The sequence below is a fragment of the Gigantopelta aegis genome, chromosome 8, assembly GCF_016097555.1.
Source record: "Gigantopelta aegis isolate Gae_Host chromosome 8, Gae_host_genome, whole genome shotgun sequence".
In the NCBI taxonomy this organism is placed as follows: Eukaryota; Metazoa; Mollusca; class Gastropoda; order Neomphalida; family Peltospiridae; genus Gigantopelta; species Gigantopelta aegis.
In genome coordinates this window covers 43,737,563-43,865,047 of record NC_054706.1, presented here as the reverse complement: position 1 = coordinate 43,865,047, position 127,485 = coordinate 43,737,563, and the positions used below count along the sequence as shown (strand labels likewise).

Sequence of the window (127,485 nt, the reverse complement as noted above, 5' to 3'; positions counted from 1 at the left end):
GTTGTAAATAATCCCAACATGGATTTAAAAAATGAAAATAATAACTAAAAATATGTTCTTCGGAGCAGGCACAAGGTGCATTTTGTATGAGTTACTACAAAATAAATATGAAAAAAATATTGTGTGTTTGTTGTTTGAAACATGCTTGACGTGAAACAACATAAATTATGACTGGTAGGTAGGGTATCTTTTTGAAGTTTGTTTTGTTTAGTGATACTAGTACAGTATATTGAATCATTGACTATTGGATGTCAGACATTTATTAATTCTGGTAATACAATAGCAAACTGGGTTTTTTTTTCTGTTAGCAGTATTTTATATTTTAAAAATTCCACAGACTTGACAGCACACACCACAGCCTTTGATATACCTGTCATTGGGACAATCATAGAAAAAAGTGGATTTGCCAAGGAGGTTCGATCTTAAACCCAAGTACCTCGTGCACGTGCTCTACCGACCGATTTGATGAATCGTACTAGATGTAGAATCGCTTCCGTTTTGGGAACACATTGGAGTTTTTGGCTAGTCCAACTAGAAGCCCATGTTACTTGTTCGATCTGATGATTCACCATATGTAACCACCAAGCTGTGGGGATCGGGCGCTAACATGGAGCTGATACTATTTGTTATTGCTCAGATGGTTCAAAATACGTGGTTTGTATCAAAGTTATAATGTGTTATGTCCCTCTGCAACTATTCGTGATAACACACCGTCATCGGATTTGTACATGTAGCCTACAATATTAAAGGTGCAATATTGGTTACAAGTGCCATCTATCGCTATTTTGACATTTATTTGTGATAATAAAGTACAAATTAATCGATCTAACACAAAAGCAGTAGTTTAATACGGGCCGTCAGAGACGGGTGTGTTGCACAAAGACGGCAAACTTGGCAACATTTGCAGGACGTAACTAAAGCAGTGTTCGGTTGTTCTCTGGAGATTCTTTTTTTCTTTTCTTTTTTCTGGTCTGTTATTTCTGTTTTGTTTGTGTGTGGACGATTTTTTTTTTTTGGGGGGGAGGGGGGTTCTGCTAGTAAATTAAATTATTTGGTTTAATTTTTTATGGGCATATATAATGTTTGTTTCAAACCAAGTTAATAAATAATTTTGACGAGAAGATTATGCAATTTGGACCTTAAACTTAGTATCATTTCTTCTGAAGTGTATGTCACTCGTGAACTAATGTTCACTGTCATTTGCAGGAGCGGGATGGTGTCGTTGATTGATTCATTCATTCATTCATTTGTTAAAACTCGTAAAAAATATTCTGTAAATAATACGAAGCGATGTGCTAAGATCATTTCGAACGCTGAAATGTCTGATGTTATGTCATGTCATAGGGTTTTACGTGCACATTCAGAACAAGCTGTTGTAGCGCCATGACAGGAAAGGTGGGGGGGGGGGCGGAGAAGAGGGACCGCCTGCACTGGCAGGTGCAAGGGAGCACCAGCAGCCCGATCAAATCGGTAGCAGGCGGGTGGTGGTGGTGGTGCTATGGAATTTGAATGGAGCAGTTAAATGCCAAAGAGAAAAGGGTGCGCAATTTTGATTGAGGGAATTTGGCGCAATTTTGAACGGTCGGTCGAAAGGTAAATGGCCGAGCTAATATAGGTTTTGATATTGGTGAATCGAGAGTAGCTCGTTAATGTCTGAAATAGAACTTTGCTTATAAACAAGGTTATGAATGATCATTGAAAACGTAAGTGGCTGGAACACACATATAGTGGGAACTAATTATAGAATGACTAATATGCATTTAAATTAATGTGAAAGTACCTCGGTGCCGGATTAACAACGTTGTACACATGGAAAATTATATGGCCCGCGGATCGACTCGTTATTTATATTTTAAATAATTAACACTGGCGTATGAAACTGGGACTGGGGGCAAAGGGGGAGCATGTGTCTCCCCCCTCCCCCCCCCCCCCCCCACTTCAGATAATTTGCTTTATAACTATAAAAGTGGGTCTCTCCCCCTCACCCCACACACACACTGTTTGGCACCTTCCTACGCCAATGATTAATATTGTTGGTAAGTTTACTGTTGTTACTATAATGCATATGGCTGATTCTCCACACCATACATTACTATTGTAACCTACGGTAGTATGGGTAGGGGGAGTATTTTATTTTTTACATTATGTAAGTCTATAATAAGCGTACGAGACGAGGCTGAGGCAAAACATCAAATTCGGGCAAAAATCATAAGAGATGTTCGGGCAATACGTGCTAACCTGAGACCTTTTTACCATGTACATGTACTGTGTTTCCATCATTCTACCCTCAAAATTAGTTGTAACCCATGTACAAACGCGTAGTCATTCGTTTTCAACCATCACTCCAGCCAGTGCACAACGACTGGTATATCAAAGGCCGTGGTATGTGTTATCCTGTATGTGGGATGGTGCATATAAAAGATCCCTGGCTGCTATCGAAAAGAGTAGCCCATGAAGTGGCAACAGCGGGTTTCCTCTCTATATCTGTGTGGTCCTTAACCATATGTCTGACGCCATATAACCGTAAATCAAATGTGTTGAGTGTGTCGTTAAATAAAACATTTCCTTCCTTCATTTTCAACCATAGTAGTGCTAATATGAATAAATATTGTTATGCAGATTGGAACATTTTCATTTAATTCGGGCAAAAACCAGCCTGCCCCCCCCCCCCCCCCCCCGCATAAAAATGGGAGCCTGTACGCCTATGAGCCTATAGTAGTGGGCGGGGGAGGGGGGAGGGGCATATGTAATATGCTACTGTTTTGCTACATGCCTTGTAGCTACTTAATCTGACAATGGAGCACATGATATTGATAAAAGATGTTATACAAGAATCCTAAATAGGCCTATTTTGACTGGCACAACCAATTTGGATTTGCCACTCATTTTCCTTGGGACAATACATGACAGTTAAAACTTGTTATGTAGTCACGCAAGAGATAATTAAAAGCTGCCAGTATAATTTACGGTAGTCTGTACCAAATACCTGATACCTCTTGGGTGGCAGCTTGAGGCCATATTCGGTTGGGTAACTATTAACAGAGCTGTTTTTTATTTGTTCGATTTGACTTTATAGTTTGAAAAGAAAAAATCCAGAGAATAATTTTTAAACTAGTTATTGTGGTCTAGTATTCTAAAACAACTCACATTGGGCTATTTCTCGTTCCAGCCAGTACCCATAACTGGTGTAACAAAGGCCGTGGTATATGTGATCCTGTCTTGGGGATTTAAAAGTTCCTTTGCTACTAATCGAAAAAAGAGTAGCCCATGGCGTGGCGGCAGCGGGTTTCCTCTCGCATCTGCGTGGTCCTGACCTATTGGCTCAAGCGTCATCTAGCTCTGCCTGTTAATATACAGTGTCATAATAACATATGAAAAGAGCCGGACTAGAGGATACTCGAGCTACATAACCCATAATTATGTCCAACGCCATATAACCAAAATTAATAGGCGTCATTATCTTTCTTTCTCCTTTCCCCACCCTTGGCCCTTGCTTCGTACATGACAGCATTTAGCTCAGTCGGTTGAGTGCTCTCTTGAGGTGCTGGCGTCACAGGATCCAACCACCTCGGTGGATCCATTCAACGGATTGTGGGTTTTTTTCTCGTTCCAACCAGTGCATCACAACTGGTCAAAGGCCGTGTTGTGTGCTTTCCTGTCTGTAGGAAAGTGCATATAAAAGATTCCTTGCTGCATTTGAAAAAAATGTAGCAGGTTTCCTCTGATGACTTCGTGTCAGAATTACCAAATGTTTAACATCCAATAGCCGTTAATTAATTAGTCAATGTGCTCTAGTGGTGTCGTTAAACAAAACAAATTTCTTTTTTAAAAAATCCTTAACTTTTGCTTCGTACATTGTGAAAACAACGAATGAATGTTCTTGTTTAGCTACGCCGGGCGGTGTGAAATAATTTATGCGCACTGGATTGTTATCTAGACTGACGAGCGAAGTTTGTAGGGTGAGAAATTGGGGTGTGTGGAGGTCGAGACATCCTGCCCCGGAAAATATATTTAAAAAAAGAAAATTCGTTTAAGCATGCTACGAGGTTTAACGAACGTGTATACATGAAAATAGGCATACCACGAAGTTTAACGAACATGTATACATGAATATAGGCATGCACGAGGTTTAACGAACGTGTATACATGAATATAGGCATGCCACGAGGTTTAACGAACGTGTATACATGAATATAGGCATGCCACGGGGTTTAACGAACGTATATACATGAATATAGGCATGCTACGACATTTAACGAACGTGTATACATGATATAGGCTGTTTCATATATTGGTATTCGTTTTGGCTGCAAATCTGTCAACAAAGCACCATAAAACAGGATTTGGTTTTTTTCCTTCACCCGTTTAACACCCCGTTGATGGTTACGTGACATTTTGTACCCGTTTTACATCGTCCTTGGACGTTTCGTACACACTACCGTTTTATACCCAAGACATTTCGTTTTATGTTGAATTGTACATGCATGCATATTGTTTGGTCTGTCTTTGTTGTTCGCTTCGGTGATTTCAGCTAGGTTTGTATTCCCAAGATTCAAACGTGCCTACTTGTATATATCCCCTAGTATTGTCGTTGAGCGTATGGTAAGTTGTTTATTCAAAGAACAAATATGTGGGGGTGCTAATTTTATTACTACTTTTATTACACATTCAATGGGATCGCCCACTGTGACCGGAAAGTTGTTTTCGTTATGAGCAAACCGACTTTTACAAATATTTAAAGTCAATTTTAGTACAGTTACGAGATGTTGTGTGTGTGTTATGTTTAACAACACCATTGCATTACATTGATTAATTAATCATTGCCTTTTAAAAGTCAAATATTTGGCTATTCTGACTCGTAGTCTTCAGATAACGTGACTACAGCGCAAACGGGGCCAGTTGAAATGATAGCTCACGAAGATTTCAACAATATTTATAGGACACGTCCAGGTCGGTATGTAACTAAAATCATAACAAATCATGAATTCATGTAAGCCATGACAGTGATTCGTATACAGTATATTTCAGCTGTGGCATATCACAGACGACATCGGTTGCAGAAAATGTGATTGACACACACACACACACACACATACACACACACACACACACACGCATATACGTGCATGCATACATACATGCATACATACATACATACATACATACACACATACATAGATGACTCGATAGCTCAGAACGTAGCGTGACAAGTCTGCAAGTTGCGGGCGATTCGGTGCCACAGGTTTGAGTCCCAGCAATGGCATGGGACAATATGTAAGGCCAGAAAGGATTTAATTATCCCCTGTGCCAGTGCGTTAATATCTATGTATGTAATAGTCAACCTCGACATACATGCAATATATAGATATTCATACATCAATACTATATATATGTGTTTGTGGGTGTGAATGGACTCTACTCTCCTTCATATATCTATCTCCCCTCTTTCTGTTTCCTCTGCCACCCCCCACCGCCTTTATGCCTTTAACACTTTTTTACAACTCTGAATCAACAAAACCACATACATGTCAACGTAAGCATACGGCGCATACCTGTTGGTTTGTCCTTACCCAAATATTATTAATTCCAACGTTGTGAATAGACTACATAATCTAGCTTGGCGAGTACAATAATGTCTGTGTGTCAATAGACGGCGTGTTTTGACCAAAGCAAACACTTTTTCCGGCTGACGCGCACGGCATTAATAATGTTCCTGTCGGAGCTTACTTGACATATGAGTGTCTGTTTGTCACCGGTAGACCGTACAGAAGCCACACCTTGTGCGTTGGACGTGTAAGGGTTTGCTTTTAGGTGCAGCTAAATAGTCGTCATCGTTGTGAACAGAACGCAGAAATCGGTTATTTGACTCTAGACACACTCAGCATATTTTTATTGAGTAATTATATGACACGTTTGTTTTGTTTAACGACACCACTAGAGCACATTTATTTATTAATCATCGGCTATTGGATGTCAAACATTTGGTAATTTTGACATATAGTCTTAGAAAGGAAACCATTAGTAGCAAAGGATCTTTAAATGCACCATCCCACAGACAGGATAGCACATACAACGGCCTTTGATATATCAGTCGTTGTGCACTGGCTATACGAACTCAGCTTATGGGGTCACTCATGGGCTATTATTTTTAATTAACAGTTGAGGGATCTTTTATATGCACAATCACAGCAACAGGATAGTAAGGCCTACATACCAGGACCTTTGTTATACCAGTCGTGATTGGGATTGGTTCTAAATCGATCGCGCACTACGTGAGCGTTTTACCACTTTGGTACTCCCCACTGGACTACTCCTCGGGTTGACCGAAACAAACACACAAACAACCTTCCCCTCCACGTAGGCGATGTAACAGTACGTAACCTTGGAATGTCCAACCTCTCAGCACTAAGTGCTCGCTTGAGGTGCTTGGGTCGCAGGCTCGATCCACCTCGGTGGATCCATTCAACTGACTGAGTTTTTTTCTCGTTCAACCAGTGCACCACAACTGGTCAATGGTCGTGGTGTGTGCTTTCCTGTCTGTGGGAAAGTGAATATAAAAGATCCCTTGCTGCATTAGGAACAATGTAGAGGGTTTCCTTGGATGACTACGAGTCGGAATTACCAAATGTTTGACATCCAATAACCGATGATTAATTAATCAATTTGCTCTAGTGGTGTCGTTAAACAAAACAAACTTTAACTTCTCAGCACATTTTAAACTACTACCATTTGGTGTTTAAAGTAAAACTATGGTTATTTTAACATGTGGGAGAGAGAGAGAGAGAGAGAGAGAGAGAGAGAGAGAGAGAGAGAGAGAGAGAGAGAGAGAGAGAGAGAGAGAGAGAGAGAGAGCGAGAGCGAGAGAATATAGAGAGTGGACTCGTTGCCGCCACATTCGTCACTTCTGCCCAAAAGCAGCAAGGCAAGCACTTTCCTATTACACAAGAATACATATCCCGGCTTTTGATGTACCAGTCGTGAGACGCGGAGAAAACGACGGGTCCACCTAGGCCGGTCGATCCCGCGACATATCGCACCGAAGGTGAACGCTATTCCATTGAGCTATATATCTCTCCACTCAAACACTGCGACGACAAACAATCTATCTTACACACCCGTTGGTGAGAACACCATAATATGTTATTTTTGGTTACACATGGTTGTTTGCAAATGTACGTGTGTTAACAATTTCAAGACATACGACTGGCTTCTCCTAGGTGATAATCAGGTCACTACTGTCATACATCTAATGAAAAACTACACGATGGAAATCGATTAGACTGTGACGTATAGTTAACCTGACATTCATGTGTCTGTGACGCGTAAGTCAGTTACAAGTGCAACGGCTGTAAATAACTTTTAGTCGAAAAAGATGTAAACATTTGCTTAAAACCTGGTTTTTGAGGATATGTAAGAAATAGAATAATACATTGGTGTCCGTTAGATACATTTATTTCACAACTCGCTGTTTAAAAACGTATCAAACTAACGGCCACTCATGTATTATTCTCTATTTCAAATATGTATTTAATGAGCCTCCGGACTTTGCTGCAAAGTGCATTTCAAAAGACCTCCGAGTTTCGCCGTATTATTATATAACATGTTCGGACTAACAGAACCTGTTGAGAATATCAGTGTCTCTTTAACAAAGTGTGTCGGGTCGTCCTAATGTTTGTATGTAGGTCAGTGCAAAGCAGCAACAGTAGTTGTATGTTGCGACCACCGCAGTTTTACCCCGGCGATACACATTCCATGTCAACACGCCTGACAATTGCATACATTTTCTATACAGTAGAAAGGTCGCTCCGACTCATACTTATTCCTTTACTTGGTACAATTTAGTTTTATTGTCTAAATTTCAGACAACTTTTGGAAGGAAAGAAGGAAGGAAATGTTTTCTTTAACGACGCACTCAACACATTTTATTTACGGTTATATGGCGTCGGACATATGGTTAAGGATCACACAGATATTGAGGGAGGAAACCCGCTGTTGCCACTCCATAGACAGGATAGCACATACCACGGCCTTTGGTGTACCAGTCGTGGTGCACTGACTGCAGCGAAAAATAGCCCAATGGGCCCACCAACGGGGATCGATCCCAAACCGACCGCGCATCAAGCGAGCCCTTTACCACTGGGCTACGTCCCGCCCCCACAACTTTTAGAAGAGTTGATTTCATTGGTTATACAAATAGACATAAGTCAATGTTGCGTTATTAGTTGAGGAAAAGACAGCATCGATTAATATAGTTATATAACTGCAGAACAATGCCCCCCCCCCCACTCCCCCCCCCAAAAAAAACCCTCAACAACAAACAAACAAACAAAAACAAACAAAACAACAAACAAAAAACAACAACAAAATTAACAAACAAACAAAAACAAAATAAAAACTCAACAAAATAAAAACTTGCTGATGCCTGGTGTCTGTTTTCTGCTTCATACTAGTGGACAGATCCATTTAGTGTTTTCCCGTTCATACCATGGCCACAAACAGGCCTACCAGACACGCCAGTCGCGGAGCATTTGTTAGAAAGGGAGAAATGAGCCAATAAACTTCACTTTTAACAAACATCGCACCAGAGTCGGCACCGAGTGTATCCCGCTTGATGTAGAATGGTTTTGGCTACCCCGAGTACTCTGGAGGTAGTAGAGCTAGACGGACATTTGGACAGTTGTTAAAACTTTCTTACAACTGTCTTTTAACAACTGTCCAAATGTGCGACTAGCTCTCTTACCGTCAGAGTATTCGGGCTTGGTTTTGGCGATATTCAGAAGTCATACCTCCAGGTTCTCGCAGTTAAACAGGTGTATTTTAATGACTGCAATTATTGTGAATATATACTGAATTACAGTCAAGCAGCTGGCTTGCTGTCATTGTCATTCTAATACACGATGTACCTGAGAAATACCTTCTAGGTTTGATGACAATGCAAAAGGGATAAGTTTAGTCAACCGTTTGTCGCTAATGCACATTAAACCGAATGACTACTTCGAGAACCAAACAAAATAATTTGCAAATGTATAGCGAAAAACTGCTGAGTGAACATAGGCCATGGTTTCACAACTGCATTCAGGGCCGAATCTAACAGAGGATGGCTAAAGGGTGAAAATAAAAACAAGTACCCGTTTAATTTAGAAATGCCCGTTTTCTCTGTCTGGAAAAGACTCTATATTACAGTATACACCCAATGCAGACTAGATATAAGACACTGAAAACAGATTTGCCACTATGCTGACCATCAAGGTAAACGTTGTACATGAAGGCGCCGAAGGTAGCAGGGAAATGAAAGAAACAATCAGCATATTGTTACACACATATAAAAAAAAGTGTATTTCAAATATGCCTCGTTAAAAGAAAATGTTTTAGTATTGTTTAAAGCATAGAAATTATCTAAGTAAGAAATCTGATTTTCTCCTGTATGAATACAGTTTGTTTTTTATTTAACGACGTCACTAGAGCACATTGATTTTTTATCTTATCATCGGCTATTGGACGTCAAACATATGGTCATTCTGACACTATTTTTAGACGAAACCCGCTGTCGCCACATAGGCTACTCTTTTTTACGACAGGCAGCAAGGGATCTTTTATTTGCGCTTCCCACAGGCAGGATAGCACAAACCATGGCCTTTGTTGAACCAGTTATGGATCACTGGTCGGTGCAAGTGGTTTACACCTACCCATTGAGCCTTGCGGAGCACTCACTCAGGGTTTGGAGTCGGTATCTGGATTAAAAATCCCATGCCTCGACTGGGATCCGAACCCAGTACCTACCAGCCTATAGACCGATGGCCTGCCACGACGCCAACGAGGCCGGTGTATGAATACAAGTCCGGGATGCAGTAATTATACCTGGAAGCTGAAAATAATATTTGATTGAAGTATAGCTTCATTTCATTTATATCCAATTAAGGTTCAAGCAAGCTGTCCTGGACACACACACCTCAGCCATCTGGGCTGTCTGTTTAGGACAGTGGGTTAGTTGTTAGTAGTAAGTGATAGAGACGAGGGTGTATAGTGGTCTTACGCCTACCCATTGTGACCCCTGTACCTACAAGCCTTATGTCCGATGACTTAACCACGACACCACAGAGGCCGGTGAATTAAATTTATGTTCGGTGAAACAAAAGATTTACCACTTAACACTTGTCATGATGGATGCACTGATTTACAAAGCACGTAAGAACTCAACTACGATTCAAAACTTTCCAGCTAAAATAAGGGAGTAAGGTCCCCTGGGCCCCGTTCCACGAAGCGATCTTAGCCCTAAGATCAACGTAAGTGCATAGGGTACTTGCAACTCCCCGTTACCCGAGCAGCGCACTCACTCTGGGTTACAGCCAGCGCTGGAATACGAACCCACCACCTATCAGACTGAACATCACAGTGATTGCAACCCACAGCTTTCATCGAAGGTGAAAAACTGTTACTCCGAACGGATCCGTTGGTCTCTTACCGGTAACAAGTCGCGTGTCAGACTGACATACTAATCATGGGAACCTGTTAGGTAATCAAACGTATCTAGGTGGTCCATTATGTATATAGTTCAACAGGTGCACTAACTTGCTTCATAATTCACATTCCACTCGCTAATTATTTGTATACATGTATTCCACGAACAAGGCATAGTACGTACACATAAGCGTACGAGACAGGGGCGGAGGAGGGAGGCAACTACCCCCCCCCCCACCAGTGCTGAAGCAAAATCATAAATTCGGGATCTTTTTACCATGTATTTCCATCATTCTACGCTCAAAATTAGTTGTAATCCATGTAAAAATGCGTAGTGATTCGTTTGCAACCCTATATAGCTGTGTGTTTGGTAATAATGCTAATATGAATAAATGTTTTTATCCACATACGGGCATTTTTGTTTAATTCAAACAAAAGCCAGCGCCCCCCCCCCCCCCCCCCCCCCTACAAAAATGGGAGCCTGTGTGTAATGTACGTACATTTCAGTTCGGCAGTATATAAAAATAAGTGTTAAAAATAATAACAGACAGAATTATGAATTTAAGCATATTTATAAATAACAAAAATTAACAAAGGAAAATTGATAATGCTTTTATAATTTACATATAGATATAACGTTTAACTGTGTGCATCCGTGCGCACGCAAGAATACATCTTGTAATTTACATCAGTTAAAATGTTAGAATGTCCTCATCACCCGAAAATGTATCGATCTTACACGTAAAATGAATTAGAATAGAATAGAATAGATGTTTAACGACACCCCAGCACGAAAAATACATCGGCTATTGGTTGTCAAACTATGGTGAATGCAAAAAGAATGTGATGATCAAAATCAAGATACAAATTCAACAATTAAATAAAACACACTGTAAAGAACTGTGCAAAAAATACAAATATCACAGATAGATAAAATTACAATTTAGAATATAAGTCAGCATCCTACAAGAATAGGGGCGGGACGTAGCCCAGTGGTAAAGCGTTCGCTTAATGCGTGGTCGGTCTAGGATCGATCCCCGTCGGTGGACCCATTGCATGGGCATTATCGTTCCAGCAGTGCTCCACAACTGCCGTGGTATGTACAATCCTGTTTGTTGGATGGTGCAGATAAAAGATCCCTTGCTGCTAATCGAAAAAGAAGTGGCAACAGCGGGATTCCTCCCTCAATATCTGTATGATCCTTAACCATATGTCCAACGCCATATAACCGTAAATAAACCGTGTGGGGTCTGGTGTTGTCATGCTGAAAGATCAGATCTGGAGCATGAGCTGCCATGAAGGACACAAGTTCCTGGGCCAGCACCTGGTCGCGGTATATAGCAGCGTTGAGGTTGCCACGTATGACAAGAAGTCGAGAACGTCCATTTCTACAGAAAGCATCCCAAACCATTACACTTTCGCCTCCGAATCTATCAACTTCATTGACACAACACTGAGCATGACGTTCACCACGTGTGTGTGTGTGTGTGTGTGTTATATCGTTAAAAGTGTATGTTTATCTCTACATGACAGGCTTGTTTCGTGAGAGTTGAATTGCTCTCACTCATCAGATGTAGATTTAATTACACCGTCAACGGAAAGCTGATGACGTAATGGACTCTGTGACGTCTACTATAGAAAACGACTACTATATATATATATATATATATATATATATATATATATATATAACGACTACAATATATATATATATATATATATATATATATATATATATATATATATATATTATGCATGTGTGTATGTGTGCGTGTGAGTGTGTGTGTGTGTGTGTGTGTGTATGTGTGTGTGTAATATAGTATAATATAGTATAATATGCGGTCGATTAGCGGCAATCGAACATATATCTAACTTTTGATGCAATTTATAATTTTTCATTTATAAAAGGCAATTTATGATTATGATGCATATAGTAACATATAATCATACTATCTGTGCTAATTACTGGTTTCAAGTTTTCATTTTAGGGATCTTTATGAATCATGTGTAATAAACAAAAATATGGTGGTGTATTTAACTTTAATTAGGTCTTTAGTATTCAAATTAGTTAATCACGTATTTTGTACGATGTATCCAATGACTTCATTTTAGTAGAGAGACCCTAGTTTTGTAATACCACATTTAGCTAAGTTAAGTTAAGATTAATACATTTAAAAAATATCTTTCAACAAGTGAAATATGTTAAATATATAACAATAATGCCATATATGGAGAAAAAGATGCATCTATACGTTTCCGGTTTATTAAAGGGAATTCCATTCATATAGTAAACACCTATAGAACTGCACCTTGTTGAGGTCATCAGACATCTCATCTCACTGGTGACACCTCAAACTGATATTTTATTTAATTATTATAAGACATTCCATACTAAAATAATAATGCGCTATTCCTAATGCGATAAACGATTGATTAGTGTTTTGTCCACAAAAGAGAATTGGCGCCTGATTTAATTTGGAAAGTACCAGCTCCTTGTAACAAAACTGGGCGTGACATTTAACTTCTGTCAAACACGTGACACTCACTATCCAATCACAGCCATCGATAGAAATACAAGCACATTGGCGATTTGTCACTACCGGAACGGTAAAGTTGTCTCTTGTCCCAAGAAGATGATTTTCTATTAGGATATTTAGGACAACACTTGGGATATATTTTGTGTTTGGATGAGTATTAGGAGTTCTTCTTTTTAGATTGCATGTTTTTCTGGTGATTTCATTGAAGTAGTGTGCTAATTTCACCCGGAACTAACATCAGAGTGACCAAAATGGCGGACCAAGATTTTGGAAACCTTTCCGCTCAGGAGCTGCGATACCTGGCGATTGACAGAAGTGTTGTTAATAATCCTGCATTGCAGGCAGAATGGGCTGCCAAAAAATTAATATGGATTCCCGACGAAACCCATGGATTTGTAGGTGCCAGTGTAAAAGGCGACAGAGGCGATCAATTGGAAGTTGTTATAGACGAAACTGGCAAAAAGGTGTTGATCCACCGTGATGATGTGCAAAAAATGAACCCTCCAAAATTTAATAAAGTTGAGGACATGGCAGAACTGACGTGCCTAAATGAAGCCTCTGTTCTTCACAACTTAAAAGACAGATATTACTCGGGCTTAATATATGTAAGTTATAGAAATGTATTACACCTGGATTTTATCATATGCAGTGTAGGCTAATGCACAAGTGTGACATAAAGGTGCACTGATGCATGACAAATAATTATTACAGTTGCTACCTAGCTACAATTTAATATAACAAAATAAATGGTTTACTAAACGTTAAAGTGCAATGTTGGCTTGCTATCGCAGACAAGACTCTTCTTTCACCCAGGCCTTAACAGATTTTAAAAATATTTCTTAGGATTGTTATGGTTAGTGATATATACAATATTTTTTTAATTATTTTATTAAGTATGGGTACTACAAATCAAGGATTCAAACAAATAATAAAAATGGACGTATTTTGCAGAAGACATTTGTGCATAAGAAAATATAGATTGGAGGTGTAACGATATACTCAAATGTTCAGTACACAGGCCTTCAGATTTCATGGTAAAAGTTGTTTCCAGTAGCATGTCTGTAAAATCATGGAACCGAAATTTTGTTTCCCATGATTATTATATTGATTACGAGTATTCAACTAAAATAATATATATACAATTTTTTTTTAATTATGTTTCCGATATCACACTACTGGAGAGAGTGTTTGACATAATCACAAGACCTGATTCGGATTGTTCTATTAAGCAAACGTCTCAGTTCCTGTTCAGGTAAACCTGAATCAGAGTTCCAATATGCGCTCAAATCAAATGTGTTACAATAACTTGCACATTTGAAGCAAAATCACTGGCACTAATCGTGTTTCTGCCAGAAAGAAATTTTTGGGTTTGGCGCTATGGAATTGAATGCAACCACAGTCAGCGGGGTATGGGTGGCCTCCCCTACAAAGAAAATGGGTTATGTTTAAGGTTATGGTTAAGATCCCCGTCTTGTTCCAGCCAGTGCACCACGACTGGTATATCAAAGGCTGTGGTATGTACTACCCTGTGTGGGATGGTGCATATAAAAGATCCCTTGCTGCTAATCGAAAAGAATAGCCCATGATGCCATATAACCGTAAATAAAATGTGTTAAGTGCGTCGTTAAATAAAACCTTTCTTTCTTTAATTTTGTTAAAATGTGGCGCCATACCCATTTTACCCTCTGACAGAAACCCTGGCTAATTATTTGTAGTGTATCTCTTAAATACAGGGGTCAAGAAATAGTATTTAAATTAAGGTATAATTTTGTAGAAAATATTTAACCTTACTACTGTCACTGTCTGAAGTCGACGTCACACGTGCTGAATCAAATAGGCCCCACTATTTCCTGTGGGAAGAAATGACATAGGCCTATATACTATTATGTTTATTTAGCTGTCAAAATCACAAGAGCCTGCTTATAATGGAGAGGGTGTGTCTAAAATCAAATTTATAATAGAGTTTGAAAACAAGTCTCTTGGCACAGTTTTTTTGCGAAAATTTAAATCAGTGGTATTTAAAATGGGTTCCCATGACTTGTTTTCATGGAACCTAAAAACAGTTTCCGATGGGTTTCTATGCAGGCGCGTGCGCAGGGGGGGGGGGTTTGGGGGTCGAAAACACACCCCCTGCTCAAGGCAGAATTTTTTTTCATATCCCTGTTTTTTTACATACCTGTGAATGGATATGGAAGTACTGAGATGTTATTGGGCTTCGCCAGACACCTTGACCCACCCCCACCCCCTGCAAAATTTCCTGTGCATGCCCCTGCTATGATCACCAGGCATGGAACCAAAGAAGTGTTTCCCATGAAATTTGAAATCTTACGGCCTGGGTACACCGAACAGCGATCTGCAGGCCTTCTAGAATACGGTGGCCCGATGCCCGAGGCCGTTGTGTTTTGGATTCAGGCCAGTAAAAGTTACTTTGTGCAATCCCGATGGCAAGTGGTACAACAAAAAAAAACCCGCTACGTCCTACGATCATACAAAAACAAAAGAAACATCTACAAGTCACTTCTTTCGATTTGCGATCACATGCAATATTTTACTAACAAATAGTTGGCCACCAGTAATATCTGACCCATCCATGACATCAATATACCTACTGATATAACTTTATTAAAGTGTAAACATTGGAAAAACAAAGTTCATTGTTTTGCCGCCATTTTGTTTTTTACACTGGAATCCAAAGATTTGTTACTCTGATACTGATAATATGCAAAACGGTAACCAGTCTTTTATTAGTTTTAAAGGTTGCATGTCACTATTTACAAATACTTTAAATGTGTAAATTATTAATTTAATTTATAAAATATGACATAAATTGCAAGAAGGTTTTTTAAAAAGCTTAGGAACACAGTATGATAGTATCATGAAATAGATAAATTTAAAGTACCCAAATTACTAATATGGTGTGTGTGTGTTGGGGTTGGGTATGTGTGTGTGTGTTAAGCCTTAAACTGCAATACATGTACACTTTAATAAAGGTTCTTAATTGTTTATTTTCTCTTTTTGTTTTTTGGAGGGTGGGGGGGGGGTGAGTTCCCATTCATAAGTAAATAAATAATGCTGTTAATTGTTGTAATATCTCGGTAACATGGATTATTTTTTATAACTTAGGTGGTTTTAGTGCATGGAAACAATTATTTAAATATTTTAATAGGTACGGTAACTTTATTCTAAACTGATGAAAATTATATGCATATTTTTCTAAACAAACCATAAAGCATGCCCAATGAGCCTATCGGTTGTGCAAATTGACAAATTGATTAAACATGATGTCAGTATGACAAATGAACATTAAAAAGTTAATTATTTTAATTTACTGGGTGTTTTTTTGTTTTATCAACAGTTAAAATTGGGCAAGTGAATTTTTCACCATGGCCAGTGAATTTTCAAATCCACTGGCCCTATGGCAAGTGAATTTTAAAAATATTCTAGAACCCCTGAATTCTGTATCGTAGTTGCGTTCGTATTCGTCACTAAGTGAACCAAATGCACAAATACATATATATATATATATATATATATATATATATATATATAATGCTAACTGTACAGTTTATGTTTGTAATTCACACTAACCAAAATGCAATACCGATCAATTTTTGTTGATATTGTCCAGACCCGTTTTGTATTAATAGGTCAAGCACATAGACCAACCAGACTTTACGAGTTGCGTTCCTAAGAGTCATAGGCGAGTGTATTTTGTTGGTGTATGCAATTATACAAACATTAAAATAGCTGATTAAAGCAAAATTAAAACTAAAATTTAAATAATCAAGGATGAACTAATAAGATTTATACCAGCGAACCCGACTGGTTTAAATTACTGCCTTCTTGCATGGCAGAAACATCAGTGTTTTTTTCACATCTAAGCCATATAGCTAAACATCTCAAGAGTCTTATTCACAGTTTCGCATTGATCCCAGTCGATGGGCCCATTGGGCTATTTCTTGTTCCAGCCAGTGCACCACAACTGGTATTTCAAAGGCTGTGGTATGTACTATCCTGTCTGTGGGATGGTGCATATAAAAGATACCTTGCTACTAATGAAAAAAATGTAACGGCTTTCCTCTCTATGTCTGTGTCAAAATGACCATATGTTTGACTTCAAATAGCTGATGTTTAATAAAATCAGTGAGCTCTAGTGGTGTCTTTAAACAAAACAAACTTTAAACTCTTATTCATCCCAGCAATAAGTGTGCCAAGTGAGCACACTGCTAGGGGTGTGGTAACAGCACAGAAAGCTGCACTTTCCTATGGAAATCTTAGTGTTCTTTAAAAAGAATGTGATTCTGCACTAGACCATGATTAACCATTTTTTACTTTAAAAAAAAAAAATCTGTTCTTCCTTTCTGCAAAGCCTTTTCACTGTTGTAATCATGGACGTGAATACATATATGTATTCTTCACCTCATTTTTGTGATATGTATCATATTCGTTACACCCCTTACATAGATGCAGTGCAGGAAAATAGACATTGTGTTCTAAGAGAAAGTCAAACAAGATTTTTCTAATGTTGCCTCATTTTTGCCACATTAAAATGGTGACTATTTTGCATTGCAAATTTATGACATTATGTGACATTCGAAAAGTGTACCAACTTCTCAGATCAGGATCACAAAATGCAAAAATATGAGTCGTTTGGCAGGTTAGCTTGAGTTACCTCCAGCCCTCCCCTTATTGATATGTTGGGGAAGGCTAGAGGAAGCTATGTAATGCTTTGGCAATCGTTGACATCCAAATAGTTGCAAGCTACTGTTTCTAAAATAACAATATTTTCCTAAATTTGATGCTACAGAGCTTGTTTGATCCTTGAGTCCAGTTATTACATTAAACTTACATGTTGTTAACCAGTACCAAAGTTATGCGAAACGAACCTGCACTGTGCTTTCTTGTGGTAACGTAGAGCAAAGTGTGTTCCAACGTGACATGTTAGTACTGGTTAACAACATGTAAGTGTAATGTTGTGACTCATTATTAGTACATCACTTGATGTACGGTATATGATAAGTGTGTACATAGCATGTTAGTACTATGTAGGTTTATACTAAAGTGCCACTTGACAGAATATACCAAAGACTAACAGAATTACAAACCTGTGGTAACGAAATTACGAAATGTTAACAGCTATAATTTTACTAATAATGCATGAATTTGAAAGTAAATGTTTATGGTTATGTGAATTTACATTTACTTAGAGAATATGAGTTGATTACATATGCATATATACACATATATACACAAATATATATGAACAATACAAACTAACTTTTTGTTTTCGGTAACAGATTTACAAACTGATTCTGTTTTCCAATTTCCCCTATCTATATTTTGGGCTCCCTGACATTAATCACTGATGATTTGGAAAAAAAAAAAGTAGCTTGATGTATATTTTTATTTTTGAGCACAGTTGAAAAAAGTTGAAATACATCAGTTTAAAGGCATACTGTCACAAATTTAAGGACCTTATTTCTCTAAACATGGATAATAAATAAAATTACATTAATTGTTGAAAACCAAATGTAGCTATCGCATCACCTTAACTGAACCATGATGGAGTGAAATCCATGTCCACCAACTCTGCAATTTTAGTTTTTGAATTATGGACCATAGCCATAATTCAATTATTTTTACAAAATATCATTAATAAATGGAGTATGGTGGTTATGAAGATGGTTGAATGAAGTTCATTTAGAGACAAGTCAAATTATTTTTGTTCAGGTAATACTTTGTTAGACCATTAAAATAGGTCAGTGATCTGTGACAATATGCCTTTAAATGTGATTTTAAAAGTATGTTAGTAAAAAAATATTAGATTTTTCCTAAGGTACAAAATTTAATGCAGCCATTATCAGCCTTTGCAACACATTTTATCATTCAGCAGTGCTGATGTAAAATTGATTAACATCACCATTTAAGGGATAGAATTGTACTATGTATGTTTTTAATTCAGAATTACAGGTAACTGATAAAGATACAGAGTGGTATAAAGTGGCAGGTCTCTGAAAATTGTGTGAATGATCATTTTACGTAACCAGTTTTCATATTGCACACATTAAATTTGTTACACACATTAAATTTAGCATATGTTTTATGTGGTTGTAAATTCTCGGAGGCCAGTATAGGTAATGGTTATTGTTAAACTTATATCTTCAGTTTTAAGAATTCAGTGTTTTTCCTGTAGATCCATACTGTTAAGGGATATACATATCTTGATTATTATTATTATTATACAGCCCTCAAAATTCAGATCATCTGATTCTTGTGATGATAATTTAGTGTACATGAATGTAATATGTAATAATATACAGATAATATCAAAGTACATGCCCAGTGATGCTAAAAATGCCATTACAGCTTTTTGCAGTGGCAGTGCTGATTGCGATGGCAAATTTCAAGGGCTGATTATAGCTTAAATGACACATTTACATGTTAAAATAACTTTTTATCAAAATATTTATGGGTGTTTTTTTTCAGACATATTCTGGTTTATTTTGTGTGGTTGTGAATCCATACAAGAAGCTTCCCATCTATACAGAAAAGGTTGTCGAACTGTACAAGGGCAAGAAGCGACATGAAGTTCCACCACATGTGTATGCCATTACTGATTCAGCCTACAGGTGTATGCTTCAAGGTAAATACTATTATTAAAGCAAACGACATATACAGGGTATATTGATTTGCATTTTACTGTGTATCAGCAGTGGAAGTACACAGCACAACTTAAATATCTGCATACCGGACGTCTAGCGAACCATTTCCCACTGTTGTTACATAAATAGCTGTTCACTCAAGGGTGAATGCTGTTCAGAGTATTAATCTGTGTAGGTTACTGCAGGGTGGCATGTCTGAAAAGAGTGTTTGTAGTTGATTAATTTGATAGTGCCTCAAGTGGTTCGCAGATCGACCAACTGGTTGTGCATCTTGACAGCTCGGGTCATCCCTGAGACTGGCTTTCTTACAACCTGACAAACTATTTTACTATTGACTTGGTCAGTTGGTATTTTATGTTACTTATAAATACATATCTAAAAAAAGAAGAAGAAAACGTGAACAGCTTTTTTTCATGTTTGAGAATTTGTGAAAAAAAATAATTATTTGAATTATGTTGTTGAATAATTCAGGTCTTTAGAATAATTCAGGTCTTTAGATCATACTAATTTGGAAAAAAACAGATTTTTGTCTGTTCTGTGCATACCAGTCTTTTTAGTGCAGTAATGTTAATAGCTGGTAAAGAGTTATACATATTCAGAAATCATTTCAAGTTATTATAATCATATTACAGCTTAACATTCCATTGATTTGGGCTTGTTTATTTTGGCATACATATTTTGGACACCTTTTATTGCCTCATCTTTGGTGCAGTCTAAAGCCCTGATAATTATTTTAAAAATAAGACGGATGTAGAATTAATATTATATGTCATAAATTGACTAATAACCTTCATGAAAAACTCTAATGACTGTGCAAGTTGTAACCAGTGATTTTCACATTGTTGGGATGGATGCAGCTCAGTGGTAGGGTGTTTACCTGAAGAGCGATACACAGCAATATTGATCACCCTTGGTTCTCATCTGTCCCAAACAGTACCACAAATGGTACATTAAAGGCGATGGTATATACTGTCCTGTCTGTCAGAAAGTGCATATAAAAGATCCCTTGTGGTGTGTTTAGTACTTAGGAGTAGCATATATCGCATGTGGGGTCTGCAGGTTTTCATTCTTGTAACCAGGGAACACTATTTCAAAATGTTAGGTAATCAGAAATCAGTTCAGGTGATTTTCATGCAGGTAACCGATTGTTCAGTTATACAGGGTACAATATTTCAGGTAACTGGAACTTTAACCAATTGTTTACTTACATGAATTACAGTTATGTAACTTGTGAGAAACCTAATCATAACACATGTACTATTTTGGACTACATAAGCTCGAATTAACCCATTTATAAAGAAAATAATATAGTGCATATCAACCAGGCATAAAATAACATGGCCTATCCTTTGTGGTCTATTTTGGAACAGCCCTAACTGCACCATGCTTCATGTTTGTAAAGGTATCCTAAGTTGTTATGCAGACTTTGTGTTGTGGTTTGGCAGTGTTAAGAGTTTGTGTGTAAATGCGTCCTTAACCTTATAATGTGTTGCCAGGTGGGCGACTGAAAATTTCTGCACATTATATTATGTATCAAAATGCAAATAACTAATGTTTGTAAGAGATCGGAAAGTTAATTTTTATTTATTGTTTTCAACTGGTTTCCAATTGGTATCTGCGCAACCAAACCTATATAGGACATAATAGCGACCACTTCCCCAGTCTATCAAACAGTCTAAAACAATTTGGAATACCTCAGTTGGTTTTGATTATGAATTCGGAAAACCTCAATCACATAAATGTATTCGTATGTTCAGTCGGAACACATCAGCCATGTCTGTCTTTACTTTCCATTTAGTTACAATCGGAACAACTCGTCACATTCCGCTATGCTATGATTTTGTTTATGAGCCTGATGTTTTCTCAAGTTACATTGTGTTGGAAAGTGTTCTCTTTTTTAACGGAATATACCGAGTCTACTATAGTATACCAAACACCCAGTCGTCACTGCGAATGATGTCAAAGACAGCTATCATTGCCTGTGCACGTGTGAGTATTCTGGGAACTTCAAATTAACTGAACTCTTGACAGGTCACTTACGATTAGTCTGTGTAGATTTCTAAACAGTCAGGTTTTGTAATTAGTTCCCTGTTTGATATTGGCTCACGTTTACAAATGATACAAGCTCACATTATTGTATGGTATTGACACAAAATTCTAGTATGTTAGTATAGTGATTTACTTTATGGTTTAGAAATATTGTTGTTATTATCCATTTCATAATTAAATAGTGATTATGCGTGTATGCTAAGATAACATGTTTTTAAAGTGCAATTTAAGTGAGTTCTTTTTTTTAACGACATTCGGTTATGGGCCATTCAAAAGATGTATGGGCGAGTCAGTGTTGCTGTGAGTGGCCCAATTGGCCAGTCAAAAAAAAATCCCAAGTGCATACCCTGTAGCATGTTTTCTTCTTAATCAATTATTTATAGTGACTTACCAGTCTGACAAGCTCATGACTTTCTTTTGACTAAAAATGCAGTATCTTTTGTGTGGCATTTTAGAGATGAAGCTTTCACACCTGGAGCCGAAAACAGCTTCTGAGCATTTGAATTATTTATTTGTTCATATTCTTAATAGTACTTACTGACATGTGCCAGCTTTAATAATAAGTTTTTTTTAAATATTTGTATGGATATAAAAACACTGAATAACATTGATTCTTAGTGTATCCTTTATCCCATTCCTTTTGTAGATGACAGTGTCTGTGTATTTAAAAATATAGATACTAGTAGCTGAGGGTTTAGAGACATGTATACTTCAGTGGCACGATAAGTAGAACAGTTTTTAACCTCAAAAGTTGTCCATTAAAAAACGTTTCAATCTACATAAAACTCGTTAGAAAAAATTAACAATTTAATGCTTCTTTAATAACATTTCCTATGGGCCATTACTTCAGCAGACTTTTCCTATGTATGTCTAACTTTGTTGTGGCAGTTAAATCTGTGCAGGCCTCATGGGAAGAGTAAGCTTATTGCCTGCTGTAATATTTGCCAGCTGGAGTTTGTTCTTTGTCTTGTAAGACAAACATCTTTGGATTTGTGTAGATTGTATGGGCACATCTTGTTGTGGTCTTTACAGACAATGGAAACATATTGATACACAAGAAATTCTAGGGTCAAAAATATAATGCAATAAGTTTTTAAAAAGAAAGAAAAAAGGGTCCACAGTTAGCCATTTAGTACCATTATTAGGCCATCTTTAAAAAAAACCATGTGTTACATTTTCTTTTTACAATACCTTTCCTGCTTGTGGTTCACTAAGAATTAAAACAAAGAAAAGGGAAAATTATGGTTGACCCCCAAAATAAAATCAATTGGATTATTTTGCAAAGACCGGGTTAGGAATTTGTCATAATTTACTTGTAGAAAGCAGGGCTACCAGATATCTAAACTGTGCAAGCCTTGGGTTTTAAGGCAGGCTCCTGCCCACCATTGCCACACGAAATAAGTTTTCCGCCTACAGAAGTACTTTTGTATCAGTTGTTCAACTCAGAATATTTTGGGGGAGATCTACCCAAACTGAATTGTTCTTGGTCGGGCAAAAACAGCCTGCCCAACCTGTAAAGAGATTATCTAGGCAGGCTGAAAACAACCTGCCTGCATCTTTTAAATGACAAGGCCTGCTGTAGTTGCTAAGCAACATTGTTAGCCACCAAACAATTCACCCATTGGTGGTTTGCATGAATTTGATAAACTTTGCGAAACTGACGCACAAACAGAATGATGATTCACATGGAATATTGTGTCCTGTGAACATGTTGTTGCAGTCTGTTTTCATAGTAACCATATGACGGGAGTATTTCGTAATTAATTTCCTTAATTACTGAATATTTTGGGGTTTTTTAAATCACTGTGCATGGGTGGGTGGGGGGGGGGGGTGGGGACAAGTGTGGTTTATTGATACTGTGGCAATATTTTTATCACCATTGGTGGGCCCATAGGGATATTTTTCATTCCAGCCAGTGCTCTACAACTGGTGTAAAAAGGCTGTGGTATGTACTATCCTGTCTGGGATTGTGCATATAAAAGACCCCATGCTGCTAATCGAAAAGATTAGCCTATGAAGTGGCGATAGTGGGTTTCCTCTCTCAATATCTGTGTGGTCCTTAATCATATGTCTGACACCATATAACCGTAAATAAAAATGTTAAAGGGACACACCCTAGTTACGTTTATTTGTTAACCATTACGGCGTTGTTTTTCGCTATTAAACCCCATTTTTCACAAATAAAATTGCACTTTACTTACATTTTATTATTTAGAATACACATTTCCATTCACCTGAAGTGCTTTTTGGTAATCCTGATGTTTGTAAAACCACGAAATGCATTTTTTGTATTTCTTAAAATGCCGCGTGCACTCGAGAAAAAACCGTTAAGCAAGCGAGGTCCAATCTATTTTTAGAGCGAATCTTCCTGTGTAAACGTCACAGACGTTGGTATACCATGTGACCGTTATCATTTTTTGTTCGGTTTGTTTTCTCGTGCACAGTTCGCGCAATCAACATCCGATTTGTTGTCGTTTGCTTGTTGTTCATTTGTGAGATTTTTCTTCACAATTCGTGAACATTTTCAGTAACAATAAAGTTCAGACAAGTAAGTGTCTCAATACAAAACGTTACAAACCCTTAAAACCAATAATTTTGCTAAGTCTTACGATATCTGGAGAGGGGATACAACCAGGACAGAACAGTTGGAACATGTCCAGGAGAGGTGAAACGAACGCACCCCAAGTCTGTGAAATTTGTCGTGACGTAGGCATTGTTGTGCTTGAGCGACATCTACCGGTGACATCAGAATACTAACTTTCAAAATTATTTCAAGCAATTGGGACATGGGGATTCCCATGGTATTTATCGATATAAAAGCTGCTTTTTCACTCCATTTGATAAAAACGTGATCTAAGTGTGTTACAGGTTTGTAGATTAACCAAATTATAATTTATTTTCGCTGGATGGAACTAGGGTGTGCGGCTTTAAGAGTGCTTCGTTAAATGAAACATTTCCTTCTCCCTCAAACTTTTGAGAGGACGATGTTTTTAAAAAGGAGGGAGGCTTAAATTTGCTTATTTGCAGCACCGTGTCACATTTATTGGCTAAGGGTGACTAAGAATTTTACAAAGGTAGTCCATTGGGTGACCATAGATTTTAGTGTATGGCAAGTATGGTACTAGTTAAAAAAAGAAATATACTGATACCGAATCGAATGTGACAAAACACACTGTGTCTATGCTGGGGCGAACGTGCAGTGTAAATTAAAAAAAAAAATTCTTTAACTCTCTTTTTTTATTTTATGATACAAGTTTTAAGGCATTTGATGGAACATCCAAGGTAATCTGAATGACATGACCATAATACATGATCAGGGCCGTATCTCTGCACAAAGCAGTCAATGGGCATTTGGCAAAATAGTGGATGATTTCATGGATCTCTATCTAGGAGAACAGCTTCTTCCGAGGAAATCATTTGCTGGGAATTTCAACCTCCTTGTATCACCACAGTTTATACCATCCCTCTTGCATCGGCACAAAGAGGACTGCCATACCCAGACTAGTTTATTAAAGCATGCACAGTTCTACCTTTTGTCTGTACTGCATTATCTTTTACCCTTTAAAAATGAGATTTAATATGTTTAATTTAATGGTACTTTGTAAAGAAACATGTTTATTTATACTGGATTTCTTTTTCAATTTTTTTTTTAGTTGGTACGGGTTTAAAACTTAATAACATGTTTTTATAAGAATTTTTACTTTATTCATCAGGAAGTTAAATGTCAATTCATCGGTTTTCTTTAACACAAACGGTTATTATTCAACAAAAAACATTCTAGTTTTAATTTTAACTGCATAGTTTGACACCCAATAGCCGATGTATTTTTCGTGCTGGGGTGTCGTTAACCATTCATTCATTCGTTTAATTTTAACTGTGAAGTTAAATTCCAATGTGATAATTGGAGGGCTAGTTGAATTTGAGAAGGGCCAGTAAGATTTTTTTTCAACTGGCCCTGCTGGCAACCTTGGTTTTCATGTTAATTTTCAACCCAGGGACATGTTTTCCAAAAATGAAAGCAGTTGGCAGTCTGATCAGTAGCAAAAGAAGGAGCGAGGGACATGTGGACCCTTCCATGCTTGCTATCTCGAAATGAAAATGCAGCCAACAATTTAATTTGAGCCTTGCTTATGGGTGGAATTTAAAGTAGCCCAGTGTGCTGATGGGATTGGTGAAAACTGAAAATGGTTACCTAGCTTCTGGTGGTGCCTGGCATTTGAGGACTAATTTTTGAAATATGTTGTGTTTTTTGTTGTAAAATTGCCTGCTTTAAGTGCTTGTTTTTTTATTGTGTGAGTCACTTGAGATATAAGCTACACTTTTTAAAGACTTTACCTCCAAATCCAAGGCCAGAATTATTTGTAGACAACTTTCTTTTGATTCTACGTTATACGGTCTGTTTGTTTTTGGTTTGTTGCATGTACAGTGTAATAGATTTATACTGTTTTGTCACTGTAATGGGTTGATAGGTTTTTGCCAAATGATTGTTGCAGATGCTGGTTCATATATCTGATTTGATTCATGATCTGTGTTGAGCTGCTTTTTGGTTTACAGCTCATTAAAATGGCGACTGTATACGTTCATTCACAACCCATGGCAGTCAGGCCATTCAGTCCTTTAAGTGTAAATAACACCTCTGGCTTCTCTCTGCTTTTATGTTACATGTAGCACACCCAGAATAACTTCTTATCAGGTATGAGTTGTTTTTTCCTCCTTTTTTCATTTCTGGCTCATGTCTGTTATTTAATGTCTATTTTAATAGCTTGGCACATTTGTACAACATAAAAAATTAAAATAAATTTTTATAAGTTTCTACTAAATCTAAAAAAAAGTATTGTTCACTCTAACCTCGCAACAAAAGTAACTTTAAAAAAAAAATCTTTTTAAAATTTCTTTTTATTATACTGTATTTAAATAAAATATAAAAATAAAATGCCAACCGACCCACCACTAAATTGGTTAGAAATGTTACATCCTTTTAAAATTTCTTACAATGATGTGCCTACATTTACAATAATAGCAGTAACTTGTAGATTGGTAGTCTGGTTTGTTTAGAAAACATATATTTTTTTTACATGCAGTGTACGTATCCAAGGTTGTTATAAAAGTGTCTAAAACCAAAACAGTCTGTAGCTACGTATCTTTACCACAGGATAACTCTGGAAACATTTTGTTTATGATGTAAAACTGCATTTGGAGCCAAAATGACATAGCGCATGAACTAGGATGTGCATTCTGATTTCAGTTTAAATATACCCCTTATCTCAGTATCAAATATACCCACCTTTTCTGTGCAATCCATGCTTTTGAAAGGAAAAAAAAACCCTGCATCAATTCTGGAACTTTGGTCTGACCAGAGACATGACTGTTTTTGGAGGTTTTTTTCCTGCCTAACAGGAAGTAATTAATACTGTAATTAACCTTTAGACTACTGGATTAATTTTTAACAAAAACCACGTTGAGTGGGTACACGTTTATAATTTTTACTCACATATATTCACTTAAATGTTTCATAAATACATGAAATAAAGTTCATATATGAATCGGTAAGTATTATTTTCGTGTCTTTTTTTTTAATTTTTATTATTTTAGATCAGCTAATGGTGATTAAAATTAGGCAAAAAATCTAAAAAGTTGCGTTTACGTACGGGCATTTGTGGCTAGCTGTCCAGTATTTATGTCCATTATTCAAAATTTCAAGGTATTTTCAATTGAAAAAATCAAAACAAAAACCACCATTTTGAAAAAAAAAAAAAAAATCTTTAATTATATTTCCGTTTCCAGTGAGTGTCGTGTGCAAAACAGCAGGAAATATGAATTGGGGAATGCACTGTATACAGTGTACAGTATATCGACTGATGTGACGTCGGGCGAGATATCTCGCCTGCAGTAGTCAGAAGGTTAAATGACAGGTACCTGAAGTGCTGGTCAGGGAGACCAGGAAGGTCACCTGTTTCAGTTTACTACAAACACAATACACTTTCCAGATCTTGTTTACTGTTACCTTGCTTTCATATCAGTTTTGAAATTTAAAATGTAGGCATCAATCATTTATGTAATTAATAGGTTTTTCAGTGCGTGTAAAAATGTCAGTTCTTCACGTTTAAAAATATCAGCCGAGTGGCAAATCACTCTCCTCGTAAGTTCTAGGCAAGTGATTTGGCTAGCAAAAATGTTTAGTAAAGAAAAGAAAGCGATGTTTTACTTAGTGATTCACTCAACATATTTTTATTTCTGGTTTTAAGGGTGAGACGTAGCCGAGTGGTAAAGTGCTTGCCTTATGCACGGTCGGTCTGTGATTGATCTCCGTCAGTTTAGCTATTTCTCATTCTAGCCAGTGTACCATGACTGGTATATCAAAGGCTGTGGTATGTGCTATCCTGTCTATAGGATGGTGCATATAAAAGATTCCATTAAGAAAAATGCAGCAGGTTTCCTCTGATGACTACTTGTCAGAGTTACCAAATGTTTGACATCAAATAGCCAATGATTAATTAATCAATGTGCTCCAGTGGTGTCCACATCATTTTTCTGTTTTGCCAGAAGTCCTCTATATTTCCTCATTTTCTCATTAGCTACATCTGCAGTTGCAAGTATCAGCAGTTTGCTGAATAGTTCTAAAGGAATGTTAAGTTTGATTTTAAAAAAATAAATCTATGGCTCGCTTTAAATTTAATGCATTACAATTCCCATATTCCTCAATATTTTGCAATGCTACCCAGTAATACTGTTGGGTATCATCCCTCACAAAGCGAATCAAAATATGTTCCTTCTTATTTCCAGTTCTTCTAGCTTATGATCCATCATTTAGAATGGAAAATGCTTTTAAAAAGCACATTATTACTGCATGTTTCTCTTGAATGGCATCAGTAAAAAAGCTTACACATTCTCTAGCTTTATTGCAAATCTGTACCAGAGATCAAGTACACTCCATTAGTTGAGTATTTCTCGTTCCATCCAGTGTACGACGACTGGTATATCAAAGGCCGTGGTATGTGCTATCCTGTGCGGAATAGTGCATATAAAAGATCCCTTGCTGCTAATCGAAAAGAGTAGCCCATGAAGTTGTGTCACTGGGTTTCGTCTCCCAATATCTGTGGTCCTTAACTATATGTCTGACACCATATAACTGTACATAAAATGTGTTGAGTGCATCGTTAAATTAAACATTTCCTTCCATTAATTAAAGACTATATATCAGCATTACAAATGTACATCCAGTAGCTGATGTCATGATACACAGGAATTGACAAGTTGCTCTTGTTGCTTAGTAAAGGTAATTGAGTACCAATACATATGCAAACTGGAAAACGGGGCATAAAAACAAAGATTTTCTTAACTGTGATGAATTGTGCCATCCCTATTGGGTATCACACACACATATTCACACACCATGCAGACAGACACACATACAGACAGACACACATACACACACACACATACATCTTTGTAACATGCTGCTGAATTAAAAAACCCATTACGTTATATTTGACATTCAGTATAACACTGCTGCATTTATCCACTGAATTCAGTAGGCTTTCTTTTATAAAACACTGCATATGCAAACCACGTTTTACCCTGTACACTCTTCATACATAATACCAGAACTCCCTGTCCCCTCTGGGCATTCGTACTTATGAGTAATAATTAGCTTGACAACTACAGTAAAAGTTGAATACGTTCAATGATGGATTTGATTACATGGCCAAGTAACAATTTTATCATGAAAAGCTATTGTTTGTAGTTCCTTTAACAGTTAAATACCTGTCCAAAGTTAACAAGATGTTTGCAAACAATCAAGGGAACTGTCACTTTCTAACTCGATGCATGTGAATAACTGTGGTGTAACAGAAATGGAATGAGGCTTGTTTAAATACCAAGCCACATGTTATGCTAAGAATGCATTTTGCACCTTGTGCATTATACATAGACTTGTTTCATTCATTTGGGTTTTAGTATTATTATTAAAAAAAAGCAAAAAATAAAAGCATTAGAATATTACATTAGTAACCCAGTTAAACTGATGTATTTCAAATGTGTTAAATATTAAACTTGTCAAACTCCCCTCTCTCTCTCTCTCCTCTCCTTCTCTCTCCTCCTCTCCCCCCCCCCCCCCCCAGAAAGAAGAAAAGTATAATTGCAATACTGTACGTGCTAACCTAAAAATGTATATACCTTCATTAAAAAAATATTTATACTCCATATTTTTGCATATGAATAATAATAATATTTGTTTTTTGCCCATTTAAGATCACTGTTGGTCACTTGAGAAACACTACACTTTACGTTTTGGTCATATGTAATTGATTTTATGTTTATTAAATAAAAAATATGAAATTGGTAATTTAATACAATGAGTGTAGCATTTTTAAAGTGGTACGGTATTATACCTGTTCTTAAACATGTAAAGTGCTTTAAAAATAAATTTTGGTAGTGGTTGTACCTGTTATATCAAAGTTTCAGTTGTATAATCTTCTACAACCTTCACAATAACCTGCCACCTCATCATGACCTGCATCAAGTCTAAGGCAGTCATTGGTATTGCTTGTATGTCATGCTTTGCTTCACATTCTTAGCATTATCCAAGTATCATTGTGACCTACATTGACTAAGGTAGAAGGGATTTTTTCTCCCTAGACAAGCAATTATAACTTAGTAATAGCTTTTCTAAATTAGTAATAGATTTTCTTGTTATATACATGTGCCACATGCATTGGTCTGATAACTGTTCATTAGTTAATGCCTGATACCAGTCTAATTAGATTATAGATGTTGTCATATTTTATTTCTTATTTTTATGCATGTTACAATATGTTATTCTTTTGTTTAATTCTTGTAATGTAATTATGCAGAAACATTAAATATTTATATATATATATTTATTTATTTTTTAACAACATAAGTCTTTAAATATTGTCTCCATGGATCACTTTTAGCTAAATTTTTCTTTTTTTGTTTGTCTAGAAAAAAAAAGGTATTGACAAAAATTAAAATCTGATGGCAGACTGACAAACTTTTACGACATGAGATTGAAATTAAAGTTTGCTGTTCGTCAGATGTGTGTTGACATAAGTGTATCAAGTTTACAGAGAGTGAGATACAGTACAAGGCTTTGAGTGGTCTGATCTAAAGTCTTCCTTCCTCACTTTCCCTAATCTCTAGAGATAACACTATCTCAGTTTGCAAGCCCTCCCTGCACATTCCAGAAAGCAATCAGCCTAATTGATTCTAGAGTCTCTACAGTGATATGCTATTACTATATGGCTTTCAGACTTTGGGAACATGGCTATTTATACACACATTCTTCATTTATCTCTGATTCATAGATAGAAACTAAATTCCCCCAGTTTAATCTTAAACTATAACATACACGATACATATAGATGTAGTTACACATGTATGTGTTTGTATGTGCGTGTAAATTGAGTAAAAGAAAAGAATATTTGTGTAATCAGAATCTAATACTATTGTAATTTTGCTACACTTAGTAAAAGTTTTAGAAAGGAAATTGACTTCTGCCATTAAGATATTCTTACCAATTAGCAATGAGACATTTATATGTAATTTTCTGCCACAACTCAGCACATACTGTAACTTTTGGTAACTAGATGTTGAGCATTAGCTGTAATGAGAAATAATGGTATGGGTTCACTGAGGAGAATTGATCATATATTGTATAATACTTTATTTTCGCGTGGAATTTATTTTCGTGTTTTTCGCGTGTGAATGAAATTCGTGAAAATATATTCCACGCGAAAATAAACTTTTTATAAAGGCCGACAAATATAAAATAAAAGTATGTAGTCTCATTCAACTATACCACATTAGTTTCCGATGTACAAGGCTAGTAGTAACAAAGCGGTGCTCCCTCCTGTCACAGAACAAACCACAACACACAAAAGCTGTTTAAAACTTTAAATCAAGAACACGATTGTAAGTACATACATGATAATAAAACAATACTAACACTAACAATCTTTATGCTGTTTTCCTTCACATGTGCTAGCGATCAGTTCATTGGACAGAGTCTACACGTGTTCAAGGACGGAAGTAAACATGCATTATCACAGTATATTAAAAATGTGGAAGTGAAAAAATCCGGACTGGGCTATGTTCAGATGTTTCACAATTTTATTTTTATTTTTGGCCTGTTAGCCAATCACAAACCGTTTTGAACTAGTATTTTGACGGCAATAAATATTGTTTCAATCAAACTTAAGTTACTGAGTACTAGTAGCTTGTGCCTTCAAATTTCGTTTCGTTTGTTTTCGGTTTTTGTTTTTATAACAATTATAAGGACAATAAAGTCTTGATTGGTTAAAGCATGAAAACTATTGTTTTATGTGTATAGCACTTGTGTGTACATGTAGGATTAGTTCTACAGATTAGTGTAACAACCGGCAAAACTAAGTTCCGTTTTTTAAAACAAAATTATTGACATCTGTACTTCGTTTTTTTATTGATGATGGTTGGGAGATTCGCGAAAATAAATGTTCGCGAATTGACCCATTTTCATTAAATCGCGAAAATTTGATCCTACGAAAATAAAGTATTCTACAGTAGAGTATGACATCTTGACTGACTCACATTTATAAATACATGTTCTATTGTTGGTGTAGAGCTTTGGGTAACAAACAGCCCTTTTTAAACATTAGTAATTGTGTTCTTATTTCAAGTTTAACTTTTTCATTTCAAGTCTAAAAAGTTTTTAATCTTGCTTATTGTGTCATGCCTCTGGTTTATTTTATTTTATGGCCATTGACATTACTTATTGCCAGTCTTTGTTTGCTTGGCTATCCTTTTTGTTTTTCTTCTTTCAAGGTGTATGGGTAGCATAAAATTTACTGTCAAAATGTGCTCTGACAAAACAAGTGCAGTGAAGCGATAAAGTAGTGGGTTGTTGTTGTACACTGTGTAGAAGTCACCTTGCGCTGTGAGTCAGCCAGCATGCAGCATCGGAACATCCTTGTGTCTGGGGCCAGCGATACTAGCGTGACTCACTGTGTATTGGGGTCACTGGCTATCAGCGGCCTTCTAAACTGGCAATTACCTGACAATGGCAATGTGGCTGTTTCACTAATACTTAATACCCACCACCTCTTTAATCGGCTTGGCTACTACTTAGCAGTTATGTCATGTAGTGTTGTCTACTGCTGCTACTAATAGTAGGACCTACTACACAGCAGTGCGCTTGTCTGCAGTAAATCTTTATCAACACAACAGTTTTGTGTATGTAGTAAAATGTCTGTTGTATTTATTCCAGCATTTAAATGTATTCTCATGCTTGTCTGAGCGTGTTTTTCAAGACAGAGGTTAATGGTTCATGAGGGGTTAATAGTTAGTGAGAGAGAGAAGTAGGTGTGGGTATCAATCATTCTCTGTATGTTAGTATTATGTTATAAACCCATTACTTACCAGTGTTAAAACCATTGGCCTAATTGCTCATTATTGCTCAGTACAATGCATTTTTAATGTCATGGTAGTCCCTACTATGGATATGATACCCGTATGGTTAGAAGGTCCATACTTGAACTTTCAATAGATGTAGTTACCTTTCAAACGATTAGACAAGATCAGGTGGGATAAAAATATCAAATAATAGCCATTGTCAGTTTTAGTATTATGAGTAGGTGTTTAATTATAGAATTACAGTAGCAAGGAATAATTTACTGGGTGTATCACTGTATGTAGATTTTAATTAGCACTACACTGGTATGCTTTTTCCATTATAGTTTGTTAGTTTTATTTCACAGTGTATACTATATAGTTTGAAAATAAAATGGTGTATCTTTCTTCTCTGATTTTTAAACAGCCTAACCATTAAAATATTCCTGTGCATGTATACAATCCTGGTACTTAATTGACTATGCAGCTTAAATAAGCAAACTACATGAAAATGATATGTACATGTACATGGTAGCCTGCTATCATTTTACACTGTCTAGACCACAATGCAGGCCTATGGGGGGCTATTTCTGAGGGTTGATAGGAGTGGGGTATAAACACTTTTTAAAGTATCAATCACCACATGCTTTGCTTGAAAGTACTAAGTGCCTGAGATTTCTAGAGTGGTTGAAAGGCAAGGGGCCATTTGTAACTCATCATAGCCAGCAGCACGATTTCCTGGCATCTGGAGTACACAATTATCCCAGTGTTTACTAAAAGTTTTTGACTATTTTAAGGTGAAGGGTTATTCTATATTGATCATTTTGGTATTATGTAACTGGTACACGTATGTATTTCACAACTGTATAGTGTGCTTTTCTGTATTTGAATATGAAAGATCCCTTGCCAATGATAGAAATAAGCAAGACAATTTACTAGTCCATTGGACAAATACATCTAGAAATCTATTTGTCTGCCAATATTTTCACTTGTCCAAATAAACAGATTGTTTTATTCAAGTACCAGGATGATGTTTGTGATTGCTCAAAATGAAAATGCATTGAAATTTTTTACTTGTCCACTGGACAACCACAGAGGCACATTTTGCTTGTCCGAATAGATTTTTACTTGTGCTTATTTCGAACACAACTTGCTGCTAACTGGTAACAAGACTAGCTATGTAGTGCTAGAGAAATTCCTTTGACACTAACCCAGAAACAGCAGCACAGACAATTTATTAACAATGGTGTGCTGGTGTCAGTGTGTTTGAACTGTAATCGGTTATAAACTGGTTATTTTCTTCCATTAATCAGCTTTAAAAATTTTAATATGTCATGTGGGTTGTTTTTGTTTTGGGGGTTTTCCGCCGCAGACTTTTATTGTCTTATTTATTTTTATTTTTTTATTCACCATTCCGTTACAAAGGCCTACCCCTGTCCAGATGTCATGTGTTTTTATCTGTCCTAAATTCCACACGGTTAATGCATGTCTTACTGTGACACAGATAGATGGACAGACACATAAAAATAGTTCAAAACAATATTAAATGGATGTACATGTAGCTCATAAATATAGTCAGGTTAAAGTGCTTTTTATTTAAATATGCATTCTCACAGCTGCGTGTTGTCTGCGAACATGCTGACATGGTCAGCTCTAAGACAGTAGGACACTGGTGAGTGTATTCAACATGTAGTTTATGAAGAGCATGTGGACCATATGACTGCTCCATTGTTCTAGTGATAGGCACTCGTTTCAGTAGGAGGTTTTTCTGTCTGCATTAGGCAGGTCAGGGAAATGATTGCCTTTATCTTTGTGTGATAGGCCTACATTGTTTGTGTATGTTACCTGTACCAGGAAAAACAAAATAGAACATAGTAAAATAGGTCATTGAAAACTTTGTAATGCCTAATTTTATCGGCTTTTAAATATTAATCTTCCAGTGTGGTAAATTAAATTAACAAAATGCAGGCAGCAATCTATTACGTGTACGTACATGTAGGCATACTAACAGGGGCAGTATCTAGCTCAGTCAGTAGTGTGCTCACCTGAGGTGCTTGCGTCAATGGATCAAATCCCCTCATTGGACCGATTCTCTGATTGGGCTTTTCCTGTCTCAATCAATGCCACATAACTGATATTTCAGTGACCATGGTATGTGCTGTCCTTTCAGTAAGGGAAATAAGTTCTGACTGCAAATTTCGATGTTAAGTACAATCCTTTAATACAATCCTCCTGGTTGAAATTTTAAAACTACATGTAGAGTACTGAGATATACCACGAAACCTAATAATCGGTTAACCGAACTGCAGCTTATTTCAAGGGAACTACATGTAGTGTATTGAGATATACCACGAAACCTAATAATTGGTTAACCGAACTGCAGCTTATTTCAAGGGAACTACATGTAGTGTACTGAGATATACCACGAAACCTAATAATCGGTTAACCGAACTGCAGCTTATTTCAAGGGAACTACATGTAGTGTATTGAGATATACCACGAAACCTAATAATCGGTTAACCGAACTGCAGCTTATTTCGAGGGAACTACATGTAGTTTATTGAGATATACCACGAAACCTAATAATCGGTTAACCAACTGCAGCTTATTTCGAGGGAACTACATGTAGTGTACTGAGATATACCACGAAACCTAATAATCGGTTAACCGAACTGCAGCTTATTTCGAGGGAACTACATGTAGTGTATTGAGATATACCACGAAAGCTAATAATCGGTTAACCGAACTGCAGCTTATTTCGAGGGAACTACATGTAGTGTATTGAGATATACCACGAAACCTAATAATCGGTTATGCAAACTGTAGCTTATTTTGAGGGAACTACATGTAACCTACTAATCAGTTGTGCGAATTAATCAGTTGTGCGAAAGTTCCATTTTATAAAAACTGGCATGCAATTTTTACGTTTCAGTATTTGAATTTTCTGTAAACTGTTTGAATTATATGGTTGTGTTTTTGTCCTTTCAGACCGAGAAGATCAGTCGATCCTTTGCACGTAAGTGACCAGCCACAGCCTTGACTTGACCATGGTTACAGCTTGTCTTTCTGCCTGAATCTATAATTTTCAGTGGTGCTTTAAAGCTAATTACATGTTCATGTCATGGGTTATGCATTTATCACAATGGGTATTGTCTCACTGAATATTCGTTATATGTGTGGGTAATTGCATGATGTCTTTTACCTAGAAGGTAGCACACAGAAAATATTCAAACATATATTTTGAAAGAAACTTAATTAAAAAAAAACCCCCAAAATTGCAGAGAAGGTGAGTTAAATTGAGCAAATTATTTTTGCTGTGAGGAATAAAGTTAAATGATACATACTTAGTACATTGTAACTGTTGTGCCATGCAAAACATCTTGAGAATTCTTTGATACGTTTTTAGTAGTCAAGGGTCCAAAAAGTACTAGTCTGTCAGCAGGGTTTCTGCCAGAGGATAAAATGGGTATGGCACCATACCCAAATTGTTTTGCAGATTTTATTTTCTTAAGTTGACCATTTGACAATATTAATGACTCTTATCATTACTGTATGATTTTCTTAACCCTAACACTGACCCTAAACCTAACCCATTTTCTTTCTGGGAGAGGCCCCCTGTACTCCCTATTGACTGGTTGCATTCAGCATGCACATTGTAAATATTCAATTTCATAGTGCAATATCCAAACATTTCTTTCTGGTCAGTCAAATGCAACTGAAAATTTTAACATTTAAGAAGTGGAATGAATGAATGAATGTTTAACGACACCCCAGCACGAAAAATACATCGGCTATTGGGTGTCAAACTATGGTAATGCAAACAAATAAGGTGATGATCAACATCAATATAAAAATTCAAGATTTAAATAAAAACTATGTAAAGAACTATGCAAAAATACAAGTATCACAGATAGATACTGACGTTTAGTCAAAATTTCAATTTGTGCTGTATTCGCCATTCTCAAAGATAATGTTACACCCCTGCACCACGGTGAGGTTACAGCACGCGCAAGGGGATTTAAGAAGTATAACCACCAGTCCGAGGGGCAACTCTTTGTCATACAATTTAAGTAATCTTTTTTCTTTCTTTTTTTGACTCGACTATTTAGTATTCTGGTGTGGTGAATGTTGGTAGTAGTCATTAAACTGGTTTTAAAATGATGTGCACATTTGAACTATCTGTGTTTGTCCTGAAAAATAAATGATTCTCATAATTGATTTTATAATTTAAAAGAAAAGTTATAAATTGAGCTTTATTATTATTTATATACAGTGGACTGTCTAAACTATAACTGTTGAATTTTTATATTGATGTTACTCATCACTTAAGTTTTGCATTTACCATAGTTTGACACATATTGACTGATATATTTTTCTATTCTGTCTAAACTGGGAGAGGGGGTGTAGCCAGGACAGGATAGCACATATCACAGCCTTTGATATACCAGTCATGGTGCACTGGCTAGGGAAAAACCCTAGACCAACCACTGGGCTATGTCCCCACCCCCATCCCCATGTACGCTTGTTTATTTAACTGATAACTTTAGTTTTTACATGAAATGCAGTCATACAGGAATAACAAGAGTCCTGACAGGCCCATAAATAACTAGTCAATTTCAAGATAACAAACACAAGAAGAGCCTGTAACAAACAAAGTGAAACTCAAATTTAGTTTAGGTGCATTGTGTCATGTTTCCTAAAGTTGAACTGATTATAAGCAATCACAAGGTGTGGGACACTGTAGCTCACTCATGAGTAATTGCCTTGTTTTGAATAGCATAATTACAATTTTGTTTCAACTTATTTTCGTGCTTATATCCAATTAAGGTTCAAGCACGCTGTCCTGGGCACTGACATCAGCTATCTTGGCTGTCTGTCCAGGACAGTGGGTTAGTTGTTACTGGTTAGTGGTGTTGTGGTTAAGCCATCGAACATACAGCTGGTAGATGCAGGGTTTGCAGCCTGGTACCGGCTCCTACCCAGAGCAAGTTTTAAAGACAGCTCCCTCTTCTCTCTCTCTAATCAGTAACGACTAACTCACTGTCCTGGACAGACAGCCCAGATAGCTGAGGTGTGTACCCAGGACAGCATGCTTAAACCTTAGTTGGATATAAACACGAAAATAAGTTGAACTGAAATGAAATCTTGAATTTACATCTGGCATCTGCAATCTGGCTTGAGTTTAACATTGATAAATTAACTTCACGGGACAGAGATTACATTGGATTATACACATGTGGGTTTGGACAGTCCACTTTATGTATATAACGTAAATTTTTCATTCAGTGAGCATATTTGTTAAGTATACATTTAGAGGTTCTGGAAATATTAAGAGTACATTTTTGCAATGTAACAGTTTTGGTCATAAGCAAAATGAATTCTAGCTGAAAATCACTCTCCTGCAAAAATACTAGGCAAGCAATCACATGAAGTTTTAAATAAAATTTAAATTACAATTTTTATGACAAAGAAATCAATTTGCTGCTCAATTAAAACTTTCCACGTGAGTGTGGAGGAGAGTGCAAGTGATCACTCGTTTGATAAAACCTTGTGTAGCTAAAACCATATGGATCATGTCCAAGGAATAAAAATAATGTAGTGTTTTGGAAGTTGGCCAAAACGTTTAGCATTGTGCTATTATTGGAACTCTGATTAATCTACTACATCATCTGACAAGCATGTCTATATGTGTCCAATATCAGTGATAGCTATGTTTTGAAGTGCTTGCCACACATTAATGGAACACACTAGTAGTACTAGTAAGCTACGTGTATGGTAATTTGTGTCGGTCCGACAGCAACAGCTTCTGTACACTGACCTGGTTGGCAGGTTTAGTTTAGTTTTGTTAAATGTTCAACAGTTGCAAACAATTGCAAGAACGATAGTTACTCACGCAAGCCAAGTTTTATGTAACCCAGTTTCTTGGTAAACATTAAATTTAGAACATCATTTACATGGTCATGCAAAAACTAAATCTATTACCTCAACTTATTTTTGCATGATTAATAAATTTTTGTTTATGTACATTTTCAATTCTCAGAAGCTTGGTTCATGCATGCTGTCCTGGACAGTCACCTGGGCTATCTGGGTTGTCATTTATTACTTCATTTTATATACTGAGCATTGTAACTTATGCTGTTGTTGATTTAATCATTGATTGGTCCTATATTTGTTTACTTTTAGAGGAGAATCTGGTGCTGGTAAAACGGAAAACACCAAAAAGGTCATCCAGTATTTGGCATACGTTGCTGCATCATCAAAGAGTCAGCGAACCTCTGTCTCCAACATTCACGTCCAGGTAAGACCAGCATGACTTCATATTGGCTGCAGGTTTCAAACAGTATCTCTATTTATTTGTCACTCAAATACACTAATGCAAAATGTCATTAATTTTTTTTTAATGTATTGGTGGTTTTGTTAATTATTTTTGAGGCTTAAATTTCTGTTATTGTGTTATCTTTGCTCCATACCAAAATTTAGTAAAATAGACATACCAATGTAGGATAATAACTCCATTATTCTATAACTTACGCATGATATCCATGTCATAAACCCATGTGATAATTTAGTGTATTAACCCGGTTAATAATGGTATGCAAATTGAAAGCTATATGCAAATTTGCGGGGTCTCTAGGTAATAATGTGTTGCTATGAATTGGTTATTTGTTTACAAGCCAACAAGACCTGTATAACTGAGTGTAACGTTTTCATAAGATTTAGTCAAAATGCTGACGTCAGACTAATTTGTGCTAATCGTGATGACGTCATATTACCGATGGAGATGACTTTAATACTGTAATTTACTAAATATCGAATGAAAATGTTGTTATAGAAGTGTTATAGGATAAACAGAATTAATTACTCGTGTGTTTTAGTATGTAAAATATCAACCTTGTTTAGTTAATCGATATTTGTCTCGGCAGAGCCTCGACAAATACCGATTAATGTAGAATTGGTTGATATTTTCCGTATTAAAAAACACTCGTGACGAATCCTCTATTAAATATTGATATCCAGTTGAAGAGACAGGTGAATGGATTTCTGGTGTTGAAATTTTTTCTGGACCTTTCATTATGGAGTAGAGATAATCATAATTACAATAATGAAAAATTAAAAAATTCAGTGTCTGTTGTAAATATATGTGAGGGCATTACTTAAGAATACAATGAATTAAAAGATTAAATTTACAAATGTTGCAAATAAATTTAAGTTATATTTTGACCTCTTTGTAGATTTAAATATCAGTATCATATTCTTACGTGAATCCAGATAATTTTGAACTAATGTAAAGATTCAATCGGTTTAATGATCAGTTTCATCTTTGATGCAACTAATAAAAATGTATTATGTATATCATTTGTTACAGTCCATGGTAAATGGTGAAGAACATGTTAAAGTGTTTTCACTTGACAGTTACTTGCCAGCAAATTTTTATATTTTTATTTTTTTTATCCATAGACATTTTGCATGTTTTTGGATTACTGAGTGACTTATGTTTTATTATGCATGGCATGTCGAACTGGCATGGGTATATTTGCTTGCCTGCTTGCCTGCGTGGTTTAGCTTTGTATTACAGCTTGTTTCATTTGTTTTCAGCACTATTATTTATTAAACTAAACGTATATCTAAAAAAAAAACCCCATAAATACTGTATTAAAACTTATTTAAACTCAGTCCCGTATTTTATTAATAATTTTCCCTTTCTTAAATAAATACGGTGACTTTTTACCCCATTAAAATTATGTTTATTTGGTCCAGATTATAAGTTGAATATAGGTTGACCACAAAGAAGTGTAATTGCAGTAAAATATATTCTAAAATGGCCCCTGCAAATTAAAATTTGCATAATATCAAAACTTATGACACAAAAATTTGTATAACCAGGGAACATTTTGTTTTCAAATTCCTGATCAGCGATACTTTAGTCAGTTATTGATTAGCAATTACTGTTTAATGTTTTAAAATTGTGTAACGACCTCTGAAACTTGCACAGCGAATTATGACATAACACTGAACAAAATGTTCCTTGATAACCCATTTTAGTTTTTTTCTTACTGAGAAATATAATAGGATGCATTGCAGCCATGTTGCAAGACAAACGTTTCTATAGCAGGCGATTCCTTCAAAATGAAAATAGGGCTGGATACTTAATTATTGGGGGCATGCATAATTTTAATACAGGGACACAATTAATTACTCATGATTGCTGATTGACACATTTTGACAGATCCCGTAATTGTGCAATATTATTCCTTTATTTATTAAGTGGTGTTGACAGTTGGGTTTTATAGGTCACATTTCAACTGTCACCCACTGTCCAAGTTCCTCAGTGAAATTTGTAATAAAATATATATCTTACTTGAAATGGATTCCATTTTTCCTATGTATTAAGTTCAATTTATAACAGTCTGATCTGTTCATGTTAAACTGAAAGAATGTTGATACCAATACATTTTCTTAGAGAATAGACTGAGAAAAGAACACCTTTGTATTGTATTAGAAAACCCTGTGAAGCTGTTTTGTACTGCATTGTAAATATGTATCATATAGTTGGTCAACCATTCATTACAACTTTTTGGTTGTGACGCTGAACCTGACAACTGTTCATAATTGTAATATTAACATTTAAGGGTTTTTTTTTCCAATGTGAGTATGTTGTGATCATGATATATAAAGTATTTTCCATATTTATGTCATCGAATATTCAGATACATAAAAAGTAATCGTTTAAAATAGTTGGTTTTATGTTGTTTAGGTTGGGTTTTTTTAGTAATTTTCTTATGTTTGAATAAGAAAAAATACTTTAAATATTTATTTTAAAAACAGTTTTTGCCATTTTAAAAAAATCATTCACTTTGTTTTCCTACTATATTACAAATGTAGTGTATATCCAGATGGAGCATTGTGACTGTAAACATACAATGTATGTGCCTTTATTGTGCTGTGAATTATAGCGGTGTGCTTTAGGAAAACCACCAAAGAAAGAAAACTAAAGTAGTCGATATTAATTTTGCTTCAGTGCTTTGTATGGTCTCAGAATTCTGTAAACCTTTGTTTTCATAGAATATTTATGTTATAATTATAGAGTTTTGTATTTTTGGCTCAGCATCTTTGGAATCCTTGCAACATTTATTTGGTACCTTTACTATGCCTGTATTATTAAGGAAATAAATTTTTTGCAGTAGCAGGATTTAATCACCCATACACACATAACCCACACACCCCACACACACAAACCACAAACCCCCACAACCCCCCCACACACACACACACAAAGAAGAAAACCACTTTCTGTATATAGTCATTTACATTTGTTGTTATTTTTTACTAAAAAAAAAAGTAACAAACAGAACATGGATAATAATGAGTTTACTTCTAAAAAAATTAAGAGGCTAAAAATTATATCTTGGCTCTAGAATATTTTTTTCCACATTGGAGCTTGTTCATTGCCAACTGCTCGGTAAATTTACTAATATTACATTTTAGAAACTTGTATATATAATGAATGTGCAAAATGACTAGGTATTATACAGACCTCAATGGGGAAAAAATGTAGAAGATTGATTAATTGTTCACCTAACTTGGATTGTGGGGAACCATTTAAAATATTACCATATTGATATATAAATTCACATGCTAAGGGGAGTTAAACGTTACTGCTAGGACTTGTCTCATGGGAATGAGAGTGATTCCCCTTAAACGGCGAGGTCTGAGTGTCTGAAAAAATAAGATTATTTATGTAATAACTTAAATTTTACAGCATTGTTGTTATTTTATTTAAAATGTAAATATAAACATGCACAAAAATGTATGTACTTTATTTTGATTTATCTGAGCATGCAAAATTAAATTCCCTAACATTGTTATAATCACTAGCATGATATGGATGAAAAAAGAATGAAAATGTAATTGACTTAATAGCACTAAACATTTGATGCTTAACACACTGACCTCACAGATTTATTACAATGTATCTACATACAAAATATCTATCACTGTTGCATTTTTATTATTATTATTTTTTGCTTGAAGACTTAAAAACTATTTTACATCTGGTATGTTATCAAGTGCAGTAAATTACTTCTATCTGGGAATGGCCTGTGCAAAACAAACGCTTCAAGTAAAACGATTGCTTCAGCAGAAATGCCAGAATATGAAGCTTGAAATATTTAACTGTTTAATATTCTGGGTATTTTAGTCTATTTGGTCAATGGGCTGTATTCTTTGATACAGTGTAGCTGTACATGCGTTAAATCTGCTTGATTGGCAGCTGATGGTCTGTCAGTTGATTTGCCTTTTTATTTGGCAGCAATGGACTCTTTCTGTTTAGAAACATTGTATCAGTTTTACAAAAATTAAATTCTTGCTGCTGCTGCAGCCAGTGATGGGTTTTCTCTTTAGTATGTCTGAAAAACAAACATCGGACATTTGCCATAAATCAATGTTGAGTATTTGGTTTATGATGGTTCCAAAGTGTTTGATTGGCAATATGCTAAAAATTAATTTTGGTGATGTGTCAGTGGTGATAGTTTTCAAATTCCATTGTGATAGGTATTGGACTTTGCACCACTACACTTTGTAAACCTGGCTTACTTAATATCTTAATGGTAGCCACCTTAAAGGTTTTCTCATTTTAAAATATCTTTGGAAGTAGAAAGTATTAGCTTGATATTTTATGGGCACTAATTACTCTTCATATATTACTCACATAAATTTGGTTATTTACAATATATTTTAACCTGAGTTGATAGCATTTAATAAACTTCAATTTTATTCTTGTTACATAAGATTTGTATTGTTGATAAGAAAATTAATGGATATAGAAGACAAAGTGTAAACGTAAATTTGTTTTATAATTGCAAATTATATATATTTAACGTAAAAAGAAAAAAATAAGATTTTTTTTTTTATATATATATATATATATCTACATTTCAGAAGTTAAAGCTTCTTTATACTAGATATCTGCTCTTAATTACATAGTTTAGTCCTACAAGATATTTATTGATAATTATGCTTCATAGATGTAGAAAGTAAAGTTACAGTTGGCATGATGTTTTTAGCATGACTTTGTGTAATGACTGTTTTGTTTTTTGTTGTGGGACCTCCGTAGGGCAAGGAGTTCACTTTTGTAAGTACTTAATACTGACAGCCCGACACACCCTCCAATGATTCAATACTTCAGGTACTGCTATTGGCCAGGTATCAGTAGATGAGTGAATTTAACACATTTCACTTGTATATTGTTTACATTTTTTAAAAGTACAAATGGCCAATAGTAGTCCTGCAGGTATAAACCATATTTCAGATGTTATAAACACACAGTGCATACTAGTGCCATAGCTAGACTAGAAACTTACCATAATTTTGGAATAAAGGAGACAATTTAAAAAAAAAACGTTAAGCATACTAAGATTCATTATATTTTGTTGAAAATAAAAAAATCTATGTACCCGTCAGCTGCATTGGCAGAAATGTAACTATGGCACTACATATTGTTAAAAAAATTTGTTTAATTCTTTCCTGACCAGTTTGATTATATTATGCATGTAAAAATTACTTTTAATAAAATAAAAAAAACCCCAGGAATTCTTGTTAATGATATCTGAAAATATGGTAGTGAATTTCGTTTGATTTTGTGTGTATCATTGGAGAGTGTTATAGAAATAATTTAATAAATGTCTCTAAACACAGTATTGCTTTGAGAACCTGTAGTTGACTAATGACATTATGCCTTGTCATTCTTTGAAAATATGTATTAGTTGCATTTTAATTCTTGCCTTAATTTAGCGAATAAAAATAATGGTTCTTTAAACTTTTTTTGTTGGTTTTAAGGTTTCCCAGTCGCCACAGATTTGTGTGAGTAAGCACCGTGACTGCTCGTGCATAAGAGAAACTGATTTTGTGTTTTTGTTTATGAGTGCTGTTTACCTCTTTCTGTCAGACACATCAATCTATTTTTTTTATCCACATGGTTTTAAGTAATCTGTCTTAATCTGGGTTGTGCCTACATGTTGAAACAGTTTTGAGTGCTGGGCCAGAGTGTGCTGCCATGAGCCGAGAGAATTTAGGGATGCGTGGGTATGGGAGCATGCTCCCTCATGTATTTCTTTAATCATTAAAATATTGCTGGCTGTTAATAATGTTCATGCCTATTTCTGCAATTTAATGCTGTCATTCACCCACACTTCAGTGATTTGGCTTGTGTGTCCACTTGGCCTGTCTTGCACACATTTCCCAGCAAACTTAGAGTGTGTACCCAAGACACGTGCTGGAACCTTCAGTTTATGTAAGCACGTGTCAAATAGTTGATTGTACTACTTTGGCTGGTATTTGAAAGTGTCATAGATGGGGAAAAGCTCCAGATTTGTGTGGAAATTCAAATTTTAGTGCCACAGAAAACTTCCTGTCCATGGCCCCATTTCATGAAGTGATCTTAGTGCTAAGTTCATCTTAAAAAAATAAAGTAGGACTAAGATTGCTTCGTAAAACAGGGTCCTTATTGTTTACTGAAAAGCTCACAAAAACCCTGTTTATTAAGATCCTGTGAAGGTGGGTTTTTTTCAATACTAATTTTTATCAATGAATCATCTAATGCTATGTACTTACGCATGTAGTAGTACGATGTCATTCTTGTCTGATTTTGTTGTCAGCTGGTCAGATCAATTAACTGTTGATGAATATATCAAAAATGTAAAATAATGGACAACACTGATTAACAGTTTTATCTAGAACTATTTGGATAAAATGAAATGTGCTGGAGGACTAAGAGAAAGAAGGAACAAAAATCATAGTCATCATTAAGAATCTGTTTAGCTGAAGGAACATTTTTTGTTGTTTTTGTTTTAAATATTTGATCAAGAACTAAATCGGTTAACATGGATTTTTAGATTTCAATACTACACTGTATATAGGGTGAAGTTAGGATTACTGTAATATTTATGGACATACTTTCCTTCACAAACTCTCTTAAGTTGTTCCAGTAAGTTTCCAGTTTTAAATCGAGGACCTGGCAGTTAAAGGGTTAATGGATGGATTCACTGTTTTGTTTTCATTATTTTGCTCGATTGTGTTTGGTTTGTTTGCAGAACAAAATTCTTGCATCTGTTAAAAAGGTGTTTTATGTCCGTGAATAAATAAATATTTACTAGTAATTTATTTTGCTTATTAAATAGAAAAAGTTTTAAAACATGAATAAATAAATAAATAAAAAGTATTCTTGTAACATTTATGTAGTGCCTATTTATAACATTTTATATTGCTTGTTTTTATCTTCGCAAAAAGAAATATTAACATTCCATAGTGCCTAAGTTTTTTGGGAATATACTTTTTAGCATTTTAGTTAGCAAATTAACTTTTTTTTCTTTTTTTTTTACATGCATTATAATTTTTGTTTTAAATATATTTTTATTTAATATACTTTAGAAAAGAAGTTGTAGATATCTTTTAAAGGTCTAATTATCTAATTAAAAAAATTCTTCGTTTGGTTTCCTTATAAAAGCACTTTTTTCCCCTTTAACTTTACAAAATAATATTGTATTTATCCAATTAAAAATATTTTACAATTTTATTGTTTTTATCCAAGTTTTATTTTTGAATGAATGGAGTGGTGCATGGCTTTCAAAGCTTTAAATTATTTTTCAATCAAACTTTTAATATAAATTTATGTCCATCTTTTTTTTTCTTTTTGAATAAAATGTTTGTGTGAAATTCTTAGTATCATTAGTATAGATTTTAATAGTTTGTAATTCTTCAGTCAGTCATATTTTGTCACCAACACAGAATGGTGTAAGAGACATAAATGATGCACCATTACATTTTTAATTCATATATTTATATTATATAAAGAATTACCAAAACAGAAATATTGAAGTCAAAAATAATGTTTTCTTGTCATATAGCTCAACTTCATTATTGTATTTTTTTCATTTCAATGACAGGATAGAACATTTCGATAATATAACTACAAAATTAAGTCAAAACTGATCTTGCTTGTGAAGCTCATTTGGACCCAAAATGTTGTGGTGCATCAGATAATATTAAGCATGCCCATATTGTCCATACAAATGTTGTGTGCAGGCTTCTGGATTTCATGGAAACCAAATCTATCCTGTAACATATTGATAACGTTTTGTCAAAGTAACGGAACCACAATTCTATTACCCATTATTATGTGACATAATCCACCATTGCCATGATTCTTGAAAACGGTTTCTGATCGGTTCCAATGATCACAGAGTACAGAACCAAAAAACTGTTTGCCATAAAATCTGAAATCCTGAGGCCTGGTGTGAAAGTTAACAAGTTGATCACGATGTGTCTGCTGTTAAAACAAATCATAAGTCTTGGACAATGCTTTTGCTCCATTTTTCTCTCAAGTTTTTAGCTACTCTGATCCATCCGTTGTCAGTCATTGATGTTACGGTTAATACACTAAAACCAGTTTATCAAAATTTTAACGATATCTTTGATATGTAACTTATTTTTTATAATTAAAGATATTGTACAGATTGTTTTGTTTACGACTAGTGATATATGTGGATATGTATTTGAATTTTGTGAATAGGGTTTATTTTTTATCTTTAATATATATTATTGCAGGGTGAACTTGAAAACCAACTTCTGAAAGCCAACCCCATTTTGGAGGCATTTGGTAATGCCAAGACCATCAAGAATGACAACTCTTCTCGATTTGTAAGTAGTTGACAGACATCATAATGTTAGTTTTGTCTTAGTAGTTCATTCAAGTTCATTATTTGACATACATGTGTTAATATCTTTTAAATTTGTTTAAAACATAAATGAAGGCTCAATTCAAATGTCAAATGGGAAGCAATCTGACAGTTTACTCTGTGAGCAAATGGTTGAAATTGATAAGCAAACTAACCAATTTCTTTTCTTTTCTTTTTTTTCCATTGTATTTAATTTAATATTGGTCCTTCTAATGTCAGCGTAGTTGACACTACTTTCTTAACCCTTCAAGTATGTAATGCAGCAATAGTCGTATGTAGGTAAACTTCAGCCATCACAAAAGACAAAAGGTGATAGATTCTATTAATATTGGTTTTGTTTCTGTTCGTCCATCTGTCTGCCCCACATATAGATTAAAACAAATTGTGCAATGCCTCAAGATATTGAGCTCAAATTTTTGGTGTAGCTTATTATATAGAGTTACAGATTGAGTTTTGACAGTTATGGCCTTTGAACCTAGGCAATATAAACATTTGTTGGACCTGGTTGGAGAGACATATTGCTTTAGCAGTACTCTCAGAATGCTTGTTTCTTAAGCTTACGGTAAAACTGTTTCTTTGTAACTTAACTCAAATGTCGTATCTGTTATTTAATAAGACCTTTTGATGTTTCTTTTGGATGTGATAAATGTTGCAGCTTGACTTAATGTCTTATCTTTTTGTTTCAGGGAAAATTCATTCGAATTAATTTCGACTCTTCTGGATACATATCTGGTGCCAATATTGAGACTTGTATCCTTTGTTCATTTGCATACATGCACTTTTTAAAATTTATTATTGAAATTAATTTGATTAGCTAATATAATTTGGAATTATATAATCATACAAATTGATATAGAATATATTATTATTAAAGAAAGAAAAAGAATAATTTTTAATCAAATTTAGTCTGTGATTTTCTTTTTTATGATGGGTTAAAAAAATAAATAATTAATTTCATAATGGTTTTTCTGTTGTGGTTGGGTTGGGGTTTTTTTTTGGGGGGGGGGGGGGGGGGGGGGGGTCACTGTCCTCTCACCAAACAAAAATGAAAATATTTTGTCCTGAACTATTGTAAGATCTTCTGGAAAAATCCCGAGCAGTGCGACAGACAGATCAGGAGCGATCCTTCCACATCTTCTACCAGTTTCTGCAAGGAGCTACAGCTACGCAAAGAAGTAAGTCAATGACAATTAATCATGACAGATACACTTTTTTGTCAGAAATGAGCCTTTCCTTCCCTGACTCCGACACAAGAGCTTCATTATTAGTTACTACCGGTCCAGCCAGAAGGGACTATAGGTTTTATCTCCAACTGTCTGTTTGTCTGTCCGTCTGTTCCACTTATAGTTGTTGTTTTTTTCCAATGCCTCAAGATTTTGAATTAAAATTTTGTATAACACTTTATCATATAAAGTTACAGATCAGTTTTGACCTTCATGGGAAATTGCACATTTTATTAGCTCGTCTATGATGGAACGTCATTACCAAGGAACCTCATTTTCTTACTGTAGTATGTACCACAAATTATTTATTTCTGAGCGGATTGTTTTCTAAATTGCACGCAAAAATAGTGTGGGTTTTTTATTTCCAAAACACTTGTACATCAAATCATACTGAAATTATTTACCGAAAAACAATGTTCTGGGAAGCAGGGAAGCACTATAGGTCACCATAACCTACTTTACACACATTACTCTGAACATTAACCTTTAGACTACTGGATTAATTTTTTACAAAAACCACATTGAGTGGGTACAAGTTTATAATTTTTACTCACATGTATTCACTTAAATGTTTTATAAAAACATGAAATAAAGTTCATATATGAATCGGTAAGTATTATTTTCGTGTCTTTTTTGTAATTTTTATTATTTTTAGATCAGCTAATGGTGATTAAAATTAGGCAAAAAATCTAAAAAGTCGCGTTTACTTACGGGCATTTGTGGCCAGCTGTCCAGTATTTATGTCCATTATTCCCGATAATAGTGGTTTTCTGACCAGAATTTTTTTTAAAACCCGAACTACGATTCATATTGCAATATTTGGTAATTTTCGTTGTTGGTAAAACGATCAAATTTATTATCAAATTAGCTGTCACAATCAGCTATCGATCCCTGAAAATGACCGCGATGTGCCACCATTGTTGTCAAGCGAAAATACTTGCCGAAAACCACTTTTTGAACTCAAAATTTCAAGTTATTTTCAATTGAAAATATCAAAACAAAAGCCACCATTTTGTAAAAAAATCTTTTTTCTTTTATTATATTTCCGTTTCCGGTGAGTGTCATGTGCAAAACGGCGGGAAATATGAATTGGGGAATGCACTGTATACAGTGTACAGTATGTCAACTGACGTGACGTCGGGCGAGATATCTCGCCTGCAGTACTCAGAAGGTTAAAGGAAATCCTTTTCCAGGCCATATGTGGCTTATCAATTCATATAACACATTAATAGCTTGTGTGCTTCTCCCATCAAACTCTTAATGGGTGTATCGGGTACCTCACTGTTACTTTCAAACTTTACTTCTTTAATAAAAAAAACATTGTTGCAATTTGTTTTGTTGTTTTTACAAACCCTAAGGAACTTTTAGTAATTTAAATGTATATCTATAGAAGGATGAACAAAATGTTCCTTGAATCCTTTTGTGATAGACAATTATAATTTGTATGTAATCTTGTTCTATGTGGTGTGCAGTAATATACTGACATTAATAACAATTAGTCTAATCTCCATGTTAATTATTGGCACTATGTCAACTTGTCTTACTCACAAGGACAACAGGTGTCTTTATGACATATTAGTGTCCTGTTGTCATGGTGATTTATTATGTTATGTGTCACAATTAATCTGATTACATAATTTACCTTATGTAGACTGACAAATTTATGTAAAGGTTGGATTGACATTTTGCTTACTCAGCAACTCTGTTGGTGCTTCGCAGTTGTCACATTTCATTGGCTGTTGTGACAATTGTAAATTTGGTGTACATTTTGAAATGTTTGCTATGACGTCCCATCTTGAATTTATTTTTTATTATTGTGGTGGGTTTTTTTCAATATTGTTTTCTGTCCACAGTTTGTAAAACAAAATGGATGAGTGTGAATGTATTTTAATGCAAGCTAATTAACAAGGTTTTTGAAGTGTAACTATTCTTAATCTTTATATTTTTCTTTAAACATCAGCCCCACGATTTCATGGAAACTATTGTTTAGCGTAATCTATTGACAAAATCATAAAATTGAAAGTCCATTACTTAACTAAGATTACTGAAAAAATGGATTCCCAGGGTTGAAAATTAGCATTTATTGGCTAAGGGCGACTAAGAATTTTATAAAGATAGTCCGTCAGGCAACCATCAATTTTAGGGTCTGGCGAGTATGGTGCCAGTTGAAAACGAAACGCACTGAAACTGAGTCGAATGTGACAAAACACACAGTCTTTGTTGGCACGTACTACAGATCTATACATGAAATAAGAACAGATCAGATCTAAAGTCTTGACACCAAGATTTACATGTTGACATAACCGTACAAAGATTACTATACAAAACAAGTACGTTTTTATGCTTTGTAATATAAAAAAAAAGTACATCTTATATTTTGGTAAAATGTTGGGTTTGTTGTTTTTTTCAGATTTATTTTGCTTATATATTTATTTTATTAGTCTTCTAACTACTGAAGCATTTACAATATCCAGATTAAACGCACACGTAGTCTTTTTTATGATAGTGTTGCAAAATATTGTAGACAAATAGTACTTCACATAATATATTTGCTTTGTTTTTGAAATGCTGCAAAACATATCCTTAAACAGTCTATAAAATTCCACTCAAATATTAAAAAATGTATAAATAATGTATTATTTAAATATTTTTTAAATGTTACTTGCTTAGCAAAGTTAATTAATTGCTGTTGATAGTAGAAACTAAAAATTATGATTTTGCTCAGTGTTAATTAATTAATAGCTGTTTGTGTTAGCAGCTGAAAGTTTGAATTGTGATTGAAATGTTTTTTTCTATTAGCTACTGAATTCTAGGGTTGTGATGTTAATGTGAACTGATGTTTCTGTGTGTGGGTGTTGGTGTTGGTGTTTTAACAGAGTTCTTGCTGGATGAATGCTAGGGTTGTGATGTTAACGTGTACAGAATTTGTACTGATGTTTCTGTGTGTGTGTGTTAACAGAGGAGTTCTTGCTGGATGATGCGCGGAACTACTCTTACTTGTCGCATGGCTACGTGGTTGTGCCTGGCCTGGACGACCTTGGGGAGTATAAATCCACCATCGAGGCCATGACCATCATGGGGTTGACAGCTGAAGATCAGTCAGGTGAGTTTAGAAAACTATCCACTATATTTGAGAAAATAAATTAATATAAATTAGTGAATCAAGGCATTTTGTTTTTTGTCAGGTTGCAAAGCACACTGCCTTTGTCCTGTTGTTTATGATTGAAGTGAGAAGAAACCTGCAGTCAGTCCCTATTATTGACTATCAAGGAATCTTGTAAATGAGCTTATCTATACACAGGATAGCATATACCATGGCCTTCGACATCAGATGTAAAACACTGGTTAGAATTGAGAATAACACAATGAGTACTTTAATGTGGACCAATCACATTTATTGAATATGAAGTATAATTATTTCTGTATAAACAGTGCTTCGTTAGTAGGTGCTCATGCTTTGAATTCTGTTGAAATCTTAAATAGATTTATTTCTTAATACAGTAAGCAATATTTTAACTGTTTTCCTTGATTTCGTATTTTGCAGCCATCTTTCGATTGATTTCTGCTGTTTTGCTGATGGGAAACATGTTGTTCAAGGCAGAAAGGAACAGTGACCAAGCTTGCCTGCCCGACAACACTGGTAAAATAGTGTCTTTCAGTTATTTCCAAATATCACAACAAAACTCGTATACAAATAGAATAATGTTATTTCAGCAGTAATTCTAACATATTTCATGGGTGTTTCTTTTCATTATGTATAAATGAATAATCATCAGGTATTTTTCATTCTATAAATGAATAATCATCAGGTATTTTTCATTCTTAAAATTTTGGGTTGAATGGCAGGGGAATATAAAAACATAAATCTTTTAATACACATTTCTATAGTATGAGTAATTCTTGTTGAAAGGTGATGACGGTTTCTTGAATGTGAATGTGATGATAATTTGTTCTTTGGCCATCTTTTCATGTTTTCATTACAAATCATTTCTTTTAAGATCCTACTTGAACATTATTATTATTATTATTATTATTATTATTATTATTATTATTATTATTATTATTATTATTATTTTATTTTATTTTATTTTATTTACTCTTTCTTTAGTTGCTCAGAAAGCATGCCATCTTCTTGGATTGCACGTTACAGCCATAACACAAGCATTCCTGAAACCGAAGATCAAGGTTGGCCGAGATTATGTCACAAAGGCTCAAAGTAAAGAACAGGTGAGATTCATTCGTACCACAAATGTTTTACAAAGGACAAAGTTGCTAGTAGTAGGAAATACAAAGATATCAAAAGTAAGAATAAAAGTTAAGTTTTTTGTAAATTTGGCATTTCATCATCTACTTCCATTTAGTTCTAAAAACTGACGGTCTTGCCTCATGCTTGTAAAATGTGTTAGACTAAACTGAAGACTTTAATGTTTTGCCCATACAAATAGCATTTAGTGAATCCAGTGTGTTTGCTAAAGTCTTATATTGTATAATGGTATGTCTCAGACAGTTACTTTGAAGCACTGATGGATTTAAGCAAAGACAATTTTGATTGTTCAATTAAAATGTCATTTGGATACTCAGTGGTATTGAGTTTTATTATATCTACAGATGGGAGACTTAAAAAATTTGTCTGTAAGAAGGGGTGATTGTATTGAATGTATTAATTATACCTATCTAAAGTTAGTATTCTTTATTCTGTAGGTTGAGTATGCAGTTGAAGCTATGTCTAAAGCTCTGTACGAACGCATGTTCAAGTGGATTGTTGCAAGAATCAACAAATCTCTGGATAGGACCAAGCGTCAGGGTGCCAGTTTCATCGGAATACTGGACATTGCAGGTTTTGAAATCTTCAAGGTATAATCATTTGTTATCGAAAATTAACAGACAAAAAAAAACTAAAAAGGAGTTAGGGGTAAAACTTATTTGTTATCTTTGCATAACCCTTTAAAACATCTAAAACATGCCATTTATCAACTGTTTGTTGACACTCCCCCCCCCCTTTTTTTTTTAGTTAAATACTACTTGTGCTTCATAAAGAGCATGTAGTGTTGGGTTTGTCCAAACATACATCTGTATAATTAAGGAAAACGAAAACTGATTACTACAATATTTAAGAGGAAATATCTTTTTCTATTTTTTTTAGGTGTTTTTTTGTTCTGTAATTATTAGAAATATAAAGTAAATTTTAATTTAAATTCTCTACTTCAGTTTACAGAAAAGGTAACCAGCTGGTAGAACAAGTAAAGGTTTTCTTTGAATGAGTTAAATTTTTTAAGCATGTGTATGCACTCGTACACTGAACTAATATTTCTCAGGGTTCCCACTGGCTCTGGAAAACCTATGGGCAAATTTGAAAACCTGGAAATATGTGATATAAATTCCATTCTAGAAACAATTTAAAGTCATTGAAATAATTTAGTTGTGAATTTACTTGTGCTGTCAGCTGTTTCACTTTACAGTTTTGAATTAAAATTAATGAAATTAGTACCGAATATCTTCACCTGTGAGGCATTATTGGCTATAAATCAATTCCCTAAATTCAAGCCAAGGAAAATTAAAATTAAATTATTGACCAGTTTTATAAGTATGCCCATGAAAAATGGCATATTAAAGTATTTCTTATTTGAGCAAATGATAATCAAGAATGGCTCATATGTATGATATTTGAACAAAAGAAAATTATTTTAGGAATTTCAGGTTTGTACATCAGTATCCCATTTTTAATGACATCTCCTAGCATCAAAAGAGAATATTTTTTTAGTAGATGGCAAGGGGCGGAACGTAGCCCATTTGTACAATGCTCGCTCGATTTGCGGAAGGTCTGGGATCGATCCCCGTCGGTGGGCTCATTGGGCTATTTCTCATTCCAGCCAGTGCACCACGACTGGTACCTCAAAGGCCATGGTATGTACTACCCTGTCTATGGGATGGTGCACATTAAAGATCCCTTGCTGTTAATCAAAAAGAGTAGTGCATGAAGTGGCGACATCAGGTTTCCTCTCTCATTATCTGTGTGGTCCTTAAACTAATAGAGAGATATTCTGAAAATGTAATTTATTTTTAAAAAATATGTATTAAACTAAACAAATTTAAGTAATAATCTAAAATTGAAAAACTTCAAAGTATAGTCTCCTAAAGTTTTTAAAATATAGGAAATTTGGTATTACAATTGTCTTGAGCAGTCTTTACAAACTTACAGAGATAATTTGGCATTTTTATTACATTTTAAAAAATTTAATTAAAATTTAACATTGAACATTATCAGTGTCTATTTTCTTGTATAGTTTTAAATTTAAAAGATTTAAATAGAAATTTTACCTCCGCAGAGACATTATCTTTGGAGCTTACTAATACTGATTTGTCTGGTGTCGTTCTGTCTGGCATCTCGATTGTTCTCAAACTTGGTACAGTGATCCACTTGCCACAAACTAATTATTTCAAAAATTAATTAATTTTTTTTTACAATTAATTTTTTTTAATTTTTACTGACAAAATTGAAAATTAAATAGCGGCACTCGACAGGCCTCTTGTTTGTGTAATTTTCTCACCATCTTATGAGTTGAAACCCCTAATTATAAAATAATATTTTGCTGAAAATCATTTGACTAACAGGCGAAGATCTATATAAAATATTTCCATTTTATTAGGACATTTGTTAACTTTAACAATAAGGCATTTTGATAAGCAAAATAATGTCGGGGCTTTGTCACCGTGAGATGGGGGTTGAAACGCAGAGAAAAAACAATTTGAGGAAACTTAATTATGGTATTGCAACCTTAAAGTGGGAACCCTACCTTGTATATTTGTTTTGTAAATTTTATTATTATGTCGGGGTTTGTTTTGGGTTTTTTTTTGGTGGGGGTGGGGTGATGGGTATGAATACTAAGTGTATTTGGCTTGTCCCTTGTATGCTGCAATGACAGGTTTGTTGTCTTGGTGTCCATACATATATGTGTGTAAGCTTTAGAAATTTAAAATTCACCAAAGCTTTGTTAGATGTATGTTTTGTTGCTTTTTAGATAGAAAATCTAATCATTTTGGGTAGTGTTTTGTTTTAGGTAGAGAACCTAATGATTTAGGGTATGTGGGGTTTTTTTTAGGAAGCTAGCCTAATCATTTAGGGCATATATAGTAGGTTTTTATATTTCTTTAGGTTGCAGATATTTTCTAAATGAATGCATATGCATGTGTTTGTTTGACAAACATAGAATACAGGTTTATTTCAGCATTGGGTTATATCGATGTCATTGTTAATTCCAGTCATCAATATTGAAATAACACTGCAGCACTATAAATTTTAATTTTAGATAGATATGAACTTAATTCAGTATTTTGTATTGTCAAACATGAAACACCATTAACCAGATTTAATAGAAGTGTATTAATTTGCTTGTTAGTTGAGGGTTTTTTTGGGGGGTCGGGGGGGGGGGGGGGGGTCCCAACCTTTTAACATTTAAAATATTAAATTGTTTTATTTTATGGTTGAATTAGAGGCTTTAACATCTTGTCTGTTTGTAATGTTAAGGATGCCACAGTTTGCATGATATTAATCTAAACTAATGATTTAAAGAGGATATTAAACAAGCATCACTACAAAATCATTCAAGATAAATTCACCAAACATTGTACACATATTGATTTATAGTCTGTCACAAATGCCTTTTTCATATTAATTTGATTTTCAGATGGGGGAGTCTATGCATTATCAGTCAGTAGCCCCCAAACCCTCCCCCAACCCCCACCCTCTAGTAGACAGGAATTCTTTCTTTAAATATAACTAAATAAAATTAAAAGTAATGAAACTTGTTTTCAGCCTATTATAGTAAAATCTAAATTTAAAAGAATAAATATATACTTCATAGTTAGAAGACTAGTTTTGATGTGTAACTACTGAACATTATTTCATAAGTACTCTAAGATGAAAGATTGACAGCGAAAAAGAAGCTAAAAGTGTATCCTTTGACAATAACAATGAGTTGAAAATTCAAGATCAATTAGCTGTACAGCTATAATGCCTATTGTTTGTATGCCCCGAATCCTCATGCACTTGTTGATTTATGTTTCAGATGAACTCGTTTGAGCAGCTTTGCATCAACTACACCAATGAGAAACTGCAGCAGTTGTTCAACCACACCATGTTTATCCTGGAGCAGGAAGAGTACCAGCGGGAAGGAATCGAGTGGAAGTTCATCGACTTCGGCTTGGATCTTCAGCCAACCATTGACCTGCTCGAAAAGGTATCACTTGCCACTTCAGCCATTGGCTTTCTCATTTTCAGAAAGTCGGTGTGTTGAAGCTTAAGAAAACTTTCTCTGCTAATGCAATAACCAAAACCAGATCCACTCATTTAGAGAATTAGTTGTGGGAGGAACACACATCTAATGGATGTGGTGCAAAAGAGTGAGATTTGCTCTAGTGAGGGCCCTTTGTGTAACACCCAATAGATGACCTTCTGTCTCTCTCTTTTAATTATACTGATGGAAAGAAAGAGGGATCACACCAACACTAAAGAGTGACTGCCACTAAAACCCTCATCCATAGTGTCAGGAAGTTAAACATTCAGTTCTAGATTACATCTTTCTACTTTATACAGACATTACGTCACTAATAGTAACTAACAGAATTCCCTTATTTCTTTATCAGTATACACTGCACTTTATGGTGGAAGGTGAGACATCTGTATGCTTGGATACCTCATTAGTTTTTTCTTGACTCTGTTTATCAGTATACACTGCACTTTATGGTGGAAGGTGAGACATCTGTATGCTTGGATACCTCATTAGTTTTTTTTCTTGACTCTGTTTATATTTGGATTCTCAATTGTATATTTACTTAATATTTTCAGCCTATGGGAATTTTGGCCTTGCTGGATGAAGAGTGTTGGTTTCCAAAAGCTACTGACAAAACATTTGTGGAGAAGATTTATGCATCACATGCCCAACACCCAAAGTTCAGAAAAGCAGATTTCCGAGATAATGCAGATTTCAGTCTCGTCCATTATGCTGGCAGGGTGAGATAATCAAATATAAAACTCCTCCAGATTTTCCTTCATTTTAACTCCACTTGTTAACTGTTCCTGTCATTGTTCTTTGATTAAAAAAATTCAGAATATGACCACCCCAGCCCTCCAGCCAGTCCCCAAGCACCCTACATTTCACAGGACCCTACAAAGTTCCCCAGATTTATAGTACAGTGTCATTTCCAATCCTGACAGAGGCTCAAAATTCATTTTGTTGCTTTAGAGGCAATCTTTGCTTCTCAAATTTTGATTGGGAGGCAAATGTTTGAAATGGAGAAGCAGTTCTAGAATGACCACTCCGAGAACCAGTCTAAATAGTTCACGATGTTTGCATCACTCGTTGTCGCTGAATTCTGATTTGAAAAACAGTAATCGACCAATGTAATCCGAATGAGTTTCGAGAATAATGTTGGTAGATAATTCTTCCATTATTGGTGTGCGCACCAATGTAAAATGGCCGCATCCACAATTTCGGTACAACGGTAGTAATGTTTTAAATATTTTAAGTTCTTCAATTAAAATGCGGAAAACGTGACAAACGCGAATCAAGAATTCTGGGATATAGTGGAAACAATTTTTAGAAATAAGATGGAAATCAAAAGCTGCTTGTGAAGCAGATTAGTGGAAAGCATTTTGTGTGTTTTTAGCAGCAATTGCCGCCTGCCAAATTCAAGCCTTGCTGAACAATTCAAACTCCGTATTCCCAGCAGTTTCACATATACAGCTAAATCTCTTATAATCCAATCTGTAAATACGCTTTTGTTATAAATGTTTGGATTGGTCCAAATAATATGTGACTTAATAAACTGACATTTATAACTAAATGAATCTCAATTTTGCACTGCTTTGCTTAGAAAACAAAAGATCTTTTCAGCTATTTTCTTTATATCTGGTTAATAAAATGACTCTTTATATGTTAGTCCTAAATGTTATATATAGTATTTAAAATTGTTTGTATTTGGCTACCAATGGTAAAAAAAACTAACCAAAGAAGGGGGATTCCTCTTTAAGGGCTTATTCCATGTATTAATTTTTTGAAGAAAGAGTGATTGTTAGCACTGAATCCTTTGATACATGTATAAACGGCTTCACGCTAATGCTGTTCATACAGTATGTAAAGCAGTTCTGCATTTCATACTTCATGAATGTGAGAAATTATCAATTTTAATTTATAAGTAAGGTTGATTATTTATGTACGTAAAACTTCATTTTATCAATGAGATTTTCCTGTTTATTTATTGGTAAATGCTGTTATGTGCTATTTGTGGTGTTTACTGTTTGTGTTGGCTACAGGTGAACTACAAGGCTGAGAAGTGGCTGTTGAAGAACATGGACCCGCTGAATGAGAATGTCGTGTCACTTATGCAGCAGTCGTCCGATCCATTCATTGTGCAAATCTGGAAGGATGGTAATTTTAATTTACTTTTTTCGATCTTTTTATGTGTTGTAAAAGCAATATTCAACACACTGGAATCTGTTTAATCAGAGAAAGTTAACGCACAGTAAGTGCAGTATCAGTCATCCATCTTGTCAATGTAAATAATTTATTTAATTATCTTAACACCTATTAGTTCTTCTCACAGATTTCTTTATGTGCAAAGTTCTTTGCTTCAGTTTTTGTTGTTTTGGGTGATTGGAGGTGGGGGGGGGGGGTGTGTTGGTTACGGTTGTACAGATTGTGCAAATGATTGTTTTATTTGCATGTACTGTATAAAATGAGTAGTATTTTTAAAGCAGTTCTGTATACTTTAGTTAAAACCAAGATGAAAATGCTTACTATGTAGTATGATACAGATGTTGACAAAATGTTGTTTCATCTTTCAGCCGAGATTGTTGGCATGGGTGCTGCTGCCGCTGTGGATACAATGTTCGGATCTCGAACAAGAAAAGGAATGTTCCGAACTGTGGGTCAGCTGTACAAGGAACAACTTGCCAAACTGATGGCAACGCTGAGAAACACAAACCCCAATTTTGTCCGATGTATCATTCCAAATCACGAGAAGAAGGTAATGTGTTCTTCACTTCATCTTTGTCCTGTGTAATTACATATATATGGAACTGACATAATCAAAATAAAGGCATCCCAAGTCGGTTTTCATCATCATTAATGGAGAATGAGCACTTTTTTATTTTACAAATTCAACCGTTTCTGTATAATGGATGCTTCAGAGGTTAAATGTACATAAATTGCATATAAATTTTTTTTAAAGAAAGCTTTCCCTGTTCTAGACCTTGTTTTGTTTTACAATTACATATTTGGTTATTGTTGGCATTTGTAAATAATTGTTTGTTAATTTGTACAGGCTGGCAAGATCGATTCGCCCCTTGTTCTCGACCAGCTGAGGTGCAACGGTGTTCTTGAAGGAATCCGTATTTGCCGACAAGGTTTCCCCAACAGGATCCTCTTCCAAGAGTTCAGACAGCGGTATGAAATTCTCACCCCCAATGCTGTCCCACGAGGTTTCATGGATGGAAGGAAAGCAGCTGAAAAAATGGTATACATTACAGTATTTTAATATTTTGAAGTGAAAACTATTTAGGTCACTTTATAGATGTCAATCACAAATTTGTATCAACTCTGACAATTTGCAATGCCGTGGTGTTCTCAATTTTCTGGGACATTTATTTTTCTATGCAACTTTCAATGTTCTGCCACTTTTCTTAATCATTAACCTCAAGGCCTTTTTACGACATACATTACTAGTTTCCTAACAGTCCAACCTGAGAGGACCTCAGATCCTGAAATTAACGAGTCCCTAAATTAATGCAAACGACGGTGGGCAGATTGAAATGTGACATTAAAATTAGTGCGAGTGGCCTCCCTTTGAAATATTAACTTTCTTAATAACACATGTCTGTGTACTTTTCAGTTAAATCCAAGTTTCAGGCGTCTTCAATAATATCAACTCACTAACGTGTCTGTGTACACATCATTTAACCTGTTTAGTCCCTACTGTTTTTAATGAGATCAACTCGCAGCATATTTTTGTGGCACTCATTTACGTAACGTGTAAAGTTACCTACATCTGGCAAAACATTAGAATACATTTACCATTACAACTGTATGCTAATAAAGTTGCAGGAAACTTGAACAGTAAAGACAAAGAAATGGTCCACCGCAATATTAGCATGCTATAAAACCCATTCATGTGCAATGGATCATGTCTGCTTTTGACATGTGGCCAAAGAACCTGCATTCATCACACGTGGCTGGCATCTTGCTGGACTATTGGACAATTAGTCTGTCTTGTCTACGATGACTTGTGCTCCAGTTGTTTTATAAATGTATTAGAATTTTAATCTTTGTTTGTTTTAATAGTGTGTAACACATAACTTGCTGAACTATTCGACAGTTAGTCTGTCTCGCCTATAACAAATTGTTTTCCAGTTCAATTTTATAAATATATTAGCAATTTAATATTTGTTTTTGTTTTAATAATGTGGGCACATATACAAAACATAAAAATAAATGTGTAATATTATTAATGCGAATATCACAAACTCGCATTTTTCGCATTAATATTATGATCACATTAATTTTAGGATCTACAGTATTTACCCATTTTTGGTAGATTGATAGCCAGATCGTTTGTTTTTCCTCAGAATTTATTCAAGGGCCATAACTAAAAAAAAAAGAGGAATTTATCCATGCTTGAGTTATAGCCTGAACTTAGAGGGCATGTATTGATTTGGCTGTACTTAGTGGTATGTGAAAGAGTCTAGTTGACGGTGAGGTCGGGGGCTGAACATCATGTAAGATACCAGAAATTGCCTATCTTCTACAAAGGGTTGGGATGGGGTGGATCTTTATTCTTGGACATTGATGGGAATTTTTGATGTAAAATTTCATTTCAGATACAAGCTCTGGAGCTGGATACCAACCTGTACCGTGTTGGTCAGAGCAAGATCTTCTTCCGTGCTGGGGTTCTGGCTCACCTGGAGGAGGAGAGGGACCTCAAGCTGACAGACATCATCATTCAGTTCCAGGCTCTGGCCAGAGGCCTCCTGGCTCGAAGGTAAAGTCTCTTTATAGCAGCCGTAATAGGGTTTACACGGTCTCCTGGTTCGAGGGTAAAGGGAAGTCTCTTTACAACAGCAGTTTTCAGGGTTTACAAGGCCAAAGGCCTTTCTTGAAAATTAAGTCTTTGTATAACAGCAGTAGTAGGGTTTACAAGAAAATGGGAAATGACGGGGGTGTGGCACAAATGGTCACAAGAAACGAGCACTTGTCATAGTGGCAGAGAAAGGAACATAGGCAAAGATGAACAGCTTTAGGGTACGCAAGCAAATGTTAATACCAGTGATTAGCAAGTAATAACCGTTAAAATGGATAAAAAATCACATCCCACAAAAATATTCAGAAAATAGTAGCAAGTATTTATTATTTACATTCTTTAAAATATATATTTATTGTATTGACAGTTTAACAAATGAATGAGTAATGGAAAATTTGTGGCAGTTTAAGTTGAACTACCAGTTACTAAATGAGATTAACATACATCTGCATCACAAAACCATTGAAAATCTGTCCACTACTTTTAAAGGGACATACCCTAGTTTTTAAACACTAAGGCATATTTCTTACTATTGATAACTGAAATCATAATTTACTTAGATTTTATGGTTTAGATTATCAATTTCCGTACATTCTAAGTGGTTTTGGTCATCCTGGTATTTTTAATATCACAAAATGCATTTTTCGTATTTTTAAAAACGCACGTGTGTCTGAGAAGTAACAGTTATGGAGTCGAGTTTTAGAAGGTATTTCACCATTACAAAGTCACATACTAATGTTTCACTCAATTGTAACTTTATCCAAATTTGTAGATTAACTAAACTTAGTGTTAATTTTCACAGGTTGAAACTAGGGTCTGTCCCTTTAATACTGTCGAGATGCATGTAAGCACTAAACTGCAACCAAAAAATCTGTGCACATAACATAAAACATATATGGTACTTTCATAGATAATTATTTATTGGTGAATTTTAAGTAGGGGAATTTCCTTGTAACTTTCCATTCCTAAAGAAATAATGGGATTCAGCCTCATTATTTTTCCAGAATGGAGAAATACTCATCCATTCCCCTATGTTTTTACCCAGACTAGTTGCTGAATATTTCTACTACCTGACGGAAATGTTAAATAAATCAACAATAAGATTATCTTATAATTTGCTATCATTAGTATTTTGCTGATCAGACATCTAATTAACTAAATTCTTTCAACCTTGCAATCTTGCAATGCAGGCACAACATTTTGCAAGGACAATGCAGTCTTGGTTAAGAGAGCTTTGTGAATAAGGCTCCTTGTTTTTCAATGTGTTTGTAATTATGTAAGTTTCCAATGTTTAAACAGATGTTTAAGAAAAATAGGCTTCATAAATTGGTCCAATGCAATTTTTATAATAAATAATTAATTACTGCAGGAACTATGTGAAGCGTCTACAACAGATCAATGCTATCCGTGTCATCCAGAGGAACTGTGCTGCTTATCTGAAACTGCGCAACTGGCAGTGGTGGAGATTGTTTACAAAGGTGTGTATATGCAGTTCTGCTGTTTCATTCCTTAATGTAGAAATGCACATAGAAAGAGGACAGTGAGTATTTTTCCCAATGAAAATGTTTGTTAAATTCATTTATATGTTGCAGTACTTCAATGCCAAAACCTTACTTTTGAGGACTTGTCACTTTACACCCATTGAAATCTGATTATTTTTTATTTAAAGATTCAACAAAAAGAAAAATAAGCATTCAATGATAGCATTTATTCTTTGTTCTCGAAACAATTATGTACTTACTTTTGTCTTTAACCTTATTTGTAGGTGAAACCGTTGTTGCAAGTAACTGGCCAGGAAGAGAAACAGAAGCAGATAGAAGAGGAGTTGAAGAAGGTGAAGGAAACGTATGACAAACAGAGGTCTGACCATGAGGAGATGGAGCGACGCTACGCCCAGACCATTGCGGAGAAGAATATCCTTGCTGAGCAGCTGCAGGCGGAGACGGAGTTGTGCCAGGAGGCGGAAGAGGTACGTTTGTAATGTCTTTCAGGGCTAACTCTGCTACTCGACAGATTCGCCAGTTGTGAATTTTACGATCAATTGGCGAATTTTATTTTAATTTCGCAAACAAATTTCATGTAATAATTGGTGTTTTGTAGGAAAATAACTGAGTTTTGTATGTTTTGCTCACCCAGAGCTAGCCCTGTCTTCAACCATGTTGGACTATTGCACCAACAAGAGAATTTTAATTCATATCACTTTTAAAATATCAAAAGTTTTTTTTAAATTTAAGAACAGTTTTAAACACTCCATTAAAAAAAAAAAAAAATCTGAAATCCTTTGTTCATACAATTAAAAATTAAAATTGAAATCCTATTATGAAACTTAATTGCAAATAAAAAATATCTGGTTACTATGCTTTGAAAAGTTAAATTTTTATCCAAGGATCAGAAAGCTATATTTATTTTTTGTAAGGTTGTTGGGTTTCATAAATAAAATTTCATCAAAACAGGAGTTTTTTTGTTTATAGGAAATTTAAATGTCTGTTTTGAAAAAAAAGGTAACATCTTATCATTCTTTTCCTAATGTAATTTGTTTCCATAATTGTTGATTATATTGACAATGTATTTATTGTGTATATATACATTATGATGTTAGTGTTTTAACAAATTATTTACATTATATAGTCTCGAGCTCGATTAGCGGCAAGAAAAGAAGAACTTGAGGATATGCTTCATGATTTGGAGGTACGGATTGAAGAGGAAGAAGACCAGGTCAATGCTATGATTGAAGATAAAAAGAAATTTCAACAGACCATACAGGATCTAGAGGATCAGTAAGTTACTAAAGAGATATTGTAATTTAGAGGGGAAAATCTCACAAATTTTTTCTGCAATCCTTAATTTTAGCACTAACCCAAAACTCTTGCTGTCCTTGATGTAAATCTCAAAAAAAAACCTGCTTTTTGAAAACCCTAGTACGTTTTAAAGTTTTTTGTCCAGTGTCATTACATTGTGTTTACATAAATATTGCTCTCTATCTAATGTAAACACACCTTTGGTTCTTGAGGTGTTTTTTATTGTGTTCATAAATATACAATGATAATCAATGTTTGTTGTTTTGTATACCCATCTTCAACTGGACCAATTATGGTATGGTTATTTCAGTATATCTATTCTTGTCTTGTTATGTTTGTATTAAAGTTTATTATTTTGCTATAGTACCAACTGGTATGATACATCAGTGTGTTCATATGCTAATTTTCAAGTATAATTGATAAAGTTTTGTTTTGGAAAACATTTTTTATTGCTTTTTTTTGCTTTTTTTTTACAAAATGGAAACCTTCAAGATTTTCCAATGTTTTTGTGTGTATGGGGTTTTTTTTGTGTACGTTTTTCTAAATTGGTACATCTGCTTGTTTTCAGACTAGAAGAGGAGGAACAGGCTAGACAGAAGTTACAGCTAGAGAAGGTGACTGCGGACTCGAAGATAAAGAAGCTGGAAGAGGACCTAGCCGTGCAGGATGACACGAACCAGCGTATGAGCAAGGAGAAGAAGCTGATGGAGGAGCGAATGAGTGACCTGCAGAACGAGCTGGTGCAGGAGGAGGAGAAGTCGAAACAGCTGGGCAAGCTGAAGAACAAGTACGAGGCCATCATAGCTGACCTGGAGGAGCGCCTCCGCAAGGAGCAGCAGGCGCGCCAGGAGCTGGAGAAGATCCGCCGCCGTCTCGAGATGGAGCTGGCCGATGCACGCGATCAGCTCAATGAGAAGAGAGAGCAGGTGGAGGAACTGCAGGCCCAGCTTGCCAAGAGGGAGGAAGAGGTGCAACAGGCACTGCAGAAGTAAGATCATAATCATCGTACAGTTGCTTGGAATAGTAATCAAATAGTAATGGTTATCTTAATCATCACACAGTTCCTTGGAATAGTAATCGGATAGTAATGGTTATCTTAATCATCGCACAGTTCCTTGGAATAGTAATCGGATAGTAATGGTTATCTTAATCATCGCACAGTTCCTTGGAATAGTAATCAAATAGTAATGGTTATCTTAATCATCGCACAGTTCCTTGGAATAGTAATCAAATAGTAATGGTTATCTTAATCATCGCATAGATCGCACAGTTCCTTGGAATAGTCATCAAATAGTAATGGTTATCTTAATCATCGTCATCAAATAGTAATGGTTATCTTAATCATCGCACAGTTGCTTGGAATAGTAATCAAATAGTAATGGTTATCTTAATTATCACACAGTTCCTTCGAATAGTAATCGGATAGTAATGGTTATCTTAATCATCGCATAGATCGCACAGTTCCTTGGAATAGTCATCAAATAGTAATGGTTATCTTAATCATCGTCATCAAATAGTAATGGTTATCTTAATCATCGCACAGTTCCTTGGAATAGTAATCGGATAGTAATGGTTATCTTAATCATCGCATAGATCGCACAGTTCCTTGGAATAGTCATCAAATAGTAATGGTTATCTTAATCATCGTCATCAAATAGTAATGGTTATCTTAATCATCGCACAGTTGCTTGGAATAGTAATCAAATAGTAATGGTTATCTTAATCATCGCACAGTTCCTTGGAATAGTTATCAAATAGTAATGGTTATCTTAATTATCACACAGTTCCTTGGAATAGTAATCAAATAGTAATGGTTATCTTAATCATCGCACAGTTCCTTGGAATAGTTATCAAATAGTAATGGTTATCTTAATTATCACACAGTTGCTTGGAATAGTAATCAAATAGTAATGGTTATCTTAATCATCGCACAGTTCCTTGGAATAGTTATCAAATAGTAATGGTTATCTTAATTATCACACAGTTCCTTGGAATAGTAATCAAATAGTAATGGTTATCTTAATCATCGCACAGTTCCTTGGAATAGTAATCGGATAGTAATGGTTATCTTAATCATCGCATAGATCGCACAGTTCCTTGGAATAGTTATCAAATAGTAATGGTTATCTTAATCATCGTCATCAAATAGTAATGGTTATCTTAATCATCGCACAGTTGCTTGGAATAGTAATCAAATAGTAATGGTTATCGTAATCATCGCACAGTTCCTTGGAATAGTAATCGGATAGTAATGGTTATCTTAATCATCGCACAGTTCCTTGGAATAGTTATCAAATAGTAATGGTTATCTTAATCATCGCACAGTTCCTTGGAATAGTTATCAAATAGTAATGGTTATCTTAATCATCGCACAGTTCCTTGGAATAGTAATCGGATAGTAATGGTTATCTTAATCATCACACAGTTCCTTGGAATAGTTATCAAATAGTAATGGTTATCTTAATCATCACACAGTTCCTTCGAATAGTAATCGGATAGTAATGGTTATCTTAATCATCGCACAGTTGCTTGGAATAGTCATTACATGGTAATGGTTATGCCCCGTACCAGTACAGAAAACAGGGCTCACCCTGTATAGTGCCAAATTAGCCAATTGCAGATTTTTATACAAAATGGCTACAGAATTTAGACTTTGGCTCATAAAATATTCCTCAAATAAATCACAAAAATGGATGTTCATCACAGTGAAAAAGTGTTATGCAGGACATTTAATTCCATGAAATTCATTTTTTGAAATGAAATCAATTTTTTTTCTGTTTTTGTTTGTGTTTAAAGGACTGATGAAGAATCTCTGGCGCGGTCCAGTATTAGTAAACAAGTGCGGGAACTCCAGAACCAGCTGCAAGAGCTGCACGAGGACTTGGACACTGAACGCGAGGCGCGTAACAAGGCGGAGAAACAGAAGCGGGATCTTAATGAGGTCAGAATTATTCATCACTTCTATTTATTGTAACGGGAACAGCTGATCTTAAAAACTGACAAAATGCTCATTAGAAATTATTATGTTAATGATTGATGTTGATGCTTAGAATCTTAATATTGTCAGGCATTATTCTACTTTAGTGTGGTATTTTTTGTAAAATAAAATAAAAATCTTAACTATATTTAAAAGAGTAAATGCTGACACATATTTTTAAAACTTGAAATTTAGGTGACCCGTGTGAAAGCTTATGCAATATTTTTTAATTTTCAAGGTTTTTTAAAAATTTATTTACTAGGAACTTGAAGCTCTGAAAACTGAATTTGAAGAGTCTTTGGACACAACTGCTGCTGTGACCGAATTGCGAAACAAGCGTGAACAGGAGGTGATGGAGTTGAAGAAGACTGAGGAACTGGAAAGACGTAAACATGAAGAGCAGATACAGGAGACCCGGCAGAAATACCAGGGACAGGTGGAACAGCTGAACGAAGAGCTAGAGAACCTAAGAAAGGTACATTCACTCCCTTTCACAGCTGGAACAAGTAGTCATTGGTGGCTCAGTAAAGATGGTTCTTAGCCAAGTAGTGGATTTTTTCAGGGTGTATTATTGCATATACAAGGATGGACAACCTCCAGATTTTTCTGACATTCTGTATTATTTGTGCCACCTGTCATTATTATTTATAGAAAAGCTAATATTAACCAACCTTCTTTTCAAGACACTAAAGTATTTAGTTTCTTTTCCCCCAATACCACTGTTTATCTATTATTCATAGGTTGTGCAAGATGCAAGATAAAATAAGAACAGAAAAGTAATGGGTAATTCAGTCCTTAATATTTCATTAAACTATTGTGGCTTCATTATTCATCTCACTGTCGTCATCCAATATGATGTCCTAACAAAATTTGTCTCTGTCTCTTGTATGTTTGTGGCTTCTTAATGTTTTAATTTGGCCTTTTTATGATTAATATGACTCCACCATTATTTTAATTTTGGTTCCCTTCCTATTTGTGCAGAATAAAATTTAACAAATATATAACAAACTGTTTTGTGAGTAACAAAAGATTAAAAAATGTTCATGGAATTACATCACTCTAAGTAATGTCAAATATAGTACAACTTAGAAGCTTCTAATTCCAAGGTCATAGCTACAAAATAATTCAAATTCTTTCCCAGATATTTATAGTAACACTTCATTCATTGAATATCATTATTATAAAACAAAAAATACCTGTAAGCATTTGCAGTCACTGAATATACTTTAAACCTTTTATTGATAATGGCATATAGTAACAGTTTTTACTGCTTCTACAAGGTTATTGTACACAATTAAGATATTTCCCCTTTTTTTTTAATTTAAAAATAAATTATAATAATTTTTAAATTGAAATACCTACTATTGTATCCACTGCAAACATGATTGATTAGGTTAGAGAAAACTAAATATATTTATTACAAATGGTTCAATGTTGCATCTGATTTTTATTGTTAGAGCAAAAACAGTCTGGAGAAGATGAAGAACACGCTGGAAGCTGAAAATCAAGATCTGGCAAGCGACTTGAAACAGGTCCAGCTTGCCAAACAGGAATCTGAACGCAAGCGAAAAGCTGGGGATCAACAGATTCAGGAGCTTACAATTCGTCTGCAAGAGCTGGATCGGAACAAAGGAGAGGTTTCCGACAAAGTGTCGAAAATGCAAACAGAGTTGGAGCAGACGTCGAGCCAGCTGGAGGTGGCCGACACGAAGGCGCTGCAGCTGTCTCAGAAGGTGTCCTCACTGGAGGCCCAGCTGGCAGACAACCAAGACGTACTGCAGGAGGAGACCAGGCAGAAGTTGGCCGCACAGTCGAAGCTCAGACAGGCCTTGGACGATCGTGATTCTATGGCTGAACGTCTCGAGGAAGAAGAGGAAAACAAGAAGACATTGCAGAAGCAACTTGCTGACCTCAATCAAAAGGTATACATCAGTTGTACAGTGCTCAGTTTCACATAATTTGAAAATGACTTGTATTGATATAATTTAGAAATAATATAGATGGACATAGTTTTGAAATAATGTGTTAATATCTAATGGAAATGGCATTGGTACTTCTTCTTTCTTGTGGAAATGTGAATAGATGCTATTTAACGATTTTCAAAAAGGGAATAAGTGATATGTATTTAACGATGCAGATTATCAATACTAATTTTCGAAAAAGGAATAAACAGTATATATCACCAAACAAACTAATTGCTATTAGTAAGGTTAGTTACATTTATATCTATTTTTAACTTTTGTACCATGTTATCGGCTCAATTGAAATAATAATTTGAATAATTTTATAGCATAGGGCAAATTTACAACTTTTATTGCCTACTACATGGTTTTTAATTTTATTTGTTGATAGAAGCATGAAAGAAAAGTGATTTTTGTGAACTTTTAAGTATCCTTGGCTAAATGTTATTGTTGCTCAAGAATAAATCGGAGTAATTAATGAATTCTTGAACATGGGTTACTTCTAGCATACACTTTGTATGCTTCATAGCTTTGGGACTTGTTTCTTGAAATATTCACCAAATAAAAAAGTTATTGTATGTCTACAGTGTTCCCCAGAAATTCATATGTAGAGAATAATTAGCAGTGTCTGTAATAACTAATAATTGCCTTTTGTAATTATCTGTTAGATTGTGGAGGTGAAGAAGAAGGCAGAGGCTGATGCTGCTAACAATGAGGCCCTGGAGGAGTTCAAGAAGAAGGCGGCACGTGACATGGACAACATCATGGCACAGCTGGAGGAAGCACATGCTCAGAATGAACGCGTTGACAAATCGCGCAAGAAGCTGCAAGCTGAGGTACGATATTTGGCAGTTCTGGTCATGCATTCATCATCAGTGTTATTTCCAAATAAATTTTGCCTTTTAAGAGCAGGCCTTTCCCCAGAATTTTTTTAAGGCGCTTACATTTTTAGCATCAGTATAACACAAAAACAGTCAAGTTTTTGCCTTCAATCCAGCTAGTCCATTGATGCAAACAACTATTGTTTTTCTACAAATTTACATCAAGATTTACTTCTATGTAATTGTATTGTTCAATGTCCGCAACGAAGCCTCTTGACACGTGGGTGTCAGCTGACTCTGAAGCGTGACGTATATTCGCGGCGAGAGCTTTCCTCAGTTCAGCCAACGAACGTTCTTCCTAACGTTCGTGAACTATTTGATTTGTGTCCGTCGTGTCCATTTGGTTTAACGTGAAGCGCACAAACCAGTGTAGCGAACATTTTGTTTTCTCTCGATCTGGCTGAACACAGCTCTTGGGATAGCCTATATGTCTTTCGGCCCTGAACTGACATATGTATTCAAATTGACACTCATTGTCGGTTTGTTTTTATTACTTTGGTTCAAAGACTTTACAAAGTTAAAATAACAAGTTAAGATCTTCCAGACATTGAATTACCGCCACATTGCTGTCATACATGTTGCATGCATGTCGTTAAAATTAATAACAGTGATTATTAAAATAAACAAACATAACGCCTACGCTGTATTCTGGATTTTCTCGTCGCGAGATCGCTATTACGCTAATTGAATATTTGGTATTATTATTATGTTTGAGCTGTCAGATAAATTATGTAACCGTTTGTTCACATTAGAAGATAGAAAATGGTTTAGCCAAAATTTTAGCCACTTGCACATTTTATTAGCCATTTTCAAAAAAATTATTTTTAATTGGTCAATGGCTAATTTGGCTACTGACAGCACGAGCCTTGGATGTTTTCAGTGTGTGGGAGTTTTGGGAAGGGGGTGTTAGGATAAAAATGATTGATTGCCAACTTAACTGTACTTTTAAAAAGTGCTTCACCTATCGTTTATTCAGTTAAATGTACAGTTGATTCTGTCAATGGGCATCTTTTTTTATCGGCCTTGAAGCTTGATTGCTTGGCACGGGAATCCCGTTATGCGTAAGCGCCATCCTGATGGATTAGCGGTCCCAGTAGATGTGGTAAAATTACTAAACACCAGTTATGAGCAGACGACTGGTCCATTGTTAGGTATTTAGGAAGTGTTTTACCTGTCATAGTAATTAGGTGTCCTTGATATACTGGTACACAAGTTGTTTGTAAGAGGTAGTTTACTGCCACACTCGTACTTGTAAAAATTGTTTTTCTAAAGCACGTCAAATCAAGGCGTAGCGGCAGTTGATTTAAGGCGCTTCCACGCCGTCAAAGTGCTTACTTTACGGAACAAGGCATGTTGGGCCGCTACGCCTAACGACCCTGGGGAAACCCCTGTAAGGGTAGGACATTTTTTTATTTTCTTGACACAACATTCTGAGTGAATATGGTAATCAAATTAGCTTGTTTTAATAATTTTATTAATTTTCACCTCATTACATTGAAAATGGAAATGTTTTTCTTTCTTTGAATTTATTCTCATTTTTCATTTTTAATAAAATTATGGTTTTCCTTTTAGGTGGAAGATTTAACTAATGAGTTGCAAAACCATCGTTCTAATGTCAGCCAGATGGAGAAGAAACAGAGGAAGTTTGATCAGATGTTGGCTGAAGAGAAGGCCATTTCTGAAAGGTGGGTTGCTTTTGGATTATGAGTTCTCCATAATTTTGGAAAGGCAAAGTTTACTCATTCAGTGCCTACTCGTGGTTATCTGCCCCTAGTCAGGGATACAAAATAATTACAGATGTAATTTTATAATATAATTCACTGAAGGTAATCTTTACATAATGGAACTGTGTACTAATCCTATATTATACAAAGTATAGCATTTATCAAACAGAATTTTAAACACAGTTATAAATAAGGGAGAGGAAAAATTTAGACGAAGATTTAACCATGGAGGTGACTGGGATTTAGCTCAGTCAGTTGAGTGCTCGCCTGAGGTGTTTACATCACAGGATCGAATCACCTCGGTGGACCCATTCAACTGAATGGGGTTTTTCTCGTTCCAACCAGTGCACCACAACTGTTCAAAGGCCGTGATATGTGCTTTTCTGTCTGGGAAAGTGCATATAAAAGATCCCTTGCTGCAAATGAAAAAATATAGCAGGTTTCCTCTGATGACTATGAGTCATAATTATTAAATGTTTGACGTCCAAAAGCCGTTAATTAATTGATCAGTGTGCTCTAGTGGTGGTGTTAATAATGGCTTCTTTTTTCTTTAGACTTGGAATAGAACGAGATAACATTGAGAGAGAAAGTCGGGAGAAAGAGACTAAGATTCTGAACATGAACCGTGACCTGGAAGATATACGAGACAGACTGGAACAGTCGGAGCGCCAGCGTCAGTCACAGGCCAGGGAGTTGGATGATCTTGTGGCCTCTAGAGACGGAGTTGGCAAAAGTGTAAGACTAATACCGTTTATTTTCCATGTGTCTGTCATATGTGAAGCACCAAATTTCAAACAGTAATCCCTCTGTAGAAATATTTTAGCTACTATTAAAAATCTTGTCCCTTTTTATTCCTTTTTTTTTTTTGAAAGTACACAAATTTAAAGATTTTGTTCTTTTTAAATTTTTGTTAAGATTCCATGAATGCTAACTAGAGAAATTAAAAAAAAACATTTTGCAAAAAACTCCCATAAATATGCTATTTTTAGAAGTATGTTTTCTGCAATACACTGTACAAATTCAGTAATCCTAAATTGGGACATGTTAAAACATGTTCATTACTTCTGTTAAATAATTTAACATTTTGACAGTCATTAAGCTACCTTCCTTAGGAGCACATGATTGTCAAGTAATCTGTTATATTGTATTAATATGTTTTGGATAATATGGTTTCCCTTGCAGGTTCATGACCTTGAGAAGGCTAAGCGTGCCCTTGAGCAGCAGGTAGAGGAGCAGCGCACTCAGATCGAGGAGCTGGAGGACGAGCTGCAGGCAACGGAGGATGCCAAACTCCGCCTGGAAGTGAACATGCAGGCACTGAAGGCTCAGTACGACCGCGACATGCAGGGTCGCGAAGACCTCGTTGAAGAAGCAAAGAAAACACTCTTTAGACAGGTATGTTGTAGTCCACTGAAATCACTCTTTAGACAGGTAGGTTGTAGTCCACTGAAAACACTCTTTAGACCGTTAGGTTGTAGCCCACTGAAAACATTTAGACAGGTAGGTTGTAGTGTAGTCCACTGAAAACACTCTTTAGACAGGTAGGTTGTAGTGTAGTCCACTGAAAACACTCTTTAGACAGGTAGGTTGTAGTCCACTGAAAACTCTTTAGACAGGTAGGTTGTAGCCCACTGATACTGAAATAAATGTCTTTAATATGTATTAGATAATGTTAAAAAATAATTTAGAATTTTTATTGATTTGCTCTGTACTAATCTTCCAGCTGCGTGAGATGGAAGCTGAACTTGAGGATGAGCGCAAGCAGCGTGCGGCAGCAGTGAGTGCGCGTAACAAACTGCTGGGTGACCTGAAGGAGATGGAGGGCCAGCTGGAGATGGCCAACAAGGTGAAGGAGGATGCGGTCAAGCAGTACAAGCGCATCCAGGCCCAGATGAAGGAACTTCAGCGCGAACTCGACGACGCCAGGCTGGCCCGCGACGAAATGGTACAGTCCTTCAAGGACAATGAAAAGAAGACAAAAAATCTGGAGGCCGAGTTGCTGAGGCTGCAGGAAGAGCTGGCGGCTGCAGAACGGGCTAGGCGTGCCGCTGAGAATGATCGGGACGAACTCGCAGAGGAAATAACTGGATTCGCCAATGCTAAGTGAGTGCTTTTATGAAAATGTGCACTTAGTTTATTTGTCTGAGATAGCTTTTTTTTATCTGTTACATATTTCTTCACAGAATTTCTCCTTTAATAATAATAATTTGGAGTTGATTATTCCGAGTCTGGCAATCCCAAAAGGTCGCTATATAATAACCAAATAGCGAGAAATGTGTAACCATTTATGACTCATTTAGCTGACTATCATAGTGTATATTTATGTGGGTTATGACTGTTTTGATTATAATCATTATTAAACTCCAAAACATGCTCTCTCCTTTTACTCATTGTTAGTTGTAGTACAGTTTAAATACAATTTTCCTATAAAATGTTTATCAGTAAATAATTGTGTGCATCCAAGTGCTTATGTGACTGGCCCAACTTGCAAATTAAACAAAAAGTGCACACCCTGTTCCAAGTCGGGTAACTATGAACCTTGTCATTGTCTCTTTACCTGTGATGTTGGATATTATTATTTTTACTATTACTCTTTTTGTATTAAGGCTTGCACTCATAGAGGAAAAACGTCGCCTTGAGTCACGCATCAATGAACTCGAAGATGAACTTGAGGATGAAAACACCAATGCTGAGTTGGCAGCTGACAAAGCACGCAAAGCAGTGTTAGCGGTATGAGCACCTCAGTTAATTAGACCTTGTAATTATACTGTTAAAACTGAGCAGTGTTAGGGGTATGAGCACCTCAGTTAATTAGACCTTGTAATTATACTGTTAAAACTGAGCAGTGTTAGGGGTATGAGCACCTCAGTTAATTAGACCTTGTAATTATACTGTTAAAACTGAGCAGTGTTAGCGGTATGAGCACCTCAGTTAATTAGACCTTGTAATTATACTGTTAAAACTAACAAAAAATGGAACATTTGGTTCAGTATCACACTAGTTGCTAATCATGCTAATGAAAATTTTCAAAAAACAAGTTGTTCCTTATAAAATTTAATCGGCTACTGTCAGATTCTGTTTTATCAAAGTTTAATTCTGCAAGGGCCAAAATACATGGAAAACCAACATTAAATTTTTTAACTCATACCTCAGTAAAATAAATTAATAATTAACACTTAAATTAAACTATATAATAATTAGAGTACTGGTATTAATTAATAACAAAATTAAATTTGAATAACTTGTTAACATTTCTAGTTACAGTACATGAGTGACTCATTATAAGCAACACTGTTTATAGTTATACATTTTTATTATCCAGGCTAGGGATTTTCGAAGCTATCTTAGCACTACAAAATCGTAAAACCATCGTAGGTTGTGATGTCACTACAGCACACGCTATAGTGACATCATAGCTTATGATGGTTTTACGATTTTGTTGTGCTAAGATAGCTTCCAAAATATTGGCCCATGATCTTCAGTGCATCTTTATTGTTCGTATTTAATTTTGGTCACTTGTATTTGATAGATGGATCAGATGAGTACCGAGCTGGCATCCGAGCGATCCGTGTCTCAGAAGCTTGAGAATCAGAAACTGGCATTGGAGCGCCAGAACAAGGAAATGCGAGACAAGCTGGCCGAGCTAGAGGGCCAGAGTCGAGCTCGCACCAAGGCGATCATCGCGGCTCTCGAGAGCAAGGTGGTGAACCTGGAGGAGCAGCTGGAGATAGAGGCAAAGTAGGGTCATTTCTACAGACACTGATTGACATTTAACTTGTGCTTTTGAGTACTAGATTCATGTGGGGAAATGTGCTTTAAAAATTAATCTTTATCAGCTGGAGATAGAGGCAAAGTAGGGTCATTTCTACACACACTGATTGACATTTAACTTGTGCTTTTGAGTACTAGATTCATGTGGGGAAATGTGCTTTAAAAATTAATCTTTATCAGCTGGAGATAGAGGCAAAGTAGGGTCATTTCTACACACACTGATTGACATTTAACTTGTGCTTTTGAGTACTAGATTCATGTGGGGAAATGTGCTTTAAAAATTAATCTTTATCAGCTGGAGATAGAGGCAAAGTAGGGTCATTTCTACACACACTGATTGACATTTAACTTGTGCTTTTGAGTACTAGATTCATGTGGGGAAATGTGCTTTAAAAATTAATCTTTATCAGCTGGAGATAGAGGCAAAGTAGGGTCATTTCTACACACACTGATTGACATTTAACTTGTGCTTTTGAGTACTAGATTCATGTGGGGAAATGTGCTTTAAAAATTAATCTTTATCAGCTGGAGATAGAGGCAAAGTAGGGTCATTTCTACACACACTGATTGACATTTAACTTGTGCTTTTGAGTACTAGATTCATGTGGGGAAATGTGCTTTAAAAATTAATCTTTATCAGCTGGAGATAGAGGCAAAGTAGGGTCATTTCTACACACACTGATTGACATTTAACTTGTGCTTTTGAGTACTAGATTCATGTGGGGAAATGTGCTTTAAAAATTAATCTTTATCAGCTGGAGATAGAGGCAAAGTAGGGTCATTTCTACACACACTGATTGACATTTAACTTGTGCTTTTGAGTACTAGATTCATGTGGGGAAATGTGCTTTAAAAATTAATCTTTATCAGCTGGAGATAGAGGCAAAGTAGGGTCATTTCTACACACACTGATTGACATTTAACTTGTGCTTTTGAGTACTAGATTCATGTGGGGAAATGTGCTTTAAAAATTAATCTTTATCAGCTGGAGATAGAGCCAAAGTAGGGTCATTTCTACACACAGTTATTGCCATTTGACTTGTGCTTTTGAGTTGAAGATACATGGGGGAAAATGTGCTTTAAAAATTAATCTTTATCAGCTGAAGATGAAAGGAATGTATGTTCATTTGTAGACCGTTATTGCCATTTAACTTGTGGTCTTGAGGAACTTGTGTACTGTATTAGATTCATGTGGGAAAGTGCTTTAAAAGATGAATCTTCATCAATTGGAGATGTAATTTAATATGTTATTTACAAGCAATTGAACAAATATATTTCTGAGATTCTTTCTTAAAAAAAAAATTCTTTAATAATATGAATCTTCATCAGTGGACCTTTTGTATACAAATGACTTATCAAAAGCATTTGGAATGTGCTGTTTTGTTTGTAATAAAATGTATTAAATAATGTTCATTCACTGTCCATCATTGAAATCTGTAATAAAATAAGCCATTAGTAATTTTGGTGGTGGTATTAGTTGCAGATTTTTCTTTTTGTCTTTAATATTTTCATTATGTGTCTTTATTATAGACTGTAATATTTAACAAAACATTATTTTTAAAAATCTACTTTATTTCTCTCTTTTTTTCAGGGAGCGTTCAATGCTGCAGCGCACAAGTCGCAAACTGGAGAAGAAACTCAAGGAACTTGTACTACAAGCCGAGGATGAGCGTCGCCATGCCGATCAGTACAAGGAACAGGTATAGGATGATGACTTTATATGTCACTTCAATTTTAGCTAACCGCCAAACTGTGAAATATGAAGTGGCAGTTGTTACCATGTATTCATGGCTAACATCAATATGTTATGGGTGCATGTGTGTTTATTTAAGACGCAGATGGGGGTGGGTTTGGGTGGGTAAGAGAGGGAGGCAACATAAAAAGAGATTGATACTGTCTAATATTTTATTACTCGTTATACTCATTACATCACTATTCACATAAATGCTTCATTATTTGAATGGTTTCCTTATAATTAAATTTGAAAAATATTTTTTTGGTTCTTGAACAGTAATGCTCAATAAGACAAAGTACCAATATAAAGTTTATATGACATTATTTTTATGTTGCCCATTGGGCTATTTCTCATTCCAGCCTGTGCACCATGACTGGTATATCAAAGACGGTGGTATGTGCTATCCTGTATGTGGGATGGTGAATATAAAAGATCATAGCTACCAATGGAAAAATGTAGCAGGTTTCCTCTTTAAGATTATATGTCTGATTACCAATGTTTGACATCCAGTAGCCGATTATTAATAAATCAATGTTCTCTAGTGTGTCAGTAAAGAAAACAAACTTTAACTTTAGTTTGAGATTCATCAAGAAATTAACAAAATTGTGTTACTGCGGCTGGACCAATGTGGTGTCATTAGATTGGAATGAATAAAAGATCAATTTAATTATTCACTGTTGTCACTGATGGAAAGAAAGAAAGAAATGTTTTATTTAACGACGAACTCAGCACATTTTATTTACGGTTATATGCCGTTACGGCCCACACAGATATTGAGAGAGGAAACCCGCTGTCGCCACTTCATGGGCTACTCTTTCCGATTAGCAGCAAGGGATCTTTTATATGCACCATCCCACAGACAGGGTAGTACATACCACAGCCTTTGATATACAAGTCGTGGTGCATTGGCTGGAACGAGAAATAGCCCAATGAGCCAACCGACTGGGATCGATCCCAGACTTGACCGTGCATCGAGTGAGCGCTTTACCACTGGGTTACGTCCCACCCCTCACTGATGGTTACTGTGACTGAATTTCAGGTTGACAAGATGACGAACCGGGTGAAAGCTTTGAAACGTCAGGTGGATGAGGGAGAGGAAGAGATAGCGCGTCTGAATGCACAGAAACGCAAACTGCAGCGCGATATTGATGAACAGCTGGAGGCTAATGAAGTTGTAACCAGAGAAGTTAATCAATTAAGGAAATTCAGGTAATATGCAGATGTAGTTGTAACAAGAGAAGTTAATCAGTTGCAAAATAAAAATTCCTATTGTGTTGGTAAATAAATACGCCTTTGGCACTACAATTTTTTTTTTTTTTTTATAGTATCCCGAAATTCATTACAAACTTAAACATGGATTTTAACCAGATAATCATTATATCTATTTCATACTTAAACCCAGTTAATAGTGGATTAATAAAAGGTTTGTGTTCATCTTTTGTAGACCATCCACTGCGACCAGTAGATCTGCACGTGGGCTCATAGCATCAATAAGGAGTCAGGCGGCAGAGGAGGAAGATGGGCCAGAAGATGCAGAGCAGAACCAAGCAGAAACCTGAACATTAACACCATAACCAGTCAAAAGCCTGCATCTGTATATCAGAATTCAACCAATCAGAAACCTTTTCAGAACCAGCATAGTTCATACATACATATTATATATATATATATATTAAACTGATGTTAGCGATGTAAGTGCTGGCACACTGTAGTTGTCTATATTATGCATCATATTTGCTATTATGTTATGCTACAACCAATGAACCATGACAGGTTTTTCTTGGTTGCAGTGCTGCTGTTAGGAAACTTATACATTCTAGTTAATCTTTTCATTGCTATATAAAATACAATTTTGTTGATTATTTTTTTAATGCTGTGCTTATTTTTACATACTAGGCATTTTTTGGATCTTGTATCTGCAGACATCAGTGTGAAGGCTTCCATCTGGGACTGTTATACAAACTATAACATTCTGCACAATTGTGTTGTATTTGGTGCTGTTTCCAACATATCAAATGAAATATCAAAAAACTTGCCATTAGCTGTTTACCAGTGAAAAAAAAAAAAAACCTTCAGCTGTTTGGCGTATATTTTATAATAATTTTGGTATATATAGGGAATTTGTGCAGGAGGAAAAGTGATATCAGAGAAATGTAAAAAATATAGGGTGCTGTTACCTGACCATTCCAATTGCAGTCTAGCTTGATATTTCAGTTTTACATTGTTACTTTGTTTTTTTCCCACTGTTGCAAAACCAGCAGTGAATTTCTTACTTCAGTAATCTCCTTGTCTTCTCATTTTGCAAAATACATACTGATTTCAGTCTCAAATTTAATCTGTCATTTAGATGTTCATAATTATAAAACCCAGGTTTTTTATTTTAAAAATAAATTCTACCGACTAGGCTTGACATATTTTTATGAGTCGGTAAATTACATAATGTTAAACATAACTAGTTTAATTGCCCTAGTATTTGTTGGTTAACATTTGAAATTGAATTCTAACGATGCAAAATGCATTATCACCACCTCTGATATCAGTGTAACCACACCAACAAGATAGTATCCGTGTGTGTGTACTTAAATTGACAGGATACAAAAAATTATCTTTTTCTTTTTTTCTTTTTTTTTAAAAATGATATAAAGGATTATTGAATTCATAAAAAGCTTTGTAAAGTTAAACAAATGAATGTACAAATAGTTCTTGAATTGTGGAATGTTTATGTTTGAGAAAGTATTAAAACCATCTTTTTGAATTTCTCAAGAGTGACATCTATACAATTGAATGAGGGGCTCTTCATCGCAATTGGTAAAAGACTTTAAAAATGTCCAATGTTGCTTCAGGTGTATATATCCTGATTTATTTAGCCATTATTAGGTGTTATACTTCCTACCTGTTGTATAGTCTTTGTAATTGTTTTGTTTTTAATTTCTCACTGTAATGTATTAGTAATGAAAATGGAATATTGGCATGGTATCTGTTGCCTTAATCACCAGTGCAGTCTTTCGGAACGTTGAAACATTTTCTTTTTAAATGTCTCATTCTTCAACGGGTCACACAGGGATCGTTTTTATATTTTATATAATATACGTATATTGAAAAAGTAAGAAAATTTACATTTTAAAATAAATGATGGTTTAATGTTTTTGTTAACATGAACATTGGTCAGATCCTTGGATCAAATCTTATAACCTCATCAACATATTCCACTGCTTGCAAAACATCTTTTAGATGTTCAGATTCAGATCAGCCACACATTGATCCTGTAATAGTATGGAATTAGTATAATACTATTGTGGATAATTTAACAGTCCAGAAAATGCAAGATGGTCATTCACTTTTTCAGAATTTTGACGTAAAGTGACATTTGTTTTTCTATTACAATTTTTTTTCCCCCCTCCCATTTTCTTTTTTCAAATATTCAATACCATCCATTTATAGCAGGCAAACAAACTATGCTTTGTTTTGCAAGAGACAGGTGAGGTTTAATCATTAAAGTGGAGGACACTACCATGTAGTAATAATATTTAAAGAGTTGGCCAGTAGAAGATGCACTTATTCAAAATTTGGATGCAGTGCATTAAAAATTACACATGCTTTGAAACAGTGGTTGTGTAATTTTATTATATGGCGACACTGTTACGGACTGAAAATTGCATAATAAAACCAGTTAAAACTACAGTATGAGGAGTGAAATGCTGGAATATTTATTAACACTTGTTTCTTACTTGTTCTGTGTTTCCTGTAGTGGCTTGTACATGGACAGATTATTGTTTCACCGAGAATATTTTCTCTTTTTTATTTTCTTTCTATAAGTCTTTGTCTCTTTTAATGGCTGTAGTCTAACGTGCTGGGCTGGCATTAAACATTCCTCTGTTGTTTTCACAATTTCTTTCTCTTTTTTTTTTCTCTTTTTTTAAAAGGTATTTGCTATATGGTAATCATTCTTTAAAATAATTATCCATTTTGATGCTTTTGTTTTTGAGAAGATTAATTTTTATTAAAATAATAAAATATAACCTATTAGCAGTATGTATTATTATTTAATAGTGCTTATACACACTAACTTGTTTGTAACTAAATGACACAAAATGTGATTGCAATTCTCAGTTGCCACTATTGTAAGGTAGACAATTATGCATTTTTGTTCCAGTTTTGCTGTCTCTGTTTCTCTGTTGTACTGTGAGTTAACTCATTATTATTAAGTAAGTCGATCCCTGGAAAATAACAGCCCTCCATCTACTAATCATGGATGCAATTTGGTGTTGTCGTGATTGGGTATATTTGTCAAATCTATAGTCCATTTGTTATGTCCATAGTATGTCAGCCTTTATGTGTGGGTGGGATCTTGTTTTTTTTCTCAGCAAGTTTTAAAAATACAAAATGTATTATTTTTGCTGTAATTTGAAAATGTTTTGTTTAAATAAAGCAGTTTTTTATTGTAATAAATGCATCTTTCATGTAAAAATCAAAAATCGTAGTGGTCACTCATTTTATTAGGACCACAAATGCAAGTGTAGTTTTTAACATGTTTTATATATATATATATATATATATATATATATATATATATATATATATATATATATATATATATATATAACTTTCAGAATAGTATTTGAAGTAATTGTAATATTTAAAAAAAAGGATATAACTTTTTACATCTATACAATATGGAGTAATTAAAATTAAAATAATCAGTATCTACTGAAGAAAAACATATTTGGGACCTCAGATTTTCTTTTTATATAATACTTAATTGTTTTAAAGTCGGAATAATTAAATAGACAAAACATTCCAAGTTTTATGTGCTTAAATTAATAAGTAAAAATTGCTTTTCTTTTTTTTCTTCTTCTTAAGGTCATATTATGGTTATAGTTGTCAGTACATCCATCCATAAACTTTTTGTTTCTGGAGCACATCTATCTTATCAATTCATATAGGATCATCAAACCTTGTATGCAAGTACAATTTGGGATGGTTGTGTATTGCATACCATAACTAGGTCACTGTGACCTATTTCAAATTAAAAGAAATACTTGTCCAGGCTTTGGATGGTGGTGTGTTGCATACCATAACAAGGTCACCATGACCTACTTTGACGGGCATATGTACCTCATTGGAAATGAAGTTGATTTTTAATTTTTGGTTTAACTGAAAAAAATTGCACTGTAGTGGTTGAACAAAAAACTTAACGCAAAAAAAATTCAAAAAAATCAAGGGAATTAGATTACGGTTTTCAGCAATAAGATATTGGTCATAATCTTGTTGTAATGTTTTCTTAGTTATATAAGAGATGTTTGATGAATTTGAAGTGGAACAATGCTTTTCTGTAATTGTACATAGAAATGTACCTAATGTGAAAGGATGGGATGAGAAAAAAACTACATATTTTTGTATATTTTTACGGAAAAGAGTTGATGGTAGTTACAGAATTTATAGCTACAGTGATGGGAACAAATGCTGTTTGTGTTCTTGATGGAGAAAGGCTGATGTCACATGTGATACTTGAATGCTTTTCACAAAGAATGGGATCAAATTGTTACAGTATATCATATATATTTTGATGATAAAACCTAGTATAATTATAGCTATGATTATGCATTTATTTACGAACAATTGTATATCTGTTTTGAAATTGATGGATTCTAGCAATCATATACGCTTGGCTGACATAAAAAAAAAATTGAATAAATGATTTAAAAAAATCATTAAAGAGTTTTGCATTTTATATGAACTACATCATTGTTATATGTATCTACATTTTTTAGATTTATTCTATAAAATATGGCCTTCACAGCCTATCACTTTTTCTAAACTTAGGGGTTGGACATATCTCAGTGGTTCAGCACTTGCTTGATGCGTGATACATCTAGGATCGATTCCTGTCGGTGGGCCCATTGGGCTATTTCTTGTTCCAGCCAGTGCTCCACAACTGGTGTAACAAAGGTCATGGTATGTACTATCCTGTCTGTGGGATGGTGAATATAAAAGATCCATTGCTGTTTATCGAAGAGTAGCCCATGAAGTGGTGACAGCGGGTTTCCTGTCAATATCTGTGTGATTCTTAACCATGTGTCTGATGCCATATAACTAAATAAAATGTGTTGAGTGCGTCGTTAAATAAAACATTTCCTCCCTTTCTTTTCTAAATTTACTTTCCTTCAGTAAAAAAAATCTTGAATTAGGTTTACAACACATTCATAAATATTGTGTGTTTACCAATGCTTGGATCATTGTACCAAACTTAGAATTGTGGCTTCTCTTCAACTGCAACATATTTCAATATGGAAATACTGCACTAAAATAAGAATATGGTTTACCATATAAATGAAATAATACACCGATCCAATGTGAGATAGTTTTTGATTGGGTGCTTTTTTTTTCAGTTTGCTGTAGTCCATTTTAAAATCCATCTCAATTGCTTCTATACAGATTTGAATAAAACCATGTGTTCATTACCAAGGCAGATGGAGCATTTTACAGTTTTTCCAATATAATGGAAAATTGGATCATTCCAATTACTATAAATTGGGGTGGGTGGGTGCATGTGTATAAATTCCACATCATTTGGCGCCCAATCTCTATTATATCATATAACATACATTGCAGATCCCAAACAGTTTGTAAAATTTACATGTGGCAAAAGGTCTAAGATGTGTATTTGTGAGAGAAAAAAAGGTTGAAATATCAATCCAGTTTACTGTATTAGTGGATATAAATCATTGTGCAACAAATTCAAGTCAGGGCTACATTTTATTAGAAAATAACTGGTATTCTGCCATTTTTTAAAGTTTAATAGATAATTTGGTGAAACTTTGTGTTAACCGAGAGCTAGCACTGCAAGTAATGACAGTATTTTACTCCTTGGGTCTCACTACAGGGAATATTTTCACAACAATTGCATGTATTTGTCCGTTGATTCCTGTGTATTTCAGTTTAAACATGGGTGTTCTGATCTATGATAAAAGATGCATTGAATTTTACTTTCGCTGAATTTGTGCCATTTCAGGCGTTGTTCAAATCTTTATTTTTGTTTTCAATGTATTAAGTGGGGGAGCATGACCCGACCCCCACTAAAAACTTTGCATGCCATATTCTAGACCCTCCACTATCACATTCTCCTGCACAAATGCCTTATTTTTATTTTAGATCATAAAAATAACTGGCATTAATACAACTTAAACCTTACCATGTATTCGAAACTTTGAACCCGGCCTCGTCGCACCAAAACGGGGGAAACCGTCGATGGTCTCGTGTAATGTGTTTAACGAGTCCAGATTCTCACTTTGGACTTCTTGGATAGGCGTGGTCGCGTCTGGCGACGTCGAAATGAACGCCAAGCAAACGTCAACTTCAGGCCACATGACAGATTTGGTGGTGGTTCAGTTATGATGTGAGGTAGCATCACTATGAGTATGACTGACAGAACACCACTTCATATTGTTCAAGGGAGGGTGACTGGTCAATACTACCGGGATAATACACTGGCACCGATTGTTGTCCCTTTTGCTCGCCGTGATGGTTGATGGTTTGTGTGTCAAGATGATACTGCTCGGGCCCACTGTGCACATATCGTAAATGACTACATTCAGCAGCAAAACGTTACCAGAACGCCATGGCCAGCAATGAGCCCATACATTTTCCTCATAGAGCACGTCTGAGACATGATCGGGAGACGTATACGGCGACGTCAACGGCCGTCGGCTACTTTAGCTGAACTTGGCCAGGCGCTGTGTAGAAGTTGAATAGACTTCCTCAAATCGTCATTGGGAGATTTATACGTAGCATGCCACGTCGAATAAATGAATGTTTGACGAATCGTGGGGGTAGTACCCATTATTGATCAAATGGGGTGAACGCTCAATTCCCACGTGTCATCCAGGGCTATCTTGTTTCAAGGTCGTTTGCAGCCATACAATCTGCCGCCAGCATGAAGTGTTGTCATTTCTTCCCCATTTCTTCATTATTATCATGCATCTATTCCTAGTCAGTGATACCTCTTGATACTTCTTTAATTGGCTGTTATTTCCTACATTTTCCCTACTTTTTTTGAAAAGCATTTAAAAATACTTTCTCAAGTTTCTGTAGCACATTGTTTTCTTTTTACTGAACTAAATGCTGTTTTAAAAGCCTGGCAAACATTTTAATTAATCTCTTCCTCTACTCTTTCCCATATATAATGTGTGATGAAATGTAGGCTTATATGCGTGTCCGGGTGTACTGGCGCGTCCGGTGATTCGGCGCACTTGGTATTTTGCTTAGAATACAAAGGGGTGTCTACAATTATGCACCATTTTAAACTGTTTATTTACTATAGACATAAAACAATTTATAGTGTATTTCAGATTATGCACTGCTTCATTGGCAAGAGACACATTTTATAAAGTATGTCACAGTGTTCACGGAGAAAATGGTCTTTGAATGCTTAGGTGCGCCGATACACAGGACAGCACTGTACTCTATTTCCCCGGAAATTGATATGGGGAGCTCCTACAAAAAAAGGAGGGACTTTTCAATAAGAAGTGCCAATCGCCTCAACTAGCGGGAAGTTTGTTTAGTGTTTGACAGTAAAACGACTTGGTTTTCGACAATCTGTTGCTGTTCGTGCATTTATGAATACCGCCTTGGTAAGATCTACACTGTCACTTAATTTCAAACCATTAATGTGATAATTTTGTTTTTAATCACAGTATAAAATATTGTTTACTGTTCTAAAAATTAAAATAATTAAAAATGGCGGTCGGTAATGTTGAAGCCAAATAAAAAGTGTATAAACTGTGTTAATTATGAATCAATTCATTAAAAAAATTATATTTTACAAACTATTCACTGGTATAAACGTAATGCCTATCAGTATCGACATCAAGTTTTAGCGATGTGTGTTGATAAAATGCGGACCGGACCAGAAGGCAGAACGCTTGACCAATTGAATTTTTCCTTTAAACATTTTTTTTTAACTAAGTGTTTGTCAACTGTGCATATTTAAGAAACATATATTTGTTGATGTAGTGGCCTTAAAAATGACGAACCACACATGCATGTTACAATACTTTTTACAAACGCATGCGCCTGAACGCAGTTAGAAACGTCACACTCTTTCCTGTTTACCGGATGGTGTTTCACTTTTGTTTACTAGAATGAATTTGTTTTACATCCACATTGTTGATTTTTTTTACGTTAATTGATTGCAATCTATTTTGTTTCAGGTATCGTAGCTGGAAAATGTAGAATAATATTTCCATAAATATCGTATTCATGTTTTTGTTGTTAGGTGAACGCAGTTTGGGACGTCGATGGTACTCGGCTATTGGCAATCCACAACAGGTGGCAATGTTTGCGTATGTGGTTAAAATCCTATAGCCCAGCAAAGATATGTGGCAATGTTTGCGTATGTGGTTAAAATCCTATAGCCCATCCACGACAGGTGGCAGTGTTTGCGTATGTGGTTAAAATCCTATAGCCCATCCACGACAGCTGGCAATGTTTGCGTATCGTAAACGTCCCTAACTGCGTTATGCTTCCAATTCCATTCACTTTTTTCTCGTGCACGGTTCGCGCAATCAACATCTGATTTGTTGTCATAGGCATGTCGTTCATTTATGAGGTTTTTCTAAACAGTTCAGGAACATTTTCATAATTAATAAAGTTCAGAAAAGTAAGTATCTAAATACAAAACTTTACAAACCTCTACAACCATTAATTTTACTAAGTTGTTTTTGTTTATTCCTTAAAATTACGGATATCGGGTCCACATGATTCGTAGAAATTGACTTAAAATGAAGAAAGATGAACTAACATTCGGTGCGTGTCACATGATCAATAAGGCCAAATCATATGATTTTTAAGACCCCTGTTAGAATTTGTTTTCAATTATTATATTCGATCTGCAAAAGGTGTGCTACATTTAATTTTATACATTGTTTAGTATTTTTGTCTAGTATTCCCAATAACTGTTTTTCGGACCAGAATATTTTTTGGAAACTAATTATGATTCATATCCCAATATTTTGTGATTTTCATTGTTGGTGAAACATTCAAATTTATTATCAAATTAGCTGTCACAATCAGCTATCAATTCCTGAAAATGACACTGACATTCTGCCATTGTTGTCAAGCAAAAACTACTTTTTGAAGTCATAGTTCCGTAGTAGTTTCCACTGAAACGAAAAACTAAAGCTGCCATTCTCTTAGTTAATCTATTTCCAGTTATTGTATTATTATTTCCAGTGATGCCATGTGCAAAATGGCTGGAAATATGAATTGGGGAATGCACCGTATACAGTGTACAGTATGTCGACTGACGTGACGTCGGGCGAAATATCTCACCTGCAGTATCGAGAAGGTTAAAGTGTGGTGCTTTTGATTATAACTAAAGTAGAGTTAGTTTTCGTTCACCACTTAAAAAGCCAAACTAACGAGTCATCAATATTCCAACAAAATTAAATATTCCATGCTTGGTATATTTATTATTTTATTTTTTGAAAAGTTTTCTGATTTAGGAATAATGTCGAACAAGAATGCAGAAAAAGTATGAACCAAGGTACAAACCTTGTAAATGGAGATTATTCCTGCGTAATTTTTATACAGTGAATGCATTAAAAACTATATTTGGGTCCAAACTGGGAATAAGTGTGATGCAATAATATTTTAGAATATAATACTTATTTTTACAAGTACCCCATAATTTAAGCATTTATATGAATTAAAATTGTATATTTTTTTGCCTAGATATTGTAAAGAAATTTTTAACAACAAACCCATTTATCACCATTGTCAGTTTGGGTAACTTCAGACTTCAACCCTGATGGATCGTATTAGGTTTAGTACTACCTTAGATATCGAGCATCCTACTCGACTGGTCAAGTACTACCTTAGATATCAAGCATCCTACTCGACTGGTCAGGGGTGGGATGTAGCCCAAAGGTCAAGTGCTCACCTGATGCATATTGATTTATTAATCATTGGCTATTGGATGTCAAACATTTGGCATTTTAACTTGTCATCGAAGGAAACCCGCTACATTTTTCCATTAGTAGCAATGGATCTTTTATATGCACTTTCCCACAGACGTAAAAGTACATACCACAGCCTTTGACCAGCTGTGGTGCATTAGTTGAAATGAGAGAGAAAACCCAATCAGTTGAATGGATCCACCAAGGTGGTTCAATCCTGCGACACAAGCACCTCATGGGAGCACTCGACCAACTGAGCTAAATTCCACCCTTAGTTGGTGAAAACTGATTACAACAGATGATGAAGTTATCAACCGATTCACAACACTACCATACTTTTATCACACCATAAGTAACAACTATATCTGGTGATGATAAACTATTAAACACAGTTGTTTTTTAAGTTTTTTCAGATGTGTGATGATGCATTTTCATCAAAAGTCCATGGCTATGCAGCTTGCTTTGACACAAAAGTTGATCCTAATTACATCTGTCCCATCTGTCTGCTTGTCCTTCGAGATGCCACACAAACACGTTGTGGTCATCGGTTCTGTGAGGAGTGCATCAGTCGGGTCATAGGGTAAGCACTTGTTTGCTACTTGTTTTTCATTCTTAAAATGCTTTTATAATATCCCTACTTGTCAGTGTGTTCATTAGTATGTGGTAGCAGGAAGCGATTTTTGTTGGCTATTGTTACTATCACCGGTGTCAGCTTTCCATGCAGACAGTTGTATGTCTTGGTGTGCCTACTAAGGTCAATGACAGTCACTTTTCACACCCTTGTTTTGGCTTCATACATAATAAATAAAAGTCCAACTAATTTTTTATGATATATTTGACCAACAGTACTTTTTATTTCTTTTATCTTTTAAAACTTAGTTTGTCCAGAATTATGAAAAATAAAAACATACATACGTGTAAACAGCATTGTCTGCTTGTTATATAATTTTGATGGGGGTCAAGGTTAGTAGGCCAGTTTTTATTTTAATCTGGTGAAGCATTGTAATAATATAGCTAATTTTGAATTTGAATGATGTCCGTATTCCAATGATGTCACTTTGCATCTCCTTAAATATTCATAAACTTAATACATGATGTTTCCGTTTTAAGAACGCTGGGGAAATTCCAGTGCAAAATGCTGTTGATTTTTTTTTTTTTAATATTACTAACACACCTGACAGTGTTTGAAGAAAATCCTGTGGTTTAAAAAAATTGTACATTTTATGAAATATGGATTTCATGTGGAATTACGGTAAGATACGTTATATTTATTAGGTACGAAGCTAAAACAAGGGTGCAAAATTTGACTGTTGACCGTAGATGTTGCATGGAACATTTTGTTTTCAGAATATTGATGAGTGTCTACTAGTGATGATCCTGTTTATTATTATTATTCTTTGTTGTTGATGATAATCGACAAATGTCAAGTTTAGATTACTCTGAAGCAATTGTTGATTCCATGGTCACAATTTCTTAATTGATACGCAGTAAAGATGTTGGACGGAGGAGGTACTGGTGTCTGTGAAGATTGCATATTTCCTGCACCATTTCACTGGTTACAAATAACATTTATAGAACACTAAGCTTTATTGTGGCTCTTTAACATGGGTATTTTAACAATCTTGGATCCAAGTTAAGTGGACATTAGACAGGTAGTCACTTAACCCCCATCATTTATAGCTGAACATCATTCAGAATAAATTGGAGACAGTTGACCACTTTGGAAGGTTTGAATGATTTAATTGGAAGTGAAAAATGAATACATCAGATGAAATAACTTTGGAAACAAACATTTTACATTGTTATTAATAAAGTGACTTTTTGTAAAACGCTCAGGGAAAAAACACTGATCCAGTCGATTTGACACGCATCTGACCTGTGACGTAGCATCAGGTGAATTCCACTCATTCATTAGTACGTTAGCATGGAGACAGCATGTAATGTTTCTTCGGAAAATAGGTCATTCTTATCAGACATTAGTTTGGACATTTCTGACTTGTCTATTTATTCTAATGCTACCTCGATTGGTGAGGAAGGAGAAAATCCGTTAGGGGTACATCCCTATCAGTTTGAACCGTAGTACACCGAAGATGATCCGTCGAGTCAAATGCGGTCAGCCTATTTGCAGCCCGGACGTTGCCCGGTGACAAAAACGAAGCCCGAATGTTAATGCCGAGGTGTACATTGTTCATATTTGGCACAAAGATACACCTCAACACGATGTATTTATATATGTTAAAAAAATAAATGTAGGAAAAATATTTTTGAGAAAAAAATACTGATTAATATTAACTGATGACTGGACAGCATTTAAATAATTAATGTATTGCAATTATTATTAAAAACAACAAATACACGTTCATACATTAAATCTGGGTTTTTTAAAAACATCATTAAATATGTTTTTAAAAAACATCATTAAATATATTAAACAAGGCGCATTCATCGTCAGTCTAATCATTACTTGGTTACAGACATCTACGATTGGTACCTGTTTCGTTTACAAAATATAAAAATAGAAGATTTTATTGTTCGAAGTTAATCCTTTAATTGGTTAACTAACGGTTTATTTGCAAAAGCAATACATGTCTACAGATTTCGCAGGCATCGGTAGCTCGGACAGCATGTGACACAGTCGGCTCACTACGAGATCAAGGAATCTTAAGTGGTTGTGTGTGTACTGCCAATATGCTACGGTATCTGTGATTATTTAATGTCGTTGTAAAGGGGTGTTTTCAGACGTTGGATGCACGTTTGTTCCTAATTTGCTCTGTCGGTGTCGGAAGGTGTGAATTCAGTTATAATGAACAGAATAACACTGATGTACGTTTGTTCCCGACAATTTGTGGTCGGATGGTGTAAATGTCGCAGTAACAACGGTCGTTGTAATGAGGTCTGACTATATGTTAAAACAATAAATGTAGGAAAAATATTTTTTAGAAAAAATTGCATTAACATTCGATAGGCCTATCTTTTTTTGTTTTTGGGCGCTGTTTGGGATATCGTTATGTACAGCCCGAACATGAAAAATGTGATTTTTTTTCCTACATTTATTTTTTTAACATATATAAATGCATCGTGTTGAGGTGCATCTTTGTGCCAAATATGAACAATGTACACCTCGGCTTTAACATTCGGGCTTTGTTTTTGTCTGAACAGGGGAGATACAGGCTTGGAACAGACACGTTTTTTAACAAGAGTTTCGGTGCCATTCCCATCGACCATCTTAGATAATTGTCGTAATCCCCAGGTGTGAAGTGGGCGCTGCAATTCGAATCTCATCTTGACGGTCCTTTCCAATACACACGTGTTCGGTTTAAGAACTGCTTCCGTGCAAACAGTGTCTGTTTGTCTTTCGGAAAATATGCAAACTTCTTTTGCCTTTAACTGCAGCTTTTGTACATCCATACACCGAACAATGGTTCACCATGTTTCACATTTGAAAGATATCTTCAAAATAATATTCCAAACATACAATTCAATTCAATAGAATAAAATGTTCGCGTTTTAAAAATACACGTGTTCCACTTCCATGTAAAATGACCGAAAGGCTGTGAATGTTATGCCGGATAGCGCGTCACGGGGTCACGTGACTTGACTCTTGTAGTTCAGAGGCTTTTTGGTAAGCGACGGGGGAAAACGCGACTTTTTATTGCGAATATATTAAAAACGGGTAAAATTTTAAAAATATATTTTATTGATACTTAATATATATTGTAAAAGGTATACATAGATACCAAACAATAGTGAATTACGTTTTTGATAAATGTAGACCTTTAAGCTTAAAGTTTGAAACAAATATTCTATGATCAGGTTATCATATTTTCAATCAGGTTTAAAATGTTATGTGCACTTAGCACTTAAGGATAATCTAAAAGTTTGGACATGCATATAAATTTTGTTTAAAAAATAAAAAATAAAATCAGAATTTTTTCCATCTCCTGTTTTCTTCAGATTTCGATCTGTTGTACAGTGTCCAGTTGACAGAACATGGTTGGTAGTTAACAGTGAGGTAAGTTGTTTTCCCGAATACAATATTTTACTAAATTAGTGTCATGTTTATCAACCTTTTGTACACATACAATGATGTCACCTTAGTCTGCGCACGTTAATGACGTTACATTACGTCTTGAAACAAGTGTCAGGGTATGTTTGTAAACAAACAAACAACGTTAATTTAATTCACAAACCGTTGTTAAAACAATACATCTTGATTGTGAATATATGTATAAAACTGGTCGATAACACTTTTATTGAAACTCTGAATTAATGCATTAAAAGTATACTTTTGCCATCCTCGATCAACGTGTTTTTCTATAAATGAAATGAATGTCTTATTTACACAGTTAATAACAGAATTTTTTTTTTAATAATGATCAAATATGTTTACATTGGCTTTTTTTATATTGTCATTTTGTGTTGTCCAAACTAACTTTCTAAGGAGCATGGAACACCATTTATATTTATTTCATTTGCACAATCTAAATGTTTTTGAAACAGACTATAACAGGAAGTCTTTGTTATTTAGAACTTATAAAAGTTGGATCCATTGTTTGTTGCTGTTTTATGTAAACATTAGCGACAGAAGTGGTTGTTTTACTGTTTGCTGGGCAGACTTATGTGCCGTCATGCAGGCCAGTAAATGCAGGGGGGGGTCCCACTAAAAATGTGCTCATTACTAGAGTTTAAAAAACATTAAAATTAAAATAACTTTAGTTGTAACACGTTTATTGTTCCATTGTCTTGTGGCGGTGAAACATATATTTTTAAAGAAATATTTTAACTTTATAAAATATAACATAAATGCTTAGGTGCCACCAGTGTATGTAGTTTACATTTACCCTGTAGCTAGAAGTAAGACTCTGTCTAAATATAACCACCTCGGTGGATTCATTCAACTGATTGGATTTTTTCTTGTTCCCACCAGTGCACCACAACTGGACAAAGACCGTGGTATGTGCTTCGCTGTCTGTGGGAAAGTATATATGAGATCCCTTGCCGCATTAGGAAAAATGTAGCAGGTTTCCTCTGATGACTACGAGTCAGAATTACCAAATGTTTGACATCCAATAGCCGATGATTAATTAGTGTTCTCCTATGGTGTCGTTAAACAAAACAAACTAACTGTCTAAATATCTTCATTTTGTATATTTACGTTGCACTTTGTTTCATAAAGGAATTAGCATCATGTACACCAATATATTTTATTAGTCCCATTTAATGCGCACACATAAGTCTACAGATAATTTATCAATTTTTTTACTTTTATTTTGAGATATTTGTGGATGAGGCTGAGAGACGTGAGGTGTTGTCGCTGCTGACTAGGTGTGAAAATGACGAGAGCGGATGTTCCTGGAGGGGGGAGCTCCGGGCCCTGCAGGTATGGCCATCCTTTGGGGAGATCAAGAGGGATGGGAAATAGTCTTTCCACAGTTTGAAAGATAAGCTAGCCCAACACCCAAGACCAGTGCTTTTTCAAGTTGAGCTAGTGACAAGCTAGTACTTTAAATATATATATATCGGTGACCTGATATCAGGGCTTCACTATAATAAAATGTTAAAATATTTGTCAAACACAGCTGCCTGATAATTGACCTATTATTTTTAACCGGTGACAGTGTGTTTTGTTTTTTAAGTGAATTTTCTTTTATACCACCTTTCATTATCAGTGGGCAGTCTGAATTAAAAACATTTTTCATGTAACCAGACCCACCAGTTCACCTTCAGTCATTTGGTAGGCAGCATGTTTACTTTTAAACCGGCCTCGGTGGCGTCGTGGTTAGGCCGTTGGTCAACATGCTGGTAGGTACTGGATTCGGATCCCAGTCGAGGCATGGGATTTTTAATCCAGATACCGACTCCAAACCCTGAGTGTGTGCTCCGCAAGGCTCAATGGGTAGGTGTAAACCACTTGCACTGACCAGTGATCCATAACTGGTTCCACAAAGGCCATGGTTTGTGCTATCCTGCCTGTGGGAAGCGCAAACAAAAGATCCCTTGCTGCTAATCAGAAAGAGAATCTGTGTGGTCCTTAACCATATGTCTGACGCCATATAATCGTAAATAAAATGTGTTGAGTACGTTGTTAAATAAAACTTTTCTTTCTTTCTTGTTTACTTTTAACTGAGGCATAATTTTAGCAGGAAGGTTATTTGGTGGACAGTTTTGTTTTTGTTCTTTTGGGGGGTAATTCTTTAAAAAAATTATTATTCTTTTACTGTCCCAATGTTTTATGTTATTTGGCTTTAAATGCTTTGTGGCAATATTTTAGGATCACGAGAGTACTTGTTCTCTGAAATTGATTGTCTGCAGTAATGAGTGTGGAGAATCATTTCTACGTAAAGATGCCACTTTCCATCAGGATCTGTGCCCTTTCCGAAAAGTAAAGTGTGACCACTGCAAAGACGTCATGAAATTTTCAGAGTTAGAGGTAATGTGTTGTGTATAACATTAAAAATCATGTTAAGAATCAGATGCCATATTTATACATTTAATTCTTTGGTGAAATACCATTGTTCCACCAGACTGCATGTTATGGAATTTTAAATGGACTGCTACATTATGCACAAAGAGGAGACATTTTTCAGCACTACACATCACACAATGTAACATAAAAGTTAGAGAAACAATCACGTACCTAGTAGAAATAAAACCAAATAATATAACATTGGAAGGATCTGATTTAACTTTTTAAAGAATAATTTTAATTTGTTTTCACTGAAAAACTTTTCCCCAGTGGGTTGGGGGAGGGGGCAGTCTATCAAGACTCTCTATCTCGTACATCATCTCTAGAAGTACGACTAGAACCATAACATGTTGTCTTTTTAACTTTGGTCTGAATTGAACAGAGTTTTTAATATGTACATGCATTGTGGTCAGTCTCCCCTCGAACCCTTCAAAACAGCTGTTTGTTTCGTTATTACAGATGCATGATGAGCAATGCCCGAAAAAGGTGGTTGCATGTGAGCTGAGTTGTGGTCTGAAATGCACCAGACAATTGTTGGTCGATCATACCGCAGTCTGCCCACAGCGTGTTGTCGAGTGTGAACACTGCCATGTGTCCATGGTGTTCACAGATTTGACTGTGAGTACTACTGGTTCTACCTTGATAGCCAAATAATGAGCCATTAGCTAGTTACTGCCAATATTGAATTTATTGTATACCGTTTGTTTGTCATGAGTCATAACCATGATTTCAATTTACCTATGTTGCTTTTCCGCAAAATGTCTGGTATATTAAAGGCCATAGTATGTGTTATCCTGTATGTGGGATGCTACATATAAAAGATCCCTTGCTACTAATGGAAAAATGTAGCGGGTTTCTTCTCTAAGTCTGAGAGAAAATTACCAAATGGTCAATGATTAATAAATCAATGTGCTCTAGTGGTGTTGTTAAAGAAAACACACTTTAACTTTCCCAAAAGAAACTGAGAAGTTCTATTTGTTGTTCTCAGTGAATTTGAGAAGACCAGTCGCCTTACATCAGCCCTTACAATCCAGATCATCTCTTGATGGCAGTTTAGTACACATAATAACAAAGTAAACAAAGATGAAAATGTTGTTTCAGATTAATTTCTTTTCACATTACCTGTCCTCAAACAAGGGCGCCTCTCCCCCCCCCCCCCCCCCCCCCCATGCAAGTGGTCTGGTCCGAACATCCCAACAGCCAATGGGATGGCCTAAATTCTTCTACTGCTCTCTAGTTCCGGTCACATCTCACATGACTGTAACTTCCTTCTTTTTCTCTTCGCTAAAGGGTTGTTCGGGTTTACCGGCTTTATGTTTGTGTTATGGTTGGTTTGTCTTTCTTTTCACAGATTGAAAAATTATTATTATCATGTCTGATAATGTTCAGCGACTAGTTCGAGCGTGTTTACGCTGAAAGAAATTTACCCTCATGATTTATGTCCGGGTTGTCGTGTTCCGTGTGGCCTCACTTCAAGATGCGACCTGTGTTCAGGGTTGTCTGATGTCGAGTTCGCGGCTTACCTGAAGGTGGTGTCAGCGAGGACCAAGAAGGTAGAATCTTCGCCTTCAATTGCTGACTCCGTAGCGGAAGTGTTACGTTCAATTCTACCGACCATGCTGAAAGAAACAATGGCGTCAATGGCGACCTTACCCAAACCGGCGGTTTCGGGGTCAGGTGCGTCTTCTTCAGCTCCACCGATACCTAAGACTTCGGATGACAGGCCGGCTCATGCAGTTAGACGTTCCACGGACTCCAAGGCTCACTGATCTTCGGCGGGGAAGTCGTCTTCGGCAGATTGGAGCCGGGACCGTAGCCGCTCCCCACGACCTGCACGGCTCCCTACGGGTTCCATTGATCGTCAGCGCCGACCTTCGATTGATGTGACTTCCAGGGCCTCCGAGGGTTCTCGACGGGACCGTCCTGTGGACGGTCCGGTTCACCGGCGGTTTCCATTTCGGCAGATCGATTGGCCTGTGCTCGAGTGCTTCGAGACTTTGGGGATGCAGCGCCTACAGCGGTTTCTATCATTGATGAGCCTGACTCTCCTGACCATATGACTATGAGGGATTGCTTGGCGGCCGTCTATGACATGTTGCCATCCTTGCCACATCCGCCAACGCTGTCCAATAAGGGACCGATAGCGACTGATGTCCCTCCGGAAGATGTGGTTATCCGTTCCTTGGTAGCTGGTACATTCATATCCGACGTGGCGACAGATTTAGACCGCACCTTTAAAGAGACAGCGTCCTTTGTCGCCTTCCCGTCTTGGAATCACCGTATGTATCCGGTGTTTGACATGCCATTTAAAGATGGGGCTCCGTCTTTGGATGAAGATGTTCACCGTCTTGGGAAGTCGTCAACTGTGGATTTGACGGACAAACAGGTCCAAGCCATGGATACTGCCCAGAGACGTTGCTTGTGTTGTCTTACTTGGAAGTTTTTCTTGCTGCGATGGCCACCCAGGCAAAAGATGCACAGTGCTACGTGCTGTTTCAACAATCGGCGCAGATACTGGCTTTCCTGACGTCTTCGGTTACCTCTATGTCATCGATGTTGATGCAGTACCGTCGCCAGGCTTATCTGAAAAAGTCAACCTTGTTAGCTCAACAAAGCTTTTTGCTGGCAAGGTTTCTGACGTGGTTACAGCCAATGATAAAGACCAACAGTCAACAGCAACTGTCAAAGCTTTACAACTTATTTCGACGTTGGAATCCACGAAGCGAAAGTCTATGTTCACTGCACAACCACCATCTAAGCGCTGGAGAGGTTCCTTTCGAGGTCAACCGTCTCGGCGGTTTCCGGACAGACGACCATCCGGTCCTCCCGCTAGGACCCAGGGGAAGCCTGGCCGACGTTGACGCCAGCCAACCAATCTTGGACTGCTCAGATTGTCTCGACCTACGCCCGCCCCTGATTTTGAACCAGAAAAACCGAATCGGTTTTGACACACCGGTCGAAATATCCATGGTCGGAAGTCGACTTCGCCGTTATTGGCGAAACTGGAAGACACTTTGCCAAGATCCGTTTGTCACGTCGATCTTGAAGACAGGGTATCGTCTGCAATTGTCTTCCATCCCTCCATTGAACCACTTCACCTCAAGAACCGCGGCATTCCGTATCACGAGTCAAGGTCCTACAGGAGTCCGTCAACAAACGTTTGGAGAAAGGAGCCGTTCGCAGCATTTCGGAAGCACGCCTAACACCCGGCTTTTACCCAGACATCTTCCTCATGCTGAAGAAAGATTCACCGGAGCTGCGAATGATCCACAACTTGGCGTTTTTCAACAACCACTACCTGCTTCCTCCTCCATCCTTCAAGATGTTAACGTTGCGAGATGTCCTTGCCGTGATCAAACCGGGGGATTGGCTTGCCTCGCTAGATCTCAAGGACGCCTACCTTCACGTTCCGATGCATGCCGATTGTCATCGCTACCTTCGGTTCGTACTACAGGGTCGGCATTACGAATGGACAGTCCTGCCCTTTGGGATATCCATGGCGCCATGACTGTTCACCAGAATCACGACTCCAATGTCCCGCTTCCCGCATCGCAGAGGTATATCCTTTTACCCGTACCTCGGCGATTGCCTGATGAAGTGCCAGAGCAAGACAGGGCTTACTGCACATGTTGCCTTCATCATGGACTTTCTCAAGCATCTGGGTTGGATTATAAAAATCTCGACTGGCTCCCACGCAGTCTCTACAGTTCATAGGCTTCGACCCGACCTGGGCCTCGTTCAAGTCCCTCTAGACCGTTGGGAGAAGATCCAGACCATGATTGCCATAGCCCTCACCGCTCCAATGACCTTCCACGGTTGGCAGAGTCTCCTGGGTCTCCTCACTTCCGCCCAGGATTTGACACTCAGAGGTCGTCTCCAGTTGCGGCGCTTGCAGATGTTTCTCAACCTGTTTGTTCGTTTGATCATCTCACTCCCGGACAATCTACGCTCCAGCCTGCAGTGATGGCAGCTCCGATCGAACATCTTAGACAGTGTCTCTATGCGGCCCTTCCTAGCCATTCATCACCTGTTCGTCGACGCGTCACTGGAAGGTTGGGGAGCCCATCTCAGCAACCAGACTACTTCAGGGCTGTGGTCTCCCGGTGAACTCGGACTCCACCTCAACCTACTAGAGTTGTTGGCAGTCTACTACGCTATCCTTCATTGGCGACAGATGATGACAGGGGCCTTTCTCGTGATGGCCACAGACAGTACCACCGCGGCGGCTTATATCAACTGTCAGGGCGGAAACCACTCCAGCAGTCTGCTGCAGTTGACTTATCGTCTCTACAAGCTGGTCGACAAGATTCCGCTGCAACTTCGGTCTCGCCATATTCCAGGGGTTTCCAATGTACTAGCCGACACGTTGTCTCGGCCGTCGTCTCCACAGCCGACAGAATGGATGCTCCATCCCGAAGCGTTTCGATGGGTGTGCGACAGACTTTGGACACCAAACATCGATCTCTTCGCCACACGATTCAACCATCAGCTGAGGGTTTACGTGTCTCCGGTGCCGGATCCCGAAGCTCTGGATCTCGACGCCTTGGCCATCAGCTGGGAACAGATGGACGCGTACGCTTTTCCTCCACCAATCCTTCCAAGGGTGCTTCAGAGGTTTCAGCTGTACCATTGTCACCTGTTGCTCATTGTTCCGATGTGGCCATCCAGGATGTGGTATCCAGATCTAATACGTCTTGCCGATCCACAACCTTTACCACTGCCAGACTGGGATCATCTGTTGCTGCATCCCACGTCAAGACTATACCATCCACGTCCGTAGTTGTTCCAACTGCACGTGTGGACTTTATCTCCAAGAGTTTGAGGAAGAAAGGCTTTTCTTCGCAGTCAACGGCGGCCATTTTGAAAGCGCACAGATCATCTACTACTGCGGCTTACAACGTCAGATGGCTTTGCTTTCACTGATGGTGTGTCCGGCAAAAACTCAGACGATCCAGATTTTTTGCTGTATCTGCGGACCGCTTTACAATTGAAGGGTCTACCATCGCTGGGTACGTTTCGGTCATCGCTACTGTTCGTGATGTCGCTACTGGAACGAAGTTATTGGGTATTCCTGAGATCCATAAGATGATCAAAGGGTTTCGCCTTGAGGATCAAGTACACCGGTTTCGGCCACCAAGATGGGACCTGAATTTGGTGTTATAAGCGTTATCGACCGCACCTTATGAGCCGATCAAATCCTCTTCCCTGCAAGACTTGACGCGGAAGACGGTGTTTTTACTCGGTTTTGCCACGGTAGCCCGTGTCTCAGAACTCCATGCTCTTGATGTGGACTTGGTACGTTTTCACCAAGATGGTCGTGCGGTCAACTTGGGGTTACTCATGAACTTTGTTGCAAAGAATCAGTTACCAGACCAAGCGCCTCGTTCGTATGTTGTGCAGGCCCTCTCCTCTATCGTTGGTCCAGCGGACGTTGAGGACTTGACGTTGTGCCCTGTCAGAGCCCTGCACCAGTACATCGAGAGGACCAGATCTTTTCGACAACATCGCAAGAGACTTTTCCTCTCCTGTAACCAGAGTCGGTTGAGGGATATTACCAAGAACACGGTGGCCACCTGGATCCGGTCTTCTATCCTGACTGCCTATTAGAAGGAAGGTTTACTGCTACTAATCCGCATGAACTCTGTGCCTTGGCTGCCACGATGTCCCTGCAATGCAACATACACATTCAGCACATTATCACTGGTTGTTTCTGGGCTACAGACTCCATCTTCGCCAACTATTATCTGAGGGATATCTCCACAGAGGACGTTGAGGGGTTCCATCATCTGGGTCCGGTTGTTGCTGCACAGACTCTGTTGAATACAAGCCGTCCTCGTCGCCATTGACATCTGTCGGATTCTGGGCCGCATACTGAGATGTCCATCGAATCGACAGGTGAGGATTGCTTAGACTTTTGTTCTTTTGCAGAGTTTACGCACTGGTGTCGGAACGTTTGTCTCGATAACCTTTACCCTGCACTGCATGTGGTTATTTGTTGTCGTTATTGTACTAGACAGAAAACACTCGGGGTCTTGTTCTGTTCAATGTTCTGACGGATGCACCTCATGTTGTCGCTTGTTATTACGAACACTTCAATACGTGAGGGTTACCTAACACCTGCATCCCTGGTGGCTATGTCTTCCCACCCTGTCAGAACCAGCATGAGATGTGGCTGCCGCCTCCTGGTCCTTTGTTCTAGGAGCCGCACCTGCCACTGCTGACGGATGCCACCATTCTGGTTGTTATTAAGAACATTACCTGCATTGGTCTGTGACGGGCATCCCTAGGAGGAGAGCTTACCAAGGTTGGCCTTATTCTTCCACTAGTCAGCCTCTTTCCGGTTTGGGGAGTTATCACAAGCATCTACGGATCTCGGCACCCACCACCATCTGTTGAATGCTGCCCTTGTTTGAGGACAGGTAATGTGAAAAGAAGTGTTTTTTCTTTTATAGATACATTACCCATCCTCAAGATTTCATCCCGCCCGGGCCTCCCCGCTTCCTGTTCTCCGTGCGATGCGCTCGGGGGGAAAAGAAGGAAGTTACAGTCATGTGACCGGAACTAGAGAGCAGTATGCAGTAGAAGAATTTAGGCCATCTCATTGGCTGTTGGGATGTTCGGACCAGACCACTTGCGTGGGGGGGGGGGAGGTGCCCTTGTTTGAGGACAGGTAATGTATATATAAAAAGAGAAAACACTCCCAAGTTTTCTCCATTTTGCATCTTTTTGTGTTGGCATTGCAGATTGACACCATGAATTTTGAGAAGTTAATTTCATAGCTTTTAAGGGCTTAGCTTTTTTATCATTAAAAAAAAAAAGTTTTTAAGATTGCTTTAAAATAATTATCTTGTGTTTCTTGGTGTAGAGATGTGGGGAATTCACTGGTCTTTTTGAATGACCTTTCTCAACACTGGTCATCTGTTGTCTTGATTTAGCACTAATCTTAATCAAGTGGGGTTGCTTTTTTTCACAGAAACACCAATTACTTTCCTGTTCCAAGATCCTTGTAACGTGTACTCTTTGCAAGCGGCAAGGTATTCTTCGAGAAGACATTCAGAAGCATGTTTGTCCAGAAACGGGGGATTGCCCAGATGTAACCGTCAAATGCTATTTTACCAAGATGGGATGTACCTTCGAGGTAATGTTTCTTATCAGTGTTACTGACTTTCAACATAATTAGTGGGATGTATCTCAGCAGTAGACCGCACACCTCGGATGCAGTGGGGGTCATGTGATAGAATGATCTCAGTGGACATGGGAATGGGGTTTCAGTCACAAGCAACACTGTAACACAGCAAGTTTTTGCGGCCACTTTATTTTTCCAGTCTTTGCAATCAGATCTGATGCGCTAAATTAAAAGGTGCAATATCTATTTTATCTCTTCATTATGAGTGTCCACAAACAAAAGTGCCCACGACTAAAAACATCACCTACTCATAGCCCTGGTATCAAAGTGTAATCTGGATTTTGAATCTGGTCACTGCAATTGTACACTGTGTAGCTCTTTTTAAATGAGTTTTGATGTAAACAGTTTTATAATAGTAACACCATTCACTCTGATCTCTGCAAATTTTAAAAGCAAATACATTTTTTAGTTGAACAAATTAGGATTGACCAAATGAAAATTTTTTTTTTTAGGGTATCGTTATAGTAGGTGTTGTCTTGTTTATGGGAAAATTAATAAAAAGATCCCTTGGCGCATTTCAGTAGAAGTAGCCTCTGTAACGACCAAGTTCTCTCACTCAATCTCAAAAGGAAGTGTTAAAAAACAATGTTGGACATCAAATAGCCATAGTTTAAAATGTGCTGAGGTTTTGTTAAACACTAATTCCTTTCCATTTCTTTTAACATAATTACTACTTAAACTGATGTACTTTTGAGGTCATTTTTGATACTATCCAACAAGTATATACGATGCTTTGTTACCTGCTACATGATAGTATGATGTGGTAGCCACAGGTTCTTTGAGATAACAATCACCATATGTTCAGTAGTTTTAGATTAAAACTGCCATGGTGTGATTTGTTTACTTGACAGGATAAAAGAAGAATGATGTACAGCCATTACACATCATTTGTTACTATGGAACAGCACCTGAAGCTGGCCACCAGCTATATCGACACTCTCTCCACTAAAGTGAGCGACATCAATCAGGAAATGGCCAAAATAAAAGACAAACAAGAAGATATTCAGAAACGACTGGGCCATCTAAATCTAGTGAATCCATGACTGCAGACACGAGAAGATGCATTAGTTTTGCTCAGACCCGTAACCATGATGTAATGCACTTGGATATCATTGAACAACCATACCTTAATGTTGACCTGTTCACAACAAGACAGAAAGACAGGTTATCTCCATTAACTGTGTGCTTATTCACATCAAGTAGCCTTATCTAGTGTTTTGATTTTTTGTATTTTTATGCATGGTGGACATGCTGCAATTTTGTCTTTTGGTTTAAATTAATTGTGTACAATCATAATGGTACAATCCTCCCACCCCATGCAATGCAATTGGGAACAGCCTTAAATATAATTATGGGTATGCATGTAAGAAATGTCATAATTGTTTTTATTATATTATCACCCATTTTAACTTTATTGTGGGTGAGGCACACTGCAAGTGATTTTGGACAATTAGAAGAAAAAACCTATGTAAAACAAATGGATATACTTTGCTGACATATTTATGTAGATGGTATATACTCGTCTTTTCTTATTACAAAAAACCTCTGTAAATTAATAGTAGTTTATATCCTGCATAGTTTATCTGAATTCATATAAACATATAATGGAACAAACTGAATAATGTCCTATCATCTGAATTCATATAGACATATAATTGAACAACCTGAATAATGTCCTATCATTGGGTCATCATCAAAATGTTGCTTCGAAAATGCAGCTTTAATTTCTTTGTCCTTTTTTTTTTTTTTTTTTTTAAATCAAAAGGCAGTTTTGTTGTGTAGAAGAATTTTGTATTATGTTTTTTTGAAACAATTGCTCAACAGCTAAAACAGTCTTGGCATTTTGAAAAAATTATATTTATGCTTGTTTTGACATTTATGTTTGTACATAAATGAATGTATACATTATACACATTTCAACTATTCTTTTAATTCTGGGCCCAACTTCACAAAACATTGTACACCTAGTTTTGCATGTAACTAAACCACAATTCTCATTACTATAATAGTACAACAAATATAGTTAGAAATACACATATTTCATTATCTTTTTTTTCTTAAAATGCTCCATTTTTCGTAATGATATAATTTTCTTCATGAAATGGATGCACTGCTAGTCATAGACGTAAATTTACGATGTTTTCTGAAATTGTCCCCTGGGCTCTAATATTCCAAAAGGTTATTTGATGTTTATTAATATTTTGTTTTGAGTTCAGGGTGGATTTTTTAAACATTATTTGTAATGTGTTATATTTGTGTATATATGTATGTATTGATGTATGAACATCTATGTATGTTTGTATGTATATATATATTGGTTGTGTATTTTTGTGAGAAACATTTATTTATTTATTTTGTTTAATATTTAGTTTCCATTCACTTTTGTTCATTGTACACAATCAGAACTTGTTAGAATTTTGTCTCAAAATGTTCTACATCACTGGCCTAATACTAGTAATATCTTTATAGGACACATCAAATCCTGACAAGACAGTTGTCTCACTCAGGGGATAAAGCGATTCCCAAATGTTCTATACATCTTGTGCAGTTCTTTGTCTCATGCAGTAATCTGTGTATATGAATCATGTACGAATGTACATTAAATACATTCACTATGAACGAATATACATTAAATACATTCCCTAGAACTTCTCTTCTGAAGATAAATATGACTGCAATTCCACTGCTACATGCATATGAAATTAGAAAATGAAGACATAAAATTGTGACGACTGCTGTGGACCGTGAAATGCATGCTTAGTGCAAACAGTCGGAGCCATTACAGTCACTGTAGTTGCTACAATTACACCATCCATAACATACACCAATGTGATTCTGACCATTACACCAGAATTCACACTTACGACACAAACAGTAAATTAGGACCAAAACACATTCAACTTCTGAAAATACCTCTTTAAAATCACATTACATAATCAAGCAATGACGATTGTTAGCAATACACACACAAACACTTGGCATCCTTGATCTCATCGCAATCTGACCGTTTCACAGGTGTGCTAAATCTGCAGGCATGTATTGCGTTTGAAAATAAGCCATCATTCAATGTCTTCTATTTTTATGGCAATTTGTAAAAATTCGGGACAAGCCATTACCAATCATGACTGTTTTTAACCAACGAATGACACTGATAGCACCTTGATGTAGATCTGTTGATTAATTTAATAATGCTTTTAAAAACTTTTTTTCTTTTTTTACATATGCATGTATTGGTGGTTTTTGGTAATAATTGCAATGAATCAATGCATTAATTATTTAAATGCTATTCAGTCTTCTGATATTATAATAACTATTAAGCGACAAAATTATTTAAGAGACAAATATAGTCATTGTTAGGAGGTCTGACTGTCGACTAAACATATTGCTACTATAAAACATGCATATTTGTGTGGGTGCAGTGGAGGTGCAGCCTAATTAAAGTGGCAGACCCTAGTTTCAGCCTGTGTAAATGAACACTTAAGTTTGGTTAATCTACAAATCTGTAACACATACGAATAAAGTTACAATAGAGTGATGGTAAAACAGGAAAATACCTTTTTAAAATAGACTAAAACTTGGCTCTATGACTGTTACTTCTCGGAGGGAAGTGTATTTTTCAAACACCGTGATGACCAGAAACAATTCATATGTATGGAAATGGATATTCGAAACAATAAAATGTAACTTGTAATGTAAATTATTATATCTGCTCTAATAGTGAAACATGTGTCATAGTGTTTACAAAATAGGGTCTGTCACATTAATAAAATTCATAGTCAAACAAAGATTGCTGTGTTTCAAGATGCATTTATCTTGCCTTTAACCTTTAACTTTCAGTCACAATTCATCCCCATAATTATACATTTATTTGTTTAAGTTATATACTAATTAGTTCTTTGCACCCATTGTGGACACACATGCCTTAAGAGTGGTGTATGTCCCAAGATGAAGGAAGGGGACTCCAGCACAAATGTTACTATAATTTAGCAAAGCAGATGAAAGGGGGTGTGGGGCACCACTCCAGTCCTGTCCTTTGTGTGGTTGTAAAAGTTTTCATTTTGGTTGACACTTGGCGGTACGACAATATTTGTCCTAAAGATATAGTGATTTTTGTCTTTCACATTACCACAGTATTTACATATTTTGTATTTTTGGCAGTATGCTTTTACTTGCTGGCAAAGTAAATTTATACTTTTGTGTAGCTCTAGTCATACTTTTTTTATGACACTTGTATATGTTTTGATATCAATATAGAGAAACTTTATACTCACCACTTTGTACTTTTATATATAAATATTATAATTTCTGTGTCTTTGATGATTTTTGTAAAAAAAAAAAAAAAAAAATTACAATGTGCATGCCTTTAAAATACTTTGAATTTTGTTAATAAAGTTTTATGGCATGAAAGAATGTTTTGTACCGTCATTATTTTGGAGTGAAAGAAATATGGCTCGGGGGTCATACATAAGGAAATACCTTTATAAAACTTCTTCACTTTGCTTTATGTCAAATGCACCCACTAATATATTCCACTAACATTCTGTTAGAAAATCAGTAGGTCTCGCAGGAAATTTGTAAGCTTAAATTTAAATGTTGGCAACTGCTAAAAGTCAACCTGAGCCGAAAGCAAAAGCTATTAGTTATCTGAACAGATTTAATGGCAATAGACATCAGTGTTTGACACATGATCATCCACATTGGTGTTTCTGGATGTTTTTGGTTTTTTTCCAGTTTAATTGTTGTTGCTTACTGAAACAGCATTTTCTATAGACATTACCTGTCCTCAAACAAGTGCACCTCCCCCCCCACGCAAGTGGTCTGGTCCGAACATCCCAACAGCCAATGGGATGGCCTAAATTCTTCTACTGCATACTGCTCTCTAGTTCCGGTCACATGACTGTAACTTCCTTCTTTTTCTCTTCGCTAAAGGGTCTGGACGTCCTTTTGCTTGGCTCTGTTTGGAGTCAACTTTTTGTATAAGACCTTTGGTTTTGTATTCGTGTTTGGGTGAAATGTTTTTCACCTTTGTTTTCATTAGCTTTCGTATGTTCTTTTCGCGTATTTCGCTTGACTTTCCAAGCGTTTAATTACATGAAATGTTGTTTATATTGCCGGTTGTCGTGTCGGACGCCATTTGCAAAATGGCGTCTCTGTTGACTGGCTTTGTGTTTGGGTGAAATGTTTTTCACCTTAATTTTCGTTAGCTTTCGTATGTCTTTCGCGTATTTCGCTTGACTTGCCAAGTGTTAATTACATGAAATGTTGTTATATCGCCGGTTGTCGTGTCGGACGCCATTTGCAAAATGGCGTCTTTATTTACCGGCTTTGTATTTGTGTTATGGTTGGTTTTTCTTTCTTTTCACAGATTGAAAAATTACTATTATCATATCTGATAATGTTCAGGCGACTAGTTCGAGCGTGTTACGCTGCAAGAAGTTAGCCGGCGGCGACCCACACGACTTATGTCCAGGTTGTCGTGTTCGTGTGGCCTCACTTCTAGATGCGACCTTTGTGCGGGCTTGTCTGATGTTCGCGGCTTACCTGAAGGGGAGTCAGCGAGGACCAAGAAGGTGGAATCTTCGAGGACCAAGAAGGTGGAATCTTCGCCTTCGATTGCTGACTCCGTGGCGGAAGTGTTACGTTCAATTCTACCGACCATGCTGGAAGAAACAATGGCGTCAATGGCGACCTTACCTAAACTGGCGGGTTCGGGGTCAGGTCCGGTTCCAGTCCCCTCTTCAGGGGGTGCGGCTTCTTCAGCTCCACCGATACTTAAGACTTCGGATGACAGGCCTGCGGTCTCTACTCAGCCCTCTAAGAAGCCGGCTCATTCAGATAGACGCTCCACGGATTCCAAGGCTTGCCGATCTTCGGCGGGGAAGTCCTCTTCGGCGCATCGGAGCCGGGACCGTAGCCGTTCCACATGACCTGTATGGCTCCCTACGGGTTCCACAGATCGTCAGCGCCAACCAAGTTGATGTGGCTTCAAAGGCCTCCGAGGGCTAGACGGGACCATCCACGGTCCGGTTTAACCGGCGGCTTCCATTACGGTACATCGATTGGCCTGTGCTCGAGTTCTACGAGACTTTGGTGATGAAGCGCCTGCGGCATCTGTCATTGAAGAGCCCGACTCTACGGACCATATGACTATGAGGGATTGCTTGGCGGCCGTCTACGACATGTTGCCGTCCTTGCCACATCCAACGACGATGTGGTCATCCGTTCCTTGGTATCCACACGGGACCGCCCACGGTCCGGTTCTCCGGTATCTCCATCGGGCCATGACCAGAGCGACTGGCCTGTTCACGGGTGCTACGTGACTTTCTGATGATGTATCGGTTCATGCGGTGCTGGAAGATCTGGATGCGGCGGACCACCTGTCACTGAGGGATTGTCTGGCTGTCATATCTGATATGCTACCGCCGCTGGCCCATCCACCGGTTTCAGCCAAGAAGGGTCCGGGTTCGATGATCGCCACGGAGGTTCCACCGGCAGATATCGGCATTTGATCGTTGGCTGCCACAGGCCCCCGTCGGTTTACACGGCTACCAGTAACCGGCCTGTGCGGATCGTTGTTCCAGCAAGCAGACGGAGCCCTGTAACGAACTGGAAAATTGCGTCATCGGCTCACCGTTCGGTACCGTCGTCCCGTGATCAATCGAAGTGGTACCGTGATCGATCGAAGTGGTGCAGCGTCCAGGGTTACACCGGCTCCTGACGGGACCGTCCACGGTCCGTGTTTCCGATTGCAGCCAGTACATTGGATCGAAGTGCCTGTGCCAGGTTACTGACTGATTTTCCAGATGATGCGTCGGCACCTTCCGTTATAGAAGATCCGGACGCAGTGACCCACATGGCTGTGACTGATTGTCTCCCGTCTTCAACCTATCCTTCAACGGTGTGGCGCCGGCTTTGGATGACGCTGTTTCCGGCGGGACCAGACGAAAGAAGAGTCCACACCAGTCAGCAGCTGATTCGGCGTTCAGGGTTTACACCGGCTCCTGACGGGACCGTCCACGGTCCGTGTTTCCGATTGCAGCCAGTACATTGGATCGAAGTGCCTGTGCCAGGTTACTGACCGATTTTCCAGATGCGTCGGCACCTTCCGTTATAGAAGATCCGGACGCAGTGACCCACATGGCTGTGACTGATTGTCTCACTGCGGTGTATATGCTTTCGTCACTGCACAGTCCACTGGCACCATTCTAGAAGGTTTCCGTTTGAGGACTGATCCGATGTCGGTTTACTTGAGTAGACTTTGTTTGTGCCGTTCCCCATTCGTCACAACGAACGTATCCCGTCTTCAACCTATCCTTCAACGGTGTGGCGCCGGCCTTGGATGACGCTGTTTCCGGCGGGACCAGACGTCTTCCTAGAACTTACAGATTGGCACGTCCTGTCGATGGCTTCAGTTCAGCGTACATGTTGTACATGGCGACCATAACTCCTCATTTGCAGGATGCCAGAGGATATGCCTTGTTCTAGCCGTCGACTTTGATGTTGGTCTACCTTATATCTTCCGTGACGTCGATGTGTACTACGATTGCACACTATCGTCAACCGACTTGCCTGAAGCGATCCATTCTCGACTTTCAGCACAAGCCGGTAAACTTGGCAGACCTGTGGTCTACATACGGCTGTTTGCCGTGAAGGGGTTCGACGTTACAAGCGTTCCGGGTTGGTGACGAAGACAGTCTTCTGGTCCGGCCACTTGTGTTGAGATTCCGTGCATTGATTTTCTCTTGTTCGAGGAAGGTTCAGCGACTTTCGGCAGATCGTTCTCTATATCCGGTGGCGATGCAAGACAGTCGCTACTTCCGCTGGTTCCGGAAGTTATCCAGTTGCCATCACGTGGTACGGGGGTTTTACCGTCACCGTTTTCTTATGGTTCATTGCGGCTTATCAACTCACTGACGTTCACTGTTGTTACCACCAGAGTTCGTGACCGATGCTGTCTAGATGGTCTCTGCTGCTGTTTCGCACCGGGTGGTGTGACGGCCGTGGATTTTAGCCGGTTGCTGTTTTGCGTTGCTTCACTTCCAGGTATATCGGGCATGTAGCGTAGCGAGTTGCTACGCTGTCTTGGCTCTTGCCTGTATCACGGGGTCGCTGTTTCCGATGTCTTGATTCCTGAATCACTCTATTACTGTTTCATGAAGTATCATTGCAAGAGTAATTTTGACGTCGGCGCAACATTTTATGCTTAGAGGTCGCGGTATCCAGTTTGTTTCTGAATCCATGCATTCAGTACAATAACGCAGATTTGCTGATCCGGTTACCAGTCGCCTTGCAGTCCAGTCCCTGTTGGTGGCTGTGGTTTCCAGATGAAGCCGATCTACACATCAACCTGTTGGAGATGTTGTCAGTTACGTCATCCTTCATTGGCGAGAGATGCTGTCAGGCGCCTCTCTCATGGTAGCCACAGACAGTACCACCGCGGTGGCTTATATCAACCGTCAGGGCGGAACCCACTCCAGCAGTCTGCTGCAGTTGACTTATCGTCTCTACAAGCTGGTTGACGAGATTCCGTTGCAACTTCGGGCTCGCCATATTCCAGGGGTTTCCAATGTACTAGTCGACACACTGTCTCGGCCGTCGTCTCCACAGCCGACGGAATGGATGCTCCATCCCGAAGCGTTTCGATGGGTGTGCGACAGACTTTGGACACCAAACATCGATCTCTTCGCCACACGATTCAACCATCAGCTGAGGGTTTACGTGTCTCCAGTGCCGGATCCCGAAGCTCTGGATCTCGACGCTTTGGCCATCAGCTGGGAACAGATGGACGCGTACGCTTTTCCTCCACCAATCCTCCTTCCAAGGGTGCTTCAGAGGTTTCAGCTGTACCATTGTCGCCTGTTGCTCCAATGTGGCCATCCAGGATGTGGTATCCAGATCTAATACGTCTTGCCGATCCACATCCTTTACCGCTGCCAGACTGGGATCATCTGTTGCTGCATCCCACGTCAAGACTATACCATCCACGTCCGCAGTTTATCCAACTGCACGCGTGGACTTTATCTCCAAGAGTTTGAGAAAGAAAGGTTTTTCTTCACAGTCTACGGCGGCCATTTTGAAAGCGCACAGATCATCTACTACTGCGGCTTACAACGTCAGATGGCTTTGCTTTCACCGATGGTGTGTCCGGCAAAAAAAAAAAAAAACCTCAAACCTCAGACGATCCAGATACTTCGTCTTGCTGGGGTTTTTTGCTGTATCTGCGGACCACTTTACGATTAAAGGGGTCTACCATCGCTGGGTACGTTTCGGTCATCGCTACTGTTCGTGATGTCGCTACTGGAACGAAGTTATCGGGTATTCCTGAGATCCATAAGATGATCAAAGGGTTTCGCCTTGATGATCAAGTACACCGGTTTCGGCCACCAAGATGGGACCTGAATCTGGTGTTACGAGCGTTATCGACCGCACCTTATGAGCCGATCGAATCCTCTTCCCTGCAAGACTTGACGCGGAAGACGGTGTTTTACTCGGTTTTGCCACGGCTGCCCGTGTCTCAGAACTCCATGCTCTTGATGTGGACTTGGTACGTTTTCACCAAGATGGTCGTGCGGTCAACTTGGGGTTACTCATGAACTTTGTTGCAAAGAATCAGTTACCAGACCAAGCGCCTCGTTCGTATGTTGTGCAGGCCCTCTCCTCTATCGTTGGTCCGGCGGACGTTGAGGACTTGGCGTTGTGCCCTGTCAGAGCCCTGCACCAGTACATCGAGAGGACCAGATCTTTTCGACAACATCGCAAAAGACTTTTCCTTTCCTGTAACCAGAGTCGGTTGAGGGATCTTACCAAGAACACGGTGGCCACCTGGATCCGGTCTTCTATCCTGACCGCCTATCAGAAGGAGGGTTTACCTGCTCCGTCTGCTTCTAATCCGCATGAACTCCGTGCCTTGGCTGCCACGATGTCCCTGCACTGCAACACACCCATTCAGCACATTATCACTGGTTGGTTCTGGGCTATGGACTCTATCTTCGCCAACTATTATCTGAGGGATGTCTCCACAGAAGACGTTGAGGGGTTCCATCATCTGGGTCCGGTTGTTGCTGCACAGACTCTGTTGAATACAAGCAGTCCTCGTCGCCGTTGATGTCTGTCTGATTCTGGGCTGCATACCGAGATGTCCATCGAATCGACAGATGAGGATTGCTTAGACTTTTGTTCTTTTGCACAGTTCACGTACTGGTGCCGGAACTTTTGTCTCGATAACATACCCTGCACTGCATGTGGTTATTGGTTGTCGTTATTGAACTAACAGATCTTTGGTGTACTAGACAGAAAACACTCGGGGGTCTTGTTTTGTTCAATGTTCTGACGGATGCACCTCATTAGGTTGTCGCTTGTTATTGAAAAACTATAACACTTCAATACGTGAGGGTTACCTAACACCTGCATCCCTGGTGGCTACGTCTTCCCACCCTGTCAGAACCAGCATGAGATGTGGCTTCCGCCTCCTGGTCCATGTGTTCTAGGAGCCGCACCTGCCACTGCTGACGGATGCCACCATTCTGGTTGTTGTTACTAACATCACCTGCATTGGTCTGTGACGGGCATCCCTAGGATGAGGGCTTACCAAGGTTGGCCTTATTCTTCCACTAGTCAGCCTCTTTCCGGTTGGGGAGTTATCACAAGCATCTACGGATCTCGGCACCCACCACCATCTATTGAATGCTGCACTTGTTTGAGGACAGGTAATGTCTATAGAAATGGAGAAAACTTGAGTGTTTTCTCTTTTATAGATACATTACCTGTCCTCAAGATTCATCCCGCCCGGGCCTCCCCGCTTCCTGTTCTCCGTGCGATGCGCTCATGGAAAAAGAAGGAAGTTACAGTCATGTGACCGGAACTAGAGAGCAGTATGCAGTAGAAGAATTTAGGCCATCCCATTGGCTGTTGGGATGTTCGGACCAGACCACTTGCGTGGGGGGGAGGTGCACTTGTTTGAGGACAGGTAATGTATCTATAAAAGAGAAAACACTCAAGTTTTCTCCAGAAATGTCATTTTGTAAAGGAGAAAAAACAGCTTCATTTGATATAATATAAGTCTTAATTAGTGGTGCAACATCAAAAATGCTATTTGCTGTACTGTAATGTAAACAAACATGCATTATATCATGACAAAAACAATCTTTAAGAAAAAAAGTCAATGACAACTAAACAAACTAACAGAAAACAATAATATGAACTAAACGATGTAATAAAAATCAACAGAACAAACCAACTAAACGGAAATCAATAATAAGAACTAAACAAACTAACTGAAGAGAAGTTGGCAAACTTGTGCCCAATCATTTTGTTGTTTATGCAATGAAATATATTTTCAATCAAACTGAAGAGAACAATACGAAATAAACAAATTGTGACAATAATGAGAAGTGAATTAACTGTACCTGTGTCCGTGCTTATAAAACTTTTTAGTCCAGACTCAATCCCTAATGACGTCACACACATACAATTTGTATGGCGTTGCCATGATGTTCACATCTCAAACTCTAGAGTCTCGAGTCTAGACTCTAAAAGTTTTATAAGCACCAAGCCTGTAGTCAGTAAAGTTAACTGAACAAACTAACTGAAATCAATCATAAGAACACCCCCCCCCCCCCAAACAATAATGAGAATTGAACAAAACCAAAAATAAGAAATGAACAAACTAATAATGAGAAGTGAACAAAGTGTTAGATCATTGACTAACGAAAACTGAACACTCATAAAATAAATAATGAGAACTGAACAAAGTGTAAGATCAGTGACTAACGAAAACTGAACACTCATAAAATAAATAATGAAAACTGAACAAAGTGTAAGATCAGTGACTAATGAAAACTGATCACTCCTAAAATAAATAATGAGAACTGAACAAAGTGTAAGATCAGTGACTAATGAAAACTGATCACTCCTAAAATAAATAATGAGAACCCAACTAACAAAAAGAATGAAAAGTTTGTTTTGTTTAACGACACTACTAGAGCACATTGATATATTAATCATCGGCTATTGGATGTCAAACATTTGGTAATTCTGACTCCCAAGTCAACAGAGGAAACCCGCAACATTTTCTTAATGCAGCAAGGGATCTTTTATATGTACTTTCCCACAGACAGGAAAGCACATACCACAGCATTTGACCAGTTGTGGTGCACTGGTTGGAACGAGAAAAAAACCAATCAGTTGAACAGATCCACTGAGGTGGTTCGATCCTGCGATGCAAGCATCTCAAGTGAGCGCTCAACCGACTAAGCTACATCCTGCCCACCAGAAAGAATGAATAAGTACTGAACCTTATCAGAAATCAATCATTAGAATTTAGAACTGAACAAACTCACAGAAACCAACAATGAAAATTAAACCAACTCTTAATAAAAAGCAGTAATGAGAAATAAACACAATGTAACAGAAACCAGTAATGAGAAATGAACATACAGTTATTACTGTAAAAGAAATCAATCATGAGAACTGAACAAACTAGAAGAAACCAGTTTTTTCACATGCACTAAATAAACTAACAGAAATTAATAATTCGAACTCCACAAACTCACAACAGAATTTAATAAACCCTGAACAAAACAATTAAAGGGACATACCCTAGTTTCAACTCGTGAAAATCAACACCAAGTTTAGTTAATCTACAAACCTGTAACACATTTGGATAAAGTTACAATTGAGTGAAACATGAGTTTGCGACTTTGAAATGGTGAAATCCCTTCTAAAATAGACTAAAACTCAACTCCATAACTGTTACTTCTCAGACGCACGTGCGTTTTTAAAAATATGAGAAATGCATTTTGTGATATTGAAAACACCGGGATGACCAAAAACACTTCGAATGTACGGAAACTGACAATCTAAACAATAAAATCTAAGTAAAGTATGGTTTAAGTTATCAAAAACGGTTATAATAGTCAAAAATCTGCGTTAGTGTTTAAAAACTAGGGTATGTCCCTTTAATAAAAATAAATAATGAGAACTGAATAAACTAATAAACGAATAATGAGAGATGAACAAACAAATCAACAATGTAAATTTTTTATTTGTTCAAATAAAGTTTATTAACCCCAGAAACAAATTTGGTAGTGTGAGGGTTGGGGCCTGTTATAAACAAATATATTTTCATGAATAATAATGGTATAATATGAAAGTTTTTTAGGGGTTAACAGCAAAGAAAGAAACAAAGACTGAAGGAAAGAGAGATGTAACTTTAATGTAAATTGAATAAATTAAAACCGATAATCATAACTTAACAAACTGTAACAGAAATCAGTAATGAGAACAGAACAAACTAACAGAACCAATAATGAGAAATGAACAAATTGTAACTTAAACTAATGAGAAATGAACAAACTAACAGAAAACAATAATGAGAACAGAACAAATTGTAACATAAAATAATAAGAAAGGAACAAACTGTAAACAAACGAATGAGAACTGAACAAACTAACAAATCAATATTGAGAATTGAAGAACTGTAACATAAACCAATAGTGTAAAATGAACAAATGAAATAAAGCAATAATGCAAACTGAACAAACTACTACATAAATAATGCAAAGTGAACAAACTGTAACAGAGATCAATTGGGAGCTCTGAGCAAACTGTAACAGAAATTCTAAATTAAGAAAGATATGACCATATATATAATATAATACTTTCAACTACATTCTCATATTCAATTAATACTAAGTAATTGTATTTACTAGTATATTCATACTGTGTATACCCAAACTGTAACTTAATCAATAATGAAAACAGAACAAAATACTGAGAAATTGACAAACTGTAAACAGAAATGAATGAGAACTGAACAAACTAACAGGAATCAATAATGAGAACTAAATAATTGTATTTACTAGAGGATTCGCACTGTATAACCGGTAGAGACCTAAGCTTACTAGTAGTTATAGTGCTTGCATTAAAGTTTCATACATTATTATTTGCATGTATTAAATTAAATAAAAATAACGAAATGTAGTACTTGTAAATTTGAGATGGTCCCGTGTATTGGAGTGGGTTTTTTTAAAGTAACATACGAGGAAAAGGTCAGAGTAGGCCCCTGATAGTTCTGCAGCAGAGGGCCATAAACGTGAAGTGTCACTGGATGAAATTAATCTTTGGGGTGTAGAGTTAATGAAAATATAAGATGACATTTTCTAAAGTTGTGATCAAGTCCATCAAGAAAACTATATATTTAGAACTACAAGACGTAGAAATGTGATCTTAATGTCAAAACTGATGTTTATGGAGTCGCCAAGTTCATCAAAACTGTTTGTAATACTGTCAGGTAGTAGATTGTCAAATAGCTGACTAAAATTGTGGTATTTTTGGTATGAAAATCTAATAACTTGTGTTGACAGACACTTTCTATACCAAATTTTATAACCAAATAAGTTTCAGAGTGTACTAGATTGATGATGTAAACTACACCAAAAATTTAATTTATTGTTCCATATTTACAAAAAACACACAAATAAATGTCACTGTATACAAGAAAGTCACATGACATGCTGTCAAAGTTGAAGGTTGTCAAACATGGATTTTACACATTACAGCATTCGTTTAATAGTGTGTGAATCCACCCCTGGCGCGAATACACTCGACACATCGTTGCCTCATGCTGTTGATCAGACGTCTGAAGAACTCTTGGGGAATGGCCTGCCACTCTGCCATAAGAAGTTGACCCAGATCATGAAGCTTGGCCGGAGGGGCATGGTTATCCCGAACTCTCCTGCCTAATTCGTCCCAGGCATGCTCTATTGGGGCCAAGTCAGGCGAATATGCTGGCCAATCCATCCTGGCGATACCTTGTTGTCTGAGAAAGTCCGTTACCACCCTGGCGCGGTGGGGTCTGGCATTGTCATCCTGCAGAACTGCCCCGCCGCCAATCTGCTGAAGGCCTGGGAGAACCAACGGCCGGATAATCTCATTCAGATAGCAGATTCCATTCAGATTGCCATCCACCACATAGAGGGGGGTCCTGTGGTGGATAGAGATGCCGCCCCACACCATGACGCTGCCACCACCGAACCGGTGACATTGTCTAAGGTTAACGTCAGCGACGCGCTCCCCAGGACGTCTGTAGACACGAACCCGACCGTCGTTGAACTGGAAACTAAACCTGGACTCATCAGTGAACATCACTCGACCCCACTGAACACGTTGCCACCGCAGATGAAGTGTGCACCAGTGACGTCTGGCCGTTCTGTGACGTGGTAGGAGTGGTGGTCGAACAGCCTGGCGACGGCAGCGTAGATTATTGGCTCTCAGACGATTGCGTATGGTTTGATCAGACACTCGAGTTCTAGTCGCAGTCCGCAGATTGTCACGTAATCGGCGTGCAGTGGTTGTGCGTTGACGTAGAGCCATATTGGTGATGTAGCGGTCCTCTCTATTTGTAGTGCTTCGGGGTCTTCCCGAACGTGGACGATTTCGAACAGAATTCGTTGCTTGGTACCGTTGCCACAGTCGGCCAACGACACTGACTGACACCAAGTCTCAGAGCAACATTTCTTTGCGTATTGCCATCCTGAAGCCAAGCAATAGCCCTTCCTCGATCTTCGATAGTCAGTTGACGTCGTACCATTGTCGAATTTGGAGTGTGCACCGTACACGAACGCAAGCTCCAAGTATACGGAAATTCAGCATTGGAAACATGGAATACACATGCAAAGCGTGCAAATGAAGCGCTTTGTGAAAAAGCAAGTTATGGGCACTTAGCAGACCTTTCGCTTTCGCCCTAATTTACGTGCAAATGTAAGCATGTTTTCGCCATTAGAACTAGTCGACAGCGTCAATGACAGTGGATTTTAATTCATTTATGGGTTGCTTAGACCCATTTTCGTCAAAATGGAACAATACCATGCGTGACATTATGGTCTAGCTAATATAATTGACATTCAGAAAATAATGTCGAAAATATCGTCTGACCCTTAAATTCTTTTGAGTAGTATATATTAAATATATAAAGTTTTAATGGTTGACAGGTTTAATTAACATGTTTTGAACAATTGTAAAAGAAAAGTTAACCTTAAATTGTAAATGTTCGTCCAAATGATAAATAAAGATGAGGTATACATAATATGTGCTACACCACTGATCAAACCGTTGCTTATTGTGTTGCATTGTTGTTATTATACAGCTATTGACACTCACAAGTTATAATAACTACAATTCCTCTGGCGTAGGAAGTGGGGGGGGGGGGGGGGGGGGGTGGGGAGAGGAAGGGGCATGTGCCCCCCACTTTTCAGATATTTTGCTTTATAATAGTGTAAAAGTGTAGGCCCTAAATATAAGAGTGAGCCCCCACCCACTTTTTGGTACCTTCCTACGCCACTGAATACCAAACCATAAATTAATTAATTAATCAGTTGTTAACAAATACGGACGCGTACACAAAAATCAACACACCAAGAAGAAGAAGAAGATGACTACGACGAAAAAGAAACAGAACATGAAAAAGAACAATAAAGCAGCCTCATAGAAACCGGGGAAGGGGTTGGAGGTACGCGCACTCCCATTTAAGGACGAATGGTTTTTGTTTTGTTTTTCTAATTAAAGATACAACTTTCATTTGTGCTCCCCACCCTACTTCAGACATCGTTTCTACTGGACTGAAAAGAAGATAAACAAAAGAAGAAACCAAAACAAAAAACTCACTGATCTTCCAAGCGGTTCCATAAACTTACCGTAATAATCATATGACGTTAAATCATTGATGACGTCAACAACAGCACCGCATACCGATTTTTTGCTTTGAACCGTTGCCTGTAAACTGACTTCGCTTAACAACTACGCTACAAGAAAGAAAGAAATGTTTTATTTAACGACGCACTCAACACATTTTATTTACGGTTATATGGCGTCAGACATGGTTAAGGACCACACAGATTTTGAGAGGAAACCCGCTGTCACCACTACATGGGCTACTCTTCCGATTAGCAGCAAGGGATCTTTTATTTGCGCTTCCCACAGGCAGGATAGCACAAACCATGGCCTTTGTTGAACCAGTTATGGATCACTGGTCGGTGCAAGTGGTTTACACCTACCCATTGCGGAGCACTAACTCGGGGTTTGGAGTCGGTATTTGGATTAAAAATCCCATGCCTCGACTGGGATCCGAACCCAGTACCTACCAGCTTGTAGACCGATGACCTACCACGACGTCACCGAGGCTGGTAACTACAAGGGATCTAGCTAGACTATAGGTATTAACTGCTCAAATGTCCGTCTTGCTCTCTTATGGTTAGAGTACTCGGTCTAGGTTCTCCCGTAAAATATATTTGGTTGGACCACTGAACCTCCCCCCACCCCCCATGGGCGGATCCAGGAAATATTTTTAGGGGGGGGCCAAAAAAGAAGGGCACATTGACTCGTCAAAAGGGCACCTTACTACAAGTTTTGATATTTACAATTAATATGAATTCCTACAGTTCTACGTCATAATATACTAGCAATAATGAAGTAAATTGGCGTCACTCGCGTTAGAACCTCAATGGGGCCCCATTGAGACTCAATAACACAGACACATATCTGCAAGCTTGCGCATGTACACGAAAATCTTGATTTCATTTATCTACAATATAATTATTGTTTACTTAAAAAAAAAAAAATTCTACAAACAAAAAGGGCACTTGGACATTTTGAGGGCACTTGAACAATTTTTTGGGGGGACGCGTCCCCCTGGTCCCCCCCCCCTTGGATCCGCCCATGCCCCCACACACGCTTTCCCAAACGTGCCTGAAAACAAATTGGTTTTTTAAGTTAAACAATTTAAAGGTCAGGCAGGTTCATGTGCAGCAGGTGGGGATGGATGTCGAACCTCTCCCCCCACCCCCTCCTCCGCTCCAAGAAAATTGTTTTAAAAATGCATTTTTCGGACAAGCAATTAACGCTCGCCTTAATTTGGACTCGCCCTGCACAATTTCCTGCACACTGCTACGTTTATATTTGCCTGTCGTTCCAAGAGAGTTATAGTGCCCCACTTCACTTGGGCGCCTGCCAGTATAAAGGCTGGCTACGCCAATTAACACGAGTGCCAAGAATTTTTTATATTATTTTTTTATTATTATTTTTTTTTTCAAGGCATTCGGTTATATTGTCAATATCCAATCCCCATTTTGTTTAGAAATAGAGTTGCTGCTGAACTCCTTGGCAACCAGCGTTGTTGACGTCATCAATGATTTGACGTCACATGATTATTGCGGTAAGTTTATGGAACCGCTTGGAAGATCGGTGAGGTTTTCTTTTGGTTTCCTTTTCTTCTTTTCAGGCCCGTAGAAACGATATCAGAAGTGGAGTGGGAGGCATATCTCTAGTGGGGAGCACAAATCAGATTTTTATTTCTAATTCTACAAAGTAGAAAGAAAAAAAAGAAGAAAAAAATGTCCTCATTGTCTGTTCCTCCCACCCCGTTGCTCGGTTTCTATGGGCCTGCTTTCTCCTTAAGCTTATTCCTGTTCCTGTTCTTGTTCGTTTTCTTCTTCTTCGTCTTCGTCGTCGTCGTCGTCGTCGGCGGCTTCTTCTCCTTCCAGACTTGGTGTGTTTGTTTTTGAGTACGCGTGCGTGTATTTAATTGTAATTTTTAATTTTAATATTGTAATTACTTCTGATTTTTTTTGGTGGATATGTGTGTTGCGGTTGTTGAACACTATGTTTTTGTTTTGTTGTTTATTTGTTTGCATAATTCTGAATTAATGTAATGTAACATACTCACCCGAGGCGGTGAGGGACAGGGGCCTCCTCTTGCCTTTTCCCCGTATGTTAAAAACAACTCCAAGAGACCATCTCAAATTTACAAACTTGTGCTTCATTTGGCTATTTTCACTTTTATTTATGATTCATCATGAATACCACAGATAACACATTTTACGTTGACAATAATATTAACTCGAGAATATAAACAAAGGCGTGAACAGGGATCCATGTTAAATACGATACGATAATTTCAATCTTGTCAAATTTTAAGAAAGCAGTAATATTACGGGCATTGATAAAAGTCCAGGTATAGTAGATCTAGTGATAAAAGCATTTACATTTCCAGGCGCGGATCCGGGATTTTTAAATGGGGGGGGGGGGCCGAGGGCGCGAAGCGCCCGAGATTCATAGGGGGATCCGGGGGCATGCTCCCCCGCGAAATTTTGAAATTTAAGTGGCCTGAAATGCGATTTCCTCGTATCTGAGTAACAAAATAGCTAAACGACAGTATAGAGCCCTTTGTGTACGTGCAAACATGTTGTTGCGGCGATTTGCAAAATGTTCAGAATCTGTTAAAACACAATTATTTGTGAGTTATTGTAGTAATTTGTACGCGGGTGCATTATGGGTGAAATTTAAGCAGGATACCATGAAAGATCTTAACATATGTTATAATAATGCATACCGATGGATGATCGGACAACGACGACCATACAGTGCCAGCAAGATGTTTGTCAGTCATCGAGTAAAAAGCTTTGGCGCTTTACTTCGCTCAACAGCATATTCGCTGAAGAGCAGAATCGAAACAACTTCAAACGACCTACTTGCCCACCTGCGGTGTACAACTGTGTACGTCAAATCGCTGGCACAAGCTGCTGTATATTATGTAATCAGTTTTGTATGTGATGTTTATATATGTTCTATGGATCTCTGATCTGAAATAAAAATCTATTATTATTATTATTATATTAACGTACGTTTTTGGTATTGTCATACTGTTTTTGTTATCTTCAAAATTGGGAAATAAGTGTATTTTTGTGTAATTCCACTCTAGTGTAGGCTATAGTTTAAAAAAAATAATAACTTGACCCCAAAAATAGGGGGGGGGGGGCCCGGGCCCCTTGGGCCCCCCCCACTAAATCCGCGCCTGATTTCTCCACATTCAATGTGTTGAATTAACTACTGAAACGTCATACAAGCACTAAAGGATGTTTATAATTCTATAGTAAGCTTAGATTCATGCCGGGTATACGGTGTGAATCTACTTGGCAATACATTTATTTAGTATTAATTTTCTACGAGAATGTAGTTGAAAGTATCATAATATAATGTAATGTAATGTAATACAAAACACACACACACACACACACACATACACACACACACACACACACACACACACACCATACCCGTTTTACCCTCTGGCAGAAGCCCTGATATAAACAAACACACACGCACGCACGCACGCACGTACATACAATATTCAAATGTACGTACTGTTGCGCACAAACGACGCAATCACACCGAAACAGGGCAACGGACGATACATGTATTTACTAATATATATAATATATATAATTGTTATATGTGTGATATGTTTTCTCTTGCATTTCAGTTTGTTTTCGTCTTAAACATTCTGTTGTGTTGTTAAGTTTTTAATACCTTGTTCAGTTTCGCCTGTTCAGTTTTCATTAATCATTTCTGCTAGAACTTTAGTTCAATTCTCATCATTGGTTTCTGTTACAGTGTGTTCAGTTCTCATTACTGGTTTCCATTACATTTCTCTATATTCGCTTTTTTAGTTAAGTGTTTGTTCAGTTCGCAATACTGACTTCTGTTGCAGTTTAATCAGTTTTTATTATTGTATACCTTTTTAATTTGTTCAGTTGTTATAATTTCTGTTATTATTAATTTCTGTTAGTTTGTTCACTTCTCATTATTAGTGTACGTTCAGTTCTCAGTTTTGGTTTATGTTACATTTTTTTCAGTTCTCAGTGTTGGTTTCTGTTACAGTTTGTTCAGTTCTCATTCGCTTCTGTTAAATTTACAGTTTGTTCATTTCTAATGTTTATGTTACATTTTTTTCTCTCATTATTTGTTCTATTACAGTTTGTTCAGTTCGCATTATTATTTTCTTTTATAATTTGTTCAGTTTACATTATCAGTTTAATTTATAGTTGTTCAATTCTCAATATTGATTTCTGTTACAGTTTTTTCAGTTTTCATTATTGATTACAGGTTGTTTTGTTCTCATTATAATAATTACAATAATTTATTGATTTCTGTTATTATTAATTTCTTTTGCAGTTTGTTCAATTTTAATTTTGGTTTATTTTACAGGTTGTTCAGTTCTCATTAATTTATGTTACAGTTTGTTTAGTTCTCATTCGTGTCTGTTTATAGTGTGTTCATTTCTCATTATTAGGTTACGTTATAATTTGTTCAGTTCACATTATTGGTTTCTGTTACAGTTTGTTCAATTATCATTCATTTCTGTTTATAGTTTGTTCATTTCTCATTAGTTTATGTTACAGGTTATTGTGTTCTCATTGTTGATTTATGTTACAGTTTTTGTTACAGTTTCTTAAATTTTTCATTATGTGATAGTTTGTTCAGTTCTTATTATTGGTTTCTCCAACAGTTTATTCTGTTCTCATTTTTTGTTTCTGTTACACTTTGTTCGGTTCCCATTATTATTTTCTTTTATAATTTGTTCAGTTTACATTATTACAGTTGTTCAATTCTCAATATTGATTTATGTTACAGGTTGCTTAGTTCTCATTATTGGTTTCTGTAACAGTTTGTTCACTTATCATTATCAGTTTACTTTACAATTTGTTCAGTTTTCATTACTGGTTTATGTTACAGTTTGTTCAGTTCTCATTGATTTTTGTTAGAGTTTGTTCAGTTCTCGGCGGTTTTTGTTAGTATGTTTAGTTCTGATTTATGGTTTATGTTAGTTTGTTCAGTTCTCGTTGTTGGTTTCTGTAACAGTTTATTCAGTTCTCATTATTTATTTATGTTAGAGATTGTTCTGTTCTCATTATTATTTTACGTTACAATTTGTTCAGTTCTCATTCGTTTCTGTTTATAGTTGTTCATTTTACATTATTTTATGTTACAATGTATTCTGTTTTCATTATTGGTTTATGTTACAGTTCTGTTCTCATTATTTGTTTCTGCTGCAGTTTGTTCACTTTTCATTCGTTTCTGTTCACAGTTTGTTCAGTTCTCATAAATTTGTTACAGTTTGTTCATTTCTCATTATTGAATTTCGGTTACAGTTTGTTCAGTTATCATGATTGTTGTTCTGTTACAGTTTGTTCAATCATTATTAGTTTGTTATAGGTTATTCAGTTCTCATTATTCATTTTTGTTCAGGTTTTATTAATTCTGTTGTGACTTTCTTGAGCGCAAACACATATTGCAAAAGAAAAGTTTTTAAAATGTTCATTTTTGTTTTCATGATTTAACATTTTGCGATTTGTAATAGAGCATGAGTATACTGGATATATTGTAAATATGTTGTGAGCAGTATTGTAGTATTAGCAAGGTGTATTTTATATGCCCTGGCAGGAACGAGAAATAACGCAAAGCAAATACGGCGGAAGCAAGTCGACATGGGGGGGGGGGGGGTGGCTGAGATCGAGGGCGAAAAGCACAGTTTCTAGGGGGTTCGGGGGGGGGGGGGGTATGCTTCCCCTAAAATGTTGAAAACTAGATGTCCTGAAATGCAGTTACCTGCATTCTACAAGTAAAATTAATCTCTGTCTTAAGATTTCCTACCAATAATATATTTTATATTCAGAATTATTGAGGGGGGGGGGGGGGGGGAGAGTATTGTTGTATTAGATCAATTAAGCCTATTTGTAGTTATATTTGTTTCTAGCCTTTAAGCTTTAAGCTTTGAGCTTGAGCTTGATCTAAGCTTTGTGAGCCTGGTGAATCATATGTGGGTTGTCGAGATAACAGTGAAGTGACCAGCAGCCTTCTGCAAGAGGTGGTGTCTACAGACTAGCATGGTATGGTTGGCTGTTGGGACTGCTGTGGAATGTCAACAGCCAACCAGACGAGATGGACTAGTGACTGACTGGTTTGTCATCAGAATGACACTGATACATTGAATAACCATAAAAGTTAGTGGGCTCAATTATTGAATCATGGACATTAGAATATCATATTCTGGGGATGAGATAGTGTCATCCTTCCTTGTATATTCATATTGTGTACATAAAATTTGTTGAAATGTTTTGTTGTTTGAGTGGTTTGTTGGGCAGTACGTTATGCATAGTCAATGGCTCACCTGTCCGTGTGTGTATGCGTGTGCGGGGTGCGCGTGCGCGTGTGTGTAAACAATTTTATTATATGGCAGACAAGGAATTTATTTATTTACTTTAGTCAGCACACACACACAGACACGCACTGAACTCGAAAACGCACTAATCACATTTGTATTAAAACATTTTTGAAAAGGATATAAAATACAATATCACATTTGAAAAGATAAAAAAGTTAGTTTGCTTTGTTTATCGACACCACTAGAGCACATTGGTTAATTTAATCATCAGCTATTGACTACTTTGGCATAATAATAGATAAAAAGTTTGTTTAAAGACCCCACTAGAGTACATTGATTTATTAAACATCGGCTATTGGATGGCAAACATTTGGTCATTTTGGTAGACAATAGATAACCGAAAAATTGTATACAAGTGCAAGGGTTTGTTTTGGGGTTACGATTAGGGTGGGGGTTTAACATGCGAGACTGAAGCAAGCAGCCGACGTCGAACAGGAAGCTTGTTTGGAATCTGTGGTGGGTGCGATTTACGAATCTCATTATTGTCGAATTATCACACCAAAACCGTTGTGCTGTGGCATGTGTAGACATGTTTAATGCTTTTGAACTGCGTGTTCACACTGCTAATGTCAATCGTGGCATGTGATCTATAGATGTTTTTTCATTGAGCTTATTTTATACTATATTTATATTTATATTTATATTTATAACACAAGCAATTCGACTTGGTGTAATTTTTCTGTGTGGAAATGTTGATTTTCATTTTTTGCTAGATGTCTGTATTTTAAGTGTTTTGAATTTAGGAGATAAGTTGTGGTCCCGGTAACCCTCTGTCCTAGAGAGACAGCCCATATAGCTAAGGTGTGTGCCCAAGATAGCGTGCCTGAACTTTAATTGGATATAATCACAAAAATAAGTTGAAATGAAATTAAAAGAATGGTCCCGGTAGAGGACATGTATTGCTTTAGCAGTACTCTGATAATACTTATTGAAAAATCTTGATAGAAAATAAATAAATATCGTAATGCTGTAGTGACTGATATCTAAACTAAATTCTTCCCTCTAAATGGAAAAATACACGTTTTCGTATGTTTAGGGAGGATGGCAAATCCCATTACCTCTGTCCCTCTCAGACAGTGCACGAATTTTTAGGTGGGGTCTAGATTGTTCAGGTCAGGTCATAGGGCTTAACATGCACATTCAAAGCAAGCTGTTGTAGCGCACGCCTGTCAGGGACGCAGGTGTCTGCTTAGGCCGGCTCCTCGGTACGTCTAGGGCCCCGTTCCACGAAGCGATCTTAGCCCTAAGATCACCGTAACTGCACAGCTAATATATGCACTTAAGGTTATCTTAGGACTAAGATCGCTTTGTGGAACGGGGCCCAGGACAGGAAAAGGGTTTGGGGTGGTCTAGACTGACGACTGATATTGGGTGTCGAGTCATGCTCACCCGGAAAATAGGACCTAAAAAAATAATTTGCTTAAGCAGGAACGGGTTTCAACCAAAAAACCCTCCCCCGTACAAGCGCCTGTTTAGCGCCTGCTTTTATTTAGGCCAACCGGACTCGGTGGCGTCGTGGTTAGGCCATCGGTCTACAAGCTGGTAGGTATTGGGTTCGGATCCCAGTCGAGGCATGGGATTTTGAATCCAGATACCGACTCCAAACCCTGAGTGAGTGCTCCGCAAGGCTCAATGGGTAGGTGTAATCCACTTGCATCGACCAGTGATCCATAACTGGTTCAACAAAGGCCATGGTTTGTGCTATCCTGCCTGTGGGAAGCGCAAATAAAAGATCCCTTGCTGCTAATCGGAAAGAGTAGCACATGTAGTGGCGACAGCGGGTTTCCTCCCAAAATCTGTGTGGTCCTTATAACCATATGTCTGACGCCATATAACCGTGAATAAAATGTGTTGA

General features: G+C 36.8%; 2 protein-coding genes across 4 annotated transcripts; both read left to right on the top strand.

Moving 5' to 3' along the window:
* Window positions 1-13,046: 13,046 nt before the first annotated feature.
* On the top strand, window positions 13,047-83,678 carry LOC121378281 (myosin heavy chain, non-muscle-like). Of its 3 annotated transcripts, none has more exons than XM_041506374.1 (35): window positions 13,047-13,600; window positions 19,482-19,638; window positions 36,080-36,107; window positions 39,275-39,389; window positions 44,927-44,950; window positions 47,693-47,785; window positions 48,510-48,573; window positions 48,900-48,998; window positions 52,006-52,149; window positions 52,591-52,686; window positions 53,155-53,273; window positions 53,748-53,900; window positions 57,113-57,283; window positions 57,892-58,056; window positions 59,359-59,473; window positions 59,890-60,071; window positions 60,369-60,560; window positions 61,921-62,081; window positions 63,490-63,598; window positions 63,886-64,089; window positions 64,749-64,897; window positions 65,487-65,906; window positions 67,715-67,859; window positions 68,158-68,370; window positions 69,353-69,817; window positions 70,525-70,692; window positions 72,310-72,422; window positions 73,016-73,196; window positions 73,644-73,856; window positions 74,185-74,564; window positions 75,068-75,191; window positions 75,991-76,199; window positions 77,824-77,932; window positions 79,007-79,176; window positions 79,412-83,678. In XM_041506374.1, exons 1-35 carry the CDS (start codon window positions 13,247-13,249, stop codon window positions 79,524-79,526), a joined length of 5,919 nt encoding a protein of 1,972 aa, XP_041362308.1. In that variant the 5' UTR covers window positions 13,047-13,246; the 3' UTR covers window positions 79,527-83,678. The 3 variants fall into 3 exon arrangements, with proteins under 3 accessions (XP_041362308.1, XP_041362309.1, XP_041362310.1); XM_041506375.1 differs by lacking the exon at window positions 44,927-44,950 and adding an exon at window positions 44,205-44,222; XM_041506376.1 differs by lacking the exon at window positions 44,927-44,950.
* Window positions 83,679-86,461: 2,783 nt separating this feature from the next.
* LOC121379071 (TNF receptor-associated factor 4-like) lies at window positions 86,462-106,975 on the top strand. Its single transcript, XM_041507535.1, has 8 exons — window positions 86,462-86,597; window positions 89,327-89,502; window positions 92,877-92,934; window positions 94,198-94,302; window positions 95,194-95,352; window positions 95,848-96,006; window positions 102,362-102,526; window positions 103,426-106,975. Exons 1-8 carry the CDS (start codon window positions 86,583-86,585, stop codon window positions 103,615-103,617), a joined length of 1,029 nt encoding a protein of 342 aa, XP_041363469.1. The 5' UTR covers window positions 86,462-86,582; the 3' UTR covers window positions 103,618-106,975.
* Window positions 106,976-127,485: the final 20,510 nt, after the last annotated feature.

What these genes read in the sequence shown, in the direction of transcription:
- LOC121378281 (XM_041506374.1), top strand. Translation starts at nt 13,247, where the DNA reads ATGGCGGACCAAGATTTTGGAAACCTTTCCGCTCAGGAGCTGCGATAC. An exon ending in TGTGCCAGGAGGCGGAAGAG is followed by an intron (nt 64,090 to 64,748) that starts GTACGTTTGTAA and finishes TACATTATATAG; the next exon opens with TCTCGAGCTCGATTAGCGGC. An exon ending in CAGCTGGAGATAGAGGCAAA is followed by an intron (nt 76,200 to 77,823) that starts GTAGGGTCATTT and finishes TCTTTTTTTCAG; the next exon opens with GGAGCGTTCAATGCTGCAGC.
- LOC121379071 (XM_041507535.1), top strand. An exon ending in TGCATCAGTCGGGTCATAGG is followed by an intron (nt 89,503 to 92,876) that starts GTAAGCACTTGT and finishes TGTTTTCTTCAG; the next exon opens with ATTTCGATCTGTTGTACAGT. An exon ending in TGAAATTTTCAGAGTTAGAG is followed by an intron (nt 95,353 to 95,847) that starts GTAATGTGTTGT and finishes TCGTTATTACAG; the next exon opens with ATGCATGATGAGCAATGCCC.